Raw genomic sequence first — 144,171 nt, 5'->3', positions numbered from 1 at the left:
CATACCTGAAACTCTGAAAGTGCTAAAGGAAAAAGTAGGGGAAACCCTTCAACATATTGGTATAGGCAACAACCTTCTGAATATAACCCCAGTGGCTCAGGAAATAAAACCACTAATCAACTACTGGCTTTTGTACAGCAAAGCACATTGTGAATAGAGCAATGAGGCAACCTACAGAATGGGAGAAAATCTTTGCCAGCTATGCATCTGATAGAGGATCAATATCTAGGATATACAAAGAACTCAATAAAACTAAGTGATAAGAAATCAAACAACCCAGTTAAAAATGGGCTATGGAACTAAATAGAGAGTTCTCAAAAGAAGAAATACAGATGGCATATAAACATCTAAAAAAATGTTCTACATCCTTAGCCATCAGGGAAATGCAAATTAAAACTACTTTGAGATTCCCTCTCACTCCTGTCAGAATGGATATTATCAAGAAATCAAATGCTGGCGAGGATGCAGAAAAAGAGGAACCCTTCTACACTGTTGTTGGGAATGTAATCTGGCACAGCCATTGTGGAAATCAGTGTGAGGTTCCTTAGACAGCTAAAAACAAATATACCATATGACCCAGCTATAGCATTCCTAGGCAATATCCTAAGGACTCATCACACATCCATGTTTGTTGCTGCTCTGTTCACAATAGCTAGGAAATGGAACCAGCCTAGATGTCCCTCAACTAATGAGTAGATAATGAAAATGTGGTATATTTATGCAATAGAGTTCTATTCAGCAGTAAAGAAAAATGAAATTATGAAATTTGCAGTGAAATGGGTGGAACTGGAAAGGATTATACTTAGTGAGGTAACCCTGGTCCAGAAAGCCAAGTGCCACATGTTCTCTCTCATATGTGGATCCTAGGTACAAATGTTTAGGCTTGTGTGTGAGCTGGAATAAATCTCAGTAGCAGAGGCCAGTAAGCTAGAAAGGGGCTATAAGGGAGGGAGGAGAGGGGAGGACTTAAGGGGATGGTATTGTGTATATGTAAGTAGAAAAACAGATTACTGGGGGTGAAATGGCCTAAGTGAGGTCAGGAGAAGAGGTTGAGTAAAGGTAGGTGGGGGGAGGGTTATACAAAATCTGAGGGTATAAATAAGTTATATGGAAACCTACGTTTTTGGACAATGGTGCATCCAGAAGTCATAGATTGTTACTGGAAAAATTTCAGTGCAGGAATGGGATACCTTCCAGTGAGTTGCAGGCCAGGAAGGCCCCTGATGCCGCCAAAACATTACAGGCCATTTCTGTGGCTCTTGGTTTCTCACAAGGAATAAATGGACCCTTTTGCTGAAGACTCCACATGCTTGGGCTGCAAGGTGACTGAGAAATCCTTCTGGAGCTGAGCTGAAAATCTCTTCTATGTAGACCAGGTGACAGGAAGCTGGAAAAAGCTATGCTGCATGCAGCTCCATGGGAGAGAGAGAAGTCATCAATGGAGATAAACAACAGTGGACACTGTAAGCCTTAAGTTGGGCTAGCCAGGCCATATGAGCCAACAGGTTCAATAGTGGCATGTCTGTTCTGGGGGAAACCAACTGCTCTCTAATTGGATTGGAGACACACTCCATGGGAAGGAATACATGCTGATACTGAAAACCTATGACAGGGGAAGTCATGAGTCTTAGGGGTGTAAGGCCTGCTGGTGACTGGCTAAATACATATATTATAACCATCAAACTTCCTGGTAAGCACTTTTGTTAATGTTCATACCCATATATTAATGCTACTCTCACTTTTGTTTAGAGAAGCTTCATTTTTCTTTACCACTGAGTAGAACTCCATTGTATAAATTTGCCATATCTTCTTTATCCACTCATCAGTTGAGGGACATTTAGACTGGTTCCATTTCCTAGCTACTGTAAATTGAGGGGCAATAAACATGGTTGAGCAATTATCTCTAAGGTAATGAGATGAGTCCTTAGGATATATGCCTAGGAGTGCTATAGCTGGGTCATATTGTAGATCTATTTTTAGCTGTCTCAGGAACCTCCACACTGATTTCCACAATGGCTGGACCAGATTGCATTCCCACCAACAGTGTAGAAGGGTTCCTCTTTTTCCACATCCTTTGTTTTCATGATGGTAGCCAACCTTTCAGGAGTGGGATGGAATCTCAATGTAGTTTTAATCTGCATTTCCTTGATGACTAGGGACGTAGAACATTTTTTTAGATGCTTATATGCCATCTGTATTTCTTCCTTTGAGAACTCTCTATTTAGATCTATAGCCCATTTTTAATTGGCTTGTTTGATTTCTTATTATTTAATTTTTTGAGTTCTTAGTATATCCTAGACATTAATCCTATATCAGATGTATAGCTGGCAAAGATTTTTTCTCTTTCTGTAAGTTGCTCTTTGCTTTATTCACAGGGTTCTTTATTGTACAAAATGTTGGCGAGCTGGGCATGGTGGCGCACACCTTTAATCCCAGCACTGGGAGGCAGAGGTAGGAGGATCACTGTGAGTTCGAGGCCACCCTGAGACTCCATAGTGAATTACAGGTCAGCCTGGGCTAGAGTGAGACCCTACCTCAAAAAACCAAAAAAAAAAAAAAAAAAAAGTTTGTAATTTCATGAGGTCCCAGTGGTTAATCTGTGGTTTTATTGCCTGAGCAATCGGGGTTATATTCAGAAAGTCCTTGCCAAGACCAATATGTTGAAGGGGTTCCCCTACTTTTTCCTCTAGCAGTTTCAGAGTATTAGGTCTGATGCTAAGGTCTTTAATCCTTCTGGACTTAATTCTTGTGCATGGAGAGAGAGAACAATCTATTTTCATCCTTCTACAGATACATATCCAGTTTTCCCAGCACCATTTGCTGAAGATGCTGTCTTTTCTCCAATGAGTATTTTTGGCATTTTTATCGAATATCAGGTGGCTATAGCTACCCTGACTAACATCTGGGTCCCCTATTCTGTTCCATTGATCTACATGTCTCCTTTTTTGCCAGTACCATGCTGTTTTTTTTTTTTTTTGTTTGTTTTGTTTTGTTTTGTTTTTACTATGGCTATGGTGATACCACCAGCCTTATTTTTGTTGCTCAGTATTGTTTTAGATATTTGAGATTTTTTTTGTGCTTCCAAACGAATTTTTGGATTGTTTTTTTTTTTTTTTTTTCTATTTCCATGAAGACTGCCATTGGAATTTTGATGGGTATTGCATTAAGTGTGTAGATGGCTTTTGGTAACATTGCCATTTTCACAATATTGATTCTTCCAATCCAAGAACAAGGGATGTCTTTCCATTTCCTAGTGTCTTCTGCAATTTTCCGCTTGAGTGTTTTAAGGTTTTCAGTGTAGAGATCCTTCACTTCCTTGGTTAGGTTTATTCCAAAGTACTTTATTTATTTTTATGCAATTGTTAATGGGAGTGATTCTCTGATTTCATCCTCTATGTGTCTGTTGTTAGTATATAGGAAGGGTACTGATTTCTGTGCATTTATTTTGTATCATGCTACATGGCTATAAGGGTTTATCAACTCTAACAGTTTGTTGGTAGAGTGTTTGGGGTCCTTTATGTACAGAATCATGTCATCTGCAAATGATAACTTGATCTCTTCCTTCCTTTACAATTTGTTTCCCTTTTGTGTGTCTCTTGCCTTATTGCTATGGCTAAGACTTCCAGTACTATATTAAATAAAAGTGGGGACAGTGAGCTGGGCGTGGTGGAATGCACCTTTAATCCCAGCGCTCAGGAGTTAGAGGTAGGAGGATTGCCATGAATTTGAGGCCACCCTGAGACTCCTTAGTGAATTCTAGGTTAGTCTGGACTAGAGTGAGAACCTACCTCAAAAAACAAAAACAATCGAGGTAGGGTCTCACTCTAGCTCAGGCTGACCTGGAATTCACTATGGAGTCTCAGGGTGGCCTCGAACTCATGGCAATCCTCCTACCTCTGCCTCCCGAGTGCTGGGATTAAAGGCATGAACCACCAAGCCCAGCTGTTAACTATACCTTTGTCACTGGCTTTTGAAATGACTGCTTTTCTTTCACCAATATTTCATTTTATCTCTTTTCATGACAATATACTGCCTAGTATTTAGAAGCAAGTTACTTACCTGTCACATTTAGTGATTTTCTAGGCAGTTTTCTCTTAATAAATTTTTGTCTCTACTTCTGTGAAAACACACTTTAAAATTTTCCATTACTTGTAATCTATTGATATTTGTGGTATATAGTTTAGCTGGGGGAAATGTTCCATGTGCACTTGAAATGAATACATGTTTTGCTATAATTCAGTGCAGTGTTCAAGTAATATCAGTTAGGTGCTGAAGAGATGGCTCAGTAGTTAAGGTGCTTGCCTGCAGAGGCTGAAGACCTTGTATCAATTCCCCAGTACCCACGTAAAGCCAAATGCGCCAAGTGACCCATGCATCTGGAGTTCATTTGCAACAGCTGAAGGTCCTAGCATTTCCATTCTCTCCTTCCCTCCCTCTCTCTCTCTCTCTCTCTCTGTTTCTTTTTCTTTCTCTTATCTCTCTCTGCATGCAAATAAATAAAATATTAAAAGAGAAAAAATAAAAAATAAAAAAAAATAAAAATGGGGACAGTGGACACCTTTGTCTTGTTCCTGATTTTAGTGGAAAAGCTTCCAGTTTTTCCCCATTTAGTAATATGTTGGCTGTAGGCTTGTCATAAATAGCCTCTATTATACTGAGATATGTTCCTTCTATTCCAAGTCTCTGTAGGACTTTTATCATGAAAGGATGTTGGATTTTGTCAAATAGTTTCTCTGCATCTAATGAGATGACCATGTGATTTTGGTCAGTCCATTAATATAATGTATTACATTTATCAATTTGCATACGGTGAACCATCCCTGCATCTATATATTCTGGTATTCTGTTTGCCAATATTCTATTGAGAATTTTGCATCTATGTTCATGAGGGAGATTGGTCTGTAATTTTCTTTTTTTGTTGTTGTTGTTCTATCTTTGCCTGGTTTTGGTATCAGTGTGATGCTGGCTTCATAGAAGGAATTTGGTAGGATTCCTTCTTTTGCTATTTTATGGAAAAGTTTAAGAAGCAAAGGTGTTAGTTCTTCCCTGAAGGTCTGGTAAAATTCACCAGTGAATCCATTTGGGCCTGGACTTTTTTTTTAGTTGGGAGATTTTTGATAACTGCTTGGATCTCCATACTTGTTATAGATCTATTTAAGTGATTAATCTCATCTTGATTTGATTTAGGTAGGTCATATAAATCAAGGAAATCATCCATTTCTTTCAGATATTCATACTTAGTGGAGTATTTTTTTATAGTATGTGCCTATGAGTTTTTAAATTTCTCTGCTATCTGTTGTGATGCTGCCTTTATCATCTCTAATTTTGTTTATTTGTGCCTCTTCTCTCTTTCTTTTGGACAGATTTGCTAAGGGTTTATCAATTTTGTTTATTCTTCAAAGAACCAACTCTTTGTTTCATTGATTCTTTGGATTGTTTTTTTGGTTTCTATTTCATTAATTTCTGTCCTAATCTTTATTATTTCTTCCTGTCTGCTGATTTTTTTATTTCCCTTGTTCTTTTTCTGAGGCTTTAAGGTGAAGCATTAGGTTGTTTACTTGAGACCTTTCTAATTTCTTTTTTTTTATATTTTTTTATTTTTATTTATTTATTTGAGAGCGACAGACACAGAGAGAAAGACAGATAGAGGGAGAGAGAGAGAATGGGCGCACCAGGGCTTCCAGCCTCTGCAAACGAACTCCAGACGCGTGCGCCCCCTTGTGCATCTGGCTAATGTGGGACCTGGGGAACTGAGCCTCGAACCGGGGTCTTTAGGCTTCACAGGCAAGCGCTTAACCGCTATGCCATCTCTCCAGCCAGAGACCTTTCTAATTTCTTAACATAGGCACTTAATGCTATGAATTTCCCTCTTAGGACCGCCTTCATTGTGTCCCAAAGGTTTAGGTATGTTGTGTTCTCGTTATCATTTGACTCTATGATTTTTTTTTGATTTCCTTTTTGATTTCTTCATTGACTCATTCATCATTTAGTAGTGTATTGTTAAGTTTCCATGATTTTGTGTATACTTTATATATTTTCTTGCTATTGATTTGTAGTTTGATTCCATTGTGGTCAAATAGAATGCAAAGAATTATTTCAATTTTCCTGTATTTGTTAAGATTTGCTTTTTGTCCTAACCTATAGTCTATTTTAGAGAATGTTCCATGTGCTTCTGAAAAGAATATGTATTCTGCAGCATTTGGATGAAATGTCCCATATATATGTGTGTGTATATATATATATATATATATATATATATATATATATATATATATCTGCTAGATCCATTTGTTCTATTACCTCATTTAGTCCAGATGCCTCTCTGATTATTTTCTGCCAGGATGACCTGTCAATTGATGAGAGTGGGGTGTTGAAGTCACCCACTACAACTGTGTTTGGTATTATCTGTGACCTTAGTTCCAATAGTGTTTGTTTGATGAAGTTGGGAGCCCCCATGTTAGGTGCATAGATGTTTAGGATTGTAATGTCCTCCTGATGGAGTGTGCCTTTAATCAGTATAAAGTGACATTCCTTATCTTTCCTAACTAATGTTGGATTAAAGTCTACCTTGTCAGATATTAGGATAACAACCCCTGCTTGTTTTCTAAGCCCATTTGCTTGAAACACTGTTTCTCAACCTTTTACCCTAAGATCATGTCCATTCTTTGTAGAAAGATGAGTTTCTTGGAGGCAACACATTGAAGGATCCTACTGTTTAACCCAGTCTTCAAACCTATGTCTTTTGATTGGGGCATTGAGGCCATTGATATTAAGAGGTATTATTGAAAGGTATGTGTTTATTTTTGCCATTTTTTTATAGTTCTTATGGTTTTACCTTTGCTGTCTTGTACTAACTAGTATTTGAGTTGTTTTTTTTTCTCCCAGATTCCTTATATGTGTGCTTTTCTTTCTCTTCAACATGGAAGATTCTTTCAAGTATTGTCTGTAGAGCTGCTTTTGTCTTCAAATATTCCTTTAGCCTGCTTTTGTTGTGGAATGTCCTTATTTCTCCATCTCTTTGAATGGATAGCTTTGCAGGATAAAGTAACCTTGGTTGACAGTTGTTATCTTTTAGGACTTGGAATCCATGACTCCAAGCCCTTCTGGCTTTTAAAATTTGTGTTGAGTAATCTGCTATGATCCTGATGGGCTTGCCTCTGTATGTGACTTTATTTTTCTCCCTAACTGCTTTCAATATATTTTCTTTGGTTTGTATGTTTGGTAGTTTAATTATAATATGGCAAGGAGAGGTTCTTTCTAGGTTTTGTCTGGTTGGTGTTCTAAAGCATTCCTGTATCTGCATTGGCATCTCTATCCCAATTTGGGGGAAGTTTTCTTCTATGATTTTGTTGAAAACACCTACTATGTCTTTGGAGTGAAATTCTTCTTCTTCTACTATACCCTGAATCTTATATTTGATCTTTTCATAGTGTCCCGAATATCTTGAAATTCCCCAGTGTCCACATAAATCAGATGCACAAGGTGGTACATGCATCTTCAGTTCACTTGCAGTGGCTAGAGGCCCTGGAAAACCCATTCTCTCTCTCTCTCTCCCTCTCTCAAATAAATAAATATTAAAAAAAATGGTTTATCTCATCTCGCTTTAATTTTTGTAGGCCATATATATCTAGAAAATCAACCATTTCTTTCAGATTTTGGCACTTGCGCTGGTGGTAGGGAAGGGGAGGCTGTGAATGGTGGTTCCAGTTCTCCCGCTGGTCCACGTGATCCTCTACCTCATGATTTACTCCTCCATTGATTGCTGTGGTTCTCCCTTCATGTTTCTTGAATTTGCTAGGAGCTCCGGTGTGAGTGGAAAATTCCCTCACCTGGATTTTCCTGTGGCTCAAGCTGAGCCTGGCAGCCATGGCCCTGAGGACTTGCTGCCACCATGGACCTGGTGCTGCCACTGCTGGAGCCACTTCTACCTGCCTATGTGGACTCTAGATGCTCTGGATCTTTCCTACTTCTCTGCTACAATTGGTTATTTCTTATACACCTCACTTTTTAGTAGAAGAGTATTTTGCTGTTTTTTGTTTGTTTGTTTGTTTTTGTTTTTGGCTTTTTCTCCCCTTGGCTATTTTGGCATGTTTCCTATGCTGCCATCTAAACCGGAAGTCCAGTTCCATTTTTGTAGTCACATGTGAGATGGCATCTCATGGTTCTCTCTGAGCCTCAATCCCTAACTGAATCTACCAAAAAAAAAAAAAAAGAAAGAAAGAAAGAAAGAACTAACTTTCTCTTATCCTACTTAGAGCCTTCTCTAAAATAGGTGGTATATATATATATATTCAAACATAGAACATGTCTCTACAAGTTAAGGAAAATTGACATATCTCCCTGTATTATATGTGACCACAATGCAATAAAGCTAGAAGTTATCAAGAGAAAATACACAGACTCCTTGAGACAACGCACTATTAAACAATGAATGGGTCATAAGTTTCTAGAACTGAATGATAATGAAAACACAATATACCAAAACTTATGGGACACAATGAAGGCATTATCAAGAGGAAGTTTATATCACTAAATGCCTACTGTGGTGGTTTGATTCAGGTGTCCCCCATAAACTTAGGTGTTCTGAATTCTATGTTCCCCAGCTTATGACAATTGGAAATTGAAGCAGTGTATTGTTGTGGCTGGCTTATGAGTGTTATAGCCAGTTTCCCCTTGCCAGAGTTTGACATACTCTCCTGTTGCTATTGTCCACCTTATGTTGGCCAGGGCTGATGTCCACCCTCTGCTCATGCCATCATTTTCCCCTGCCATCGTGGAGCTTCCCCTTGAGCCTGAAAGCCAAAATAAACCTCTTTTTCCCAGAATCTGCACTTGGTTGGGTGATGCTTACCAGCAATGCAAACTAGACTGCAACACCTACATTACAAAAACAGATATCAAGTTAATAACCATCCATCTGAACATGTAGGAAAAATAAAAACAATTCAAACCAAAAGTACTAACCAGCAGAGAGAAATAATGAAGATCAGAGTAGAAATCAATGAGTTGGAAATAAATAAAACAATTTTAAAATTGATGAAAACCAAAAAAAAAGAAAAGAAAAGAAAAGAAAAAGCCGGGTGTGGTGGTGCACGCCTTTAATCCCAGCACTCGGGAGGCGGAGGTAGGAGGATCGCCGTGAGTTCAAGGCCACCCTGAGACTCCATAGTGAATTCCAGGTCAGCTTGGGCTAGAGTGAGACCCTACCTCAAAAACACCAAAAATAATAATAATAACAATAAAAATAAAATTGATGAAACAGGGCAGGAGAGATGGCTTAGTGGTTAAGGTAGTTGACTGAGAAGCCTAAGAACCCAGGTATGATTCCTCAGAACCCATGTAAATGAGATACATATAGTGGCACATGCATCTGGAGTTCATTTGCAGTGACTAGAGGCCCTGGCATGCCCATTCTCTCTCTCTGCCTCTCTTTAATAAATCAATATCTAAAAATCTATGATTCAAAAATTAGGTTTATTTTTATGTATTTGTGTGTGTGAGAGAGAGATAGAAAGGCAGACAGGGAGAGAGAGAGAATGGGCATGCCAGGGCCTCCACCCACTGCAAACAAACTCCAGACACATGCGCCACCTTGTGCATCTGGCTTACATGGGTCTTGGGTTATCAAACTTTGGTCCTTTTGCCTTTGCAGATAAATACTTTAACCATTAAGCCATCCCTCCAGCCCCAAAATAAAATATTTGTTAAAAATTGATGAAACAGCTGGGCGTGGTGGCACACGCCTTTAATCCCAGCACTCGGGAGGCAGAGGTAGGAGGATCGCCAAGAGTTCGAGGCTACTCTGAGATTACAGAGTAAATTCCAGGTCAGCCTGAGCTACAGTGAGAACCTACCTCAAAAAATTAAATCAAACAAACAAAAAAATATGATGAAACAAAGAGCCGGTTCTTTAAAAAGAATAAACAAGATTGATTAATTCCTGGCCAAATTGATCAAAAGAAAAAAAGGGAAGACTCAAACCAACAAGATTAGAAATGAAAAGAGAGATGTTACAACAAATACCAATGAAATTGGGAGAATCATCAGGACATATTTCAAAAACCTATATTCCAATATTGGAAAATCTAGAAGTATTTAGATGAATTTCTTGACTCATACCACCTACAAAAAGTAAACCCAGAAGAGATAAATTACCTGAATAGATCTGCAACATCAAATGAGATTGAAAATGTACTTAAAAGTCTCCCAACAAATAAAATATTCCAGGCCCACACAGATTCACTGCCAAATTCTATCAAACCTTACTTGAAGAAATAAAATCACTTTTTCTCTAGGGTGAGGGGAAATACACAAAACTAATGACAGCATGAATAAGTTCCATAGAAATTCCTTTCTCCTCAATAGCAAACAAAAAGACAGAACCCAGTAAGAGGGGAATGGGGAGGATCTCCTGAGCAGAAGCACCAAATAGAGGGTGGAGAAAGTTTAATCCTAAAACCATGGACACTGGCTGGTAAATTCCAGTGCCTGAACTGGGTTATATCCCACAGTGAGCTGTTGGTCATGGAGACCCATAAAATCCCTCAAACAATGCAGGCCATTGCCAAAGCACTTGGTTACCCACCAGAGCTATATGGTAAGACCCTATTGCTGAAGACACCACAGGCCACAGACACAGGGCCTATGATGAGATACCAAAACAGCATTCCTACACTTATCTGAGGATTCAGTACTATGCATAGATACCTTTGCTTCTGGTGTCAGAGTCTTTACAACTTATAAATAATCATGTATCATCACTTAATGATGGGACATGTTCTGAGAAATGTATCATCAGGTGAGTTTGCTGTTGTACAAGCATCACAGAATGCACCTAGATCAATTGCTTAACATGACCTCTTAACCAAACATGATGTATATGGCTGCTTCCAGTGTTTAACATGGGGCATATTGTTTTACAGTAAACTTTTTTTTTTTTAAGTTTACATGTTTTATAATATTAAGAGAAGCAAAGAGGAGAGAGTAGAAAGAGCTCTGGCTCAAAAAAAGGCAGAAGTGGTATAAAAACCAGAGAGCCCCTGCCTATGAGAAAGCCCAGAATTTAGGATAAGGAAGGGAGGGCTGGCTCAGTGGTTAGGATGCTTGCCTACAAAGCCAAAGGACCCAGGTTCAATTCTCCAGAACCTATATAAGCCAGATGCACAAGGTAGTGCATGTGTCTGGAGCTTGTTTGCAGTGACTGGAGGCCCTGGTGCACCCATTCATTCTCTTTCTTCTGTCTGCCTCTCTCTCAAATAAATAAATAAAAATAAAAATAAATATTCTTAAAAAGACAAGGAAGGGGAGGGTACAGAAAGTTTCTGCATAAGAGAAGGCGGAAGTGTGGTACAGCCCACCTAGAGACCCAAATTGGGGTCATTTATAGGTACTGAATGGGGGCTGAGCTAACCAACCCTGATGCCAAGTTTTTGAGGCTGAGCTAACCAGTCACAGTGTAGGGTTCAGGTTTAATCCTTCCAGGAATCTTAATTCTAGGAAAGGTGAACTCCTTCCTAGGGAAGGACTCAGGTGGTTCATGAAAGAAAAATAAATCTATGGAACACCCTTAGGCACCAAGAATTAAGGAAAACCCAAATACTTCTCTGACCAGAGTCTAACAAAGTGAAGACTGCAAGGGCAGACTCAAGGACATTCCCTGCTTTTACTTTTGGGGGCCCAGTCACCCTATACTGTTTCAAGTCCCTTTCTAAAGAAGTATCCCTAACTACTGTTAGGGAATTGGGGTGATGACCAATATTACTTCTTTGACTGAATTTGGTCAGTGGGTGTGGCAGTTGGGAAACTTCTCCAGTGGGTCCATCTAAGAGACCCCAAAAGTGCATTACTAGAGTGTGGGAAGACAGCCTTGGAAGAAAATGTTGAGGAGAAAGAATAAAAGCAAGACATTAGAAGGAAGTGGGCATTGAGCAAATTGGAGCTCTTCAGGGTTCCCATTCTTATAGACTCTCAGGTCTTGGAGGGCAATTGTGCGGACCCAGGTAGATGGTTTATGGATTGAAATCCTTACAATTGAGACCCTAAATAAGCCTAGGGTGTATGGATTTAGATCTTTACTGGTGGGCCTCTAAATTCCTAGTGTCTAAAATTTAGGTTCTTACTGATGGGACTATAAATAAGCCTAAGGTCTATAGATGTAGATTTTCACCAATGGGACTCTATGTCATATCATCTAGATTCACCTGGATGATCTGAGTCTGTGTAGGATCTATGACTGATCCCTTTTTGAGCCATGCTTATGGCATATATCAACCATACTTTCATATTTGTCCTCTAACCATGCTTCAGCCTGAAACAGTACTGACAAACTTTAAAAAAAAAAAACAAACAACTCTGGAATAAATAGAATATTAGGCATGATAGCACTCAGGGTGAAGTCCCCATTCAAATCTGTTAGACTCCCTGGATTAAGACAGTCATACTGTACAGCACATGATTATGGGGTTGTTGGGAAAGAGGAACTCTCATCCACTGCTGGTGGGAGTGCAAATTTGTACAGCCACTACAGAAATCAGTGAGATGCCTCAAAAAGAACTACCAATACGGGCGTGGTGGCACACGCCTTTAATCCCAGCACTTGGGAGGCAGAGGTAGGAGGATCGCCTTGAGTTCGAGGCCACCCTGAGACTCCATAGTGAATTCCAGGTCATCCTGGCCTAGAGTGAGACCCTACCTCGAAAACCAAACCAAAACAAACAAACAAAAAAGAACTACCAATAGATCCAGCTATACCTTTTTCGGGCATATACCCTAAAGACGTTGCTATATGCTACAGAGACAAGACAAGTGCTCAACCTTTTTTTTTTTTTTTTTTTTGGTTTTTTGAGGTAGGGTCTCACTCTAGCCCTGGCTGACCTGGAATTCACTATGGAGTCTCAGGGTGGCCTCAAACTCATGGCAATCCTCCTACCTGTGCCTCCCTAGGGCTGGGATTAAAGGCATGAGCCACCACGCCTGGCTTTCAACCATTTCTTTATTGCTGCTCTATTCACAATAGCCAGGAACAGGAAGAATCAGCCCAGATGCCCATCAACAAATGAATGGTTAATAAAATGTGGCACATATATACAATGGAATTCTCTTAGCAGTAAGGAAAAATGAAATAATCAAATTTGCAGGGAAATTGAAGGACTTGGAAAAATGATGCTAAGCAAGGTCACATGGGCTTAGAGAGACAAACACCACCTGTCATCTCTCATATGCAGTTCCTGACCTAGACTGGCATAATATCAACAATATGAAAAGAGCATTAAATTGAAGGTAGGAAAAAGGGGAAATAGCAAGGAAAGGAGGAAGGGCTACTCAGTGACAAGTCAATGGTCTTTTTACCACTGATGGTCATTCTCACTCACATACAAATCTAAACACTTGAAGCTAGGAGCTACATATGAGAGAGAACATGTGGTAGTTGACTTTCCGAGCCTGGGTACCTCACTTAGTATAATATTTTCCAGATCCATCCATTTCTCTGAAAATTAATTTTTTCATTTTACTTTTACTTACAGCTGAATAAAATTGCATTGTGTAAATATACCACATCTTCCTTATCCAATCATCAGTTGAAGAGCATCTAATCTAGTTCCATTTCCTAGCTATTGTGAATAGAGTAGCAATAACGTGGATGAACAAGTATCTCTGCAGCAATAAGTAGAGTCCTTAGGGTATATGGCAATAAGTGGCATTGCTGGGCCATATAGCTGATCTAGTTTTAGCTGTCTCAGAAAACCCCACCCTGATTTACACAATGGCTATAGTAGTGTGCATGCTCACCAACAGTGGAGAAGGGCTCCTCTTTCTCCACATGGTCACCCATAATTCTTGTCATTTGATTTATTTTTAACTACTAAAACTTCCATAAATATAGACAATATACCATGATCACAATCCCCTCTCACTACTCTCCCTTTTCCCCCTTCCAACCCCCTCTGTTCTGAATCCCTTCTTCTTTCCAGCTAGTCTCTCTTCTACTTTTCTTTCTTTCTTTTTTTTTTTTTTTTTTTTTTGGTTTTTCGAGGTAGGGTCTCACTCTAGCTCAGGCTGACCTAGAATTCACTATGTAGTCTCAGGGTGGCCTCGAACTCACGGTGATCCTCCTACCTCTGCCTCCCGAGTGCTGGGATTAAAGGTGTGCGTCACCACGCACGGCTCTTCTACTTTTCTTTTTGAGGTAGGGTCTCACTCTAGCCCAGGCTGATCTGGAATTCACTATGTAGTCTCAGGGCGGCCTCAAACTCATAGCAATCCACCTACCTCTGCCTCCCAAGTGCTAGGATTAAAGTCCTGCACCATCATGCCCAGCTTTTTCCTTCTTTGTTTGATTTTCTTCTACTTTTCTGGTATCATTTTTTTTTTCTCTTATTGTGCAGATCTTGTGTAGGTAGCATTAGCCAATGTGAAGTAAAGAATATGAAGGCCACTTTGTGTAAGGATGACAGCATTGTAAACAGTCCTCCCCTTCCTTTGTGACTTACATTCTTTCCATTACTTCTCCTGCAAAGCACCTTGAGCCCTGCAGGGTGCGATAGAGATGTTTCACTTAGTGCTTGAACACTCCACGTCACTTCTTCTTAGCACTATGGTGAGGTGATTTGTTTTAAAGTTTTTATTAACACCTTCTATAATTATAAAAAATGTCCCATTACCCCTCCCCTGACTTTCCCCTTTGAAACCCCATTCCCCATCATGCCACTATTGAACTAGTTGGCACATTTGGCCGGGTTGCCCACCTAAAGACTTGAAGGGCCCACACCATTGATGATTTATCTCTCCCAAAAGCCTGTATGCAGTGTGGCTCTTTCCAGAATTTTTTTTGGGGGGGTTTTCTGAGGTAGGGTCTCTCTCTAGCCCAGGCTGACCTGAAATTCACTATGTAGTCTCAGAGTGGCCTCGAACTCATGGTAATCCTCCTACCTCTACCTCCCGAGTGCTGGGATTAAAAATGTGCACCACCACCCCGGGCTCTTTCCAGAATTTTGATAGCTAGTCAACTGAAAGTTGACTTCCACCTCAGCTCCAAATTGATTTCTCAGTAATCTGCAGCCTAAGCATATGGAATTTTTAGCAATAGGGACTTACTCTCTAGTATTGGCGGTCAACCAAGAGCCTTGAGAACACCCTATAAGGTTTGGGGGACATCAGGGTCCTCCCTGGCCAATAACTCATTGGAAGGTATCCCACTCCTAGGATACCTGTTTTTCTAATAACAGTTTGTGGTTTCTGGGCACATTATCCACCTCCACAAGCTACTTCTGCCCCAATTCTTTTTAACATATATATTATTGGCTTACAAAGAAGTAGGTTTCCATATGGCTTATTCATAACATCTTAAATTTTGATTAACATCCTTCCCACCTTCCTTTCCTCCATCCCTTCCTCTGATCTCACTTAGACAATGTCATTCCCAGTAATCTGACTCTCTACTTACTTATCTACTATGCCCTCCCCTTATGCCCTCCCTTCTCCTCCCTTTCTCATAGTCCCTTTCTAGTTTCCTGGACTATACTGTTGATTTTTACTCCAACTCACATACAAATCTAAACACTTGTAGCTAGGATCTGCAAATGACAAACATGTGGCATTTGACTTTCTGAACCTGCATTACTTCTCTTATTATAATCCTTTCCAGACCTGTCCATTTCCCTGAAAAATTCATAATTCCAATTTTATTTACAACTGAATAAAACTCCATTGTGTAGATGTACCACATTATCCATTCATCAGTTGAAGGGCATCTAGGCTGGTTGCATTTTCTATTAATTTTGAACAGAGCAGAAATAAACATGGATAAACAAGTCTCTATAGTAATGAATAGAGTCCTTATGGTATATGCCAAGGAGTGATTTAGCTGGGTTAAATGGTAAATATATTTTTAGCTGTCTCAGCAACCTCCACACTGATTTCCACATGGCTGTACCAGTTTACATTCCCACCAACAATGCAGAAGTGTTCCTTTTTTACCACACCCTTGCCAGGATTTATTGTTTTGTTGTTTGTTTGTTTGCTTGTTTTCTGAGGTTGAGTCTCACTCTAGCTCAGGCTGACCTGGAATTCATTCTGTTCAAGGGTGGCCTTGAACTCATAGCAACCCTCCTACCTCTGCCTCCCAAGTGCTGGAATTAAAGGCATGCACAACCACGCCGGCTGTCATATGTTTTCTGGATGATAGGCATTCTGATAGGAATGAGATGGAATCTCAAAGTAGTTTTAATTTGAAATTCCCTGATGTCCAAGGATGTATAGCATGTTTTTAGATGTTTACTGGCCATCTGTAATTCTTATTTTGAGAACGTTCTATTCAGTTTCATAGCTTCCCTTTTTTTTTTTTTTTTTTTTTTTTGAGGCATGGTCTCACTCTAGCCCAGGCTGACGTGGAACCACTCTGCAACCCAAGGCTGTTTTTGAACTCCTGGTGATCCACCTACTTCTGCTTCTGGAGTGCTGGGACTAAAGATGTGAACATTCATGCCTGGTCATATCCCATTTTTTATATTTTATTTTTGTTTATTTATGGGGAGGGGAGAAAATGGGCATGCCAGGGCCTCTAGCCATTGAAAATGAACCCTATACACATGTGCCACCATGTGCATCTGGCTTGCCTGGGTTCTGGGGAGTTGAACCTGGGCCCTTAGGTTTTGCAGGCAAGAACCTTAACTGCTAAGCCATCTCTCCAGCCCACATCCATTTCTTTTTATTTTATTTTATTTTTTAATTTCAGAGATAGACAGGCAGATAGACAAAGAGTGAGAATTGTTGCACCAGGGCCTCTGCCACTAAAATCCACGTCCAGATGCTTGTGCCACCAAGTGGGCACGTGTGACCTTGTGCTTGCCTCACCTTTGTGCATCTGGCTAATGTGGGATCTGGCGAGTCAAACATGGATCCTTAGGCTTCACAGGCAAGTGCCTTAACCACTAAGCCATCTCTCAAGCCCTATCCTTTTTTTTTTGTTGTTGTTGTTGTTTGAGAGGTAGGGTCTCACTCTAGCCCAGGCTGACCTGGAATTCACTATGTAGTCTCAGGCTGGCCTCAAATTCATGGCGATATTCCTACCTCTGCCTCCCAAGTGCTGGGATTAAAGGCATGTGCCACTACACCTGGCCTATCAATTTTTTTTTTTTTTAACGAGAGACAGAGAGATAAAGAGAGAGGGAATTGATGCACTTCAGCTTCCAGTCACTTCAATCAAACTCCAAACAAGTGTGCCACCTTGTGCACATGTGTAACCTTGTGTGCTTGCATCCCCTTGTGCATCTAACTTACATGGAACCTGGAGAGTTGAACATGGGTCCTTAGGCTTTCCAGGCAAGTGCCTTAACCACTAAGCCATCTCTCTAGTCCCCATATCCAATTTTTGATTTGTTTTGTTTTTTTGAGATAGGGTCTCACTCTAGCCCAGACTGCCCTGGAATTCACTATATAGTCTCAGGGAGGCCTCGAACTCATGGTCATCCTCCTACCTCTGCCTCCCAAGTGCTAGGATTAAAGATGTGTATCCATGACACCTGGATACTTATCCAATTTTTTTTTTTTTTTTGGATTTTCAAGGTAGGGTCTCACTCTGGCTCAGGCTGACCTGTTATTCACTATGTATTCTCAGGGTGGCCTCAAACTCTCGGCGATCCCCCTACCTCTGCCTCCCGAGTGCTGGGATTAAAGGCGTGCACCACCGGCTCTATCCAATTTTTTGATTGCATTATTTTCTAATTTCTATGCAAATACTAGGTATTAATCCTCTGTCAGATGTATAGCTGGCAAAGATTTTCTCCCATTCTGTAGACTGCCTTTTTGCTCTATTCATAGTGTTTTCTGCTGTTTTAAGTTTTTCAAGATTTTTATTTATTTATTTATTGGAGACAGAGAGAGAGAAAAAGAAAGTGAGTGAGGATAGGCACACTAGGCCCTCTAACCACTGCAACAAACTCCAGATGCAGGTGCCACCATGTGCATCTGGCTTACATGAGGCCTGGAGAATCAAACTTGGGTCCTTAAGCTTCACAGGAAAGCACCTTAACCACTAAGTCATCTTTCCATCCCTTATTTTTTTTTTTTTAATTTCAAGGCAAAACATGGTGTCACACATCTTTAATCCCAGCATTTAGGAGGCTGAGGTAAAAGGATAGCTGTGAGTTTGAGGCCAGTGTTAGACTACAGAGTGAATTTCAGGTCAGCCTGGGCTACAGCAAGACACTACTTAAAAAAAAACAAAAAGAAAAGTTTTTTTTTTGTTTGTTTTTTTGTTTTGTTTGTTTGTTTGGTTGGTTTTCAAGGTAGGGTCTCACTCTAGCCCAGGCTGACCTGGAATTTACTCTGTAGTCTCAGGGTCGCCTTGAACTCTTGGTGATCCCCCACCTCTGCCTCCTGAGTCCTGGGATTAAAGGCATGCACCACCATGCCCAGTAAGAAAACTTTTTTTGTTTAATTTCATGAGGTTCCAATAGTTGATTAATTGTCCTACTCCATGAGTGACTCTGGTTCTATTCAGAAAGCCTTTGCATATGCCTACATGTTGATGTGTTTCCCCTACTTTTTCCTCTAGCAGTTTCAGTTTCAGGTCTGATATTAAAGTCTTTCAGCGGGACCCAAGCAGGAGCAGAGTTCGGCAGCAACATCAGCGGCTCCAGTACTGGTAACAGCGGCCCCAGCAGCAGCAGACCCAGGAGTGGCAGCAGCGGCAGACTTGGCAGCAGCAGCTTCAGGGCGAGCAGTGGCAGTGGACACAGCAGCAGCAGCTTCAGCAGCAGTGGTGGCTTCAGCAGTGGCAGCTACAGCAGCAGCAGAGGCAGCAGCAGTGGCTCAGTTTGCCCCGCAGGAAAAGCAAGTGCCCAGCTCCAGAAATCAGAACAGCAGCCCGACGACCCAGGCAGCAACTTGACTGAGACCAAAATCACCCAAGGTAACTGGGATTGCACCAGGGAAGGGTCTCACTTGGTCACAAGCTGACTTGGATCCCTCAACAGACCAGAAATCTTAACCTCTTTGTTGATAGAGGATCTGGTCGTTATAATAAGTACTCTTGCATACATACTCGGGGCTGTTTTTGATTGAATGTGTACAGTGTTTAGTTAAATTTTAGAATCTACCTGTATTTTATTCCACTCAGCCTGCTTGAATACTCCTATAGCAGGGAAACTCAACCCCTAAGAACATCCTTGTAGATACTCTGAGAGTCTTAAGAGCCACACCTAACACCTTAAGGTCCTACCCTGAAAATATATTACATCAAATCTATTGATACAGCTAAGAATACACAGCTAGCTAGAAAATCCAAGCATTAACTTAATCCAAGATGCAAAAATATATACATTATAACACAAGAAACACTAAAAATCAAGACGATATAAATCCACCTAAAAGTATTAATGCATCAGAAATGTCCTCCAGTGAGAAAGAGTTAGAGGAAATGCCTGAGAAAGAGTTCAAAAGAATAATTATAAATATGTTCAAAGAGGTCAAAGAACACATGAAAACAATCAAAGAAGAAATCAAAGAGGAAATCAAAGGAATCAAAGAAGAGGCAGGACACCAATTTAATGAAATAAAGAAGGCAATACAAGACATAAATAGGGAAATAGAAATAATAAAGAAAAACCAGTCAGAATTACTAGCAATGAAGAACACAGTTAATGAAATAAAAAACTCTGTAGAAAATCTCACCAGTAGGATGGATGAGGGAGAGGACAGAATATCTAAGCTAGAAGACCAGGTGGCAGACCTAATGCAGTCCAACAAAGAGAAAGACAAACTTATAGAAAAGTATGAGTGATATTAAAGTCTTTGATCCATTTGGACTAGATTCTTGTGCATGGAAGAGAGAAAGGTCTATTTTCTTTTCTTTTTCAAATTTTTATTAACAATTTCCATGATTATAAAAAAATATCTCATGGTAATACCCTCCCTTCCCCTTTGAAACTCCATTCTCCACCATATCCCCTCCCCACCTCAATCAGTCTCTCTTTGATTTTGATGTCATGATCTTTTCCTCCTCTTATGATGGTCTTGTGGAGGTAGTGTCAGGCACTGTGAGGTCATGGATATCGAGGCCATTTTGTGTCTGGGGGGAGCACGTTGCAAGGAGTCCTATCCTTCCTTTGGCTCTTACATTCTTTCCACCACCTCTTCTGCAATGGACCCTGAGCCTTGGAAGGTGTGATCGAGATATTACAGTACTGAGCACTCCAGTCACTTCTTTCCAGTACCATGATACATTTTGAGTCATCCCAAGGTCACTTCCATCTGAAAAAGGAAGATTCTCTACCAAAAGTGAGAGTAGCATTAATATAAAGGTATGAACATTAAGAGAAGTGCTTACTGGGCAGTTTGATAAGCATAGTATATACATTTGTTGGAGACGAGGAGATGAGCCCTGAACAGACCTTTGCCCTGAGATAACCTCTGTCCTGAGCAACTTCTGCCCTGAGCAACTTCTGACCTTTCCTCATCCCCCCACCCTGCCACACCTAACTGATTCCATCCCCCCACTCCACCACACCTAACTAATTAACACCCTGCCTGGCAACTGCAGAGATGTGAGAACTGTACTGTGAATTTTGGAATAACCGCAAACTGTCCTAGGCCAAAAGCCAAGAAGATTCTGTAACTTTCCACCACCTGCCTCCTCCAGCCCCCCCCCCCCCCAAAACCCTAACCCTAACCCTAACCCTAACCCTTAAAAAGGCCGCTGTGGCTCAATAAAATTGGACTCTTGACAAGTGTACATTTGCTTGAGTCTCTTCCTCTCTCTCGCCCATCTTATTTCAGGTTAGGGTCCTCCTCGCCCCCATGAATAACTAGGTCCCGCGGGACGGGACATACATTTTTCTAGACATCAGCAAATGTTATACCCCTAAGGCTCATGACTACCCCTGTTTTAAGTTTTCAGTATCAGGGATGTATTCCATCCATGGAGCAGGTCTCCAGTCCAATTAGAGGGCAGTTGGTTTCCACCATGTCAGATGTGCCACTATTGCACCCATTGGCTCATTTGGCCTGGCTGGCCAAATATAAGGCTTGCAGTGTCCACTGTTGAGTATCTTCACTGGTGATTTATCTTTCTCCCATTAAACTGCATGCATAATGGCTTCTTCTAGCTTTCTGTTAGCTGGTCTACATGGAGGAGGTTATCAGCTTAGTTCCAGCAGGATTTCTCAATGGCCTTGCAGCCCAAGTATGTGGAGTCTTCAGCAATAGGGTCTTACCATGGATTCCTGGTGGGAAACCAAGGGCCTTGGCAATGGTCTGTAATGTATTGGGGGCATCAGGGACCTCCCTGGTCAACAACTCACTGGAAGGCATCCCATCCCTGGCACTGAAAATTTTCTAGCAACAATCTATGGCTCCTGAGTGTTCCATTGTCCAAAGAAATAGGATTCCATATGATTTATTTATATCCTCTTAGATTTTGATTAGCCCTTGAGAAAGGTCTATTTTCATTCTTGTATACATAGATTTCCAGTTTTCTAAGCACCATTTGTAAAATGGCTGCCTTTTCACCAGTTATTGTTTTTGGCATTCTTTTTTTTTTTTTTTTTTTTGTAAAAAGTCAGGTGTTAGTAGCTGCATGGGTTTTCATCTGGGTCCTCCATTCTGTTCCATTGATTTACATGTCTGTTTAGTGCTAGAACCATGCTGTTTTTGTAACTATGGCTCTATAATATATCTTAAAGTCAGGTATGGTGATATCACCAGCCTTACTTTTGGTGCTCAAAATTTCTTTGGCTGAGGTTTTTTTTGTATTTCCAAATGAATTTTAGGACTTTTTTTTTTTTCTATTTTGATGAATGTCATTGCATTTTGATGGGAATTGCATTAAATGTATAGATTACTTTTTGGTAAGATTAACATTTTCAGAATATTGGTACTTCTAATCTAAGAACATGGGATGTCTTTCCATTTTCTAGTTGTCTTCTGCATTTTTTTCCCCTGAGGTAGGGGGTCTCTCTAGCCCAGCCTGACTTGGAATTCACTATGTAGTCTCAGGCTGGTTTCAAACTCATTGTGATCCTCCGACCTCTGCTTCCTGAGTGCTGGGATTAAAGGCATACCCCACCATGCTCTACTTTCTTCTGTAATTTCTGTCTTTAGTGTTTTAAAGTTATCATTGTAGACAGACTTCACTTCTTTGGTTAGATTTATTCCAAGGTACTTTATTTATTTAAAGCAATTGTAAATGTGAGTGTTTTCCAGATTTCATCTTTAGCACATTTGTTATTGGTATATAGGAAGGCTACTGATTTCTGTGTATTAATTTTCGTATCCTGCAACTTTGCTGAAAGATTTTATCAGGTCTAATAGTATGTGGTAGCATCCTTAGAGTTCCTTATATGTAGTATCAAACAATCTACAATTAATGATAATTTGAGTTCTTTCTTTCCTATTTGTATCCCTTTTTGTGATAGGCAAGATATCTGGTAGTATATTAAATAAAAGTAGAGAAAGTGAACACACTTGTCTTGTTCCTGATTTTAGTGGAAGTGCTCTGAGAGTTCCCCAATTTGTATAATGTTGGCTATAGTTTTGATATAAATAGCCTTTATTATATTGAGATGTGTTCCTTCTATTTCTAGTTTCTTTAAGACTTTCATCATGAAGGGATGCTGGATTTTGTCAAAGGCCTTTTGTCCATCTATTGAGATGATTATAAGATTTTTTTCAGTCCATTTATATGGTATATTACATTTATCAATTTTTGTATGTTGAACCATCCCTTTCTCTCTGAGATAAAACCTACCTGGTTGGCGTATATGATCTCTTTTTAAAATATTATTTATTTATTTATTTATTTATTTTAGAGTGGGAGAGAGAAAGAGGCAGAGAGAGAATGGGCATGCCATGATCTCCAACCACTGTAAAGAAACTCCAGATGCATGTGCCACCTTGTGTAACTGGCTTACATGGGTCCTGGGGAATTGAACCAAGGTCCTTAGGCTTCACAGACAAGTCCCTTAACCACTAAACCATCTCTCCTGTCCTATGATCTTCTTTTATGTATTCTTGTATTCTTTTTGCTAGTATTTTGTTGAGAATTTTTGCATCTATGTTCATGAGGGAGATTGATCTGTAGTTTTATCTTTATCTTTTATCTTTTAGAATCAAGGTAATATTGATTTTGTAAAAGGGATTTGGTATTGTTCCTTCCTTTTCTGTCTTGTGGAATCATTTGAGAAACATTGGTGTTAGTTCTTCAGTGAAGGTCTGATAAAATTTACCAGTGAATTTTTTCTGGGCCTGGACTTATTTTAGTTAGAAGATTTTTTTATTTTTATTTATGTTTATTTATTTATTTGAAAGTTACAGAGAAAGAGGCAGAAAGAGAGTGAGAGAGAATGGGCACGCCAGGGCCTCCAGCCCCTGCAAACGAACTCCAGATGCATGTGCCCCCTTGTGCATCTGTCTAATGTGGGTCCTGGTGAATCAAGCCTCGAACTTGGGTCCTTAGGCTTCACAGGCAAGCGCTTAACCACTAAGCAATCTCTCCAGCCCAGATTTTTTTTTATTTTATTTTATTTTTTTCTATTTGAGAGAGACAAACACAGAGAGAAAGGCAGAGAGAGAGAGAATGGGCGCGCCAGGGCCTCCAGCCACTGCAAACAAACTCCAGACGCATGCGCCCCCTTGTGCATCTGGCTAACGTGGGTCCTGGGGAACTGAGCCTTGAACCGGGGTCCTTAAGCTTCACAGGCAAGCGCTTAACCGCTAAGCCATCTCTCCAGCCCAGATTTTTTTTTTAATTTTTATTAACATTTTCCATGATTACAAAATATATCCCATGGTAATTCCCTCCCTCCCCACCCCCACACTTTCCCATTTGAAATTCCATTCTCCATCATATTACCTCCCCATTACAATCATTGTAATTACATATATACAATATCAACCGATTAAGTATCCTCCTCCCTTCCTTTCTCTTCCCTTTATGTCTCCTTTTCAACTTACTGGCCCAGATTTTTTTTTTTTATAAAATTTTTTATTTATTTATTTGAGAGCGACAGACACAGAGAGAAAGACAGATAGAGGGAGAGAGAGAGAATGGGCACACCAGGGCTTCCAGCCTCTGCAAACGAACTCCAGACACGTGCGCCCCCTTGTGCATCTGGCTAACGTGGGACCTGGGGAACCGAGCCTCGAACCGGGGTCCTTAGGCTTCACAGGCAAGCGCTTAACCGCTAAGCCATCTCTCCAGCCCCCAGATTTTTTTTTATCACTGCTTTGATCTCATTGCTTATTATAGGTCTACTTAAATGATTTATCTTATCTTGCTTTAATTTTGGTAAGATATAAATTCATCCATTTTTTAGATTTTCCATTTAGTGAAGTATATATTGTTAAATCATGTCCTTATGATTTTCTTAATGTCATTGATATCTGATTTAATGGTGCCCTTTTCATCTCTAATTTTATTTATTTTGTTCTCCTCTGATTTTACTTTGTTAAGTTTCACTAAGGGTCTACCAATCTTATTTATCCTTTGAAAGAACAAATTATTTGTTTCATTGACTTTTTTGTATATTTTTTGGATTCTAGTTTATTAATATCTTACCTGATCTTTATTGTTTCTACTGATGTTTTTGTTTGGTGTGTTCTTTTTTTTCCTATAGCCTTGAGGAATAGCATTAAGTTGTTTACTTGTGATCTCGCTAACTTCTTTTGTAAATTAAATTAATTAATTAATGTGTGAGAGAGAGAAAAAGGCAGATAAAGACAGAGAGAGAGAGAGAGAGAGAGAGAGAGAGAGAGAGGGAGAGAGAGAGAGAGAGAGGGAGAGAATGGGCACACCAGGGTCTCTAGGCATTACAAACAAATTCCATACACACCTGCCTGGTGCACCTGGCTGTATGTGGGTACTGGGGAATAAAACTTGGGTTCTTAGGTTTTTCAGGCAACTGCCTTAACTGTCGAGCCATCTCTTCAGCCCTCTAATTTCTTTTTTTAATTTGATGTCATCATCTTTTCCTACTATTATGATGGTCTTGTGTAGGTAGTGTCAGGCCCTGTGAGGTCATGGATATTCAAGCCATTTTGTGTCTGGAAGAATGCATTGTAAGGAGTCCTAACCTTTTAGCTTTTACACAGACTGCGTTTTTTTATGCAAGAGTGAGTGACAGAGAGAGAGGGAGGGAGAGGGAGAGAGACTTGGAACACCAGGGCCTCTAGTCACTGCAATCAAACTCCAGATGTGTGCTCCCCCTTGTGTGCATGTGTGACCTTGTGCACTTGCGTCACTGTGTGTCTGGCTTACATGGGACCTGGAGAGTCAAACATGGGTCCTTAGGCTTCACAAGCAAGCACCTTAACCGCTAAGCCAGCTCTCCAGCTCTAACTTATTTCCTTTTAAAAATATTTTAATTGTTATTTCTTTGACAAAGAAAGAGGGAGGGAGGGAGATAGAGAGAGGGGGGGGGGAGAGAGAATGGGAGTGCCAGGGCCTCTAGCCACTGTTGACGAACTCCAGATGCATGCACCCACTGTGCATCTGGATAACATGGGTCCTGGGAAATCGAACCTGGGTCCTTTGGTTTGCAGGCAAATGCCTTAACCACTAAGCCATCCCTCCAGACCCCTAATTTCTTAATATAGGCACTTAAAGCTATAAAAGGGAACTGTTAGGACTGCCTTCATTGTATCCCATAGGTTTTGATATGTTGTGTTTTCATTACATTTGATCCTACAAATTTTCTTTTTGATTTCTTCAATGACCCCTTTATCATTCAGTAATGTATTGTTCAATTTCCATAAATTTGTGTATGTTCTATAGTCTTTCTTGCTGTTGATCTGTAATTTAATCCCATTGTAATCAGAATACGAGAAACTATTTCGATTTTCCTGTATTTGTTAAGATTTGCTTTGTGTCTTAATATATGGTCCATTTTAAAGAATGCTCCATGTGCTCCTAAAAAGAATGTGTATTCTGCAGATTTGGATGGCAAGTTCTGTAGATGTCTGTTAGGTCCATTTGTTCTATGATATCATTCAATCCAGATGCTTCTCTGTTTATTTATTTTTTGTCAGGATGACCTTTAAATTGCTGAGAAAGGGATATTTAAGTCACCCACTATAATTGTGCTTGGTGTTATCTGCAACTTTACATCTAGTAATGTTTGTTTAATGAAATTGGGTGCACCCATGTTTTGTGTATATATGTTTAGATTTGTAATATCCTCATGTTGAATTGTTCTCTTTTTTTATTTTTTAATTTTTATTAACATTTTCCATGATTATAAAATATATCCCATGGTAATTCCCTCCCTCCCCGCCCCCACACTTTCCCATTTGAAATTCCATTCTCCATCATATTACCTCCCCATTACAATCATTGTAGTTACATATATACAATATCAACCTATTAAGTATCCTCCTCCCTTCCTTTCTCTTCCCTTTATGTCTCCGTTTTGACTTACTGGCCTCTGCTACTAAGGAATTGTTCTCTTAATCAATACAAAGTTATCTTCTTTTTAAATATTTTATTTATTTATTCATTTGACAGAGAAAGAGGGAGAGGAAGAGAGAGAATGGGCATACCAGGGCCTCCAGCCACTGTAAGCAAACTCCAGATGCATGCACCCCCTTGTGCATCTGACTAACGTGAGTCCTGGGGAATCAAACCTGGGTTCTTTAGCTTTGTAGGTAAACACCTTAACAGCTTGAAGCCATCCCTAAGGCCCCAAAGTTATCTTCTTAATTGCTTCTAATTAATGTTGGTTTGAAGTCTATCCTGTCAGATATTAGAATAGAAACACCTGCTCATTTCCTAGGCTCATTTGCCTGAAATGCTATTTTCCATCCTTTAACCCTAAGGTACTGTCTCTGTTTTTTGTGGAGAGTTGAATTTCTTGGAGGCAACAAAAAGAAGGATCCTGCCTTTTAATCCAGTATGCAAGTCTGTGTCTTTTGGTTGGGCATGGAGAATGTTGATGTTAAGAGTTATTATTGAAAGGTGTATGTTTATTCCTGCCATTCTTCTTGATTTTGTAGCACTTGTTATTTTTTGTTACTCTGTTGCATTAACTATTATTTTAGACGTGGTTAATTCTTGCCTATGATCTTACGTATGTGCTGTTATTTCTGTTCAGTCCAAAGGATCCCTTCAAGTATTAGTGGTCATGTATTCTGTTAGCCTGTTTTTTTCATAAAAAGTTCTTCTTTCTCCTTCAATTATGATAGCTTTCTAGATATAGTAATGTCATTTGGCAAATGTTATCTTTCAGAACTTGAAATGCATTATTCCAAACTGTTCTGGCTTTCTGGGTTTGTATTGTGTAATCTGCTGTTATCCTGATGGGCTTGCCTTTATAGGTGACAAGGTGCTTCTCTCTTGCTTTTTTAAAAAATTTTTTTGTTTATTTATTTATTTATTTATTTGAGAGTGAGAGACAGAGAGAGAAAGAGGCAGATGGAAAGAGAGAGAGAGAATGGGTGTGCCAGGGCCTCCAGCCACTGCGAATGAACTCCAGATGCTTGTGCCCCCTTGTGCATCTGGCTAATGTGGGTCCTGGGGAATTGAGCCTCGAACTGGGGTCCTTAGGCTTCACAGGCAAGCGCTTTAACCACTAAGCCATCTCTTCAGCCCTCTTTTACTTATTTTTTTAAAAAATATTTTATTTATTTATTTGAGAGAGAGAAAGAGGTAGATAGATTAAAAAAAGAAAGAATGGGCATGCCAGGGCCTCTAGCCATTGAAAACAAACTCTAGATGTGTGTGCTTCTCTGTGCATCTGGTTTACTTTGCAGGCAAGTGCCTTAACCACAAAGCTAGTCTCTTCTTTCAATATGTTTTCTTTGGTCTGTGTGTTTCATAGTTTAATTATAATATAGTGAGGAGAGGTTCTTTTCTGGCATTGTCTATTTGGTGTTCTAAATGCTTCCTGTATGTGTATTGGCATCTCCCTATTTGGGGGAAATTTTCTTTTATGATTTTGTTGAAAATATTTACTATGCCTTTAGATTGAAATTCTTCTCCTTCTATACCCTGAATTCTTAAGTTTGATATCTTCATAGTGTCCCAAATGTCTTGAAATTCCCACTCATACCTTCATGCTAGTTTGTCTTTCTTTTTGTTGGAGCATTCTAGATTTGCTACTTTTTCTTCTAGCTCAGATACTTTGTCCTCTCCTTGATCCGTCCTATTGGTGAGACTTTCTACAGAGGTTTTTTTTTTGTTTGTTTGTTTGTTTTGTTTTTTTTTTTTACTTACTATGTTTGAATTGTTTGGTATGTCTTCAATTTTTTTATTTCCTCACTCATATATTGTATCAACCTTCTTAGTTTATTAAGTTGATTTCCTGTGTTCTCCTTTAGGAGTTTGTTTACTTCTCTGATTCCTTTGAACTTACTTATCATAATACTTTTGAATTCTCTGGCATTTCATCTAATTCAGCCTCACTAAATGTAATTTCTATTGGATTCATAAATTTTGGAGGAATTATGTCATATATATATATATATATATATATATATATATATATATATATGTACTTGTTTTGTTTTATTTTTTTGAGGTAGGGTCTCACTCTAGCCCAGGATGACCAGGAATTCACTCTGTATTCTCAAGGTGGCCTCAAACTCACTGCAATCCTCTTAGATCTGCCTCCTGAGTGCTGGGATTAAAGGCATGCACCACCACGCCCAGTGATTTTTGTATATTGATTTATTTCAATGCTTGTGTTTTCTAGCTATCTGCTATATTTTAAAATGTGTAAATCAGTTATATCTGCAGGGTAAGAATTCAAGATGCCAGATTTGTCCTCTATATCACTCCCAGAGTAACAGCAAGGGTGACCCAAGCTATTGGAAAAGACTCCTCTGTAAATGTCCTAGTATCAAATTAACAACAATGTTCTTTTTGATTTCAATAATTGCTGGTGGGTAAAGGAAAAGGCTCCTAGAAATATGCTATGGTTTTGATTAGGGAGTAGTATAGGGTGAATTAGTGTGATGTCTCATATTAACTTTGGAAAAGATGAAGGTTGCACAATTCTCTGGCAGAGGAAAGCTGGATACTGTGGGTTTGCACAGATTTTAGAGGTTGTTGGGGCAAAGGAATGTTGTACTTATGGAAAATGAGGAGGGGATAAGAAGGAGAGAATGTGGAAAAGGGGTTGGAAAGAGAGGGAAAGTGTTGATGGGAATAGTAGAACAATTGTAATAGTAGGCTGGGTGGAGAAAAATACAGAACAAATTAAAATTCAACTGAGCAAAATAGAAATACAAACAAAACAAGCATGGAATATTTCTATCATGAATGGGGATTAAAACAAATTGTCAAGCTAACAACACCAAAGGCCTTAAACTAGCCAGGCTGGTAGACCATGCCCTTAATTCTCTCAATTGGGAGACTGAGATTCTTGGTTTGCAATGGGTTCCAGGTTTGTCTGAGCCAAAGTGAGACTCTGACTCCAAGAAAGATAGAAGTAAAAAAGGCACAGTAAATTAAGAAATATCAAAAGTGATAAAAAATTAATCCTAAAACACAACTTACTTAAAAATGGCAAAATAGACTCAATGTATATTAGATATAACACATCAGTGTTTTTGTTGTTGTTTTGAGGTAGTGTCTCAGGATAACCTGGAATTCACTGTGTAGTCTCAGGCTGGCTTTGAACTCACAAGGATCCTCCTACCCCAACCTCCTGAGTGCTGGGATTAAAGGTGTGCACCACCACACCCCAGCTTGTTGCTTTTTATGCCTATGATTATCTATCTGATTGACCCGGTATGAGTTGTTGAAGGCCCTACTTCTTCCATTGAATTCCTTTTGTACTTTTGCCAAAAAGCAGTTGGACAATTTTATGTAGGTCCATTTATAGTTTCCCAAATTCTGCTGCATTGTTGTATACTTCAGCCTTGTGAAATCCACTTATTAGGCATGGTGCTCATTTTTTTTTTAGATTTCTTGAAATTTTCATTTTTAAAAATATTTATATTTATTTGTGAGGAGAGAGAATATGAATGGGCATACCAAGGCCTCTTGCCCCTGCAAACAAACTTCAGATGCATGTGCCACTTTGTGCATCTGGCTTTACATGGCACTGGGGAATTGACCTGGTGCTGGCAGGCTTTGCAAGCAAGCACCTTTAACATCTCAGCCATCTCTCTAACCAGATTCCTTGAGATTTTCTTTCTTTCTTTCTTTCTTTTTTTCTTTTTCTTTTTCTTTCTTTTTTTTTTTTTGATTTTTCGAGGTAGGGTCTCACTCTAGCCCAGGCTGACCTGGAATTCACTATGGAGTCTCAGGGTGGCCTCGAACTCATGGCGATCCTCTTACCTCTGCCTCCCGAGTGCTGGGATTAAAGGTATGCGCCACCTTGCCTGGCTTTTTTTTTTTTTTCCCCCCGAGTTAGGGTTTCACTCTAGCTTAGACTGACCTGGAATTCACTATGTAGTCTCAGGGTGGCCTAGAACTCATGGCCATCCTCCTACCTCTGCCTCCCAAGTGCTGGGAATAAAGGCGTGCGCCACCACTACCGGCTGTTCTTTTTTTTATTTTAAATATATTTTATTTATTTATTTATTTGAGCGAGAAAGAGAGGGTTCTGGAGAATCAAACCAGGATCCTTTGCCTGTAAAGCCACCTTAACTGCTAAGCTATCTCTCCAGCCTTCCTTGAAATTTTCTGTGAAGGTAATTATGTCATCTCCAAATCAAGTTTATTTCCTTCTTCCCAAACAGAGAACAACTATATCCTCAATTCTACCCTGTTTTGAGGCAGGGTCTCTCCTTCTTCACCACTGCATTCACCAGGCTAGCTGGGTTATAAACTTCTGGGGATTCTCCTATTTTCACCTTCCATCTCACTGTTAGTTGTGCTGGGATTGCAGATGCTCACTACAGAGTTCTGGATTTCTGAACTCATGCTTGTAGAACAAATGCTTTATCCACTGAGCTATCTCTCCAGCCCTTTTCTGAATTTTTGAGCTGTTTTTTCTTACTATTTGCTAAGGATTTGTTTGTACCTATTCATGAGGCATATTGGTATATAGTTTGATGTATTTGATCTGAATTTGGGGCAATTTATGTTTTTTAAAGAAAAATTTTGTTTATTTTTATTTAACTGAGAGAGAAAGGGGGAGAGAGAGAGAGAGAGAGAGAGAGAGAGAGAGAGAGAGAGAGAGAGAGAATGGGTGCACCAGCCCCCACACCTCGGCCACTGCAAACGAACTCCAGATGCATGTGCCACCTTGTACATCTGGATTATGTGGGTGCAGGGCAACTGAGCCTCAAACCGGAGTCCTTAGGGTTCACAGACAAGTACTTAACCGCTAAGCCATCTCTCCAACCCAATTCATGTTTTTTTTTTAAATATAAAAATAGTGAATGTAATGTCAGGATATTTTCAAGAGATATGGGAAATATTATGACTGGCAATAAAAGGCAAAATCTCATTTAAAAAAAAACAACAAAATAACAGGGCTGGAGAGATGGCTTAGCGGTTAAGGCACCTAAGGACCCTGGTTCGGTTCTCCTGTCCCACATAAGACAGATGCACATGGTGGCACATGTGTCTGGAGTTCGTTTGCAGTGTCTAGAGGCCCTGACGGGCCCATTCTCTCTCTCTCTCTCCTTCTCTCTGTCTCTAATAAATAAATAAAAAATAAAATCTTAAACCAAAATAACAAAAAGCCAAATTTCAGACTGCAGATGGAAATGAGGACGTGTCTTTCATGCTCAAGAAGCACTTCATAGATGTCTATGTAGGGAAAAGCATTAGTGTACCTGAACTTATACCATAGCTCTCCAGGTTTTTAAGTCACAGGTTTCATAAATTTACTCAAATAAGAGATGGGCAGGAGGTGGGGGATACAGAAAGGCCATTTACCTTATTATCATCTTATTACTGGCAATTACATACATATATAACTATCTCTCCAAGTATGCTCATGATCCAGAAATTTTCATTTTTCTTTTCTTTCCTTTTTTTTTGTTTTTTTGAGGTAGGGTCTCACTCTAGCTCAGGATGACCTGGAGATCACTATGTAGTCTCAGGGTCTCAGGGTGGTCTTAAACTCATGGTGGTCCTCCTGCCTCTGCCTCCTGAGTGCTGGGATTAAAGGTGTGTGCCACTATGCTTGGTTCTCAATTTTCTTTTCTGAGAAACAATGGCCATTTTCTTTTCAAGTCTTCCTTCTTTTCTCAGTAAGTCAGAAATATAATTTCTTCACCCATCATGACATAATTGAAATAGAAATTCTTCTGTACCAATAATCATTTATTTCCACAAATCCTTCTAGTTATAACGTTTACAGTACTGAATGAACTGTGAAGCTAGACTTATTGTTCTGCAATGATGGGTATAGACTCCAGGACCTTGCATATGCTAGACAAAAAGTCTACTGTTGGGCTATACCCCCAACCTCATGAGACTTTTTTAATTCTCTTTTTACAAAATATTTTTATTTATTTATTTAAGAGACAAAAAAAGGAAGATTGAGAGAATGGGTGCACCAGGGCCTCTAGCTGCTACCAACAAACTGTAGACACTTGTGTCACCTTGTGCATCTGGCTTTACGTGGGTACTGGGAAATTGAACCTGGATCCTTTGGCTTTGCAGGCAAGCTCCTTAACTGCCAAGCCATCTCTCCAGCCCTGATTAGACTTTTTTTTTTTTTTAGGGGGAGGTTCAAGGTAGGGTTTCGTTCTAGCCTAGGCTGACCTGGAATTCACTATGTCATTTCAGGGTGGCCTTGAACTCATGGCAATCCTCCTACCTCTGCCTCCCGAATGCTGGGATTAAAGGCGTGTTCTACCATGCCCGGCTTTCATGAGACATTTTTTAAAAATACAATAAAAATGGGGAGACAAAAGGAATCCAGATGCCAAATCCCATTTGCTATTTAAAGTTTCTTTTCTCTCAAGGTTGGACCACTCTTTCTCACAGAGGTGTGAACACGGTTGAGAATCAGCAATGAATAATCAGACTCCTTAGCACTAGAAACTTTTAAGAGGGCCACAGCCACAGTTCAGTGTTTAATATGCTCACAGTCAACACCAATAATGATTCCCCCAATATGGTTCCATTATCTGGAGGGACCAACCAGTCTCCTGGTAGCAGACCAATGAAATTGGACCACATGCATATGGAAGGGGCAGGAATTTGTTCTCAATTGAATGGGCATTTACATTTTTAATGGTTTTATTTTCAAACTCAAGTTCTGGTAGTGTAGCAGTCAACTTCAGGTTCACTGAGATGAATTTCCAGACCAGGCACAGTTATGGAGGAAGGGGTTTATTGAAGCTTACAGATCCAGGGGAAGTTCCATAATGGTAGAAGTTGACCCCCTCTTAAAGGACCAGGCAGAGAGAGAGAAAGCCAAAAGCCACATAGCACAGCACACTTCAGGGAATCCAGGTGGAACTAGGCACTTTGCATATCTTTAGACTGGAATTTCAAACTAACCACCACACCTTAAGATCTGCCCAGTGACACTTCTTCCAGACAGGTGGCTGGAGATCCAAACTACAAACAAAACACTGAATATATTGGGAGCCATCTATTCAAACTACCACAGGTAGTGATCTTACTTGCTGGATCCACTACGCATATTTGCAATACTCAAGTAACACAACTTGAAATTAAGGCAATTATCATAATATTTTGAAGTAGTGATTATGCTGTTTCCCCAAGGCCAGCATTAACAGGTTCAGGAATTAAGAGCTATCTGGGAATAAACAGGTGTTTGCTTGCAAAGCCTGCCAGCTGGGGACTTCAATTCCCCAGCACCCGTGTGTAGCAGACAGCTTCAGGTCACTGAGATCAACTTCCAGACCAGGCACAGTTATGGAGGAAGGGGTTTATTGAAGCCTACAGATCCAGAGGAAGTTCCACGATTGTAGAAGTTGGCCCCCTCTTAAAGGGCCAGGCAAAAAGAGAGAAAAAGCCAAAATCCCTAAAGCCAAAAGTCACACGCACAGCACACTTCAGGAACTCCAGCTAGGCACACTTTGCATCTCTTTAGATTGAATCTTAAACCCACCAGCACACCTTAAGATCCGCCCTGTGACAGTGCCCCTATTCATCTATTCAAATCACCTCACCGTGTGAAGCCGGATACACAAAGTAGTGCATGCATTGGGAGTTTGCAGTGGCAAGAGGCCCATTTTCTCTCTCTCTCTCCCTTCCTCCCTCCCTCCATCACAATTAAGGTATATATTTTTTAACAAAGGAATTAAGTGCTACAAATCGGAGTAGCTTTGCTTTACTCTCAAAGTGCTTTGCTCCATATCTAGAATTGTCAACTTTTCTGGCTGGAAGGCTTTGGTTCCAAATGAGAGGATTGCTTTTCCAGGGATGCAACATTGGTTTTAGCACATTGAATGCTGAGACTGCACCTGGTCGTTTGGCATTCTTTATGCCACTGAACTGTGAAACCATGGGTACCAAACTAGCTCGGATAATTCATGTGACTATCATGTGGAAATTTTATCAATGGTCATTATAAAATGCTGGAGTCAGAGAGACTGTGTCTTTGAGTCCATAGGATCTTCTGGGGGCATTTTCCAATAGTAATATGGCCAGGTAGGGCCACTAAGGATATAGACTTATCAGGAAGAAAAGTTTAGTTCATTCACTAGTCAAAGAATTCTGATCAGTTGAACTCCTGGCTGCTGGAGAGCAATGGCAGAGTAGTGAGGAAGGAAGTTAGATATGCTAATTATAGTCTCATGACCAGTCACCGAAATGAGGATTGTAGTCATTTTGTTTTTCTCTCTCTTTTTCCCCCTCTCTCCCACTCTGTCCCTCCAACTTTCCCCCATACATGTCAAATAAAAATAAAGATTAGTTTTATAATTTTTAAGTTGGGGGATATGGAATGGTGTTTTAACTAGGAGTGGAATAACTATCCTCTAGAGATGGCTACAATGCCTAATGCAATTTTTTTTCTTTTTTTTTGATTTTTTAAAAATTTTTATTAACATTTTCCATGATTATAAAATATATCCCATGGTAATTCCCTCCCTCCTAATGCAATTTTTGATATTTTGTTTTAGGGACATTATTCGTTTGTAGGAAGGATAATAGTTTTGTTCTGTATGGATAAGTTGCTTATTTCTTTTTAAAAATATTTGTTTCTTTGCATGTGGGTGCTTATGGATGCCAGCGTCTCTTGCCACTGCAAAGTAATGCTTTACTGGCTTTACATGGGTGGCTGGGGAGATGAGCTGGGCCAACAGGCTTTGCAAGCAAGTGCCTTTAACTGCTGAGCTGTGTCCCCAGCCCCAGTTGTTTCTATAATAAGGTTATTTTGTGTACAAGAGGCATGTGTGACTATTAAGTATCAGGAGTGGTAGTCTATGTATCTCAGCTTACATTTTCCCTCTGTGTTTGGAGAGATGAGAAAGCTAAATAAAAACATGTAAGATTCCCTTCTTGATGTGAATGAGGTTTGGCTAATTAGATAGGCTGGTTTGAGATTTTGAAAGCAGCTCCCTGATCTACAATGGTCTTTCTTCCTGGTGTGATGCCTTTTGCATGGAAATGAAACTTAGAAGAAACAAATAATTTACAAAGTGACTTTTCACCACACTATCATCTATCCAGAATTTCTTGGGACAAACAACGGTGGCTGATATGGATGACTTTCTTGGTGTGTGACTGCACAAGGGACATTATCATTCTGCTCCACAGACAATAATAAGGCTCACTGTGTGTGTATTGATGCTATGACACGCTTAAGACAATAACTGGCATATGGCACTGAGGCGGATCACATTAAATATTAAATGTTTATTTTTGTTACCATTATTTAAAGTACTCAGCATACTACCTGGCACAATAAACCTTATATTCATCTTTTCAAACCTCAGAGTAGAAAAGGTTGGAGTTAGGGGCTGGGGAGAAGGCTCAGCAGGTGTTTGTTTGCAAGCCAGCCACTGGAATTTGATTTCCTGGCATCTAGGTAAAGCCTGATGCAAAGTGGTTTGTATGCATGTCTGTAATCCCTATAAACCTATGGCAATGGGGGGGCTGAACTAGGAGAATTCAAAAGTTTGCATGCTGCAGCTGCAAAACCAGGAGCGACCGGCTCAAAATGAAGGTGTAAAGAGAAGTTGTTCTCTATAACCTCCACACGTGCAGCCATATTATACACATACACTTAAGTAAAAAATTAAAAAAAGGCTGCAGATAGCACTACTTTTAGATTTGGATCATTTGCACTCATTAAGACATTTAAACAGTTCTGCCAACATAGTTTATCACTGAACGCAATGATCTTTGGAGGAGGAGCATAAAAACACAGAACTCTGCAAACAATTCAGTGGAACAGGGAAGTCAAGAGGAGTCCTTCCTCTCTGAACTATATATATGGCAAATGTGGATCATAGGTTTTGGCTCTAGAGCCCGAGGCCTGGGCGCGACAGGTTTTCTGTGGTCCTGTTATTAGGTCAAGACTCATTCCCAGTGCGTTCCTTAGTGACTTGGGCTTGACCAGGGTGAAAGTTGGCAAGGAGTCCTGCCTGGGGTCCGCAAAGGTGCAGCCTCTGATGGCAAGGCAATTGCTCGAAGGTGCTGTCTAGGGCCAAGGCAGAGGCGCTGTCCCTTCCCCGAGGTCCGCTGCAGCTAGAAGTGGGGGCGTCGCAGCGGCTGCTCGGGGCGGCGCTATTATGCGGGCGGGCGGGCTCTGGGCCCGCCCCGCGGCATCCCTGGCCCCACTTCCTCCTGCCGCAGGCGTCCAGCCCAGCTGGAGGAAGCCGAGGCGGCGGCCACGATGAGCGCGGGCGACGCAGTGTGCACGGGCTGGCTCGTCAAGTCGCCCCCCGAGAGGAAACTGCAGCGCTATGTGAGTAGGGGCTCCGACACACCCCTGGCCTTCGTGTCCTCAGACTGCCCGCGGGTGGCCGCGCGCGGTCCGGGGCTCTGGAGCGCCCACCACAGCTGCTCCTGGCGCTTGGGCTGCAAGCGAGGCCGATCGACGGGAAAACGAAATCACACGTCGAGCTAGGGTCGCTGCTGTACCCTGCAGCAGGCCAGGGCCCGGTGGCTCTTGCCCACTGGGTTAAATGGCTCCGGACCGCCGATGACCATGGCAGAGGGAGGTGGGTTGGGGCTGAACACTTCGCTGCCAGTCTGCGCACTGAAGCAGCCAGGGAGACAACTCGAAAGAGTGCCCTGTTTCTGACGGGAGTGGACCTGAGTTTCTTTGCCCGGCGAGGGGGACAGGGCAGGGGACAGGGAAGCGGACCGCAAGAGGAAACCTGCCTGCATGGGCCACGCAGGGAAGCTGTTGCATTCCGCTTGGACTGTAAGGAGTGCTGTCCTTGTAGCTATCATAGGACACTCCCGTTTGTAGCCTTCGATGCAGTGTAACTTCTCATCGTGTCCCTTCTCAGCATTTTCTTTATGCTGACAGCATGCTTTTCTAGTACAGCAGGAACCACTGACATTTACTATTACGAAATAAGGGACACTTCAAAGAGCGCATCTTCCTATGCATCTTATGACCATCTTTAAATATGCTATGGACTACCCAAAAGTTCATTATCTCTAGGGTTTTCCGTGCTTAGAGACCTGATTTCTGCTAAGCAGACTTCGGCTGTTAGGAAGAATAACTTCAGTCCCCAGGGAGTTGTGTATAAATAGATATTAGGTTTTTTTTTCTTTTGTTTTTAAGGCTTGCAAGTAGTTTGATGGGTCCATGTCTGTTATAATTCCTAATTTCTTTGCTAAGCATGCTGGTGGAAACAAACCCACCGAAGTGTGTACTTTGCTTAAGCACCCTAAATAGGGCTAAGCATGCTGGTGGAAACAAACCCACCCTAGTGTGTACTTGGCTTAAGCACCCCAAATAGGGCTAAGCATGCCGGTGGAAACAAACCCACCCAAGTGTGTACTTAGCTTAAGCACCCCAAATAGGGCTTAGCCTGGTACTGAATACTGCTAGAATTTGTGACAAGAGCTTTCCCTGAACATCAAGTTGTTCAGTGTGTCTTCATTTCTAGGCTAGATAGTATCTCATTCTTAGGGTCTTTGAAAAGGTTTTTGTTATTTGTACTGCTAACCAAAATTTTCGAACAATCTTGTCCTACTTAGCATGTTCATATCACAGATACCGAAACTGCTAGTATTTTTTTTTTGAGTCCATAACACCTCAAATCTCTCAGCCTTTGCACCATCAAGCTGTTTTCCTAACTGTACAGCTTCTTAGAAAACATGGAGACCTTCAAAGGAGGCAGAAGGAGATGACCTGCTCCTATGCCTGCACGGGCAGGTAAGGCTTCTTCAGAGGGCTACTTGTGCACTGCTGCTCCTGGGTGGCTTTCTTTACTGCCCTTTGGAGTGAGAGACACTAATGGATAACTTCAGACTGATACGTACTTTCCAGAAGATGACATTTTTCTGTCTTAGTTTGTATACTGTCCTCAGCATACAAGCTTAGAAAAGTTTATTAGTACTTCATGATTTTGGGAAGACCTGGGTATTGAGACATTTTGACATACGTGGTTCGTTAGTTTTCAGTGAAAAGGAGCTGTAGCAATCGTGGTTAGGGTTAGGGTTAAGGTTAAGGAAAAAAGATTTCTCATCATAGGACTGCAGGAATCTCTATGGCCACGAGATGGCGATGATGAGTCGCTTCTGCAGGGTCAAGCTGGGCCGTTATTCATAGTCCCTTCAATTCAGTTCCTGTCAGTAGTTTCTTCTTCCTTCCATTAGCTGGTTGCCAACTCTAAACTAGACTCTGTGTTTGGAGCTGGGAAGACAAGGGAAAGACTTGATTTCAGTCCTTAAGAAGTTGATAGCCTAACATGTTTAACACAGTAATAACAAAGCTAGTTAGCCCAATCAGGATATTAACTCAGTTCTTGTTGGCATCTATCAATGTTTGTAGTAACAAATGGAAGCTCAGTCAGTTTTTCAGGCAAATCTTTAAGTACATTGTATTTCATCCACTGCATTCCATGAGCTAAGGCCATCAGAAAGGTATTTTAAAAAATTATTTATTTATTTGTAAGCAGAGAGAGAAAGAGAGCACACCAGGACCTTTTCACCACTGCAACCAAACTTTAGGTGCATTCTCCACTCTGTGAATCTGGCTTTATGTTAATACTGGGGAATTGAACTTGGGTTCTCAGGCCTTACAAGCAAGCTCCTTTACTGCTGAGCCATCTCCACAACCCTAGAAAGCTTTTTTTTTTTTTTTTTTTTTAGTTTTTCAAGGTAGGGTCTCACTCTGGTCCAGGCTGACCTGGAATTAACTATCTGGTCTCAAGGTGGCCTCGAACTCATTGCGGTCCTCTGTCTCCCAAGTGCTGGGATTAAAAGTGTGTGCCACCATGCCTGGCTTGTAATTTTTTTTTATCACTGCACTTTTTTTTAAAAAGGAAAGTCAACTTTTTTCTTTTGTATTTTTTATTTCATGAGCAATATGAAAACTTATTCTAGGGCTGGGGAGATGGCTCAACAGTTAAATGTGCTTGCTTGCAAAGTCTGCCAGCCTGCATTCTGTTCCCCAGTACCCACATAAATCAAGACACACAAAATGGTGCAAATACCTGGAGTTCATTTGTAGTAGCAAGAGGCCCTTGGTCTCCCATGTACTTTCTCTGTTCCCCCATCTCACAAATAAAGTAATATAAACTTAAAAAGAACTTACTCTTAGCCAGGCATGGTGGCACATGACTTTAATCCCAGCACTTGGGAAGCAGGGGTAGGAGGCTCGCCGTGAGTTTGAGGCCACCCTGAGACTACATAGTGAATTCCATTTCAGCCTGGGCTAGAGTGAGACACTACCTCAGAAAAATAAAAAGAAAGAAAAGGAAAACAAAAAGTACTCTTTTTAGACTATTGCTTATTTATTTATTTATGAAAGAGAGGATTGGAGAGATGGTCTAGCAGTTAAAGCACTCGCCTGCAAAGCCAAAGGACCCAGGTTAGATTCCCCAGTAGTCACATAAAACCAGATGCTCATGGCGGTGCATGCATCTGGGGTTTGTCTGCAGTGGCTAGAGGCCTTGGTGCGCTCATACACACACTCTCTCTCTATTAAATAAACAAAATATTTAAAAAGAGAAAGAGGATGAATTGGCTCACCAGGGCCTCTTGCCACTCCCGAGTGCTGGGATGAAAGACGTGTGCCACCACACCCGGCATATATATATATAATTCAAACAATATTAGAATAAAGAAGGTTTACCTTGCCTTGTGGTTTCAGAAGTTTCAGTCTGATGGTGTGAAGAATGTGGCAGCGTTGCTTAGTTCACATCATGGCAGAAGATGCAGGTAGCAATACACTATGTGGGATCTGGAGATTCAAACTGGAAGTTTAAGGCCTCCTCCGACCCACATGCTTGACAGGAAGCTCACGCAACCACTGATCATTCAAGCCCAAAGCCCGCATTTTGAAGGCCTGTGAAGCCAGAGACATGTGGGCAGCACCAAGTTTTGTTGCCAGCTTGAACAGTAGGCAGGCTTCCTTGGACCTTGGTGGTAGTGGCCTCTGAGTGTCAGGGCCACTGAACTCTTTTTCTAGGCATTCTGTGAAAGCAGTGTACCTTAGAGGTGCTTACTTATCAAGGGAGCGTCTTTTTTATTTTTTATTTTTTATTTTTATTTATTTATTTGAGAGCAACATACAGAGAGAGAAAGAGGCAAAGAGAGAGCAGAGTGGGTGCGCCAGGGCTTCTAGCCACTGCAAACGAACTCCAGACGCATGCGCCCCCTTGTGCATCTGACTAATGTGGGTCCTGGGGAATCAGCCTCGAACTGGGGTCCTTAGGCTTCACAGGCAAGCGCTAAGCCATCTCTCCAGCCCAAGGGAGCATCTTTTAAATTAGTTGACACTTTTATACCTTTGAGCCTAAGATGAGTAAATTCTCACTAATTCCTGAATTGCACCTAAGGCACTCTTGCTATTGTCTCAGTAAAAAGTGTTTGGCTTGTCTTTAATGGTTTGAATCCCTTTAACAACTTATGGTCTCTTTGTCCACAATTTTAAATATGCTCCTATTCTGGCCAAACAGCATGTTTTCCACATTCTTCTGCTTTGCTTCCAAACTCACTAGAAACCTGACTAAAAGTAGTTGGTATTAATCATTCTGAGCCATGTAAATGCTATACTATCTTGAAACTTCCTCCACCAAGTTAATTAGTCTATTGCTTTTGGAAGGCAGCTATGCTTACAACTGTACTACCAACACAGATAGTCTATTGCTTTTGAATTCAGCCTTACTTAGACTTTCAGGTCACAGGTGAAATATGGACAAATCTTTTGCCATAATGTCATATGAATGGTCTCTAGCTCAATTTCACATAGAATGCCTATTCCTATCTAAATCCTCATGAGTGCAATTTTTATTTTTTTTTAAATTTTATGTATTTATTTGCATATTTGAGGAGGGAAAGTCTAGCTCTTTGTAGGGTAGCCGGGGGAATTGAACCTTAGCCAGCAAGCTTTGCAAGCAAGTGCCTTTAACCACTGAGTCATCTCTCCAGCCAATGATGGCAGTGTATTTTTAGTTTTTTTATGAGATAGAGTGAGAGAGAGAGAGAGAGAGAGAGAGAGAGAATGAGAATGAATATGGGTGCACTAGGGTCTCTAGTCACTGCAAATGAACTCCAGACACATGTACCACCATGTGCATTTAGTTTATGTGGGTACTGGAGAATTGAACCTGAGTTCTTAGACTTTGAAGACAAGCACCTTAACCATTAAGCCATCTCTTTAGCCCCTGACTGTATTTTCTTTTAAATATTTTATTTGAAAGAGAAAGAGGCAAATATATCTAGAGAGAATAGGTGCACTAGGCCTTTAGCCACTGAAAATGAAGTCCAGACACATGGAATTCACTATGCAGTCTCAGGATAGCCTCGAACTCATGCAATCCTCCTATTTTACCTCTGCCTCTAGAGTGCTGGGATTAAAGGCATGTGCCACCTGCCCGGATCTACCTATCCACTTTTAAAAATTATCAGGATATGTGGCTGGAGAGATGGCTTAGCTGTTAAGATGCATGCCTGTAGAGCCTAACAACCTGGGTTTGATTCCTCAGTACCCATAAAAAGCCAAATGCACAAAGTGGCACATGCATCTGGATTTGTTTGCAGTGGTTAGAAGTCCTAGCATGCCCATTTTCTCTCCCTCTCTCTCTCTCTCTGTTCTATCTCTCCCTGCTTGCAAATAAATAAATAAAAATATTTGAAAACTTGGGGCTGGACATGGTGGCTCATGCCTTTAATCTTGTCTTTGTCAATTTTGTTTATTTTTTCAAATAACTGGTTCTTTGTTTTATTGATTCCTTGAATAAAGGTTCCATTAATATTTCTTTTAACCTACTAATTTGGAGTTTGGCTTGTTGTTATTTGACTTCATAAACATCATTTTTACAAATATTTTTATTTATTCATTTATTTCTTTGAAAGAGAGAGAAGGGGGCAAAAAAAAGAGAAAATGGGTACTCCAGGACCTCCAGCCACTGCAAATGAACTTTAGACACATGCACCACTTTGTGCATATGCTTAAGTGGGTCCCAGGGAATTGAATCTGAGTCCTTTGGCTTTGCAGACAAGTGCCTTAACTGATAAGCCATATCTCCAGCCTTGTTATTTGATTTTTAATTTTTTTACAGTTTATTTTTATTTATTTATTTGAGAAAGAGATAAAGAGGCAGAGGGAGGGAGAGAGAATGGGTGCGCCAGCGCCTTCAGCTACTGCAAACGAACTCCAGGCGCATGTTCCCCCTTGTGCATCTGGCTTATGTGGGTCTTGGGGGATGGAACTGGAGTCCTTTGGCTTTGCAGGCAAATGCCTTAACCGCTGAGCCATCTCTTCAGCCTTTGTTATTTGGTTTTTAATGTTGGCACTTGTAGCTGGACACTTCTGGCTTAGAACTGTTTTTGCAACATCCTAACAGTTTTAGTAAGTTGTATTTCATTTGAATTGGATTCTAGGGATTTAAAAATCCCACTGATCTGGCTGGAGAGATGGTTTAGCAGTTAAGCGCTTGCCTGTGAAGCCTAAGGACCCCGGTTCGAGGCTCGGTTCTCCAGGTCCCACGTTAGCCAGATGCACAAGGGGGCGCACGCATCTGGAGTTCGTTTGCAGAGGCTGGAAGCCCTGGCGCGCCCATCTCTCCCTCTATTTGTCTTTCTCTCTGTGTCTGTCGCTCTCAAATAAATAAATAAATAATTTAAAAAAAATCCCACTGATCATTCAAAAGGGTATTCATTTTTTACCTGGGCATGGTGGTACAACCTGTAATTCCACCACTCTGGAGGCTGAGGCAGAAAGATTGCTGCAGTTTCAAAGGCAGCTTCAGGTAAATAGTGCATACTAGGCAAGCTAGGAAAACAGAAAGCCAGTATCTTTTAAAAGCTAATAAATAAAAATAAATAAATAAATATATTAAAACACCACAAAGTATATTGCTCAATCTCCATGTTTGTTTGTTTTTTTTATGAGAGAGAGGGAGAGGGAAGGAAGGAAGGAGGGAGAAAAAGAAAAAAAAGAGAAGGAGAGAATGAATGGGCATGTCAGGGCCTCTAGCCATTGCAAATGAACTTCAGACACATATGCCATCATGTACATCTGGCTTATGTGGGTTCTGAGGAATCAAACCTGGATCCTCCTGTTTTGCAGCAAGCAACTTAGTAAGCCATCTCTTCAGCGCTCCATGTGTTTTTCATCATCATCATCATTATTATTTTATTTTGAGAGAGAGAGAAAAAAAAAAGGCAGAGGGAGAGAGAGAGAATGCACACACAGGGCCTTCAGCTGCTGCAAATGAATTCCGGACGCGTGCGCCCCCTTGTGTGCATGTGCGACATTGCATGTTTGCATCACTGTTCCTTCTGGCTTAAGGGACTTGGAGAGTCGAACATGAGTGATTAGGCTTGGCCAGATTCGATTCTCCAGGTCCCACGTTAGCCAGGCGCACATCGTGGCACATGCATCTGGAGTTCGTTTACAGTGACTAGAGGCCCTGGGGCGCCCATTCTCTCTCTCTCCCTTTGTATCTAATAAATAAATAAAATACAAGCAGAAAGGGAGAGAGAGAGAGAGAGAGAGAGAGAATGGGTGTGCCCAGGTCAGAGCTGCTGCATCTGAACTGTGCATCTGGCTTTACATGGGTACTGGAGAATTGAATGCTGGTCATTAGGCTTTGCATGCAAGTGCCTTAAGCTCTGAGCCATCTCTCCAGCCCTGCATGTGGTTTTATAGTTTCTCCTGTTACTGATTTTTAGTTTTTTCATTATGATTTATGATTTATGGCATACAAGAAATTATTCCGTTTTTAATTTTTTCTTTTTTATTAACTAGAAATTATTCCTTTAAAAATAATGTTTTATTTATTTATTTGAGAGAGATAGAGAAAGAAGCAGATACAGAAAGAGAGAATGGGCACACCAGGACCTGCATCCACTGCAAATGAACTCCACACGCATGTGCCACCTTGTGCATCTGGCTTCACGTGGGAACTGGGAAATCAAACCTGGGTCCTATGGCTTTGCAGGCAAGCACCTTAACTGCTAAGCAATCTTTCCAACCCAAGAAATTATTGTGTGTGTGTGTGTGTGTGTGTGTGTGTGTGTGTGTGTGTATAGTATGTGTATGTGTTTATGGTGTATACATGTAAGTGCTGATACTGCGCCCCTTAGGCTCACCCATGATAGTTAGAGGGGAACACAAGATATCTCTTCTATCCCTCACCCACCTGTGTTTTTTATTATTGGTTTTTCGAGGTAGGCTCTCCCTCTAGCTCAGGCTGACCTGGAATTCACTATGTAGCCTAAGGGTGGCCTCGAACTCACAGCGATCCTCCTACCTCTGCCTCCTGAGTGCTGGGATTAAAGATGTGTGCCACCATGCCTGGATTTTTATTGATTTTTTTTAATTAAAAGCTATTATTTATCTGGGAGAGAGAGATAGAGACAGTATGGATGTGGCAGGGCCTCTTGCTGCTCCAGACACATGTGCCATTGTGTGCATTTGGCTTTCCATGGGTATTGGGGAATTGATTCCAGGCTGGCACTCTTTTCAGACAAGTGCCTTTAACAACTCTATCATTTACCAAGGTGTATTGATTTTTTTTTGCATGTGTGTGGTATGTGGTGTGTGTGTGTGTGTGTGTGTGTGTGTGTGTGTTGCATGATGTGAGTTCTGTATACATGTGTGTTTGTGGTTCTCTGTGCATTTGTTTTCAGTGGTGGTGGAGAACATTCATGGTCACCCACCTGTTTATTCTTGCAATGAATTCTCTTATTGATTCTTGAGGTTGCTGTTCATGAGCCTCAGAGATTTTCCAGTCTCTGCTCCCCACAGCACTAGGATTACAAATGTACATAGCCATACCCAGTTGTTTACATGGGTTCTTGAGATTTGAACTTGGGAAGTCTCAGACATTCTTGCCTGCCTGGTATAGGAAGTGTACTTAACCACTGAGCAATCTCCTAGGCTTCTTTATTGATTTTTTTTTTGTCTGAATGCTTTATTGATGGGAATAGGTATTGAAGTTACTCTCCATAGCAGTTACCTTTTCATTGATGAGGCAAAACACCTGACCAGATGCAGCTTATGGGAAGCAGTGATTTATTTTGGATTACATTTTTTTAATAAATATATTTTTATATTTATTTGTTTGTTGGGGGGGGTACGACAAAGCCTCTATCCACGGCAAATGAAGTCCAGACACAATGAGCCACCTTATGCATCTTTACATGGATACTGGGGAATTGAACCTGGGTCCTTAGGCTTCAAAGGCAAGCACCTTAACCATTAAGCAATATTTCCAGCTCCTTCGGCATATTTTTGAGGGGAAGCTTTATCATGATGGGGAATGCATAGCAGAGCAGGCAGTTAGGGTATCATATCTTTTTTTTTTTTTTTTTTTTGAGGTAGGGTCTCACTCTAGCCCAGGCTGACCTGGAATTCACTATACAATCTCAGGCTGGCCTGGTACTGACAGCAAATCTATCTCTGCCTCCCAACTGATTAAAGGTGTCCATCACCATGACTGGCTAGGGTGTCATATCTTGTCACACAACTTGGAGAGAATCATCCGAGTGAGCTAGCTCTGAACAGCTATTAGGCTGGACTAATATACCTCAAAATCTATCCACAGTGACACACCACCTCCAGCAAGGCTGCACTTTTCAAAAGCACCACCAGGTGGGAAGTAAATAGGGGGTCTAACCACAAACAACTGAGGCTATGGGGGGCATTTTACATTTAAGCCACTAGATTTCACCCTTGCCCCCTATAGACTCATGACCATCTATGATGAAATATAATTCACTCCAACTTTAAATTTCCCCATAATCTTTACCAGTCATAACACTGTTCAGAAGTTCAAAATCTCATTGTAGAAGTTCAAAGTCTCATCTGAGATTCAAGACAGTCTCTTAATTGTAATCCCTATAAAATCAAAACATGTTACATACTTTCAACACATAATGACACAGAGTAAACTTTCCCATTGCAAAAAAGGCATAACACGGAGAGACTGGAATGTTGCAAGATGGAAATCCAACAGAGTAAATATCAAATCTTAAAGCTCTATGCCCAGCATTTAAGACATGAAGTCATTTGGGCTGTAATAGTCTTAGGCAACTTTCTGCCCTTCCAGCTATGCTGCTTGCTTTCCTGATAAAATCTACCTGTCCAGAGTACGAGGCTTTCCTTGGTGGGCATCTCATAGTCCTGGCATCTAATAAAATCCTATGGTCTCCATTGCATCCTACTGTTCATCTTCACAGCTCAGTGCCATGGCAGCACTTGGCTTCCATGCACAGACTATAACCATGCTTTCACATTACCTTAACACAGTTGTACTCAATAATCCTGCATTTGTCATGTTTCCAAAATCAGTACCCAGGTGGGCATCACCATCAAATTTGTAAATCTAGGGAGGAGATGAAATTTTACCTGAGGAGAAGCTAATTTCTTTAGCATTCTTCCCTCAGGACCCCTCCTTTCAAAAGAATTTGCATTCTTACTGGCTTGAGCCTTCAATGGGTTAGATTTTGCCCTCAAAGCATCTTTTCCATTGCTCAAATGCAGAATAGCTGGTCCATCATCAATAGTGGTAATCTCTTTATTGCTATTTAAATGGCCCCAAACCAGACTTTTGCTTAGGACTTCAAACTTGCCTACATTTCCTCTGCCAGACTTTATATTTTTCAAATCATTCTGTTCAATACTTTCTTTCATCAAATACACAAGTCTAATTACTTTTAGATCAGTCTTTGTTTAAATTTTCCTGCAAACTAGTTTCAAAAGACTACAAACCTCATGGTCAGGTTCATCACAGGAAGAACCCTACTTCTTGGTACTAATTTTCTATTGCAATTACCTTCTCATTTTTTTGGACAAAATGCCTGATCAGACACAGCTTATAGAGGAGAGAGTTTATTTCAGCTTAACAGTTTTGAGGAGAAACCTCATCATGACAAGGAAAGCATGTCAAAGTCGGAAGGTGGGACATCACATCTTGTCACACAGCTGTGAGGGGAATTGACTAAGTGAGCTAACTCTGAACAACTAATGGGTTAGACTAATGAATCTCAAGACCTACCTAAGTGACACACCTCCTCCAACTAAACTTCACTTCTCAAAGGCTCTACTAGCTGAGAACTTGGTAGGAGGATTAATCACAAACTCTTGAGGCTATGGGAGACATTTTACATTCAAGCTACCATACCCTTCTATTATTTTATTTATTTGCAAGCAGAAAGAGACAGACAAAAGAGAGAGAGACAGAGAGGCCAGGGCCTCTAGCTACTGCAAACAAACTCCAAATGCATGTGCCCCTTTGTGTATCTGCCTTTAAGTGGGTACTGTGGAATCGAACCTGGGTCATTAGGCTTTGCAGGCAAGTGCCTTAACTGCTGAGGCATCTCTTCATCCCCAGCCTTGGGTTTGTGTAGCAGACACCCTCCTGCCCTGAAGTGTGCCATGCTGAGCCTCAGCAGTGGATTTTCCTGGCTTCTTACCTTCCCCATTGCCCCTGTTAGTCTAAAGGGCCCTTCTTTCAGCTGGTAATAAATCTTTCAAAAAATTTGGTCTCAGAATCGCTGTACTTGAATCTTCCTGTTTCACTCTAGTGCAGGCTGACCTGGATCTTACTCTGTAGTCCCAGGGTGGAATTGAACTCACAACGATCCTCTGCCTTCAGAGTGCTGGGATTAAAGGTGTGTACCACTTTCACTTCTTGGACTTTTGGCTAAGATCAAGTGTAAAGGTGTGTACCACTGTGCCCAGATCCTTCCTGTGATTTATGTTTACACTGATGTCCTTTATGTCTTTAGACTAATTTTTTTTTTTTTTTTGGTTTTTTGAGGAAGAGTCTCACTCTAGCCCAGGCTGTGCTGAAATTCACTATGGAGTCTCAGGGTGGCCTCAAACTCAAAGTGATCCTCCTACCTCTGCCTCCTGAGTTCTGGGATTAAGGGCGTGTGCCACCACTACTAGCTAGACTAATGTTATCTTGAAGTTTGGTTTTTCAGATATAAGTATATCTGCTCCAGCTTGCTTTTAGATTCAAGTTGCCTGACATATCTTTTTCTGTTTTTTGATTTCTGTACATCATCTGTTTATATTTGAATCCTCTTGAAGTCATCAGTAATTTTTATAATTAGTCTTTTAAATTACTTGTCTGGCATTTCAACCATTTATTTTTCTGGATTTGGTTATTGAAGAGTTATGAACTTCTTAAAGAGTCATGTAACCTTCCTTTTTTTGTTTATTTTTATTTATTTGAGAAAGAGGCAGATAGATAGAGAGAATGGGTGCACCAGGGCCTCCAGCCACTGCAAACGAACTCCAGATGTATGCACCCCCTTGTGCATTTGGTTTACATGGGTCCTAGGTAAGCAAGTCTCGAACCGGAGTCTTTAGGCTTCATAGGCAAGCACTTAACCACTAAGCCATCTCTCCAGCCCCCCCCCCCTTTGTGGTAACCTTCCTTTTTCATGTCATGTTTTCATGTTGGGATCTTCTTTTGCAAGTAGCCTTATTTTGAGAATTAAACATACCACCAATCACCATAGAAAAGAACGAAACACTCAGCAGATTCTGGATTTCTGCTTTGGTATGTTTTAAGTATCCTCAGTGTCTGTCTCCATCACCCTGGCACATGTTGTTTGGCTTGCTAACATACCCACCACAGCTCAGGGAATTTTGTGGAAGAGGGGGCAGAAAGAATATAAGAGCCATAGGGTGGGAGGGAATATCCAGAGGCATCACCCCCCACCACAATGACTGACCGCTGCTCTCACAGCTCATAACCCACGACTCCATGGGGAATACCAGCGATCCCACTAGGGAGGGCTCTCAGTGGAGTGGAGACAGGGAGGAGGGAAATGATGGTACCAACACATGATGTTTCCATACAAAGTTTCTACTTAATAAAAACAGACAAAAGAAATAAATACCATATGAAAAAGAAAAGAAAGAAGCAAAAATTATGTAAAACTATATGAAATTAAAAGGTAATAAAGGTAAAAGTAATGACAAAAGAATGAACTTAAGAAATAGGGTAGAAAAAAGGAAAAGAAGAAGAAGCAAGGTCAAAGAAAAGGGAGAAAAGAATGTGAGGGAGAGGAAAAGGCCAATATATAAGAAATCCAATTATAAAATCAAAATACCTAAATTGTATTGAGAGGGCTGGAGAGATTGCTCAGTGGTTAAAAGCACTTGCATGGAAAGCCTGATGTCTTAGGTTCGATTCCCCAGTATCCATGTAAAGTCAGATGAACAAAGTGGCACTTGTGTCTGGAGTTCCTTTGCAGTGGCAGAAGGTGCTAGCATGCTCATGCTCTCTCGCTCTCTCTTTCCCTCCTTCCCCCCTCTCTCTTTCTCTCAAACAAATAAATGAACTATTGAAAAAATAAAAATGTGAGGAGAGAACTAAAGATAAAAACAGTGATTTTTTAAAATTTAATTTAATTTTATTATTTATCTTTTCACAATTTTTATTAACATTTTCCATGATTATAAAAAATATCCCATGGTAATACCCTCCCTCCCGCCCCACACTTTCCCCTTTGAAATTCCATTCTCCATCATATTTCCTCCCCATTACAATCATTGTACTTACATATATACAATACCAACCTATTAAGTACCTTCCTTCCTTCCTTTCTCTTCCCTTTATATCTCCTTTTTAACTTACTGGCCTCTGCTCCTAAGTATTTTCCTTCTCATGTAGAAGCTCAATCATCTGTAGCTAGGATCCACATATGAGGGAGAACATGTGGCGCTTGGCTTTCTGGGCCTGGGTTACCTCTATAGTGATTTGTTTTTAAGTAACATTAAAACAATAAAAGGAGGATTGCTATGAGTTCAAGGCCACCCTGAAACTACATAGTGAATTCCAGGTCAGCCTGGGCTAGAGCAAAATCCTACCTCAAAAAATGAAAATAAAGCCCTAATAAAAACAAGAAGAAAAAAGAAAGAATAGGAGAAGCTTATTTCTAGTACTTCTACTACTGGAATCTGCCAGGTGGTAAGCAATGTAGTGTGTCTTAACTAGATTCTCTTGTAGAGATTCTCTGTTTCCATCATACTGCTTGATGCTGTGGGTTGGGCCAGTTAAGAGTTAGTAGTTTCTAGGCTGTATTTGCTTTAGAAGTTTTCCTTCTTATTTTTAAAAATTAAACAGAAATTTGTGGGGGAGGGCTGAAGATATGGCTTACTAGTTAAGATGCTTGCCAGCAACTCAAAAGGACCCAGGTTCAATTCTTCAGGTCCAATGTAAGCCAGATACACATGGTGGCACATATGTCTAGAATTTGTTTGCAGTGACTAGAGGTCCTGGCATGCCCATTCTCTCTCTCCCCACCCATCTCTAGTAAATAAATAAATAAATAATAAAAAATTAAAAAATGGTTTTTCTAGGTAGGTTCCCACTGTAGCCTATGCTGACCCAGAATTCACTATGTAGTCTCAGGGTGGCCTCGAACTGACAGAGCTCCTCCTACCTCTGCCTCCCAAGTGCTGAGATTAAAGGTGTATGCCACTACACTTGGCTGGTTTCCCTTCTTTGCATACATGGAGCCAATGCTGGACCCAACAATTTTCATCCTGTGGGCTGTGCATATTTTCACTCAGTTCAGAGACACATCCATTTTGTGTGCCTAGAGTCAACAAAAGTCCAACTCAAAGGATGTCCCTAAGTACATTGTCGTTGGCACAGCAAGCTGTGATGAGTTCTGCAGAAAGGGATAACAAATAGAACTGAGTCCTCTGCTTGCTGGGTTCAATGCTTTTAGACCACACCCAGTAGTGAACCACTCTTTCTTTTTTTTTTTTTTTTAATGTTTTTTTTTATTTATTTGAGAGTGACAGACACAGAGAGAAAGACAGATAGAGGGAGAGAGAGAATGGGCGCGCCAGGGATTCCAGCCTCTGCAGACGAACTCCAGATGCGTGCGCCCCCTTGTGCATCTGGCTAACGTGGGACCTGGAGAACCGAGCCTCGAACCAGGGTCCTTAGGCTTCACAGGCAAGCGCTTAACTGCTAAGCCATCTCTCCAGCCCTGAACCACTCTTTCAGAGGGAAAGAAGCCGAGAAAATGAAGTGATCTGGTGTGCTTAACCTCACAGCTCATAGTCCTGCCTTTAGCAAATGGCACACAATAGGAGGCTGAGAACAGGCTCTGAGTTCTTTCTCTGCAACAATCTGAGGCGGTGGGGCTCATTCCTCACCATAGCAGATAGGGCCACTGACTATTATATCCACCACAGCCTGAGATACTTAGGGGAATTGTATCCCAGGAGGAAGAAATAGTGAGTGTATGAAGTTCCTGAGTAAGGAAGAATACATTTGTCGTGTGTGTGTGTGTGTGTGTGTGTGTGTGTGTGTGTGTGTGTGTGTATTTATATTTGCTTTTTTGGAGGCAGGGTCTCATTCTAGCACAGGCTGACCTGGAATTCACTATGTAGTCTCAGTGGCCTCAAACTCAAAGCCATCTTCCTACCTCTGCCTCTCGAGTGCTGGGATTAAAGGCATTTGCCACCATGCCCGGCTTCATTTGTCATATTTAAGGGTTTTTCAGATTTGGCTTTGTGTTCTTTAAGCACTTGATAATTTCTAATCATCTGAAAAAATATAAGGCAATCATTTAAATTGGGATTTCAAGCAATAAAATAAAACATTTTTTAGCAGTACTTTCTTATGTCAACTATTTGGAACAAAAATTAAATTTGGAAATGTTTGGAGACATTTTTGTCATAAAAACATGTTGAGGATGCTCTTGGCATCTAGTGAGTAGAGACTAGGCAGGCTACCAAACATACTATACCACGAACCTACATTTAGCTAGTTTCTTTGGGAATGGGTCCTACAGCAGCTGGGGATCTCTATACTTAGGATCACTTCCTAGGGGAACTCCCACAAATCCCATCTATCTTGGTAAAGGACTTGACCCTCTTTGGGTCACATGACTTTGGTGTTTTGTTACATCCACTCTGATGAGCTTATGATTCATTCTGTATTTTGCCTAGCAGGGAAGTTCTTTGTGACATTTTACATTGTAGATATTTCCAGCTTTTGCTACTATAAACAATATTGTGGTGAACATCTTTGCACATCAGTCTCAGTGGTCATGTGCAACGTTAGAAGTTGTATTGTTGAGACAAAGTACATGTGAACATAAAATGCCAGTGAATATCAAATTGTTGTCTTAAGTGATTGCCGGTTTTCACTTTCAGAATGAGTCCAATGAAAGTGCTTATCCCCTTAAATATAATATATTTTTATTGTTAAAAAGTTGATAGGTAACAAATGATATGTCTTTGTTAAATTTTTGTATGCATTAAGTTGACAAAATTTTGATGAGCTCAGTATTATGCAGGTCTTGGGCAGGCAATGGCAGTTGCTGTGAGCAATAGCCACTTCAGAAGACAGCATCCCAAGGCACCCCCCCCCCATTCCTCTGGCTCTTAACACTTTTTTTTTTTTTTTTGGTTTTTCGAGGTAGGGTCTCACTCTAGTCCAGGCTGACCTGGAATTCACTCTGTCGTCTCAGGGTGGCTTTGAACTCACAGTGATCCTCCTACCTCTGCCTCCCGAGTACTGGGATTAAAGGCATGTGCCACCATGCCCGGCATCTCTTGACATTCTTTCTGCCTCCTTTTCCACATTGTTTTCTGAGCTTTGGAAGGGATGATACAGATGTATTATTTAGGACTGAGCACTGAACAGTCACTTTTCTTTCCTCTCTCTCTCTCTCTCTCTCTCTCTCTCTCTCTCTCTGTCTCTCTCTCTCCCTCTCTCTCTCTTTTTGTTGTTAGAGAGAAAGAGGGAGAGAGAGAAGGGGCATGCCAGGGCCTCTATCCACTGCAAATGAACTCCAGACACATGCACCACCTTGTGCATCTGGCTTATGTGGATCCTGGGGAATTGAACCTTGGTTCTTAGGCTTCATAAGACAGCGCCTTAACTGCCAAGCCATCTCTGTAGCCCCACCAACAGTTACTTTTCTTAGTACTTTTGACAAGTTTGACTCTCTTCAGTAGGTCTCACCTGTAGAGTGGGCCTCAGATCCAGTCAGAGCAATCTAATTCTTAAATCCTGCCTTATGTCTGGGGAAATTTTCTTGAATATTTTTTTCAGCTATTACATTTGTTTTAGGCGATTCTCCTCTGCCCACTTCCCATCCTGCTTAGGTGCACTGCAATTACAGATGCTGGTGCTATAGTGATTGGCTTTACCTGAATTCTAGGGATCCGAGCTTAGGTGCTCATGATTTTGCAGCAATTACTTTATACACTAAATCATCTCCTCAGTCTTCTATGTAGTCTATTTTTTCTTTTTTCTTTCCTTTGTTTTTACTTTTTATTGACAACTTCCATACATATAGACAATGTATCATGATCATATTCCCTTCCCACCACTTTCCTTCCCCCCCTTCTCTATCCCCCATCCACTGAATCCTCTCCTTTACAGATAGTCCTTGTTCTATTGCAATGCCATCATTTCCCTCTCCTATGATGCAGGTCTTGTGTAGGTTGTGTCAGTCAATGTGAGATCATGAGGGCAAAGCACTCCTCCCCTTGTTTTTTGTTCTTGTATTCTTTCTGGCATCTCTTCTGCAATGGTCCCTGAGTCTTGGAGGGTGTGATACAGATGTCTCACTTAGTGCTGAACACAGTACTGTCATTTCTTCTCAGCACTTTGATGAGTCTTGAGTCTCCTCAGTGGTCACCATTATCTGAAAAGAAGCTTCTTTGACCAAAAATTATAGTAGCATTAATATATGTTCTTCTATGTAGTCTTAATATAGTTTTTTAATTCAGAGAGAAGTGAAACATTCCTTTAGGCATTTCTTTATTTATTTGTATTTTAAATTCTCAGGGCAGAGAGTTGGCTCAGTACAGATACAATGGATAAAAAAGATATAATGGCACAAAATTGATCTTTCCCAAATGGCTATATGGTTGTAACATGTTATTTTAAAAGTTCATCTTTTATGGCCACTACTGACACTTCAACTTACATACAAATCTAAAACTTTGAAATTAGGATCTGCATATGAGAGAGAACATGTAGCATTTGTCTTTCAGAGTCTGGGTTACTTCACTTAGTATAACATTTTCCTGGAAACTAGAAAGGGTTCATGAAGGGCTGAGGGGGGCAAACTTAGTGGAGAGAATAGTAGATATATAAATAGAGGGGTAGGGGCTGGAGAGATGGCTTAGTGGTTTAGACACTTGCCTACAAAACCAAAGGACCCAGATTCATTCCCTCAGGACCTACATAAACCAGATGCACAAGGGATGCAAGCATCTGGAGTTTGTTTACAGTGTCTGGAGGCCCTGGCATGCCCATTCTCTCTCTCTCTCTGCCTATTTCTCTGTTTACCTCAAATAAATAAATAAAAATAAAATATTTTTTTAAAAGAGGGGTAGAATACTGGGTTTGGAAAGGTTTAAGTTGGGTCAGGGGAGGAGGATGGAGAAGAAGAGGGGGTGGGGGAGAGTTAACCAAAACCAAAGACATTATGAAAAAGCCATGTGAAAAACCAATTTGTTAGCTAGTTGAAAATATGATTCCTGAGACTACATAGTGAATTCCAGGCCAGCCTGGGCTAGAGCAAGACCCTAACTTGAAAAACCAAAAAAAAAAAAAAACCCTTAAAAATATAATTAAAGGGATGGAAAGATGGCTTAGCAGTTCAAGGCACTTGCTTGTAAAGCCTGGTGGTCTGGGTTCAAATCCCTAGTACCCATATAAAGCCAGGCACACAAAGTGGTGCATGCATATGGAGTCTGTTTGTAGTGGCAGGAGGCCCTGGCTTACCCATTCTCTCTCTTTCAAATAAATACATAAATAAATATTAAAAATAAAATAGCAAGGCATGGTGGTGCATGCCTTTAACTCTAGCACTCAGGAGGCTGGGGTAGGAGGATTGCCATGAATTTGAGGCGACCCGGAGACTACATAGTGAATTCCAGGTCACCCTGAGCTAGAGTGAGACCCTACCTCAAAAAAACAAAAACAAATAAATAAAGTAATAATTAAAAGAAGAGTTTGGGCAGAAGTACCCTGTGGGGGGTGAATAATGCTGTACCCAGAAGCCATAGGTTGTTACAGGAAAACCCCAGTGCTAGAAGTGGGATACCTCCTAGTGAGTTGTTGGTCATGGAGGCACCTGAGGCTTTCAAAACAATACAGGCTATTGCCAAGGATCTTGGCTGTTCCTGGAAATTAGAAGGTAAGACCCTATTGCTTAAGACACCACATGCTTTAGTCTTAGGACACTGAGAAATCAAGCTGGGACTGAGCAGGAAGCCTCCTTCCTCCCTGTTTGCTAGGCAGGCTACTGGGAGAGAAAAGTCATCAATAGTCTTAACCAGCAGTGGACTCTGTGAGCTACACAATCTACCGTGTAGGAAAGAAATGTCCACTGGTACAATAGTGACATATCTGTTATGGTGATAAATAACTGCTCTCTGATTGGATTTGAGGCCCACTCCATAGGAGAGAATTCATGCTTGGTACTACAAACCCAGTAAGAAGCCTAGTTGGGATGCTACTACTGTTGTTTGGCTAAATGGATATGTTGTGCCTATCAAATTATACTCCAAATATGCCCATAGATTAATGTTGCTGTCATCTTTGGTCTGAGAAACTTCTTTTTGCAGATGGCAGAGACTGCTGTAGAGAGTCAAAACTTGTCATGTCTTGTGTTCCCATTGAACAAACCTCCCAGAAACAAGGGGAAAAAAAGAAAAGTTCATCTTGATATTTTTTTTTTTCATATTGGATTCTATATATTTCTTATTCAGTTCATGCCTAGCATTTTTCAGTTTTGTTATTTGTAGTTGGGGCTTTTTCTCCACTATGTCTACTAGCTAACTGTTTTTTGAATATATAAGACTGTTTGTGTTCTTGACTGGGTTTCTTAGAAAACAGAATGTTAGCCAGAGTTTATTTGCCAATGTATTATTGGGATCATAATCTCAGTGCAGTAAGAGTGATAGACATCAAAGTAAAAGAAAGACTAATTGAGAGTGGGAGGGGATATGATGGAGGGTGGTGTTTTGAGGGGGAAAGTGTGGCTGGCTGGGGAGGGAATTATCATGGCTTATTGTCTATAATTATGAAAGCTGTCAAGTCAATACAAAATAAAAAAAAATTTTTGTTACTGCTTGCTATAGCTTCATGAGAAGACACAGCCAGCTGTTGAGTCATATAAATGTGTCTTTGGAAAGGTTCTATAAGACCATTGCATCTAAAAATGCAATTTTTTTGTTTTTTTTGAGGTAGGGTCTCACTCTAGCCCAGGATGACCTGGAATTCACTATGGAGTCTCAGGGTGGCCTTGAACTCTCAGTGATCCTCCTACTTCTGCCTCCCAAGTTTGAGATTAAAGATGTGTGCCACTACGCCCAGCTCTAAAAATGCCTTTTTGTAGCAAGCAAGGAAGAACAGTTTATCTGTCACTTCCTTTAGGGCTTGTGTCTCTTATTGACTGTCTAGGCAGTCACTGGGAAAGCCAGATCCCATATTCTATATCTTATGTGATCCAAGAAATGGTGAAAGGAGCAAAACTTTTGAGAGCTCATTTGGGATAGGCCAGAACATAGAAGCTGTTGTGGCATAGCTTCTGTCACATCTGCCAAAGCAAAAGCCAGAGTGAAGCCTTTACACCATGAAGGCCAAACTAGCCAGAGACTGTTACTTATGCTATCAGTGATCTACTATGAAAGAGATCAGCTTTGGGGCCAAGAAAAGATTTTTTTTCATGGCAATGAAGCATTTTATTAATTAAAATTTTCAGTGTCTTAGTGTCCCTAGAGATGATCATGTGATTTTTTTCATTGATTTTAGTAAAGCAATGAATTCTATTAATATGAAAGCATGTTTATATTTCTGGAATAAATCCAGATTGGTCAGGGTATTTACATTCATAAGTGAGATTTGTCTTTGGTTTTATTTTTTGTAAATCTTTAGCAGCTTTTGACATAAATGTTATACTTGGCTCATATAACACTACAAATTTTGCCATATTCTTGAATAGTTTGAGTAGAGCTAAAACTTAAAATTTTATTAGAATTATTCTCTAAAAGTGTGCTGGGTTTTTTTGGGGGGGTATTTAGATCTTTGCCAATTTTCCCTGATTCTCCTATAGAAATTGTTTATTTTTGTCTCCCTAAGTCACTTGGTGAACTATACTTTTCTGCAAATGTGTTCATATCATCTTGGTTTTCAGCTGTAAGCATAACTTCACAAAAATGATTTTTAATATTTCTGTTTTGTTTAATTTTTTCCCAAAGGGACTGCTTCCTTACCATTGTGATTTTGTGTTTTTTCTCCTTTCCTCCATGGATCAGGTTTGCTGGTATTTTTCTGTTTTATTCAGTTTTTTTAATTTCTTTTTTTTTCCTTTGTTTTATTCAGTTTTATTTTTGCAGTGATACCTTTTTGTTTCTCTTTTTAAAATCTTTGAAATCTTTAACTTCTCCTCTTATGTTTACTAATTCCTTCCCTCTAACTTGATATATTTCAGAAATTAGGAGACCTGTACCGTCCACATTCCATATATATAGGTAATTTGCAAGCAAGCTGACTTTGACTGGCTTAAGCCAAAATGTTGCTTATCAAATTGATATTGGGTAGCTCACAGAAATGTGGAGGGCTGAAGAACCAATGTTGAGGTTAAACGCCAGGAAAAAACACCCCAAACCACATGTCAGAACTAGTGTTGGTGAGAAATCAACGGCCACTACAGCCTATTGTGTGAACAGAGGTGGGCCTATTTGAGTGAGGGTTCTTGTCTCTAAATCTGTGGATTCAACTGTAAATTTCTCCAGCTCCAGCATATCCTAGATAAAGTAGCCAGGAAGATCTTTACCACGGAAAGTGAAATAAACCTTCAATATTGAGAAATCTGACTCCTTTGTGATGTAGGAATTCCAGGGGTTAGGAAATTAGAATCCTTAAAATCATTTCTCCATCCCGTTTCTCAGGGCTCCAGGCTTTCTTAAGCAGGCTGTCAGTCTCACATATAAGATATGATGGAATAATTTGACCACTTGTAGCATTAAACTTTAAGGCTTGGTTTTGTAATATCTTAGACTGTGCCTGTAAGATATGCGATAGAAAGTCCACTTTTTATTGTCTAAGGTATTTTTATTACATTTATTTGTGAGAGGGTGGAGAGTGTCTGTATGGGTACACCAGAGCCTCTTACCACTGCAAATGAACTCCAACGCATGTGCCACTTTGTGTATCTGGCTTTATGTGGGTAGTAGGGGATTGAGCCCTAGGCTGGCAGGCTTTACAAGCAAGTACCTTTGACTGCCAAGCTATCTTCCCAGCCCCCAAAGCCTACTTTTTTCTTTCTTTCTTTTTTGTTTTGATTTTTGTTCTTTTTTTTGTAAAAGTCCACTTAAAAAAATATTTTTATTCATTTATTTGCAAGTAGAGAGCGAGATAGAAGAGAGACAAACAGAGATAATGGACATGCCAGGACCTCCAGCCACTGCAATAGACGCCAGATGCATGTATTACCTTGTGCTTCTGGCTTTTACATGGATATTATGGAATTGAACTCGGGTCATTAAGTTTTATAGGCAAGTGCCTTAACCACTGTGCCACTCTCTCCAGCCCCAAAAATCCATTTTTGGGGGGTTTTTGAGGGAGGGGCTTGCTCTAGCCCAGGCTGATCTGAAATTCACTACATAGTCTCAGGGTGGGCTGGCTGCCTCTCAAGTGCTAGGATTAAAGGCGTGTGCCACCACACCTGGCAAAAGTTCATATTTTTGGCATGTGCCTTAACCACTGAGCAATCTCTTGAGCCCAACAGTTCATTTTTTTAAAATCATGCTTTGGGCTAATAATTTAGGCCTGCGAGCTTATTATCCCTTTTCGTTGGAAACAGATGACTGCCCAGAGTCCAAGAATGCTGCACAGTTTCATTATTATCTTGTGGTGATGACACTAAAATCATATCCCCACCTAAAGGCACCTCATCTTTAGTGGGTACATTATTTCCAATAAGTATGTGATTATTTAGACAGTGAAAAATAAACAGTTATGGAGTCTGCAGAATAAAGCTTCAGGTCAAATTATCAGGAATGGCTCTGAATGTGAACCATGTCTGTGAGGGAAACTGGGGGAAAAGAAGTCTTTCATTTCTTGGTTCTATAACTACAGTTTGTAATTTCTTTAGCAAAAACAAGGTAGAGAAGTCTCTGAATTCAGAAAAAAGGTGCTGATTTTGGGTGTCCAAAACAAATGACAATGTTACTATATAGATAGCCACTTGTGGTCTGAAGTCAGGTTAATTGAGAAGAAATTGGAAAGAATCATTTTTTTTTCTACTCCTTTTTCCTGGACAAGATGCCTTAGTCCAAGGTATTAAATGAATGCAGCTAAAATATGACAGTAATGTCACAGAAATAATCAATGAAATTATTGATTTGTTAACTATAAGGTATGAAAGAGAGAATACATTTTTTTAATTTTTATTTATTTGAGAGAGAGAGAACGGGCATGCCAGGGACTCCAGCCACTGCAAATGAACTCCAAATACATGTGCCACCTTGTGCATATGGCTTACATGGATCCTGGGAAATCGAGCCTGGGTCCTTTGGCTTTTCAGACAAGCACCTTAACTGCTAATCAATCTCTCCAGCCCAGAATAAAGGGTTTTTTTTTTTTAACTTTTTTTTTGGCTTATTTTTATTTGAGAGTGACAGACAGAGAAAGAGTCAGAGAGAGATAGAATGGGCGCTCCAGGGCTTCCAGCCACTGCAGATGATTTCCAGATGCGTGTGTCCCCTTGTGCATCTGGCTAACGTGGGTCCTGGGGAATCGAGCCTCGAACCAGGGTCCTTAGGCTTCACAGGCAAGCGCTTAACCGCCAAGCCATCTCTCCAGCCCTAAAGTTTTTTTTTTTTTAAACAGAATAAAGTTTTTGAATATAACAAGAGTAAAAATATTGAGATGTAGGAATAGCCCATGATGAATTTCAGCAACTCCAATGCTGGCCACATTTTGACCAGCCATTTGTTACTTGGACACTTCCAGTGACAGGAAAGGGGGGATGTAACATGCTTCCCAAATAGTTATGTGGTAGTTATGATTGTGAGAAACTGGTCCTCATGTTACCTCTTTAGAATATACAGAGCACATCTAATTCTTTTTCAGTTTAAAAGCCCTACAACCATCCACTCTAAATATTTCCAGTATATTCAGCCATTGCTTAGGATAGAAAGGGGTTCTGAGTTCCCTCACTGCCCCATCTGTATCCTCTGAATTGGTATCAGAGTACACTCCCTCATGCTCCAACAGTCCATGGCCAGGCAAAGCAGGACAATCACTCCTCATCTAGATTCTGCTTCTGAGAAGGCAGCTGGAGATCCCATTAGCTTTGTTCTGGCAGCCACACCAAACTGTTGACTCACACTGAGCTTCCTGTCAAGTCAACTTAGTTTTCCTCTGTGATTTTGCTAAGCTATCTATTCTCCAGTCTGTTCTTGTGCAATTGGTGTTTTGTCCAAGCCAGGGAGCAGTGCCTTATATTATTACTGTTATGTATCTTTTTTTTTTCTTTTCTTTTCTCCCTTGTTTTTTTGACACATGGTTCCACTCCAGTCCAGATTGACCCAGAACTCACTCTGTAGCCTAAGCTGGCCTCAAACTGACAGTGATTCTCCTACCTCATCCTCCCCAGTGTTGGGTCTAAAGGTGTGTGCCACCATGTCTGACTCTAACTTTTTTCAATTACTTCTTCTCTCCTTTCTGTCAAGGTTATTTTGGACACTAATTATGTCACATAGACGCTGTGTGTGAGAGAGAGTATGTGTCAGAAAAAAAAATTCTAGTTTGTGAGGAGCAAGTAAGTGAGGGTAGTATATTCAGATCAGACTATATCAAGTTTGAGGTAATTGCAGAGCACACAGCAAGTGTTTGGACACATTTGTCTGAAGCTTGGGAGAAGACCCTGGGCCCCACATGGAGTTTAGGTGGTCTATGGGGTACATGTAGTTGAAATCATAGAGGTGGGTGAGTTAATCCAAGCAAGGTATAATAAGTAAGGAGGAACAGGACGTAGGACAGAATTTTGGGAGATTTCCATGATTCAAGAGTACTGCATCATGAAGCTCAGAGAGGTGAGAAGGGAGCACCGTTGGAGACTGGTTTTATGGAGGAACTGCTAGTCACCCCCCCCCCCCCACTTTCCAAGACTTGTGACTAGTAGGGAACTGACAAGTAGCACAAGACCTGTTTCATCACTGAAAAGAAGCTGAATTGGTGAAAGTGGCTTGGGTCTGAAGGCCAAAGTAGGGTTTCCTATTCTTGCTGGTAAAACTGGTCACTAGTATTAGCAATTTAGGAAATGAGGACAGTGACCAGTGTGGCAGTGATAGAGAAGAGAGAGAAGGTAGTAATTGAAAGTCAAAGAGGGCAAAAGGAAAGATGAGGAAGGCTTTTATATCCCTAGTATGTTAAAAGCCAGTAACCTTGGCCAACCAGACCCAGGCCTGATAGAGAAATACCAAGTGATGAGCAAAGGTCAAAATAAACAATTTCCAAAGATAGTCGTATCTTCAGGGCTAAGTCATATGTTTGAGATGAATTCTGCTCATAGGTTTTTGTGACTTGGAGGATTGGAACCTTCACGGGAAAGCTTCCTGGAAAGCCGCTGCAGTTCTTTCTCAGAATCTAAGTACACGTTTCTTCAGGCCCAGGAGCACTAGCGGAGGAAGAAGACAGCAGCCTGGTTCCTTTGCAGGACAAATACAAAGGTGGAGGGTTAGAGCCAGCAGAACTATGGGAATCTACTCTGTAAACAGTTGTGTATATTTTTTTTTGAGAAAAATTGCTTTCATTTGGGAATTTACCAGCTTTTCTGCCTATTTCACTCAGATTGTGAATGGGATAAGAAAACTGGAACTCAAAGGGCCACTACGAATGAGAGCTTTGAGATTCTGTTTATTCATGCTATAGTTTACTCAACCTTTTGAAGGACTTTTAGTTTCTGATTTTTAACCCATTGTACACATTACATAATTTTTGACATTCTGACAGGCACAAGATCAGCAGTTTCTGAATATATGGTTTTGGTTCAGTTCTATTTCTTTTTTTATTAAATGCTTGCCTTTTTTTCTATTAGGTCATTTATGTTTACCATAATGTTTTTGGAAGCTCTTTACGTGTTTAAGTTATTATAAAGCTCTCTGCACATTGATTATCTCAGCTTCGAAGAGGGGGCTCTCACCATGTCCATACTTCTTTTACTTTTTAAAAGTATGTTCCTTTATAGTTTTGTGATTCATGTAATCATTACACATAAAAGTTTAAAAGAATTTTTTTTGTTGTTTTTTTGAGGTAGGGCCTCACTCTGGCCCAGACTGACCAGGAATTAACTATGTAGTCTCAGGGTGGCCTTGAACTTATGACAATCCTCCTACCTCTGCCTCCCGAGTGCTGGGATTAAAGGCATGCGCCACCACGCCTGGCAAAATATTTTTTAGTCTTGGAGCTGGGAAGGCCTCCAAGCGTGTGGTGTTCCCACCTCCCCTTCAGTCAGGCTGGGTGGGCCCGATACATGCTATGAAGCTCTGGCTGGGTGACTCCAGATCTGCTGTCTGTGTAGCTAAGGGCGGGTGCTGGAGTGGAAATAGGGATCAAAGTTGGTTTCCTTCCCCTGTGGAGCACCCTTTCTGTTTACTTGTCTGTCTCCCTCCCTGAGCTGTCAGCTTGTGAGCACGGAACAGTGGTGGACTTGCTCAGTGCCATTGTCTCCCCAGGGCACATCAAAGCTGGGGTTGTACCCAGCGCCTTGAAAACACTGTCTTCCTGCTAGGTAGAGACTCATAAGAATGTCTCACCGACCTGAAAAATATATGGAAAAAAAAAAAAAACTCTTTCTATCCTCCCTCATGGGCCTTTGACCCTCCTCTGTTACCCTGTCTATGAAGATGCATTGTGGTTATTCGTTTGACTAGTCACACCTGTGGCCTCAGTACAATGACAAAGCCGTTCATCAAAGATTTTCTATCAGAACAGCTCAGGTTATTGCATCTTCTGTACAGGTAAGAATTTTATGCCAATATACAGCTCTTGCTATTGCTTAATTAAAAGCAGCAGTGACAACGTGGTAGGAAGGCTGCTTTCTTGCTATTCAGATGTCTCCTTTTTTGTAGTTATTTCAGTTCATCACCATCAGGTCATAGCTTCCTATTTCACAACAAGTGAGTCTGTTATGTTGTGGCTTTCTGTGCTGATAAAAATTCAGTGGTTTGGGGTCTTTTAGCCATGAGAAGAGTGTAATTAGAAGTTAAATTAGTGTTTAAATATTAATTTAACACTGAACAATTTTTCACACCAAATGAGAATTCCTTTTGACAGAAAGTTACTCTCCTCAAAGTCTTAGCTCTTAAAATATTATCCTGATCTACATTATAAAATAAACATAAATAAAATGACCATTGTTGTTAGATAATTACTATGCAGATTCCTGACTCAGAAACTTTTATTTATTTATTTATTTATTTTATTGACAACTTCCATAATTGTAAGCAATATCCCATGGTAATTTCCTCCCTCCCCCCACTTTCCCCTTTGAAACTCCACTCTCCATCATATCCCCTCCCCCTTTCAATCAGTCTCTCTTTTATTTTGATGTCATCATCTTTTCCTCCTATTATGATGGTCTTGTGCAGGTAGTGTCAGGCACTGTGAGGTCATGGATATTCAGGCCATTTTGTGTCTGGAGGAGCACGTTGTAAGGAATCCTACCCTTCCTTTGGCTCTTAAATTCTTTCCGCCACCTCTTCTGCAATGGACCCTGAGCCTTGGAAGGTGTGATAGAGATATTTCAGTACTGAGTACTCCTCTGTCACTTCTTAGTACCATGGTGCCTTCTGACTCAGAAACTTTTTATGTCTGAGCTCTTTTGTACTATAAAAAAAATACTTTATTTATTTATTTATTTGAGAGTGACAGACACAGAGAGAAAGACAGAGGGAGAGAGAGAGAATGGGCGCGCCAGGGCTTCCAGCCTGTGCAAACGAACTCCAGACGCGTGCACCCCCTTGTGCATCTGGCTAATGTGGGACCTGAGGAACTGAGCCTCAAACTGGGGTCCTTAGGCTTCACAGGCAAGCGGTTAACCACTAAGCCATCTCTCCAGCCCAAGACTTTTTTTTTTTGTTTTTTTTCAAGGTAGGGTCTCCCTCTAGGCCAGGTTGGCCTGGAATTCACTATGCAGTCTCAGGTTGGCCTCAAACTCATGGTGATCCTCCTAGTCTCTCTCCCGAGTGCTGGGATTAAAGGCATGCGTCACCACACCCAACAAAAACCAGATAATTCTTAAAGCTATTTGGAAAGAGAAGCATACAAACTTCTCTGATTTGTTGTATGATTCCATTGTGACCCTAATACTGAGTTGGAAGAGGATATTACAGTATGGAAAAACACTGTAAGTTGATTGATCTCAATTAACATAGATATGAGAAGTGAATTCAGATGTTTTGTATTTAAATATAAAGAAGATAAAATGGTATATTTTTTAGAAGAGATGCTAGTAGGAGAAAAACTATAAAGGAAGAGTCTGAGATTCTTTTGCTACATAAAAATAAAATGCAGGTGGTCATGGTGGTACATGCCTTTAACCCCAGCACTGGGGAGGCCAAGGTAGGAGGATCACTGTGAGGCCAGCCTGAGACTACATAGTGAATTCCAGAATAGCCTGGGCTGCAGCGAGACCCTACCTTGAAAAACCAAAAGAAGGAATAGTTTGCTCATTAACTCATTCAGTCTTTCAACATATATTTGGTGGGCATATATTTAGAGCTGTTTTCATTTGTAATACTATATGCATATGTGTCTATGTAACAATTGAATATATAAACTGATTTCTCTTCAAGTCACATAAACTTAAAAGGCACATGATAAGGTATGAAAGCTTTTTTTATTGTATGTGACTGGCAAAGAATATGTCTCTATGAATAATCCTTATCAATAGTTTGAAAAATGGGCACCATATGTGAACTGCAGTTTACAGAAGGCCTAAAAAGGGATGTGACATCTTATTCCCTTGGAAATGGCACAATTTTGACAAAATTAAAAGATTTGAGCTGGGCATGGTGGCACTCGGGAGGCAGAGGTAGGAGGATTGCCACAAGTTCAAGGCCACCCTGAGACTACATAGTGAATTCCAGGTCAGCCTGAGCTAGAGCGAGACCCCTAAAAAAGATTTATGAAGGATTCCAGTGAAAAATGATTAAGTTGGAGTTTAGGATTTAAGGGGAAAGCTATTGTTTAAGTCAGGGAGAAAACTGGCGCACACAAGAATTATGTCATAGGTAAGTTGCTTAAACTCTACCCACTAGTTTCTGCATATGTCCATCATGCCGCATATGAGAGTCTGCAAGGGTGTCAAATGATGTAATTAACTCATCTAAAGTACTTAGAAAAATTCTGGAACATATTTGTTTGTTATTATTATAAGTGCATAGGTTAGGGAGTCTGTTACTTCAGGTCTTATAGTTACTCTGGTTGTGGTGTCCTTTCATAGGTATGAGGATAAGTTTTTTTTTCATTTTTATTTTAAAATTTACATAACGTACTACTGGCCATATTAACCATTTGTCACTGTACAATTCAGTGGCAATATAAACCTTCATGATGCTATGTGCCCATTATTGCTATTTACATCTAACACTTTAGTGATAGGGTATTTTTAGAAAGCATACTCTCATGATTTCATGCCTTTGCAAGTGCCTCTGCTTAAAGAAACCTTCCCTCTACCAAGTGATAGAAGCTCTGGTGAGGCTGGCTTGTTTATCACTGCCCCGTTATTATCCTGTCCAGACTTGATTACCTCCCTTGTGCTTTCATTGCACTTTGGACTCAATATATCACAGCATTTACCTGGGTTTTAAACAAATGTATTCCTGAGTTGATTTTAGCTCATTGTCTTTTTTTTTTGTCCCCCGGTGCTGAGGGCCGAACCCAGGGCCTTGCGCTTGCTAGGCAAGTGCTCATCCACTGAGCTAAATCCCCAACCCTATTTTAGCTCATTGTTCTAACCCATTATTTTTCATCCTAATACCTACTATATTGGTGATACAGGATTGTAATAGCTGCATATTTGTTTAGCTGCTCTTCATGACCCCTAAGAGTCTGTAGCATAAGGAATAATGAGAAACTCAGTAGCACTTTGGTTGACAATACACAAGAAAGGTCACGCTCATGTCATATAGCGTGGCTGTGCTAGAATACAGCCTTCTTGGCTCTCTTTCTGTGCTGAACATATCTTCTCAGGATTCTCCCTCCCAAAGCCCACTAGCACTACAGAGATATAGGATTTTTTTTTATTTTTTTGCCTCTGTTGACAAACCATGAAAGTAGATCCTGTGGGCCAGATCATCTCTAGCACAATCACAGGAAGTTATTCCATGCCTGGAACAAGTCCCAATTCTATCTGGCAGGGAGGAGAAGGTTACAGACCATCAGGCTGAAGGGTCACCAGCAATCTCAGGGCTAATGGCACTGAGCCAGAGCAGAGAAGAGCAATATAACCTGCTCCTGGAAATTCCCAGCCCCCCGCCCTTGGGTCCTGTGGCCTTTGTGGTCCCCCTTGGCAAGGAAATGAGTAAACCTCAGCAGAAAATAGATTAACCAGAATTGTGTTTTTTCGATGATTTTCACCTTTCGCAACTCATAAATATACTGTAAGCTTCCTGAGTACATTAAAGGTGCAACCACTGGAAGGAGAATGGAGTTCAGCTTAGAAGAGCAGGTCTTGGGAAGTTACTGAAAATCTCCAAGTTGTTGCCAAATGCTTTCTTTCATTTCATGTTCTGGGACCACATCCAAAATTCTTGGAGGCCTTACAAATGGCAGTTAGTAATTGAGTAGTTAGATTTCCTAAACACTAACCAACATTTACAAAGCATATGTCATTAGCAACACAAGAACAAGAGAAGGGGAGCAGGGAAAAGTTGTTCAGAGTCAGGAACAAGGATGAGAAAGGATGTGAAAAGGAAATGAAAAGTCAATTTAGCAAATGAACAAGTCTCATTCCTCTTTCGTTTCCTTTGTGTTTTCTAGACTCTGAAGAAAAATGTTTGTATTTGAAGGATCAGAAATATTTGGAATATAGAGCTAAACCTGGGAAAACAGCTGGATAGTTCAATATAATAGGACTGTCTGCTTGAAAATGCTTTAACATATGACTTTAAGAGCATCTTGCTCTATCACTGTTTTCCTCTAAATACATCCCAGTAAATTGCAACATAGGGCAGGAATGGTTAACAGCTTTAAAACCTGCCTGGTAAAGTTTTAAGCTGTCTTGAAAGCTGACCAACCAACTTGAAGGTATGTACCTTCTTCTTGCTACATCTCTGTTTCCTTTCATTTTTAATTTCAGTTCAGTTGAACACTAAACACCATACATTTGGGTTTAGATTCACTGTTTCTCAATGAGAAAACCACTTCATTTGTCTAAGTACCAGTTTCTTGTCTTGGAAAATTAGAGTAGTCTTGACCAATTCATAAAATATGACTTTAAGTTCACAACCTATAAAAAAGTCATTATTGAACGGTTGTTTGTCTTTGTTTCATGGAAATGGCTCTGTGTCCTTGATAGCATGTTATGTGATAATATTATCTGTCAAATGCAAACCAGAAGCTTGTGATTCCCCCTGAAACACTTCTTATCCCTCATGACCCACAATGTAGCTGGTGGCCAAGTCCTATTGATTATGTTCCCTGCTCGTCTTCCATCATCTGGCCACTGCCACCTCTCTAATTTCATCCTCTATTACTTCAAACCTCCTGGTAGTTGTGGACTCATTTGTATGGTACAGTTGGAAGTGATATTTTGCCAGCACTTGGTTCAGTGGGCCACTGCTAGCAGTTGCACGTTCCAAGACTTGGTCTGCAGTACATATTCGATAAGTAGCTGTTCACTAGAGCACTGAGTTCATTCCCATTTAAAGTAATTGTTGTTACTTTGGCATTAAAATCAATTATTCTTTTGTTGTTGTTGTTGTTTTGTTTTTCGATGTAGGGTCTCCCTCTGGTCCAGGTTGACCTGGAACTCACTATGTAGTCTCAGGGTGGCCTCAAACTCATGGCGATCCTCCTACCTCTGCCTCCTAAGTGCTGGGATTAAAGGCATGCACCACCATGGCCGACTTAAAATCAATTATTCTTATATGAGGCATTTTAAAAACTTGTGCCATCTTTTAGGCTTATGTATCCTGAATATTGTTTTGTGTTGGGTATCTTTTTATAGATTTATCTAATTAATTAATTAATTTTTGTTGTTTTTTTTTTTTTTTTTTGAGGTAGAGTCTCACTCTAGCTCAGACTGACGTGGAACTCACTCTGTAGTCCCAGGCTGGCCTCGAACTCACAGTGATTCTCCTACCTCTTCCTTCCGAGTGCTGGGATTAAAGGAGTGTGTCACCACACCTGGCCAAATTTATTTATTTATTTTTTAAATTTTATTTTATGGTTTTCCTAGGTAGGGTCTCACTCTAGCCCAGACTGACCTGGAATTCACTATGTCGTCTCAGGCTGGCCTTGAACTCACAGCAATCCTTCTATGTCAGCCTCCTGAGTGCTGGGATTAATCGCGGACACCATCATGCCTCGCCAGATTTATTATTTTAAAAATCATTAAATTCATAGGAAGTTATAAAGAAATATCCAGGAGGCCATTGCGACCTTTCTCCAGTTCACTTTGTCAGCATCTGGAAGTTTCAGTCAGCAAAATAACATTGATAGTATCTAAGAGATACTATAGATGACATCCGTTGCATGTGCACATGAACATGCATGTGTGTATGTGGGTAATGCATCGCATATATCAATTCATGTAGCTTCCATTAAAACCCACATATAGAACTGTGTCACCATAGTGATCATTCATATTGCCCTTCTATAGCTTCACTCATTTCAATCAATTTGGTGAGTAATAATGCATTGATTATGTGTGGTATATATGCCAAAGCTGTTAAAAATACCAGAGGGACTTTAGGGACTAAGGCAAGTGACATTCATGCCATCACAAAGCATATAAGCTGCATTAGCATAGGTTAAATTTCTAGGGAGAGTTGGAGGTCAGTTGATAGTCATTGCCTGTGGTTTGGTTTCTGAAGTTTTAATATTCTGCCTATTGCTCCAGATGTTCCCAAACTAGTTACGCTTCCAACTTTGCACTTTTCTTCATATGCGATAGTGAGAAATCATACATTAGGCCAAATCAATACAGCATTTGAAGCTTTTTACATCTGGACCAGGTAGATTCTCAGCAATATTTTTAGTGTGTATGTGTACATGTATGTGTGTGTGTGTGTGTGTGTGTGTGTGTGTGTGTGTGTGTGTGTGTAGGTGTGTGCATGCCATGATGTGCATGTGGTGGTCAGAGAACAAACTTGGGGAGTCAGTCCATTCTTTCCACTTTACTTGAGACAGGTTCTCTCTTGTTGTTTGCCACTGGGAAGGCCAGTCTAGCTGGCCTGGGAGCTTCTAGATTCTCCTAGCTCTGCTTCCTATTGCTGTAGGTACTTTAAGATGACAGATGCATGTGCCACTTTATATGGGTGCTGCAAAATCAAATTCAGGTCAGCAGGCTTACGAAACAAGTGCCTTTAACTGGTGAACCATCTCCCTAGGTCCTCAGAGAGGTTTTCCTCTCATTTTTCTCATTTTCTTATGATCTGGAGGCCTCTCTTGCAGGCTGACCAATGAGGCACTTAAAAAGCATCTCAAGCCGGGCGTGGTGGCGCACACCCACTATAAGTAATCAGAGCAGTAAGAATCTGAGCACCAAAATCCTAGCATTCTAGACACTCTTGGGAAGAATAGTGTTAGGTATATTTATGGGTCAGGAGAGAATGAGGCCCACATACTTAAAAAAAAAACATTATTTATTTATTTATTTATTAGAGAGAGAAAGAGAGAGAGAGAGGCAGACAGAAAGAGAGTGAATATAGGCATGCCAAGGTTTCTTTTCACTGCAAACGAACTCCAGATGGACGTGCGTCTGACTTTACCCAGGCAGTCAGGTTTTTCCGAACAAGTGCCTTTAACCACTGAGCAATCTCTCTAGCCCCTACATACTTTTTTTAAAAAAAGATTTCTTTCCTTTTTAAAAAATAATGTTTTGTTTATTTGAGAGCAGAAAGAGTATGGGTGCATCAGGGTCTCTTTTTTTTTTTTGTTTCTTGTTTTTTGTTTTTTGAGGTAGTGTCTCATTCTAGCCCAGGCTCACCTGGAATTCACTATGTAGTCTCAGGTGGCCTCGAACTCACGGCGATCCTCCTATCTCTGCCTCCCAAGTGCTGGGATTAAAGGTGTGCGCCACCACGCCCGGCTAGGGTCTCTTGATACTGCAAATGAAGTCCAGATGCATGTGCCATTTACATGGGTACCAGGGAATTGAATCTGGACCAGCAGGCTTTGCAAGCATGTGCCTTTAACCATGGAGCAATCTCCCCAGCCCTCTACATAGTTTTTTATGCCCATTAAGCAAAAGAAACACAAAAACTGTCATTGCTGAAATGACAATACTGAAGGAACAAAATCTAGAGCTTGAATTGCAGATGGCTGTGGGTTTTACCCTCACAGTCGGAGTTGGAAAGCTTGATCGTGGAGGCAGGTTGCTGACCCATCCTGTGCACATGTGAAGGAAATGATTTCATAGCTTAGGGATTTCACCACTGCAGAGGGGCAGGGGGCCAATTCCGTTGAAACAAAGGGACAGTAATCACTCTTGCCAGAAAAGCAGTTTAAATCAGAGGTGTCTCTTTACAGCCCCAGATACTTTCAGGATGTTTCCCAGTTCACTTCAGTGTCTTCTGACAATGGACACAATCCAGACAGGCCAGATTCATTTTATTGGAGTGAATTCTAGAGCCCAAGAAGAGAAACTTGCTATAATCAGCCAGGTTTATTTTACTGTACAAGTACGAATAAGTGTAGGAATAAAGTGGTTCAATTTCAGCCTGATACCCATCCTACTGATTAACAAATGCTATCCTAGGTATGCTCTAGAACATCTCACACCCAGTTTAATTTCAAGTAGCATGTGGCAATATATGGATAGGGTATTTGCTGGATTTGAGTTAAAAGTCTAGTACTAGGTCTTGCCTGACAGCCTGTTCTAATCCTACCTGCCCCAGAGAAAACAGTGATTAAAACAGAAAAACTACTAAGTATCAAGAAGTGGTGTCTAGGATAGTATTGTAATGTGGCATTAATCACAAACCTTTGGGAACAAGAAGACCGGATTTATGATTTTCAAGGGTCATTAACTTCTCTATTGAGAAGAGGTTTGTGGGGGAAGTTGAGAGTGAGAAGATGAGAGTTTGTTACAATTACCCGTATGAGAGACAATAGTGACTTGAACTAGGGTGGTTGTGAGGCAGGACTGGTTCATGGAAAGGACTGGATCAAATAGCAAAATGTTCTAAAACTAGAGGCAACAACATTTGTGAATGTGGAGAGTAGACACAAAGATCCCTCCAAAGAAAAGAGAAGATGAATGGATGGTGGTACTTTCATAGAGGTGTGAGTCTGTGAAGCATGAAATAAAAAGCTTCATTTGGACCATATTAAGTTAGAGATAGCTAGGAGTGGTGACACACACCTTTAATCCCAGCACTTAGGAGCCTGAGATAGGAGGATGATTGTGAGTTCAAGACCAACCTGAGACTACAGAGTGAGTTCTAGATTACATGGGCTAGAGTGAGACCCTACTTCAAGAAAACAAACAAATAAAACCAAATAAGTTTGAGATATATAAGTGGAGATACCAGATAAATGGCTGGTTATTTGGGTCAGAAGATCATTGGAAAAATAGAGGTCATGAAAGTAATTTAATACATTATCATCAAATAAATGATAGTTAACGGAAACAAGGCTGAATAAAGCCAATAAGGGAGGGTTTGTAAGTGGCCATTCTTGACTAGTTACCTTTATATATCATAGTCTGCAGAGGTGCTTGTTAAAAAGTTATATTCTTTAGCTGAGCATGCTGGCTCATGCCTAAATCCAGCATTTGGAAGGCTAAGGTAAGATCACTATGAGTTTGAGGCCTGCCTGGGCTGAGAGTGAGATCCAGGTCAGCCTAGACTGAATGAGATTCTGCCTCAAAAAACAAAAATTAATAAAAGTATATTTCTAGGCCCCCATACCAGGCCTGGTGAATTAGGATATCCTAAGGTAAGGTCCAAGAATGTGCACTTTTAACAGCTACTTTGGTGATTTTGTTCATTTCCCCATCTTTTCTCTCTGTGCTTCTGGTCACCTGATGACATCTTTAGTATCTAAGATGTTGGTATGCTTGTCTAGTGAAATTTTCATTTCAAATATATTTTTTTACCTCTATAAGTTTCATTTCTTTTTGTTTACATATTCTATTTCTCTCATAATGTACATGTTTTTCTTTAAATGACAAACAATAATAGCTATTTTAAAGTGGCCTGTTTATTCTGGAAATCTCTCATTTTTAGGTCTCTGTCTAATGACTGTTTTCTTCTGGTGATGGGTTACATTTTTTTCTTCTTTTCATTTCATTTGGATGTTGGACATTGTGAATATTGTGTTATTGAGTGACTAGGTTTTGTTGTTTTCCCTTAAAGATAATTGAATTTTGTTTGGCAGGAAGTTTTAGTTTGATCATTGCAAGACTTCTTTTTTTTTTTTAATTTTTTATTCATTTACTTGAGAGCGAAAGACACAGAGAGAAAGACAGATAGAGGGAGAGAGAGAATGGGCGCGCCAGGGCCTCCAGCCACTGTAAACGAACTCCAGACGCGTGCGCCCCCTTGTGCATCTGGCTAACGTGGGACCTGGGGAACCGAGCCTCGAACCAGGGTCCTTAGGCTTCACAGGCAAGCGCTTAACCGCTGAGCCATCTCTCCAGCCCGCAAGACTTCTTTCAAGCTTTCCTAGGGCAAGTGAAGAGTCGAGTCACTCTAGAGCTGGTCTAGCCTTACTTCTACTTCTGAGATGTAGACTTTCTAGAGTCTACTGAATGTTTCAGGCCTCCAGTTTGGCAGTTCAGAACTCAAAATAATCCCCTATCATATGTGAACTGTGGTATTTATTCATTTTGTGAGTCTCCAGGAGTTGTTTTTGGGGGTTACCTTATAGGATTTCATTCTGCCAACATACATTACAGTATTTAGCCAAAATCTTCATGAGGGAATATAAATATCTGGTGCTCTGTATATAGCTCTATATTCTTTAGTTCTGTTTCCTGCCAGTTCTAGCCACCCCAACCACCCAGAAGTCTAATGTCTTTTTATCAACTCTGCAAGATTGCTCTTGTACAGAAGGTGCCTATAGGCTAAAAGACCAATTGATCATAGACTTTACCTCTTTTTTTCCCTCCCCACAGATATCCTTACAATACTCTGATTGATATTTAACATATGAAAGCAACTGCATCATTTTTATTTGGGCTATTTTTTCTTTTCTTTTCTTTTTTTTCTAGATAGGCTCTTGCTCTAGCCCAGACTATCCTAGAATTCATTAAGTAGTCTCAGGCTGGCCTTGAACTCACAGTGATTCTCCTACCTGTGCATCTTGAGTTCTAGGATTAAAGGCGTGCACCACCATGCCCAGCTCTAGTTTTATGGGTAGGACGTAAGTTCAATGCTTGGTACATCAATAAGATTGGAAGTGGAAACTCTTCAAAGTAATTCACATATATCCTAAAGGTTGGGAAATGTATGGGTTTACTAGATCTCTGTAACAAAGCATCACAGACTGCATTTCTCAAACAACAGAATTGCATTCCTTCCCAGTTCTGGAGGCTACAAGTCTGAAATGAAGCTATCAGCAGTTGGATCTTCTCAAGGCCTCCCTTTTGCTTGTGAATACTTATCCTTGTGTCTTTTCACATGTAGCTTTGTGCCTTAATCTTTCCTTTTTATAAGGGCATCAATAGTATATGATTAGGACTAACCCTACTAATAACCTTTAACTTAGTAATTAATCTTTAAAAATTTTTTTACAATCAATCAATATTTTGAGGTACTATGGTGGTTTCAATATAAAAATGCCCCCAATAGCCTCACGTGTTTGTGATTAAGCCTTGTACTTAACGCTTAGCTGGTGGAATCTTAGTAGAGATGTGTCACTGGGGGTGGATCTTGAGGAGTGTTATAGCCCAGCTCTGCTTGCCTCACTCAGCTCACTATCTCTACTTCCTCCCTGCTGCTATGGACATGTGATGTCTAGCTGTGTGTTTCTGCCATGTTTTATCCGCTATGACGAAACTTCCCCCTTGAAACTATAAGCTGGAAATAAACCCTTTCCTTCCATATGCTACTTCTAATCAGGTGTTTTGTCCTAGCAAAGAGAACGTAACTGCTATAGTTATAGGGTAGGAGTTCAACATGCAAATTTGGGTAGGAAATAATAATTCAACCTGTAACAGGGAAACACCTTCCCTGAATGGTGTGTTCTTCTCTACCTACCCTTGCACAGGACATGCCTCAGCCTTATAGGTACTTCCATCTTTGTTTGCTCCGCTCTGTCCTCCATTAAGAGACAAAGTAGGAGGTGGATTGTTTTAAGAGCAGAGTAGTGCATAGTGTTTACTCTCAGAAGAATAAGATCCAGTGATTTCTCTAATAATTCCATGACAACTAGCATCCCATAGTGTGGACATTTTTTTTTTTTTTTTGGAGGAGTTAGCTTAGTCTCCCTCAGATTCTAGAAATGAGTACCAATGCTTTTCTACAAACCTTACAGGATATGACAGATTTTTGTTGCTGGAGATGAGAGTAGTGGGTTGCTAATGACTCAGCTCAGTGGCTGGGGCGAGAAAGGCTGATGGGAAATTATCTTTTGCTGGTCAAAACTGGAAAAGCTCTTAGAGCTCATTATTATGCAGGGCAGGGGATGTGGGCTCCACACGCGAAAAGCAGTTTCTCCAGGGCAAGTGGTGTCATATGCTATGGGGGCCAACAACAACAACAATCGTCATATTGTCATTTTATATTGTTGCCATCTGCTTCTCTACAGGGTACTACAATTATGCCATACTAGGGCCAGGTTTATTATCTCCATTTATAGAGGTAAGGGCTAAAGTTTGCAGAGTTGCTTGCTCAAGGTCAACAGAAAGCCAAAAAGAGATTCAAAATCCAACTGTAGGTATCCTGAATTTTAATGCAGTATCCCCATTTGTTCTGTTTCTCTGAATTAATTCTGTACATATCTGCTTGCACAGAAATTCTGCTTTAGAGATCCACTTGATGCAGGCTTATCTTTACTTCTGAGCTGTATATCTCTTTTCCAGCTAGTTGCTTAAAACCCATGTAGCAGACAGAAAATGAGAGGAGAAAGTAAAGTTCAGCACTTATAAAATGACAACATGATTATTGGCCCTTGTGGCACTACTTGCTCTGGGGAAACTTTCTTCTCTTCTGGATCTCACAGTCTTTGTTTCTTTATAAGTAGTAACTAGCCTGCTTTGTCTAGAAATCTCCTTAACTTACAAAATGTTCTTCAGGTACATATGTCAAATGCCAACTGTCCTTCCTTCTTAAGGTTAGATTGTATTTGATTGTGTATATGTACTACATTCGCTTTATCCATTCCTCCACTGATGACCAAATAATATCAAAATGAGCATAGTAGTGAGCATAGTATCTTTATAAGGCATTGCTTTCATTTGGGGGGGTATATACTCAGAAGAGGGATTGTTGGGTCACTAGTAGTTCTAGTTTTAATTTCATAGTAACAATACTAATTTTACATCCTCATCATTGGTGTACAAAGGCTTCCTTTTTCCTATACCTATTCATTGTTCTCTCTTCTGTTTTTTGACAGTAGACATCCTAACTAGGAGAGGTGATATCTCATTGTTGTTTCAATTTGCATTTCCCTGATGATTAGTGGTATTGCGCATTTTTTCATATATCTGTTAACCATTTCATATTTATAGATGTTTCTGTTTTTTTAAAATTATTTATTTATTTATTTGAGAGCGACAGACACAGAGAGAAAGACAGAGAGAGAGAGAGAGAGAGAATGGGCGTGCCAGGGCTTCCAGCCTCTGCAAACGAACTCCAGACACGTGCGCCCCCTTGTGCATCTGGCTAACGTGGGACCTGGGGAACCGAGCCTCGAACCGGGGTCCTTAGGCTTCACAGGCAAGTGCTTAACCGCTAAGCCATCATCTCTCCAGCCCATTTATAGATGTTTCTCTTTAGATCCTTCCCCATTAAAAAAATTTTTTTTTTGATGTAGGGTCTCACTTTAGCCCAGGATGATGTGTAATTCACTCTGTAGTTCCAGGATGGCCTCGAACTCACAGCAATCTCCCTACCTGTGCCTCCCAAATTCTGGGATTAAAGATGTGCACCACCATGCCTAGCCTTTCCCCAATTTTTTTTGTTTATTTATTTATTTTTTTTGGTTTTCAAGGTAGGGTCTCACTCTAGCTCAGGCTGACCTGGAATTCACTATGTAGTCTCAGGGTGGCCTCGAACTCATGGTGATCCTCCTACTTCTGCCTCCCAAGTGCTGGAATTAAAGGCATGTGCCACCACGCCCAGCCCTTTCCCCAGTTCTTAAATGGAGTTGTTTTCCTGTTATTCTGTTGTGTTATTTATAAATTTTAGATATTTACATTTAATCAGATATGTAGTTTGCAATTTTTTTTCCAATCCATAAGTTGCCATTTTATTTTATTGTTTCCTTTGCTGTGCAAAAGCTTTTTTCTTATTTCTCCATTGAATAACCTGGGTCCTTGACCTACTTAGCAAAAAGCCCCAAAGCCACTTGATTTTGGCTTTTGCATAACCATAGCTCTTTGGTAGATAGTTTCAGACATCATAAGGGAGACCATGGTGACACCAAGATTGCAGTACATCTTTTACATTGCTATGTGACTCTTTGCTTTCCTTTCTTCCCTTGTACCTGCCATCCAGTCTTGCTGATCTGCTTATACAAAGCTTCGTGCTGTTTTCTAGCTCAATGTCTTTGTGCATGCTTCTTCCTTTGAACTTCTTCAGTCTCAACTCAGTCACCACTTCTTCCTGGAGCCTCCCCAGATCATGATCTGACAGAAGTCTGTCTCTGGTGTGTACCCTTAACATCTTGGTTTTCTCTTATCATAGCACTTGTCTCACTGACTACAATTATCTAATTATTCATCTACCTACTTCCTTGCCACCCACAAGACTGTGAGTGGCAGTGCCCATGGCTTGCTCAACTTGGTTTCTCCAGTATCTATCTGCACAGTGTATTAATACACTATAAACTGGTACTTGAATGAATGAATTGCAGGCTTGTCTGTGTCATTCTCCCTTTGCATTAGAACAGTTGATGTGAAACTTGTCTCTGTGCTTAGTTTGGCTTCCTCCTTGGAACTAGTTTTTGAGAAGTAAAACAAGGTTCCTCTTCATATTTCCCATCAATGTGGCCTTTGGAAATTTTGGGGCACTTCAAGCTCTCTATGGGAGCTTTCCTTGGTGGACACACATAGTATTATCCCATCCCTTGTTTTCCATTGTTGGAACCCAAAACCCACGTTTCCCATCTCCTGTGTGCCAACCCTTAGAGAAAACTTCGAGTGTCTCTCGTTATTAATGGTATACTTCCATTTTTTGTCATATGTTTCCAAGAAGAGTGTTAGGCAGTTTTCTCTCCTTGCTACATTATTCCCATAAACATACAAACATGCTATTATTTATTTCTCCTATCTTAAAAACAAAAAACTTAACCACACTGTCTTGTCTCTCTTTTGAGGGCCCAACCTCTTCTCCGAGCTTCACATGAGTGTAAAGGCAAAACAAAGACAGAGTTTATCTGCTCCAACACAACTTAGCAACTGCCCTCTTGCTTGCTGCCCCATCACTGCCTTGAAAACAATTTTTTTTAACCTTGGAGTTTATATAATGTTTTCATGCAATGCACACTTGGTTTTTTTATATAGCAATTGTGACAAATAGAAAGAATTTAAGAATGCTGCACTTGTGATCCATACAAAACACCAACGTTTTGGGTTGGACATAATTAGAGAAATAGCTCACTTTTTGAAATACTGGGATAGCCAATACATAGAGGCATGCCTTTATGTGAGTGCAGTAATGCAATTTAGAAAAGGGGGGGGAATCACACTGGAATTATTTAATTTCTTTAAAACCACTGAGCAAGAAAAGTAACATTGAGCTTCCATACTGATTTTATATAACTTCTATACAGTTCCTTGACTTAAATCCAAGAGCAAAGTTAAGACTCTCCTCTATTTTTGCTAAACAACTTCAGGGTAAACTTAGATGACACCCCCCTGGATCTTACTTGGGAGTGGCCTTTTTAATATTTTATTTAAAAGAGGGCAGGCTTGGCACTTTTATACTGACATCACCAATGTTAATATTTCTTGGGATCTCAGGAAGATTCATATTCCTTACAGCCCATACAGCAGGGGCTGGAGCTCCTGCTAAGCCAGCCTCAGATTTCTCCAGCTTATTCTGTGCATCAATCTGTGTAACGATATCATCCATGTTGGTCTCCAAGACCATTCCCCCATCACCATTTCTGCAAGATTATTGTGAACCTTGTCTACATAGAATATTAAATCCAGTTCACAGACATTTTCAAAACATTTGTCTAATGTTTCCACAAACACTTGAACTAGATCTAAAATGCCAAGTTCACTTTCTGAGGAATCCACACAGAAGATAAAATACAGTGTTGCATAATCTCTATAAATGTTTGTTGTCAGATCCTCCAATTAATAATCCTCCTTCTAGGAAATTACAAACATTTTCATCTCTTAGATACCAAATGTTAAGTCTCCCTGATGATTTGCTGCTGTGCAACTTCACTGTAAGGCTGGTGGAACTTAGACAGCCATGGTTGTTGAAGATGAGGATCGCCTTGGCCACCATGGCTGGGCCTGGCTGATGGGGTGGGTGCTATGTGGGTGGGGGTGGAGGAGGGAGCAGGAACCTCTCCTCTGGGTTGTCACCTGTGATCCTTCCCCACCTGCCCCACAAAACCTCACCAGCCCAGAAAAAAAGCTTTATTTTTTTCCCTGAGGTAGGGTCTCACTCTAGCTCAGGCAAGATCCTCCTACCTCTGCTTCCCGAGTGCTGGGATTAAAGAGGCATGTGCCACTAATCCCAGCTCAAAAAGCATTTTAAAAAGATTTTATCTTTATTTATTTATTAGAGACAGAGAGAGGGAGAGAGAGAATGGGCACCCAAGGGCCTCTAGCCACTGCAAACAAACTCCAGATGCATGTGCCACCATGTGCATCTGGCTTAAGTGGGACCTAGAAAATTGAACCTGGGTCCTTAGGCTTCACAGGCATGCACCTTTACCACTAAGCCATCTCTCCAGCCCTGAAAAAAGGCTTTAAAAAATAGTTTATTTATTTATTTGCAGAAAGAGAGAGAGAAAGAGAGAGAGAGAGAGAGATTATGAGAATGGGCCAAACAGGGCCTCTAGCCTCTGCAAATGAACTTCAGATGCATATGCCATTTGGTGCATCTAGCTTTATGTGGGTACTGGGGAATTGAACCCAGGTCATTAGGCTTTGCAGCAAGAGCCTTAACTGGTGATCCATTTCTTCAGCCCTTGAAAGGGCTTTTGATTCTGAGGCATACATAGGGTCTTTTGTGACAACTGGTCTTTGCTTTAGCTTTTCAGCACATATTTGAATTTTTTTTTCTGCCTTAGGTCTCATCGTAACTGAGTAGAGAGGGGGCTGAGCACACTCCAAATTGTGGCTTCTCCTTTTTCCTTGGTTTCTTCATCAGAGGTGGGCTTATAAGCAGGGGATACAAAACACTTCCTGTTCAATTGGTCCCCATGCCTCCTAGCAGAAGCACACTTCCGGCTGCCACACATGCCACTGCATGGGAGAGAAAACCACAGAACTATAAATCTCCCCGCTTGAAATTGTTGTCGCTCTGTTGCTCTTCTCTGTGTTCAATTCCCAGTTGGAGCTAATACAGAAAGTAAGGACATGGTGTTCATGCGGGCTGGTCTAGAGGCATGAGACGAACAAGGTGGGGGGGCACAATCTAAGAAAACAGGGAACTCAGAGATTCCCACTTCGTTATCTAGACTGTACTTAGGAATTGCAGTACTGGACTTCCCATGCAGTGTAACAGACTTGAAGATGATACACTTGTCCATTAATACAAAATGTCTGATTCATTAGAAAGCTTGGCATGGTGGCACATCCCTGTCATCCCAGCACTTGGGAGGTGGAGGCAGAGGAATCAAGAATTCAAGGTCACCTTAGCTACATAGCAAATTCAAGGTCAACTTGTACTCCAAGGGGCCCTATCTAAGATTTTCTTGTTTCCTGCTGCCCTTGTCTCTGCAACAAGAATCCTGAGAGGCAAGAGCAGTAATTCCATGTAACTCCATGTTGAATTAATTGCCTCTACAGGCCTGGCGCAAGCGCTGGTTTGTCCTCCGGCGGGGTCGCATGAGTGGTAACCCTGATGTCTTGGAGTACTACCGGAACAAGCACTCCAGCAAGCCCATTCGCGTGATAGACCTCAGTGAATGTGCTGTATGGAAGCATGCAGGTCCTGGCTTCGTCCGGAAGGAATTTCAGAACAATTTCGTGTTTATTGTGAAGACTGCTTCCCGGACATTCTACTTGGTGGCCAAGACCGAGGAAGAAATGCAGGTGTGGGTGCACAGTATCAGTCAGGTCTGCAACCTCAGTCACCTGGAGGATGGTGCAGGTAAGAGCAGATTTGGTGTTCAGCCTGCTTCCTTGAGGATATTTTGTTTGGTGGTTTTTGTGGTACTGGGGATTCAACCCGGGGCCTCATGCATTTTGGGCAAGCACTCCACCATTGAGGTACATCCTCAGCCCTTGCGAAGGTATTTTTGACACGCTATTTCATATCAGTGCTATTGCCACTGAATTCAGTACAATACTGTTGTTCTCTTGGTTCTTGGATTTTATTTTATTTACTTATTCACTTATTTGAGAGAAGGAAAGAGACAGAAAAGCAGATAGAGAAAGAGAGAATGGGCGCATCAGGGCTTCCAGCCACCACAAACTAACTCCAGACTCATGTGCTCCCTTGTGCATCTGGCTTACGTGGGTCCTAGGGAATTGAACCGGGGTACCTTGGCTTTGCAGGCAAACTCCTTAACTGCTAAGCCATTTCACCAGCCCTTAATTTTATTTGTATTTATTTATTTAAGAGGGTGAGAGAGAGAGGGGATGGGGGAGAGAATGGGCACGCCAGAGCCTCTAGACACTGCAAATGAACTCCAGACGTATATGCCACCTTGTGCATCTGGCTTATGTGGTCCTGGGAATTGAACCCAGGTCCTTTGGCTTTGCAGCCAAACGCCTTAACCCCTAAGCCATCTTTCCAGCCCCCTTTATAGATTTTATTCTTGAGCCCTTAGCACTGTTCTATCATTTTATAATATTGCAATATTATTTGAATTAGGTTTCATTTAGCCTCTTAGTTTAGTAGACAAAAATCTTACCCCTAATCCTGGTCTACAGTTATTTCAAATCAATAGTTCCTTTGTTTTTTACTATCTACCACTGAAATAGCCACCAGGTGGTGATAGGGAGACAGAGTTGCATCTCTAGGGCTAACATGAGTGTGTGCTTTCTTTTCATAAGCTAGCAATTCCTTTCATTCCTTCAGTTTTTAGGAGAACATAAAGACAAAGTCCTCTTCAACTGAGAACTATGTAAAAAGGCTTCCTCATGGCTTTCTGCATCCAGTAGTCCCCTTAATTTTCAGGGAATCCATTAAAAAATAGATGCCTGAAGCCTCAAATAGTACCAAACCTTATATAATAGTCTATCATTTTCTTTATGTATATACACACAAATTTAATGTCTTTTCACCTTAGGTAAGTGCTTATCAGACACTATTACCATAGCTGCAGTTTTTTTTTCCCAATTTAAGACAAGACAGCAAAACTAGCACATTTTTTTTTTTACTTTTCCATTTTCATGCATAGGAAGTTTATTCCTGCTGGGTGTGGTGGCGCACGCCTTTAATGCCAGCACTCGGGAGGCAGAGGTAGGAGGATCACTGAGTTTGAGGCCACCCTGAGGCTACAGAGTGAATTCCGAAATGAAAGTTTATTCTGGCTGTCAACCTTGTAACTTCTGTATGGAGGTTTTTCTTATAAGCAAAGCACATTATGGCTTTTTTGCATATACAAGTTACTAGGAGAGCTACTTATACACTAGAAGTCCATTGTTAAGAAAAATTAATGTTACTTGAAAACACGTCACTGTGATACCATGGCAGTTGATTGAATTAGGAAGAGGGTCACTTAGTGACTGACGAGCAGGTGTGTAGACAGTGTACGTACATCAGAAAGGGGGAGGATTTATATCCCAGGCAGCACAGAGTGAACGACACAAGAATTTATCATACTATTCAGAATGTCCCACAATTTCAAACTTATGAGTTATTTATGTAATTTTCCATTTCATATTTTCAGACCAAACCTGTTTGTCAGTAACTGAACCTATGGGGATAAAAGCTGCAATAAGGGAGAACAATTGTATGTTTCTATCCATGAAAATGTAAAGAAAAAAGAAATATGTGCTGGTTTTGCTGCTCGTCCTAAGCTGAAAGAGCTGCAGTTACGGCAAGAGGGTCTGATAAGCACTTATTTCAGATGAAATGACATTACATCTGTGTGTATATACTTTGAGAAAATAATAATGTATAATGTATAATGTTTGGTATTATTTGAGGCTTCAATTTTATGTTCTATCTTCAACAAGCATAGAGTAGTCAATACATTGTACGTTCCCTAGCTAGGACCTCTGCTGAAATGCTTTTGCACATGAGCTTGTCTTATCCCTGGTTCTATGATATATCTAGTATCATCTATACTTCATAGAGGAAGAGAGAAAAAGTAGGTAAAATTTGCCCAGGATCATCATGTGTGTTTAGTAGAGCCTGGGCATGACCCCAGGCAGTTCAGGGTTACCCTGACTCAGGTACTGTCAACTCGGCTCAAAGGAGAAATAAAGACAGTCTTTTCATTTGTCTTTTCTGATCTGTAGTTTTCATTAGTTTCTGATCCAAATTCATCTTAGGGTCATGTTCTCATGTGGTGATGAGAATGTTAGTCTCCTTGAGAAACATGGGCCTACCTTATCTCTCAACACACTATTTCTTTTTTTAAATATTTGTTTATTTGTTTGGGAGAGAGAAAGAGGGAGAGAGAGAGAGAGAATGGGCGCGCCAGGGCCTCCAGCCACTGCAAACGAACTCCAGACACATGCGTCCCCTTGTGCATCTGGCTTACGTGGGTCTTGGGGAATCAAAACAGGATCCTTTGGCTTTGCAGGCAAACGCCTTAACCGCTAAGCCACCTCTCCAGCCCCACACTATTTCTTTTATTTTCTCTACTTATAACAATTATTAGTACCACTCTATGTGTTGTTTGTCTGACCCTTTGCTCCCAGTGTAAACTCCAGGAAAGGCAAGGTCATTGTTCCAGCTGCATCATCATATAGGGAAAAAAAATTAAAAACTTAAAGGATGGTAGATTTATTTTGACTTGACTCATGGTTTCAAAGGCTTCAGTTACATGCTTGCTTAGCTCCTTTGGTTTTAGCTCTATGGCTGTGGGCCTGTGGTGAGGCAAAACATCACAGCTACAAGTGTGTGACAAAGTTGCTCACCTCATGATAGGCAGGAAACAGGGAGAGATAATATGTATGTTGATGGGCTTCTGTCCTCTCCTCCTTTGGTTCCATCCAGGTCCCTAGTCCTGGTGCCATGCACATTCAGGGTAGATCTACCCCCTTAGCTAATCATCTCTGGAAATGCCAACGTTCTCAGAACTGTGCTTTACAAATCTTAGGTACCTCTAAATCCAGTCAAGTTGACAATCAAGGTTAATTGCCAGAAGTCCACATTTTGGTAATTAAAAAAAAATATTTATTCATTTATTTGAGAGAGAGAAAGAGAGAGAGAGAGAGAGAGAGAGAGAGAGAGAGAGAGGGAGAATGGGTGCATCAGGGCCTCCATCCACTGCAAATGAACTCCAGATGCATGTGCCACCACCTTGTGCATCTGGCTTATGTGGGGCTTGGGGAATCAAATCTGGGTCCTTTGGCTTTGCAGGCAAACACTAAGCCATCCCTCCAGCCCCATATTTTGCTAATTTGACACTGTATCACATCTCCTTAAATCATTCTTAAAGATAAAGAAAATAACAAGGTAATAATTCTATCTAACATGTTATAGCTATCCTTTGTACACCTTAAAACACACTAATTCCTTCCCCAAAGTGTCTACACATATCTACATACCTGTCCCATTTGGCTTCTTTTTTTTGTGGTTTTTCGAGGTAGGGTCTCACTCTGGCTCAGGCTGACCTGGAATTAACTATGTAGTCTCAGGGTGGCCTCGAACTCATGGCAATCCTCCTACCTCTGCCTCCCAAGTGCTGGCATTAAAGGTGTGCACCACCACGCCTGGCTTGGCTTCTTTTTAATGATGTTAATCTCTTCATAAACCCTGGATTTTTTTAAGCCCCAGCTTTATATGACCTTTGCTGACCAAACTGCAATTTATTTTAAGCATTTCCACTCTGCTTTTTGCTGTCAGTTTCATTGTAAACCTGGTTAAAAGTAAGCAGCGATCCTTTCACAACAGAGTGAATGCTTGAAATCTCCTGTAATAGATTAGTTGGTCTATTAGTTCACCACCTTTAAGATCAGCCTTCCACGAAGTCTTAGGGCATGACAAAGTTCAGACAATTTTTTTTGTCATAATGATGAATGGCCTCTAGTACAATTCTGAAAAGGTCTTTATGTCTTTATTCTCATGTGATACTTTATGAGCACAACCTTCTTGAGCCACACTCTTATAGTATTCTGATTTCTGAGCTCCCCCCAAAGTAACCCATTAAGCTTGATTTACACTATTCTAGGGCTCCTCTTGCCTACATCTTAGAACTTTCCCAAATTCTTCTCATAGACCACTTCTAAAGGCTTCATTCTTTTTTTTTTTTTTTGTTTAATTTATTTGTTTGAGAGAGAAAAAGAGGCAGAGAGAGAGGGAGAAAAAGAGAGAGAGAGAATGGGCACACCAGGGCTTCTAGCCACTGCAAACAAACTCCAGATGCATGTACCACCTTATGCATCTGGCTTACATGGGTACAGGGGAATCAAACTTGGGTCCTTAAGCTTCGCATGCAGGTGCCTTAACTGCTAAGCCATCTTTCCAGCCCAAGGGTTCACTCTTAGTACCACTCCTAGTACCAATTTTCTATGATAGATTTTTGTTTCTGGGAAAAATACCTGAGAGAATCAATTTGAAAGCAGGAAAGCTGGTGGTTAAGCCTTCAACACATGAATCTTTTGGGAGACAGACCATAAAATATATGCATAAGTACATGTGCATTTATATGCATATAGACTTGTGATGCAAAATGCACACTCACACATATACAGACATATATGTGCATATTTATTGAGTGACTAAACAATGATGCAGGGCTGCTGTTGAGGGCTGTTAAGAAGCTGTGTGTAGACTATTGAACTGTAGATTTTCAGGCCAAGAATGCTTATTTTTTTCTTACTCTTAATTGATTCAACACTTAAATCTTGGAACACTGACCTTCTTTCCCAGACATTGTTTATAGCCTGGGGAAATGGTTGCCTCCACCAGTACAAACACCAGCTGTGATTTCCATCTTCTATTTGGTTTCTTGGATGCTGTTTGAGAAATTTTGAGTGAGTGTTATAGCCATTCTTAAAACACTAACCCGGGAAATGATTTCTCCAGCAGATTCCATGGAGAGCTTCTCTCACATGGCCTCCTCCCTCCAGCCATCTCCTGCCAGTTCACTTCATACCGCCCATGCTGCCAGCTCCATCTTGCCAAAAGATGACCCAAACACTAATACAATAGCCACTGAGGAAACCAGAAGTGAGTCAGAGTTTCTCTTCCTTCCTGATTATCTGGTTCTGTCCAACTGTGAGAGTGGAAGACTGCACCATGGCAGGTATGCTTACACCTGGGACTCTGCGCTGCGCTTCCTAGCACGTTTTCCTCAGTTTGCAGAGGCACTGCCTCCTGCAGAGTCTGCCTCTGAGATGTGTTCAATGTGCCTCGTCAAATCAATCTGTTTAGCAGGAGGGTTTTCTAGCTGGGTGTGTCTACTTGTTTTTCTTCCTACCATTGCCAAGGCAGGGATGATAATTATCAATACCACTATTACAGATGAAGCAGGAGCCAGGAGTAGTGGTATACACCTTTAAATCCCAGCACTCGGGAGGCAGAGGTAGGAGGATCACTGTGAATTCAAGGCCAGCGTGAGACTACATAATGAATTCCAGGTCAGCCTGGGCTAGAGTGAGACCTTACCTTGAAAAACCAAAATAAATAGATAAATAAATAAATACTTAAAAGATGAAGCAGGGGCTGGAGAGATGTCCTCAGTGGTTAAAGGTGCTTGTTTGCAAGGACTGCCAGCCTGAGTTTGATTCCACAACACCCATATAAAGCCAGATACACTCAACAAAAGAACCTGGCGTGCCCATACACACATATGCAAATAAATAAACTTTATAAATGTAGTTTTAAAAAAAGATGAAGCAGTGTACTAAACAAAATGAGTCATATATTTCAGCATTGTGGCTTTCATTTTTAACCTTACATTTTCATATGTACCTTGTGCTTATAGGGATTACAAAATTTAAAAAAAAACAACTTTTTTTTTCTTTGCCAAGTGGTTGGTGTGACTGAGGGTTATAGATTGAATATAGGTCTCCAAGTAGAAGAAAACATAGTACCGGAGGCATGGGAATGAGGCCATCATGGATTTTGTTGTGTGTGTATGGCTACATACACATCAATCAACTTCACATGCTTTTCTTCTCTTAGTCTTCCCACCAGATGTGATAGCTGGTCAAACTCAGACCGCTCATTGGAACAGACCTCATTTGATGATGTTTTTCTGGATGGCCTGCAGCCACTTACCTCCAATAATTTGGTCCACCCCTCACGCCATGGGAATGGTCCTCAAGAGGCACCTTTCACCAGGCCCCAGGCTGCTCTGATCTGGAATAGAGAAATCAACAGCCCATCCAGAGACCACATATCTTCTTCACCATTGCTGGAAACTTGCTTAAATCCAGCAATTCATGTAGACAAAAACCAAGGTTCCTTGTCCTGTGGGGCAAAAGAACTAGATTTTATGTCCAACATTCCACCTCCCCGTCCTCCTAAGCCAAGCCATCTGTCTGAACGGCGCCAAGAAGACCAATTCCTATGGACCCGGTACAGCAATAGCAAGAAGCCAGAATGCACTCTGGTGCCAAGAAGAATCTCTCTCTCTGGTTTGGACCACATGGGGTCATGGAAAGGTGAGTGTTAAGAAGATTCAGATATATAGAAAGAAACCTGGGTAAGGATTGCCCTGTCTGGCTCTTCTTCAAACCTTGTGTCTGCATGACAGCATTACTTGTTCAAACCAGCCCAGGTTCATAATTGGCCTGGGCCTATGATGACAAACTCTCCTGAAGGTTCTCTTGCTCCTGGGTGGCCTGACCCTTCCTTTGAGCCTCGCCACCAGGGCAGATTCTTCGGTTGCTTTAGATGTTTCAGAAAGCTGGAGCACAGGCTCTTTGCTTGCCCAGATAATAGTCACCTCACCTGAGACCAGTCTGCTAATGTTTGTTTAGAGTTTCTTGAGGACACATTTGGTACTTCTTGGTGATGTTCTTTGCTTCAGCTTGACCCTATTCTCTTCTCTGCCTCTCACATGCAAAATGGTTCATGAGACTGTACACCATAGCTTTTTGTTATTCTCATCAATCCCACTCGCCTCACGCATCAGCCCACCCGAGGTGTTCTTTCCAAATCCTAACTGGATGTGCACGTACGTGCAGTTCTGACTCAGCTGCGCCAGTTTAGAACACTGATATCCCTCCAGCACAAGACTGCCTTGCAGTTTCGAGTCCAGTTCCATCTTCTGCCTCTCCCCTCCCAGGTTTCTGTGGCCTTCAGAAGCAAGTACACACAAATAACCTCAGTCTGGCTTTTCAGCAACAATTTTGGTTTCTCTGGACATTCTTATGTCAGCCTGTAGGTCTCAGATAGACACAAAGACTCATATTTATTCTCTCTGTCCCCACAAATATAATCTTCCACATACCATTATTACCTACTAAGGCCAAGGATCAGGATTATATATTTAAAGTGTAATGGAGGCAACTTTATTTTCATATCTCTCATTCTGGCTGAGGAAATAAGTTAATCTGTAAAGATCCAAAGCCCTCATGATCTGACCATCACACCTCTTGCTTCCTTCAGCCAACTCCAGTAAAATGGGCATACACTGATAGCACAGAAGTTCTTAATGTGCTAACATGGGAATGGTGACAAAAAGGAGAAATAAAAGCAATTAAACAAAATTTAGAAACATAAATGAATAAAGTCAGTAAAATAATAAAGCATGACAATAAAAGAAAAGTCTCAAATTGAAGAACAAAATAATTACAATTTGAAGACAAGCATAAAACAGGTTGTGTTGTTTTACATAAAAGAAGACAAAAGTTAAAGCTGACAAAAACACTTTTTTTTTTTTTTTTTTGCATTTTCAAGGTAGGGTTTCATTCTGGCCCAGGCTGACCTGGAACTCACTATGGAGTCTCAGGGTGGCCTTGAACTCATAGCAATCTTCCTACCTCTGCCTCCTGAGTGCTGGGATTAAAGGCATGCGCCACCACGCCCGGCTTTTTTTTTTTTTTAATCATGAAACAGTAGTGGGGAATAGAAAGAAGCAAAATGGGTCTGACAAAGCAGAGAGAACATTTAGTTTTATATTCTCCGTTTTCTGTGATGATCCACCTGGATTTAGGGTTGGTATGTGGCAACAGAGTGGGGTAAGGTTCATTTTATCCCACCTGGATCCTCATCTAGTAACAGGGCTCTGACATTGGAAAGGGTGTCCTATCCCAGTGGCTCTCCAGCACCCTCTTTGTCATCCATCATGTGCCTGGGTATGTGAGGGTCTGTCTTAATCTGGGCTCTGCTTTCTATCCCATGGGGTCTAGCTTTTATCAGTACCACACTTTCTTAGTTACTATATCTTTATGTCTTGATATTTGGTGGAAAAATTCTCTCAGTCTTCATATGCATATTCACCCTGTAATGATCATCACAATTAGATTACTTAACATACTCATTGCAACCTATGTTATATATCAAATCCATTGAACGCGTTCATGTTATAGTTAAAAGTTTACACCCTTTGAGTAGCATCTCCTCATTTCCTTGTACTGCCAAGTCCCTGGCAACCTCATGGCTACCCTTTATTTTTGTTTGATCTTAGATTCAACACATGAGATCAAGTAGCATTTTGCTTTTCTTTGCCTTCACATGATGTCCTTCAAGTTCATGCATGTTGTCAACAATAAGACTTCCTTCTTTTTATGGCTTAATAACATTCCATTGTATACATGCCAACACACGCGCGCGCGCGCGCGCGCGCACACACACACACACAATCTCACATTTTTTCCATTCATCTGTTGATGGACGCCTTTGCCAGTTCTGTATCAACTAATGTGAATAGTACTTCAGTAAACACGGGAGTGCAGATGTCTCGATATTTTGATTTCATTTCCTTTGGATATATAACCCTAGTACTGAGATCGGTGGATCACATGGTGCTTCGTTTTTTAATTTTTGAGGAAACTTCATGCTATTTTCCGTAGTTGCTGCATTAATTTATATTATAACAATGTATAACTGCTCACCTTTTTCACATCCTTGCACTAGTTATTCTTGTCATTTTGATGATAGTCATTTTTCCTTGGTTGAAGTAATTTCTTTCTTTCTTTTCTTTTTTTTTTTTTGTTTGTTTTTTGAGTTAGGGTTTCAGTGTAGCTCAGGCTGACCTGGAATTCACTATGTAGTCTCAGGGTGGCCTCGAACTTGTGGCGATCCTCCTACCTCTGCCTCCCAAGTGCTGGAATTAAAGGTGTGCACCACCATGCCTGGCTCTCATTTTTGTTTTTATTTGAATTTCCATAATAGTTTTTTGTTGTTGAGTGCTGCAGTTAGATTCGCATTGCTGGTAGAAATCACCCAACCAAGAGGAGTTGCGGAAAAAAGAGGTTTATTTTGGCTTACAGGTTCGAGGGGAAGCTCCATGATGGCAAGGGGAAAATGATGGCATGAGCAGAGGGTGGACATCACCCCTGCCCAACATAAGGTGGACCATAGCAACAGGCGAGTGTGCCAAACACTGGCATGGGGAAACTGGCTATAAAACCCATAAGCCCACCCCCAACAATAACACTGCCTCCTGAAGGTGTTAATTACGAAATCTCCATTAGCTGGGAACCTAGCATTCAGAACACCTAAGTGTACGGGGGACACCTGAATTAAACCACCACATTCCACCTCTGACCCCCATAAACTGATATCCATACATGATGTAAAATACGATGCCTTCAGTCCAACTTTAAAAGTCCCCATAGTTTTTATCAATCCCAATGATGTTCAAACATCCCCATAGTTCAAGATCTTTTAACTGAGCCATAATACCAAAAAATAACCTCAAAAAACCCGTAATGACAAAAAATAAACATTCACACTGCAAAAGATGGCATTGGGCATAGTAAAGAAATATTCAACCAATACAAGATTTAAAACAACCAGGGCAAACATCAAATTCTGTAGCTTCAAGTACAGCAACTCTAGCCAGTGACAAATCTCCAAGTCTGATAGTTCTAACCAGCAATAAGTCTCTGGCATTCCAATTCCGCCCCTCCAGCTAGGCTACTCACAGTCCTGGGAAACTTCCCTGGGGCCAGCAGCTTTCCTTAGCAGCCATTTCGTGGTCCTAGCATCTCCACTGGGTCTCCACTGCAATCCATGGTTCATCCTCATGGCCCCATGGGATCTAGCATCTAGCAAATCTGCTTCATACTGCCCATGGCCGTTTCCAGAACACAAGACCATGTTGCAATAAAGCAACATAAGGTGGACCATAGGGTTAGTATAATATTTTTACATGTGTCATTTTTTAAAAAAATATATTTCTTTAATTTTTATTTTTTTATTTGAGAGAGAAGGGAGAGAAAGAGGTAGATAGAGAGAAAGAGAGAGTATGGGCACACCAGGGCCACAAACAAACTCCAAATTCATGCTCCACCTTTTGCATCTGCTTTACGTGAGTCCTGGGGAATCAAACCTGGGTTCTATGGCTTTGTAAGGCAAGCATTTTAACTGCTAAACCATTTCTCCAGCCCACATGTGTCATTTTTAAAAATTTTTAAATTTAATTTTATTTATTTATTTATTTGAGAGCGACAGAGAGAGAAAAAGGCAGATAGAGATAGAGAGAGCGAGAATGGGCGCGCCAGGGCCTCCAGCCACTGCAAACGAACTCCAGATGTGTGTGCCCCCTTGTGCATCTGGCTAACGTGGTTCCTGGGGAATTGAGCCTCGAACTGGGGTCCTTAGACTTCACAGGCAAGCGCTTAACCGCTAAGCCATCTTTCCAGCCCATCATTTTTTTTATGTCACTGTTTGGGCCAAACAATTCAGAACATCATTGAATAGTAGTGAGGATGTAATTGGCTGTACATTTTTATGGTTATCATTCATAGATTAAAGATTTTCTTTTATATTTCTATTTTCTTCCATGTTATTTTGTGAAATTATGAATGGGCATTGTATTTATTTATTTTAATAGTTTAAAATAATCATATGTGTTAAGGAGTACAATGTGAAGTTTTCATACTTCACATATTTATAATTTTGAGGTTAAAACATTTTATGATTATATTGTTTTTATCCTGTTAATGTGGAGAAATTTATGTGATATTTTTGACTGTTAAACCAATCTAGTATTCTTGGAGTAAAAGCATTTTATAGATATGGTATATTTCTTCATTTATTTAGTTACTTGAATTATTTCACCAGAGTTTTACTTTCATCTCATATAGATCTTGTACACACTTTGTTAGATTTATATCTAAATAAATCTATTTTATTTTGGAGGGTGTCAGTGTAAATGGTATTTTTTTTTTTTTTTTTTTTGCTTTTGGTTTTCCAAGGTGGGGGGGGGGTCTCACTCTAGCTCAGGCTGATTAGAATTCACTATGTAGTCTCAGGGTGACCTTGAATTCTTGGTGATCTTCTTACCTTTGCCTCCCAAGTGCTGGGATTCAATGAAGGTGTGTACCACCACACCTGGCTGGTATTGTTTTTAACTTCAAATTCCACTTTTTAATGCTGGAACATAGGAAACTAATAGATTTTTGCATATTAACATACTTTATATTATAGGAAAATTTTTGTTTATTTTCTACATAATAATGTCATCTATTCTTGTCTTACTGCATTAGTTAGCACTTCCAGTACAATGTTAAAAAGCAGTGCTGAGGGCTGGAGAGATGGCTTAGTGGTTAAGCGCTTGCCTGTGAAGCCTAAGGACCCCGGTTCGAGGCTCGGTTCCCCAGGTCCCACGTTAGCCAGATGCACAAGGGGGCGCACGCGTCTGGAGTTCGTTTGCAGAGGCTGGAAGCCCTGGCGCACCCATTCTCTCTCTCTCTCTCTCTCTCTATCTGTCTTTCTCTCTGTGTCTGTCGCTCTCAAATAAATAAATAAAAATTAAAAAAAAAAAAAAAGCAGTGCTGAGAAGGAATATCCTTGAATTTTTCTTTATTTTAAGGGGAAAGCTTTGAGTTTCTCCCCTTTGAGTTTGGTGTTATCTGTAGGTTTCTTTGTAGATTTTCTTGATCAAGTTGAAGATATTCCACCCTACTCCTGGTTTACTGAGATTTTCTTTATTTTTAATTGTTTTTAACTTATTTATCATTTGAGAGAGAGAGAGAGAGAGAAAGAAACAAAGAAAGAAAGAAAAGGCAGGTAAAGAGAGTGAGAGAATGGGCACGCTAGGGCCTCTAGCCACTGCAAATGAACTCCAGATGCTTGCACCACCTTGTGTATCTGGCTTTAGGTGGGTACTGGGAAATCAAACCTGAGTCCTTTGGCTTTGCAGGCAAGTACCTTAACCACTAAGCAATCTCTCCTGCCCCAATTTTGTTTCTTTATTTTTTTTTATTATGAATAGATGTTAGATTTTTGTCAAATGACTTTTCTGCATCTATTGATATGATCATGTGATTTATCTTCTTCAACCTTTTCGATGTGGTGGACTATGGTAATTGATTTTCAATGCTGAACAAGGCTTGCATAACTGGGACGAATCACACTTGATCATGGTATATGATTACTTTTATGCATCATTGATTTCAATTTATTTGCATTTTTTGGAAAAAATCTACATTTTTTATTATGAACATACTTTGTATGCATACATCATGTGTTGGTACCATTTTTTCTGTTCTCCCTGCCCCTATTCCACTCAGTGGGGTTGCTGGTATTCCCCATGGGGTTATGGGTTATGTGTTGTGGGAGCAGTAGTCCTGTTACATCATTGGATTTGGATTAGAAGAGTTCTGGTCTTATTGAATGAGGTAAAATTATTCAGAATGTCTTATGGATTTATGTCTTATTTTCACACCTTCTGACAAATTTCTAATTCTAGATTAATGCAGATATTCTGTCTTTCCATGTCTGTACTTGAGTAGCTGCCTATTGCTATAGAAAAATATCATAGCTACCTATTCATGGTAACCGATCTCAAATGGGCCTTCAATGCTGTCCCATAATACTTTTGTTCCTCTGTTCAGTTTGTCTATTGCTGACTGCAAGAAGTCTTTCAAACCTCTCCTCTCCTCAGATGCCCAGGTCTAACTTCCATCATTTCTAGGTTCAGAAAAATTTATTAAGTTCAGCAAGCATTTCCAACTCCCCATTCACAGAGAGAACCAAAACCAACAGGTAAACATTTCTTTAAAATTAGGTCTAATTTTCCTTCTGTTTGAGAATGGGCTCTGACTGCCATATATACTTAATACCAAGCCTTTTATATGAAAATTATGTTCCTGCATTTATGGAGCTAAGCACAGGCCCTGGGGAGTAAAGGGACTTCTCACCATTCCAACTTGTTTCTTGCAGGTGATATAGAAAGCCAATCATTAAGACACCGAGACAAACGACTTAGTTTAAATCTGGTAAGTTTGGCATTGAAGTTCTTTTAGGCTTCAGTTTGGCTAACAAAAGACTTGACTATATGTGTTCCTTTCAAGTATTTTTAGATTCAGCACTAAGAATGTATGAGCACTCTTTTAGTATCCTTTTTTCTGTTTTTTAAAATATATTTAATTTATTTATTTATTTGAGAGAGAGAGAGAGAAAGAGGCAGAGAAAGAGAATAAGAATGGGCATTCCAGGGCCTCCAGCCACTGCAAATGAACTCCAGATGCATGTGCCCCCTTGTGCATTGGGCTTACCTGGGTCCGGGAGAATTGAACCAGGATCCTTTGGCTTTGCAGGTAGATGCCTTAATGGCTAAGCCATCTATCTAGCCTTTTTTTTTTTTTTTTCTGGCTTTTCGAGGTAGGGTCTCATTCCAGCCCAGGCTGACCTGGAATTCACTATGTAGTCTCATGGTGGCCTTGACCTCACGGCAGTCCTCCTACCTCTGCCTCCTGAGTGCTGGGATTAAAGGCGTGCACTAACATGCCTGGCTCTTCTAGTATCCTTTTAAGACTTTAATTTATTTGAAACTATTGAAGTTGGTGTTCCATAAAGACCCTGTAGGATCTTTATGGACTAGAAATTGTCCTTCCTGGCCAACAACTCATTGGAAGGTATCCCATCCCTGGCACTGAAAATTTTCTAGTAACAGTCTATGGCTTCTCCATTGTCCAAAAAATTAGGTTTCTATATGATTTATTTATATCCTCTTAGATTTTGATTAGCCCTCTCTCCACCTCTCCTTTACTCAATCTCTTCTCCTCACTTAGGCCTTTTTACCCCCCATTACTCTGTTCTTCTACTTAACATATATAGAATACCATCCTATTAAGTCCCCCCTCCTTCCCTTTCTTTTTAAAAATATTTTTGTTTATTTATTTGCAAGCAAAGGGGGATAGAGAGAAGAGAGGGAGACAGCAGGGAGAGAATGGGCACACCAGGGTTTCTAGCCACTGCAAACGAACTCCAAATTCATGCACCATTTGTGCATCTGGCCTTACTTGGGCACTGGGGGATTGAACCAGGGTCAATAGGTGAACTGCTGAGCCCTCTCTCCATCCCCCCTTTTTCTTCTCCCATCACTAAGAAGAAAGTTCTGGAACTCAGCTGGATATGTCTCCCCACACACACTTTTTGATATAGGGTCACGTTCTAGTCCAACCTGATCTAGAATTCATTATGTAGTCCAAGGCTGGCCTTAAACTCACTGCCATCCTCCAACCTCTGCCTCCTGAGTACTGGGATTAAGGGCATGTGCCACCATTCCAGGTTCCCCCCATCTTTTTGTTCCTTTCCCCCCTTTTAATCTGTTCAGAACTTCAGACCATATGCTGATATCACTCAACAGTCAGGGTGTCTTTCCACCTCAGTTAAACTGTTCTAGAAATGCCCTTGAAGGTGTACCCAAAGATGCGTCTCCTAAGGGATTCCAAACCTAGTTGATAATCAAGCTTAAATTATATCAAATTTACAATAAATAACTTGCATCATAAGTCTTCAATTTTCCAGTATCCGATCTAGGAGAGTTACTACATACGTTTACTTGGGTCTAGAGACAGAACTTTGGCTACAGGCTTTTCTAACTTTTCCGAGTAAGTTTAGAGTTATTTTGGGGCAATTTGGAACTGAAGCCATTTGCACAGCCACGCTTCCCACATACATACATACATACATACATACATACATACATACATACATACATTTCCATGACTGCTATGTCATTCCCAACCTGTACTTGTTCTCTTGCAGCCATGCAGGTTTTCCCCAATGTACCCCACAACTTCAACCAGTGCCGAAGACAGCTATGTGCCCATGAGCCCCACAGCTACTGCCTCTGGTCTTGGACCCCACAGTAGCCAGGATGACTACATACCAATGAGCTCAGGAAGTATCTCGAGTGTGCTGCCTGAGTTACCTGCAGACCTGGAGCCTCCACCAGTGAATAGAGATCTCAAGCCTCAGAGGAAATGTAAGGCATTTGGCCAGGGCTGCTGTATTGGGAAGGGGACAAGGTCTTCATAACTCTCCCTAGAAAGGTACACAAGAAAAAAACATTCCAGTGGTTACAAATTCTTAGGCAGAAGAATATGGAATAGAATGTGGAAAGCTAGGGTGCCTTGCTGACCTAGATTGTCATGACAAAGAGAGGTAGGAAACCTATAGGTACTGTGGCCCTGCAAATGCAGGCCTACAAAGCCAAGTTCATTTTAGCTTATCTTCCATAACAAAGCCCCAGGAATAAATGATGATGATTGGAATGTGACCCACCAGACACCTTCTCACTTAATTAACAAATATAATCACAATGCCAGGCTTCTGGAAGGTAGCCAGCTATGGCTTTTGACACCAATTCCTTAATGTTCTACAAACTCAAGTACATTTTTTCAGTTACTGCTCTGTGTATGCCCATCATCAGCAAAAATGATGGTGAGGGAAGACTTCAGCAATGGGAATTCCAAGGCAACTTTTAGCTTCTGTGTTCTTACTTCCAGGCAGCCTTTCAGGTCTGCTAAGCCTCATGGACACATGGAGCTAGAAAAATAGGTAAAGAGAAATGGCAGGTTAAAGTGAATTCCTAACTTCGTTCTTACCCACCCTCAACTTCCCGGTAGTCTGTGTGATTACAAGAAAGCATGAGGTGCAGTAGCTGGCATCTCTGGCGCTCTATATATACTCTGTTCTACTACCACGTCCAATGGCCAAGCCCAAAGCTGCTAACCCCGCTTCTATTCAGGTCTTGACCATTCTAGTCACACTCTCCTGAGTTTGAACTGACCACAGTTGCAGAGCATTGGTAATGTGTGGAGCGCTGTGCTAGGCACTGGATGGAATGCAAAGAACAGGATTGAGGAGAGTCCTACAGTTTGAGGGGGAAGAAGATATATAAAAACCACCTGGAAGAAATAAGAACTATAAAGTCAATTCTAAATAGAACAGTCTGTCTTATGAATACAGAGGAAATAACTATTCATTTTTGTTGGAAACAACTTCAAAAAGGTCTGAAACTTTAAGGTAGGTATTATTGTTTGGTTCAATTAATTTTCTACAATAGTACCTGAAAACAGACTTTCTATAATGATGGAAACATTACCATTGAACACGTCAAATGTGACTGCTATTACCGAGGAACTGAATTTTATTTTTACTTAATTTCACTACATTTTTATGTATTTATTTATGTGGTTATTGGTCATTTAAAAATATTGTTTTTTGTTCAGAACCTGGCAGAGAGAAGGTATTCAATAGCCTCAGGGATAAAGAATTTGTAGGTAGGAGCAAGGTCAGATATATGGGACAGGATTGTGAGCTGTGAGGTGTACCCTTAGGTCGGTGTAGAGGAAAACAGCTGGTAGTTATTGTACTGCCAGGAGAGACTGGCATGACTGATGGCATTAGGAATTTGGTAGTCTCTACCCACGTAGTTTAGTGGAAGAAGTAGATATCAAAGTAGTCAGATAGACCATGAGGCAAATGGCAAATGCTTCTGTAGGTGCAGAGGCTGCTCCAATGCCATCCTGAAGCAGTCTAGGAAAATATTTTAGGCAGAAGGGCCATCAGGAAACAAAAACTTGGCAATTCTCTCTGCCTTTTAGACACTTGGAGTATCTAAAAAGCATTGGTCTTCTTCAAGGGTCAGAGACTTGTCTGTTTGGTTCATACTGTGTTTCCAACATATGAACCATACTTGACAGACTGAGTTCTCAATACGTGTGTGTTGACTAAATATATATGGCTTTGTTTTTGTTAACTCCCTTTGTTTTTGTTATCTCCTGTAGGCAACAAGGGCATTTGCTTGACAGTTGTCCTTGTCCCTAGGGAGGCAGGGAAGAGAATGGTCAAATTCATACTCACCACCAGTAATTCTTGTTAGCACATCTGAATTTGTTATGCTAAAAAATAAAAAGTGATGGTTTTTATGGGCAATTAGATTCTGGCCTTGAACTCCTGAGAATTAACCATAATGTATACTGTGCACTGTCTTGTAGTACGACCACCTCCTCTTGACCTGAGAAACCTCTCCACCATCCGAGAACACACATCTCTAACCAGGACTCACACTGTGCCTTGGTAAGCCTCTGATTGAAGCCTGTGGCTTGAGTTAGGTTTCTTCTGGTTGAAGCCCACTTTATCTTACTTAAGCCAAAGGAGGAACTAGGCTTATTATTGTAAGTCAGAGATAGTTTATACAGCACAAAGGGAAGTCATATGGCTGGAATGAAAAAGCAGAGCACTGTTTGAAACTTAAGGCATCTTTGCTCTCCTTCTGTTACATCTGCTCTTTGCAGAATTATTTTTTTATGATCCTGCTTGTACCATAGCTTCTAAGCTTGTTTACATGTTTCATTGCTCACAAAGGTGGACTCTTTTTTCAATTCCAACTCACATTTCCAGGGGAGACAGGATCGTGAGATTTTGTTAGATTTGAATCATCTATGACCCAGAAGACAGAGCCAGTACTATTAGCTAAGAGTATAAAATCCCAGCTTTATGTCAATGGGATATGAGAAGAGAGCTCTCAGAGAAGGTGGGATAGTTTGTGGCTAGGTAGAAAAACACTAAAGTGTATTTTCCCTTTCATCTTACCTTCTACGTTCAAGTCGCATTTTTAGAGTCTGAGGCTAGCTGAAGTTTCCTGGCTCACTCTAAGTGTCACAGGAAACAATAATGTAAAGTTGAATTCTACAGTGAGTTGTGTCTCCAGGCAAAATTGCAGGTACTTAGCCTGTGTTTTTGTCTCAGGAATAGGATGGAAACTAATCCATAGCTTTATTCCTGCCCTATCAGAAGAATTGACCACACTTTCTTACTTTTCCTGGATATTTAGGAACAAAAAGAGCCCCAAAGAAGTGTGTTTCTTTATTGTTTGTTTGAGTAGGTAGGTAGATGGCTTTTGGTCTGGAGTATTATTTTTTTTTGTTGTTGTTTTTCCTAAATACAATGTGTTGGCACGTTTCTAGAAAGCTCATGATCTATATCACATGGAGGGCTTGGGAAAAGCAATTGGGAGCCATTTGCTCCAGAGTACAGGGAGCACTCTGTTGTGAAGTATCTTCCTCGGGAATTGTTTGGGCCAAAAGGAAGCTGTGTCTGGAAGAGGAGGGCTCAACCCCCACAGGGCCATGTCAGTTCCTGGCTACATTTCAGAGCAGCTGCAAGATATTGCTTTGACCTCATCTATATTTTTTGTTCTTAGCAACCGAACCAGCTTTCTCTCTCCAGAAAGAAATGGTATTAATTCTGCAAGATTTTTTGCCAATCCTGCTTCCAGAGAAGAGGAAGAAAGCTATATCCAAATGGTAATCCTATATTTTTCAAGTTATTTTTCTTCTCCCAGTCTATAGTCTTGTGAGTTCATTAAAAAGAAAACACATCCTTCAGAAATATCTTTGCAGTTGAAAACATACTTGATTATAAAACCAGGTCACAGCCTTTCTAGTTTGGGAGCTCATCAATTTGAAGCTGGTTTTCTTGTCTGCAATAATCAGCTCATACTGTTTTCAGGCTATAGTAGTTCAGGAAAACCCAGAGCTGAGGCCTGTGTTATGGAAAAATGGAAATACCAGTCAGTTAGTTTTTCCAAAGCATAGTTCCTTTTTTGACCAATAGGTTTGCAATTCCCTGGATGTCCAGACTGTAAGGCTAGCACACACTTACTTCTGAACCTTCTGGAGATTTACGTTATAAGGTCTTTCTGTAGACCTGGGTGGGTACAGATCTGACTTCTATGCCCTTTGATTAGCCATTCACATTCTCCCTCCTTCCCTGTTTACCTTCTGTTTTCTCTTCATCACGGAAGTTGTTATGATCATGGGTTTTTCAGGGCATCTAAACTCCTCACTCAAAGGCTCAGGGAATCTTGAAGAAGAGGAAACAGAAAGTGCAAAAGTAGGAGGATGGTGAGGAGAGCTGCAAAACTCTGACACCTAGATGTGACATACTTGTTACACTCATGAACTCACAGCAGCTACAGTTTCCAGCACAGAATTAAGCCTGTAAATATTCTACCATTCATGGGAAAAGGATACATGAGACCCAAAACCTCTCAGATTACCCAATGGCATCTAATGGTTGCTGGGAAAAGAGGAGTCAAGTTCATCAGTGGTGTAGCTACTGATAAGATGCACATTCCACAGTAAATAATCTTATATCCAGGATCATTTAATTGAATGGGTTTAAAAAGGGCATGAAAGTGAATGTGAGGGTTAATGGGAGGATGAGTGTTAGTAGAAGGAGGAGAAGAGAGGGTAATGGGGGGAATAAGATCAAAATACATTATGTACATGTATGAAAATGTTAAAAATAAATAAAAAATTTAAAAGATCCATGGGTTTTTGAAACTGCTTTTTGCCTCTCTGGCAATTAGTTGTGAGCCCTTTAGCCAGGACTGTGCCTATTATGCAACTTAGAAATGTAGGGAGAGTTAGAGAGAACTTTGATATGGAGAGATCTTAGGATACTGAAGTTGTTTTAATGATGTTCAAGGCACTGACCACATATTCCTGAGAAGACAATGAAGATAAAATACAATTAAAAATTTAAGGGGCTGGAGAGATGGCTTAGCGGTTAAGGCACTTGCCTGCAAAGCCTAAAGACCCAGGTTCGATTCTCCAGTACCCATATAAGCCAGATGCACATGGTGACACATGCATCTGAAGTTCATTTGCAGGGGCTACAGGCCCTGGCGCACCAATTCTGTCTCTCCCTCTCTCTAGCTGTCTCTCTCTCTCTCTCTTTCAAATAAATAAATTAAATTAAATATAAAACATTTAAAGACTAACCTCCAGGAAAGAAATAACTGGATGCTCCATTGTGCCTTTTTATTTGATAAAAGCTGTTCTGTAAGTAAGTACACTTAACCATATGCAGGTGGAAAATGACTCATATACAAATCTACTGTGGTCTTCCCAATATTTCTTACACTTAGTAATGACCCTTGGGAAACTTCTAGAAGAAAACATTTCTATAAAGGATTCTGAGCAGCTGCACTTGTCTCCAGAGAACAGAAAAGGGAAGTGAACCTAAAACATAATGGAAGCAAGTATAGAGTCATTCAAAATACAAGCAGCTTACTTCTGATCTATGAGATTTTTAAGAAAGACCAGTCATCTTCCACAGTGACTACACAATTTTATATTCCTGCCAGCAATGCACATTTTTTATATCTTTTCAAATACTTGTTCCTTCCCTCACTTTCATAATAGTCATTCTAATCAATATAGAGTGGTATGTCATTGTATTACTCATTTTCATTTTCCTAATGAATAGTGAGGTTAACCATCTTTCCATGGACTCATTTGTCTTTTTTTTTTATTAAAGTTTTTTATTTATTTATTTGAGAGTGACAGAGAGAGAGAGAGAGAGAGAGAGGAGAGAATGGGCATGCCAGGGCCTCCAGCCACTGCAAACGAACTCCAGATGTGTGCGCCCCCTGGTGCATCTGGCTAACGTGGGTCCTGGGGAATCGAGCCTTGAATCGGGGTCCTTAGGCTTCACTGGCAAGTGCTTAACCACCAAGCCATCTCTCCAGCCCTCATTTGTCATTTTTTATCTTCTTTGTAGGAATGTCTGTTCAACTATTTTCCCTACGTTTTTCTCTTTAAGTTTATTTGTTATTTGTTTGCAAGCAGAGACAATGTGTGTTAATGGGCACTCCAGGGCCCCTAGCATGTGCCACTTTATCGATCTGGTTTTATGTGGGTACTGAGGAATCAAGCCTAAGCCATTAGGCTTTGTAAACAAGCACCTTCGACCATGAAACCATCTCTAAACCCCAACCCCTATTTTTAAAATTTTATTGTTAAGTTTTTTTTTGTTACTGAGTTATAGAAGTTTCTTCTGTATAATGAATTATAACCCCTTAACAGATGTATAATTTGCCAATATTTTAATCATTCTATAGGTTGTCTTTTTCACTGTCTTGGTAGTGTCCCTTGATGCATATTTTCAATATTTTGGTCATGTCATTTTTCTTTCAAAATATTTATTTATTTATTTATTTGCAAGGAGAAAGAGAAACATAGAGACAGAGAATGAGTGTACCAGGGTCTCTCACTGCTGAAACCAAACTAGGTGCATGCACCACTTTGTGCATCTAGGTTCATATGTATATGGGGAAATCAAATCTAGGCTGTCAGGTTTTGCAAGCAAATGCTTTAACCACTTAGCAGTCTCCTCAGCCCCAAGTTTATCTTTGTATCCATGAAACTATTGCCAAAACCAGTGTCACAAATATTTTATTTGTTTTTTAAATTTATTTTTATTTATTTATTTGAGAGCAACAGAGAGAGAAAGAGGCAGATATAGAGAGAGAATGGGCGCGCCAGGGCCTCCAGCCACTGCAAACAAACTCCAGATGCGTGTGTCCCCCTGTGCATCTGGCTAGCGTGGGTCCTGGGGAATCAAGCCTCGAACCGGGGTCCTTAGGCTTCACAGGCAAGCACTTAACTGCTAAGCCATCTCTCCAGCCCAAATATTTTCTTTTAAGAATGTTATAGTTTCAGCTCTTATGATCAGGTCTTCATCCCTTTGCACTGGGTTTTCCAAGCACCATTTGTTGAAAGGAATATTTTTTTCACACTGAATGGATGTGACATCCTTACATAAATCAGTTGACCACGTTCTCAAAGGTTTGTTTTTGAACTTTATTATATTCCAAAGATTCATGTCTATCCTTATTCTAGAACCATACTCTTTCTGACTTCAAAAGTAACTACATAAAAGTATTTGAGGGCTGGAGAGATGGCTTAGCGGTTAAGCGCTTGCCTGTGAAGCCTAAGGACCCCGGTTCGAGGCTCGGTTCCCCAGGACCCACGTTAGCCAGATGCACAAGGGGGCGCATGCATCTGGAGTTTGTTTGCAGTGGCTGGAAGCCCTGGCGCGCCCGTTCTCAATCTCTCTCTCTCTGTCTCTTTCTCTCTCTCCCTGTCACTCTCAAATAAATAAATAAAAAATGAACAAAAAAATTTAAAAAAAAGTATTTGAAAGTGTGAGATATCCAACCTTTTTGTTTGATGATTGCTTGGTGGCTCATGGTCTTTAATGAGCATATATGTCTTTATACTTATTTATATTTACTTTTCTTTCTTTCAGCTACATCTTACAACTTTTATTATACAAATATTTGTCTCATTAGTTGAATTTACTCTTAAGTATTTTATTCTTTTATAAATTTTTTTGTTTATTTTTATTTATTTATTTGAGTGTGACAGACAGAGATAAAAAGGCAGGGGGCGGGGAGAGAACGAGCACCAGGGCCTCCAGCCACTGCAAACAAACTCCAGACACATGTGTCCCCTTGTGCATCTGGGTCATGTGGGTCCTGGGGAATCGAGCCTCAAACCACCAGAGTCCTTAGGCTTCACAGGCAAGTGCTTAACTGTTAAGCCATCTCTCTAGGCCAAGTATTTTATTCTTTTTAATGCTATTACAAATTTGATTGTTTTCTTAATTTCCTTTTTCAGTGGGAGGAAAGGGCTTATTTTGGCTTACAGTCTTAAGGGGAAGCTTCATCATGGCAGGGAAAAGATGGTAGAGCAGATGCAGGGCATCACACCTTGCCCCAGCAAATGGAAGATAAAACAAGACTGAAGTGAACTATCTAGTACTGGCAAACTGGACTAGCACTAACCTGGGCCAGGGTGATTCAGATAGCCACTGAGGATACTCAAATTGCGCCAAAGCAGGTATCTAGAAGCTACTGAAAAGCCAATACTAAAGTAGAATTAAAGCATAGCCACCAAGGCTCAGGGAAGTTTGTGGAAAAGGAGGCTGAAAGAACATAAAAGCCACAGGGTGGAAAAAAAATATCCAGAGACATAGCCCTCTCCACAATGAGAGACCGCTGCTCTCACAACGCATAGCCTACAACTACATGGTGATTACCAGCAATCCCACTAGGGAGGGCCCTCAGTGGAGTAGGGCCAGGGAGGAGGGAAATGGTGGCAATAACATATGATGTGTCCATACAAAGTTTTCATTTAATAATAAAAAAGATTCCTGGTTGGAAGAGAGGTCTGCATATATGTTGCTAACCTGTCCTGTGAACCAACTCTTTAACATTGCAGACTAGTTTTCAGTGGTACCAGAATTGAGTTATCAAAGGTGTTTTTTTATTTTTATTTATTTGACAGAGGGAGGGAAAGAGAGAGAGAGAGAGAGAGAGAGAGAGAGAGAGAGAGGAAGGGAGAACATGGGTGGGCCAGGAGAGAGAGAGAGAGAGAGAGAGAGAGAGAGAGAGAGAGGGAGGAAGGGAGAACATGGGTGGGCCAGGGCCTCCAGCTGCTGCAAATGAACTCCAGATGCATGTGCCATTTTGTGCATCTGGCTAATGTGGGTCCTGGGGAATCGAACCTGGGTCCTTTGGCTTTGCAGGCAAACGCCTTAACCACTAAGCCTTCCCTCCAGCCCCAAAGGCAGTTTCTTAATTTCCTTTTTAGATTGTTCATTGTTCAAAATTCAACATTTTAGGTGTTGATATCATATCATATCCTAAGGCTTTGCTGAATTTATCTTTCATTTATTATTAGTTTCTTTGTAGTAAAAATTTAGAGTTTTTTATAAATAAGATCTCACTGACAGAGACCAGTGTTGTAACTGGTGCCTAGTGGGAATTCTGATGCATGTTCTACAATGCGTAGTATAACCCCCATGACAAGAGCTATCCAGCCCCATATGTCAAGATGCTGCTGTTGAAAAACCAGGCTTTAGGAAAAATACTCAGAACTGGGCTTGCTGGTCATCAGTTGTATGTTTAACTGATTCATCAAGTGCGTATTTAATTTTCTAACATGCTCTATAAAGTATCTGTATAGTTGTACTTTATAAGACTTTATAAAGCATACTTTATAAGATACTGGAATAGTGATTATAGCATTTTATTCTTCAAATGACCAACATAAGACTTCCAGTTGTGGTATCCTTGCCACCATGCTTGGCATCACCAGATTTTATTTTCAATTTAGACATTCTAATATATTTTTGTTGTTGTTGTTGTGTTTTTTGTTTTGTTTTGTTTTACAAGGTAGGATCTCATTCTAGCTCAGGCTGAGCTGGAATTCACTGTAGTCTCAGGGTGGCCTCGAACTCATGGTGATCCTCCTACCTCTGCCTCCCAAGTGCTGGGATTAAAGGTGTGCACCACCACACCAAGCTGTTTAGACATTCTAATAGATATGTAGCAGTATCTCATTGTAGTTTTAATATGTATTTTTATGTTATTTGAAACCAATCTTCATGTATTATTTATGTAAAAGAATGGATTTCATTCTGACAGTTTGATACATGTATGTAATTTACTTTGATCACATTCACCCATTTCACCATATCCTGTTCCCTTCCCACCTCCTGCTGGTCCCCCCAATCTCTCCAACAGTCTTCCTTCTACTTTCATGACATTTTTTTTGCTCCTTCCTCCCCCCCTCTTTCTGATACAAGGTCTGATATAGCCTAGGCTAGTCAAGAACACACTGTAACCAAGAATGACCTTCATCTCTTCATCCTTTTGCCTCCCTATCCCAAGTACTAGGATCATAGGTGCATGCTACCAAACCCACATCAAGGTGTTTTTTTTTTTAATTTAATGAAGATACTTCCCATGGGGGGGGGGGTTAGTGGGTTTTTTTTTAATGACCTGGCTTATTTTTTCCCTCTTTTTTTTTTAACTTTTATTGACAACTTCCATAAGAAATACAATCAATCTCCTCCCATCATTCCCCTTATCCCCTCCCAAATCCCCCCTACACTGAATCTCTTCTTTCTAACTAGCCACTCTTCTATGTTGATGTCATCATTTCTTCCCTCTTATTATGCAGCTCTTGTGTAGGTAGTGTCAGCCCCTGTGAGGCCATGAACATCAAGGCCACTTTGTATCTGGATGACCGCACTGTAAGCAGTCCTTCCCTTCCTTTGGCTTTTACATTCTTTCCACCATCTGTTTTGCAACGGCCACTGAGCATTGGAGGGTGTGATAGGGATGTCCACTTCGTGCTGATCTCCACTGCCACTTCTCAGCACTATGGCAAGTTTTGTATCATCCCAGTAGTCACCACCATCTGAGAAAAAGAAGCTTCTCTAACCAAAAGTGAGAATAGCGCTAGTACCTGGGCATAAATATAAGCCTTTAGAGGGAAGTTTGGTGGGCATAATATATCCATTTAGCTAGACAACACCAGATGTTTCCCACCTAGGGCTTATAATGTCCCCAGTCATAGACTTTTGATCAGGTTTTCAGTACCAAGCATGAATTGCCTTCCATGGAGCAGGCCTGAAGCCCGATCAGAGAGCAGTTGGTTACCTCCAAAACAGACATGCCACCATGTACCATTTGTTACATTTGTTGTTACATTTGCCCTGACTGGCCAGCCATAAAGCCTGCAGGCTCCACTGCTTGTTAAGACCATTGGTGACTTTTCTTCCCCAACAGGTTGCATAACTCTTTCCTGCATTTTGACAGCTAGTCAACACAGAGGGGCTTCCTGTTCAGCTCTAGCTTGATTTCTCAGTGACCTGCAGCTCAAACATGTGGCATCTTCAGCAGTAGGGTCTTATCATCAAGTTCTTGTAGGAAATCAAGAGTTTTGGAAATAAACTGTAATATTTTGGGGGCATGAGGGACCTCCCTGGCCAACAACTAGCTGGAAGGTATCCCACCCTTGGCACTTAAATTGTTCTAATAATAATCTGTGGCTAATGGGCACAACATTATCCATCTTCACAGGATACCTCTGTACAAACTCTCTGTATTGTTAAAGCATATATATTATTTGCTAGCAAAGAAGTAGGTTTGACTTTCTGAACATGGGTTACCTCACTTAGTATAATCTTTTCCAGACCCATCCATTTCCATGAAAATTTCATAATTTCATTATTTATAGTGGAATAAGACTTCATTGTGTAAATAAGCTCCATCTGCCTTATCCATTCATTAGTTAAAGGGCATCTAAGCTAGTTCCATTTCCTGGCTATTGTGAATAGAGCAGCAATAAATATGGATGAGCAAGTATCTCTATAGTAATGAGTAGTCCTTAGGGTATATGCCAAGGAGTGGTATATGATACTGGATTTTGTAAAAGGACTTTTCTGCATCTACAAGAATGATTATATTGTTTTTGTTCTTGGTTCTGTCCATGTGTCATTTGTTGATTTGCATATGTGGAACCATCATTGAATTTCTTGAATGAAACCAATTTGATCATGGTGAAGATTTCTTTTTCTTTGCATTGTCTATCTATGACAATGCTTTGCTCTGTAATCATGGATGTCCTCAAATTTAGAACATCCTGTGTCAACCTCTTCAGTGCTAGTATGTGATATTTTAAATACATTATTGAACTTGGTTAGCAAATATTTTCCTTCATAGAAGCATATGAAATACATATCCATATTCCGTCTTGAATGTATACTCATTGACTGTCCATAGGCAGTTATTTCAGCACTCCTTAGACTTCCCTAAATGTTAAGTGACCCAAGCAACATCTTTTTTGACATTATCGTGGACTGAATGTAAATTATCTCATTTAAACTACATTAAGAAAGAAAAAAAAAACAAGCACATGTGTCAAGGAAAACTTTTGTGCTGTTCTGGAGGATTTATAATTTTATTTTGCTTTATTTTATTTTTATTTTTAAAAAAATTATTAATAACTTTAATATATGAACAGACTGAAAGTCAGTTTATTTTCACTGGGTTATCATCCTTATTTTTTTATTTATTCATGGTACGGTTTCACTCTAGCTTAGGCTGACCTGGAATTCACTATGGAGTCTCAGGGTGGCTTGGACTCATGGCCACCCTCCTACCTCTGCTGGGATTAAAGGCATGTGCCACCATGCCTGGCTTGGGTTATCTTCTTTTGTCTCCTCTCTCCTGCCCCATTCCACTGAGGGCCCTTCTCAGTGGGGGTATTGGTAATCATTGTGGGGTCATGAATGCACTAGTCCATTCCTATGGGGATGGCAATGCCTCAGAGTATACCTTCCCACTCTGTGGTTCTTACAATATTTCTGCCCCCTTTCCAGTATATTCTCTGAGCCTTGTAGGAATTATTAGGAGTCTCCTTTGGTGTTGAGCTCTTGGCAGGCTCTTATTTTGTATTTGATGTGTTTTGAGTCTCCTCAGTATGTACTGCCATCTCTCTGGATGATTTTCTGGCTAGCAATGAAATCAGCACTCATATTTAGTCTGCCACTTTCTCTAATGATTCCTAAATCCTAGAGGGTGTGATAGAGATGACTCATCCAGTGATAGGCACTTAGCTTTCTGTTCTTGTCATTTTTTTTTAAATTTATTCATTTATTTGAGAGTGACAGACAGAGAGAGAAAGAGGCAGATAGAGAGAGAGAATGGATGGGCCAGGGCTTCCAGCCACTGCAAACAAACTCCAGACACGTGCGTCCCCTTGTGCATCTGGCTAACATGGGTCCTAGGGAATTAAGCCTCGAACTAGGATCCTTAGGCTTCACAGGCAAGCGCTTAACCACTAAGCCATCTCTCCAGCCCTCTTCTTGTCATTTTGATGGGTCTTGGGTGTCCCCAGTATTTGCTGCCATCTGGGAAAAAAAAAAAAAACAGGTTCTCTAACCAAGAATGAAAGCAACAGTGATCAAAAGGGATAAACATTCATTGAGAAAGCTTGTTGATGTGCATAACTTCTCCGTTTAGCCCAAGAACAATGGAAACACCTCTCCAGGATGTATGACCTTTTAAGTCATAGATTCCTGAATTGTACAGGCATGCATTAGCCTCCTACTGAGCTGGCCTCATTTCCAGAGAGCAATTGATTACCCCCATAACTTATGTGCTACTATTGCATCAGTGGGTACCTGTTGCCTGGCTTGTTGATTTTGTAGCTTGCAGGATCCTCTCCTTATTCACACTGCTGATGACTTTTAACCCCAGTAGCTGGCATAGCACTTTCCAGTACTGTGACAACTAGTCATCAAGGAGCTGGCTTCCATCTCAATTCCAGCTAAATTTCTCAATGTTGTGTGACGATAGCAGGTAGTGTCTTCAGTTATAGGGTCTTATCATAGTTCTGGTGAGTAATCAAAAGCTTTGGCTATGCCTACATTGTTTTGGTGGCTTTATGGGCCTCTCTGATTAACAGCTCACTGTGAGGGGTGAACCAGTTCTGGCACCGGGATATACCAGCAGCAGCCTATGGTTTTAGGGTAAAGCTTTCTCCACTCCAGTAGCACACTTCTGCCCCAATGGTACCCCCTTTCTCTGTTTCTCTGATTCTCTCTCTCTTTTTGTTTTTGTTTCTCAAGGTTGGGTCTCATTTTAGCCCAGTCTGACCTGGAACTCACTATGTAGTCTCAGGCTGGCCTCGAACTCATGTTGATCCTCCTACCTCTGCCTCCCGAATGCTGGGATTTAGGGCGTGCACCACCACACCCAGCTGTCTCTCTTTCTCTCTCTTTTTAAGAGAGTTATATCTCTTAATTAGTAATGAAAAAGTAGGTTTCTATAGGACTAATTCATGCCATCTTTACTTTCATGTATCTCTCCCCTCCCTCCCTTTTCCTTGTCACGCCCATATCTTTCCCTGCCCTGTATTCTGTCCCTCCACTTAACCTGTCTACTATCCCCTCCTCAAATCCATCTCCACTTCTCCTCTCTTGGAGCTTCATTATAGCTTCATGATCAGTATTACTGATGCTTACTACAACTTATAAACAAATCAAAATATTCCATGTTAGGATTTGCATATGAGGGAGATTATGTGATATTTGTTTTTCAGAGCCTAGGTTACTTCACTTAGTATAATTTTCCCAAGTCTATCCAGTTTTCTGAAAATTTCATATTTCCTTACTGCTGAATAGAACTTCATTGTGTATATGTACTACATGTTCATTATCCATTCATCACTTGATGAGCAACTGAACTGATTTCCATTTCATAGCTATTGTGAATAGAGTAAAAACAAACATGGCTGAACAAGTATCTCTATAGTAAAGAATAGAGTCTTCAGGGCATATGCCCTGGAGTGGTATAGCTGGGACAAATAGTAGATCTACTTTTAGATTTTTGAGAAATTTCCATACTGATTTCCATAGTTGCTGTGTAAGTTTGAACTTCCACCAACAGTGAATGGGTGTTCCTCTTTCGCCACACTCTCACCAGAATTCTATGTCATTTGGTTTTAATAGTAGCCATTCTGACTGAAGTGAGCTGGAATCACAAAGTAGTTTGTTTGTTTGTTTGTTTATTTGAGAGAGGGGGCAGGTAGAGAGAGTAGGAAAGAGAATGGGCACACCAGGGCCTTTAGCCACTGCAAATGAACTTCAGACACATGCCCCACCTTGTATCTGGCTTATGTGGGTATTTGGGGATTAAACCTAGGTCCTTAAGCTTTGTAGGTAAGTGCCTTAATCACTAAGCCATCTTTTCAGCCCAAAAGCAGTTTTTATTTGTATTTCCCTGATGGCTAAAAATGTTGAATACTTTTTTGTTGTTGTTGTTTTGTTTTGTTTTTCAAGGCAGGGTTTCACTGTAGCCCAGGCTGACCTGGAATTCACCATGGAGTCTCAGGGTGGCCTTGAACTCATGGTGATCCTCCTACCTCTGCCTCCTGAGTGCTGGGATTAAAGGTTTATGCCACCCGGCTTGAATACTTTTAAAGATGTTTATTGACCATTTGAATTCTTTCTTTTTTTTCCCTTGGTTTTCCAAGGTAGGGTCTCACTGTAGCCCAGGCTGACCTGGAGTTCACTATGTAATCTCAGGGTGGCCTTGAACTATTGGCAATCTTCCTACGTCTGCCTCCTGAGTGCTGGGATTGAAGGTGTGTGTCACCACGCCCGGCTGTAATTTCTTCCTTTGAGAACTCTGTTTAGTTCTCTCCTCCCCTCCACCTTTTTTTTTTTGGTTTTTCGAGGTAGGGTCTCATTCTGGCTCAGGCTGACCTGGAATTCACTATGTAGTCTCAGGGTGGCCTCAAACTCACGGCAATCCTCCTATCTCTGCCTCCCGAGTGCTGGGATTAAAGGCGTGCGCCACCACGCCCGGCATCTCTCCCCATTTTTTGAGTGCACTGGTTGATTATTTTTATTGCTTAGTTTTTTGAGTTCTTTGTATATTCTAGATATTGTAGTCAGCTTCACGTTGCTGGGATGAACTTCTAAACACACACACAATTTATGGGAGGAGTGGGATTTATTTCAGACTTACAGATCCAGGGGAAGTTACATAATGGTGGAAGGGACTGGCCCCCTTTCGCAGATCCAAGCAGAGAGCAACCACCACCAGCCAACACACACCAAAAGCAACACAAATGGGCAGCAAACAGCAGAGAATGGGCAGCAGACAGCAGGGACCCAGGCAGAGTTCAGACCTCTGGCTAGAAATCAGATCCATCCCCAGTGAGGGCTGGAGGCCAGGATCTGCCCCCAGTGATGCCACCTCCAGTCAGGCAGCTGAGTCTATTTGGGGACATATATTCAAACTACCACAGATGTATAGCTGGCAAAGATTTTCTCCCATTCTGTTGGATGTCTCTTAATTAGCAGTACAGTAGCTTTTTTAATTCCATGAGATTCCAGTGGTTGAGTGTTGGTCTTATTTCTTGGGCTACTGGGTATACTGTGGAGTGTAACCACTGCTGATGACCTACTGCTCTCTACTCTGGGCACAGGTGGGCAGGTTAGTGGGGCCAGAGCCAAGAGGGCTTAATCTCTATGTCCCATGGTTATGGGACATCAGTCTACATGCATGACTGATTTGGACATAGGGGAGCACTTACTTTGGTCCTGAGTGGCCTGTTCTGCCTTTGTCAGTCAGGGTGGGAACATATGAGTGTCTCTCTTAAGCAACTTTTGAAGATCAAATATCCTTAGCTAGGCGTGGTGGCACATGCCTTTAATCCCAGCACTTGGGAGGCAAGGGTAGGAGGATCGCTGTGGGTTTGAGGCCACCCTGAGACTATCTATTGAATTCCAGGTCAGCCTGAGCTAGAGTGAGACCCTACCTCGAAAAACAAAAATAAAATAACATAAAATCAAATCCTTCTTAAGGACATCCTTCACTCTCATATGGCATTCAGTTATTAGCAGTCACCTTCAATCATTCCTTTCCCACCTACAAAGTTTGTGATACTCATTCAGTGTCCACCAAGGTTTGCACCTGAAAACCATTGTAATGATCTGTGTCACAACAGTCACATTACTTTTACATTTGGCCCACTCTATACTAAGGTAAGGCAGGCAGAGAGACAGTTTACACAGTGGTGTCTTCCTACTTACATAGGAAAATTATCTGCTTAGATTTAAGATTTTTGGCATGATGTTAATGGTTAATAAACTAAATCTCTCATTTTCCTGGAAGAGAACATATTGCAAAACCACCTCAGACTTGATTGTTCTGGCTAAGGCTATATTGAATGAATTGAGAGAGTGGATTATCTAACCTCATTCCTGAGTTTAGAAAAAAAAAATGTCTTTATTTCTTCCCCATTTATAATAATGTTTGCTGTAGGTTTGTTTGCTGAAATAAGCCAGATTCAGAAAGACAAATATCACATGTTTTTTTTCATATGTGGAATCTAGGAGGAAACAAAATAAGCAGGGTATGAAACTAAACTAGGAAATTCTAGGGATATGAACGAGGGTTGGGCAACTGCCCTCCATGTTCAGAATCTGGGGTTCCCAGACCCTTCCCAGTTGCTTCAGTGCCTTACCAGGTCCAGGGTGGTTGTGTTGCCCTGCCCCGTTTCCTAGCATGGGAGACTATACAGAGCCACCAGTTTATCTTACTTATTGTACAAAGTAAGGGGTTTTATTACGATACTTGCATGCATTTATATAAGGTACTTTGACCAAACCATCTCCTCTATTACTCTTTCTTATTGGTTCTACCTATACCCACCTTTTTATTTATTTGTGTGGGGAGGTGTGTGTGAGAGAGAATGAGAGAGGTGGGGGGGGGGCATCCAGCTACTGCAAACAAACTCCAGATGCATACACCACTTTATGCATACACCACTTTATGCATCTGGCTTACGTGGGTCCTGGGGAATTGATCCTGGGCCCTTTGGCTTTGCTGGAAAGCACTTACCCACTAAGTCATCTCTCCAGCCCCCTGTCTCCACTTTATATATATATATATATATATATATATATATATATATATATATATATATATATATTTTATTTTTTTTTAAATTTTTTATTTATTTATTTGAGAGCGACAGACACAGAGAGAAAGACAGATAGAGGGAGAGAGAGAGGATGGGCGCGCCAGGGCTTCCAGCCTCTGCAAACGAACTCCAGACTCGTGCGCCCCCTTGTGCATCTGGCTAACGTGGGACCTGGGGAACCGAGCCTTGAACCGGGGTCCTTAGGCTTCACAGGCAAGCGCTTAACCACTAAGCCATCTCTCCAGCCCCACTTTTTGACACTATACTAAAACAAGCTGAACAAATGTGCCTCATGGATATGAGAACAGTGTTGAGCCCTTTCCCTGTTCTCTCCTTTCCAAGTCTGATTGACAACCAGGCTTTTACAGTTAACTCCAGAGGTTGGAAGATGCTTCTCTGGGCTAGTTAAGCAGCCTAAGAGGTGAGACATAAGAAGACTCAAGAAACCAGCCATCAGGATGTCCTGCAGTAAGCTCTAGGGCTGAGCACTATCATCCATGTTAGCAAAGCTTTGCATTAGCTTTTTTAAAAATGTATTTTGGGCTGGAGAGATGGCTTAGCGGTTAAGCGCTTGCCTGTGAAGCCTAAGGACCCCGGTTCGAGGCTCGGTTCCCCAGGTCCCACGTTAGCCAGATGCACAAGGGGGCGCACGTGTCTGGAGTTCGTTTGCAGAGGCTGGAAGCCCTGGCGCGCCCATTCTCTCTCTCTCCCTCTATCTGTCTTTCTCTCTGTGTCTGTCGCTCTCAAATAAATAAATAAAAAAATTTTAAAAAAATGTATTTTGAGAGAGAGAAAGAGAGAGAGGGGCATGCCAGAGCCTTCAGCTGCTGCGACAGAACTCCAGATGTTTGCGCCCCCTTGTGGAGCATGTGCAACATTACATGTTTGCATCACTGCATCTGACTACATGGGACCTCAAGATTCAAACATGAGCTCTTAGGCTTCGCAAGCAAGTGCCTTAACTGCTAAGCCATCTCTCTAGCCCTATTAACTTTTTGACCTTAAAAAATTTAAATATGAGTGGCAATTATTGATTTTCTCTGACATTTCAAGAAAGCTCTAGCATGAAAAGTAGAGATCAAAACAAATAGTAGGAAATAAAAACTATGTTAGAAAAATACCTTTTAAAAACTGTATTATTACCAGTATTTTCAAAGATAATATATTCAAACAATAAGCAAGGATCAAAAGAGTATAAACATATTAAAGGAGAAAATAATACTATCTCACCAGATATTTAAGAATAAAGCTGACAAAAATCATCAAAAGTGTTATAGAGAACAATATTTAAATTGTGCTCAGAGACTTTTAAGGGGACTTAAATGGAAAAGTAAGCCATTCCCTGAATAGAAAGATACAAACATTAAAGGCAGTTGTTATCTTACCAAATGTTTTTTAATTTTAATCTTACCAAGTGGTTTTTAATTGTTAAAATATTTTTAAATTTATTTATCTGTAAGCAGACAAGGCTATATTACTGAAGAAAAGATTGTTTACCACATGGAGTAAAAACAACAACAAATGAACAAGTTGAAGCCAGGTGCAGTGGTACAGGCCTATAGTTCCAACACTTGGAAGAATAAGGCAGGTAGCTGAAGAGTTTGAGGCAAGTCTGGGCTATATAGAACTAAAATGAAGACATTCTCCAATGAAACAAAAAAGAAAAATAGGAAATTCACAGAAAAGAAAATAATGAAGGGCTCTTGAACATATGAGAAAGTACCCAAGCTAGTTAATAATCAGGAGAATGAAAAAACCAAATCACAATAAGATAGCAATTCATCCATCTCATGTCAGAAAAAAGGACTGCAAATACCAGTAATGGCCTGTGTGGGAAGCAGCTAGGGGCATTTGCATTACCTTCCATTAGTCTAATTAACCTCGAGAGTTAGTCCTTAAAGTATCATGGGCCTGTCATATCCATAAATTGAATTCTTATGTAATGGAATTTTGGCAAGCCACGGTTTCATAGTGAGGGCTGCACTTGCTGAATTGTGTTTGTAGTCAGCTTTCACTCAAATGTGCAGGGAGGTCTGCTCAGGTCTCATCGTACCACCCTTATGATCTGATGGCAGCTGCTTAGATGAAGCCAAAGCTTGGCCACTTTCCTCGGAGAAGCCTGGATATATATCACTAACCTAAGGCTTGTGATGTTTCCCAGGAGGAGTACAGAGCAGTCAATTCCCTGAGCAGTGGTGCTCTTACCTGGACAAAGAAATTCAGCCTGGATTATTTAGCCCTGGACTTCAATTCAGCATCACCAGCCCCTGTACAGCAGGTAGGAAGGACTTTATGTCTAACCTTCCCAAGTGATTCCATCTCTGCCTAGACTTTTCTAATTACCAAACCATATGTGTTCTCTTAAAGAAGTCTTAGAAATATAGACGTGTAATGAAAAATATTCACAATTAATCCTAATTCTGCCACCAGAAGGAAGGAAATAAATTCCCCCCTAGAGTATTTTATTTAGACCCTAAAAGTTACAAGAAAATCCTAAGATTTCAATTTCAGTGGGGCAGACAAGCTCTCTAAACATAGGAAAGGCCCTATGGGAACAAGTAACAGCCTAGACGGTATAGACATTAGGGAATCTGAAAGAAGCTATAAGTGGAAGTATAAATCTTCAATAAAGGCCCTTGAGTACAGTTTCAGGTTCTTTGGGTAGTATTCCAATCTGTGGAGATCAAAAATAATAGCACCTATATCAAGGACTATTGTGAAGATTGAATGACTACCTGTCAGTGATCCCTGCCATTAAATGATGTCACTCACTTCTCAGTGTAAGTCATGGAAAGAATGAATGGAAAGTGAGCAAGGGATGGTCATGATCCACACTGTATAACAATGTAATATTTGGTGAAAAATCAACTAATTGACCAGAATGCACAATATGATTCTGTTTGTTTCTTTACGTGCCCATACCTTGGACACAGGTAGTCAAGAAAAGCTGGTGAGGAAGGTGGGAGCAACAAATACGAAAGACATGCTACTCAGTTTGAGTATGCTTGGTACTCAAAACAGACAATTTCAGCCAGTTAATTGTTACAAAGGCCAAAGCCTTTGGCTATGGTCATCTTCTCCCCAGGGCTCTTGGCAGAGGAAAAGGAGAGATTACAGTTATCCCACATTGCTTCTTTTCTCTTTAGGACTGGCATGTGTCATTTTTACTTGCATTCTTTTGGTGTAAGCATGTCAGATGACGAAAGTGATGTTAACAAATGGCATAGTATACATTTTATGCAGTGAATAAAGGGAAACAACTATTGAACAATATAATCTGCCAAAGAAGGATAAACATTTTCCTGATTTTTAAAATTAAGATTTAATGTATGCGCTTTTGTTTTCCCCCTTTAGAAACTTCTACTTTCAGAAGAGCAAAGAGTAGATTATGTCCAAGTGGATGAGCAGAAGACACAAGCTCTCCAGAGTACCAAGCAGGAATGGACGGATGAGAGACAATCCAAAGTGTGAGAGGTGTGGGCTTGGGCCAAGTATGAAGCAGGAAAGCTTGAGAATAGGTTTGCAGTTTTTCCATTAAAAACACACCAGTGATTAATACAGGTCAAAACTTAGAGTGAATGTGTAGTTTGGGGAGTCTTGGCAAAACCTTCAGGAGAGAGGACCTGTTTATGTATTGAGTAAAGAGAAGAAGGGACCAGTTTCCTTCCAGAGGGGCCTCTGAGAAGGAATCCAGCCCCCAACCCCAGAGCCTGTGGCAGAAGTTAATTTCTCCAGCCTTCAGGGATGCTTGTTATATTCCCTAGTTATAGAAGAGATTGAGGGTGACACAGCCACAGACAGGCTAGGAACAGCAATAACAAAAAACCTTTGTATAACGTTTTTTCCAACTATTCTGTTAATTTCTCAAATTTCCAGGCGTGGTGGTGCATGCCTTTAATCCCAGGACTCAGGAGGCAGAGGTAGGAGGATCACTGTGGGTTCGAGGCCAGCCTTGGACTACAGAGTGAGTTCCAGGACAACCTGGGCTAGAGTGAGACCCTACCCTGCAAAGACAACAACGACAACAAAAATTTCTCAAATGAAGTATTTGGAGCAAAAAATTAGAACTGGTATCAATACCAACAGGATGACATAATTTGCCTTCAATACCTGAAATTCCATCCTGTCCCATGTACTTTGATCAGAATCATAAATTATCATAGCAGAAGGGTCTTAGGGACCATCTTGTCACAACCCTTGAAGACACAGTTGAGGAGATCAAGACCAGATGTGGTAGCAGACACATTAGTATTCCTCGAAAGATTTCATCAGGTCAATAACTTCTGTTCCCAAAGAGATACACTTCAAGTGATCGGCAGAGCAGATCTAGACATTGTGTCTTCCATGATATTACAGTTGGCCTTTTCCCAGAATACTTTTGTGGACACTATTTATCTCTACTCCAAAAAGACCTCAGAAGCAAGGCATGGCAGAGCCTGTTGCTCCTACTTTGAAGAAAAGAAAATTGAGAACGAGAAGAGACACCCTGTGTTCATGGTCCCTCACAGAGTTGATATACAGTGTCAAAGTTGTCCAGGCTACCAATTGCAAGCATATTCCACTATTATACTACCTCTGAGGGTTTTGACAAAATCCATCAATTGGGTCAATCTTGGACATCTGTAGGAGACAACTACAGATATGAGATGAGCCATCACCCCCTGTTCCTTTCATAGGGATCTGAGCAGGTGCTTTTGATACTTGAAAGATATGCATTTCCAGTGAGGGCTCTGCACAATGTTTAACTGGAACTCTAACATCATTAGTTATGATCAGAAATACCTCCTGGTGGCCAGTTTGAAATCCATTCTGGACCACATTGTCTCCTATGCAATCAATGTTTTTTCTCTGTTTATGAGCTGGATAATGCTGTCAGAGAATTTTTTTAGCACCTCAGGAAAGACATAAGTTGTGGCTGTTTCTCTTATGATGGATTCAAACATTTAAGGGATAGAAATGACCAGAAAAAAAAATCTAACAATTAGTTTTACTTCTAGGCTTCCTGGCCTGTTTTATCCTTCTGCTTAAGAAATGACTAGGTCCTGAGAGTGAAAATTCTCCTGCTTCATAATGGACACATTGTAACGTCTTATGCATTTGGGGGTCCAGAAGACCCAAAATGAAGGTACCAGTTGAGAATGAAGTTTATATAATTCCCTTTCTTCCCTTTCAAATCACCTATAGCTAGAAGATATAACTAAACAGCTGAGAAAGAAACAGATCCTGCTCTACCATTCCAACCTGCACTTTGTCTTATCTATGAGGAGGAACCAAACAGGCATACAGCTCCATGACAATCAGTATAGCCAGGACAACTATGGGTTTTCCATAGGTTTCAGCATTTCACATTGTCCAAAAGGCAAATAAATGCCCGAATCTTATTTTTATTACACCATATAAGAAGCCACTTTGATTTTCAAAAGAGCAGGTTCTGGTTGCATCATTTTCTTCATGTAGAAAACTACTTTAAACTGAGTTCAAGGTCCTGAGTACACTTGGACAGAGCATGTACCTCCTGGCCAGTTCCATGTCATAGCCCACAGTCCAGAGCCTCAAGAAGTTGCATTCTTCCCCACACAGCTGACAAAGTGTTACAGTATCTCAGGCAAGAACCCTGAGATGCAGACTTCTAGTTCCCATAGATGAGAGCTTTTCCATGTGTGGGACACTTGTGTTTGGAACCTTGATTACCTGGCAAAGGTTGGTGCAGGAAATTTACAATCCCAAGAGTCAAGAACCACACAAGATTGAAGATAGAGAGACGATAGCGAAGTTATCAGTGGTAAATTCCACTCAACTGATGAAAAGGAGAAATCTCTTTTCTACATTCCCACCAATGTATTTGCAGAATGAAGCTCATGAATAGCATGACCTGTGGTGTGAATAATTTTAAATAGGAGTGCTCTAAGTAGGCACTCTTCATGTTGAAGGTATGGAAGGCTATAGGGCTCAAAATTATTATCTTGCAAGATGACATCATTCTCAATTTCAAAGGCACAGACAATTATGTTCTTATTTGATAAATTTGCTAAAGGATGACTATGGCTACATAAGGGCACAATGATTCAGTGAAACAAAGTACAAGTTATTTTTGAACTGACAACAACATATGTTCCTGAGAAAGGTATTATTAAACAAAAATGGTACCGGCCAATTATTATTTTCTGGTGGAGACAATCAGTGTATATGTTAGAAAAGGCTCTGCTTCTAACCAAGGGCCTCATGTTTGCTACACAAGTGCACGTGGCATATCTGTACACTGTGCAATGAACACCTTTCCTGAAAGGTTCGGGAACCAACGTAACAGGACAATGTTGTAATTAATCCCACATTGTTTTCTATAGCTCCTTTCTGTTTCATTCCCAGTACAGGATCAGAGTAGAAGGGCCTCAAGCCTGAAAGTTGGGGAAGCCACAAACCTAGGCAAAGGTGAGGAGTTGCGCTTTCCTTGGGGTGTAAGGAGACCTGAGGCCCAGCTCACAGCCTAAGCCACTCAGCTGGAGCTGCTTCTCTGTGGAGCAAGGATCAGGTGAATCATCTTGATCTGGGAGTCTTGAGTCCAAGCTGAAGGCTCCACCCAGGCCTGCCTTCCCCCTCTCAATGATCTCCTTAGTCTCTGCTCTTACCATCTCTGTACCTACAATCAAACTGAGTTTTCAAATTTATTTTGCTTTTATTGTTTCATTTCTAGCATTAATAAAAGTATTATAAGGAAAATATATGACTTACATTCTCTATTTTTTGTCTGATGACATCTGATATACATAAGGAACATGTTTGGAAAGCTGAGTATTTGAAAGTAGGCCTCATTATCATTTTCACATATAATAAATTTAACTGGATGCATGTACAATGAATTCCTCATGTTATTTTGGTGCAAGCAGTTGAGCAGATGGCTGTTATAACCAAATCACATCCTGGTATTTTTTTTTCTTTGACAAAACCCAGCTTCAGTAATTGGCAATCAACTGTCCTACCTGACACTGTGTAATGACAGACACAACCTTTGTCATTACTTACATGAAAAAGTAAGAGCCCTAGGCTTGCCTCTACCAACCAGGGGGTCTTTGTTTTGCCACCTTACCATTGCAGTGGCTCCCAGCAGCCCTGGGTGCTAGGTCAGTAGTCTCTCTAGGCCACAAAGCAAAGCACAAACAATCAAAGCAGGACAGGGGTTAGACTTGGGTTTGGAGGAAACAGGCTATAAATAGAAGACAGGTCCAGAGACCCTAGTGCTGAGGAAAAGGACAAGAAACCACATTAAATTCCTCTCCACTGGTGCAATATGAGGCTGCCTGCAGGTGCACTTTCATGATTTACATGTTCCAGACCACAGAATAGCAGGTTATCCCACATGGCTGACCTGAGGAACAGGGGCCTCAAAACATAAACCAAGGGGCCTTTGAACCCTGTCCCTTAATCTTCTGTCCTCTTTCTCACCTCAAGTTTCTATCTTTGTGTTTAACCTTTATTTCCTTTGATGCATTTATTTCTTTTTAAAAATTAATTAATTATTTTTATTAACAACTTCCATGATTGCAAACAATATCCCATGGTAATGCCCTCCCTCCTTCCACTTTCCTCTTTGAAACTCCATTCTCCATCTTATCCCCTCCCCCTCTCAATCAGTCTCTTTTATTTTGATGTCATCATCTTTTCCTGTTATTATGATGGTCTTGTGTAGGTAGTGTCAGGCACTGTGAGGTCATGGATATCCAGCCCATTTTGTGTCTGGAGGAGCACGTTGTAAGGAGTCCTACCCTTCCTTTGGCTCTTACATTATTTCCACCACCTCTTCTGCAATGGACCCTGAGCCTTGGAAGGTGTGAGAGAGATGTTGCAGTGCCGAGTATTCCTTTGTCTCTTCTTCCCAGCACCATGATGCCTTCTGAGTCATCCCAAGGTCACTGCCATCTGAAAAGAGAAGGTTCACTACCAAAAGTGAGAGTAGCATTAATATATGGGTATGACCATTAAGAGAAGTGCTTACTGGTCAGTTTGATGAGCATAGTATATACATTTAGCCAGACAACAGCAGATGTTACACCCCTAAGGCTCATGACTACCCCTGTTTTAAGTTTTCAGTATTGTGGATGTATTCCCTCCCGTGGAGCGGGCCTCCAGTCCAATTAGAGGACAGTTGGTTTCCACCATGACGGATGTGCCACTATTGCACCCATTGGCTCATTTGGCCTGGCTGGCTAAATATAAGGCTTGCAGTATCCACTGTTGAGTATCTTCACTGGTGATTTCTCTCTCCCATTGAACTGCATGCAAAATGGCTTCTTCCTGCTTTCTGTCTGGTCTACATGGAGGAGGTTATCTCAGTTCCAGCAGGATTTCTCAATGTCCTTGCAGCCCAAGTATGTGGAGTTTTCAGCAATAAGGTCTTACCATTTATTCCTGGTGGGAAACCAAGGGCCTCGGCAATGGCCTATAATGTTTTAGGGGCATCATGGACCTCCCTGGCCAACAACTCACTGGAAGGTATCCCATCCCTGGCACTGAAAATTTTGTAGTAACAATCTGTGGCTCCTGAGTGTTCCATTGTCCAAAAAAGTAGGTTTCCATATGACTTATTTGTATCCTTTAGATTTTGATTAGCCCTCCCTCCACCTTTCCTTTACTCAATCACTTCCCCTGACCTCACTTGGGCCTTTTCACTCCCATTAATCTATTCTTCTACTTACATATATACAATACCATCCTATTAAATAGCCCCCCCACTTCCTTTCTCTACCCTTTATATCTCTTTTCTAGCTTACTGGCCTTTGCTACTGAATTTTCTTCCTACTCACAGAATTCCAATCATCTGTAGCTAGGATCCACATATGAGAGAGAACATGTGACATTTGGCTTTCTGGGCCTGGGTTACTTCACTTCGTTTAATCCTTTCCAAATTCATCCATTTTCCTGAAAATTTCATAACTTCAGTTTTCTTTACCACTGAGTAGTACTCCATTGTATAAATGTGTCATATCTTCACTATCCACTCATCAGTTGAGGGACATCTAGGCTGGTTCCATTTCCCAACTATTGTGAATAGAGCGGCAATAAACTTGGTTGAGCAAGTATCTCTAAGGTAGTGAGACGAATCTTTAGGATATATGCCTAGGAGTGCTATAGCTGAATCATATGGTGGATCTATTTTTAGCTGTCTCAGTAACCTCCACACTGATTTCCACAATGGCTGGAGCAGATTGCATTCCCACCAATAGTGTAGAAGGGTTTGTCTTTTTCTGCATCCTCGCCAGTATTCATGGTCATTTGTTTTCATGATGGTAGCCAATCTGACAGGAGTGAGATGGAATCTCAAAGTAGTTTTAATCTGCATTTCCCTGATGACTAGGGATATAGGACATATTTTAGATGCTTATATGCCATCTGTATTTCTTTTGGGAACTCTATTTAGTTCCATAGCCCACTTTTAATTGGGTTGTTTGATTTCTTATTTAATTTTTTGAGTTCTTTGTCTGTTTTTATAGGTTTACTTTTAATTTTATGAAATTGAAAATGTGGTACTGGGGCAAAGTGGATCCTATGGGATAGAATGCAGAACCCAGATTGAGAAAGGCACTTCCTGAATGACAGAGTGGGTGCTGGAGAGTCACTGGGATAAGACAGCTGTTCCAGTGTGGGGAGCCCTGCTATTGGATGGAGATCCAGGTGGACATAATGAAACTTACCCACTCTGCTGCCACACACCAACACCAATTCCAGGTGAATCGGCAGGGAAAAGGCAGGATATAAAACTACACATTCCCTCTGTTTTGTCAGACCTATTTTGCTTCTTTCTCGTCCCCACTCTTGTCTCATGTTTTTTTAAATTGTTTCTTTCATCAGCTTTAACTTTTGTTTGCTTTCATGTGAAACAACACAAACAGTATTGTGTTGAAATTTCTATTTTAATGTTTGTCTTTATATTTCAAAGAATTTCAATTATTTTGTTCTAAATGTGGAGATTTTTGAATCACTTCCATGCTCTGGTGACAGAAGTCAGAATAGTGTGCAGTTATATTTGGGACAATATTATTGATTGGAAGAGACGTAAAAGAACTTTGTGGAAATATTCTGATTGTTAATCTGGATAGCAATTACATAGGTGTATACACATACAAAATTTATCATTCTATAAATTTGGTATTTGTAAGTTCATTGCATGTAAATTATATCTCAACAAACCAGTTACCATGAGGGGAAAAAGACTCCAGGGGCATTAGGAAGTTAACACAAGAAATATGAGTAAGGCTGCAGAGATTGCTTAGTGGTTAAAGGTGCTTGCCTGCAAAGCCAAAGGTCTCAAGTTCGATTCCCCTGTACCCACATAAAGCCAGATGAAGAACATGGCAGATGCATTTGGAGTTCATTTGCAGTGGCTAGAGGCCCTGGCCTGCCCATTCTCTCTGCCTCTCTTCTATCTCTCACTGTTTGTAAATAAATAAATAAATAAATTAAAATATATGAATATAAAAATTATTAGAATAGGACGAAGAAAATGGCTTAGCATTTAAGAGCATATACTGCTTTAAGCATGAGGGTCTCTCTGGCCAGAGATCACCAAGTTTAATTATCCAGAACCCACATAAAAAGTTGTGTATGGTTATACATGTCCATTATCTTAGTTGGTGGGGGAAAGGGTTGGAGACTGGAGAATCGCTGGGGTTCACTGAGGAATAGCCACTCAAGATTGGGGGAGAGACTCTGTCTCAAGGAAATAGATCTACTTTTGGCTGAAATGGGACATAGAAGTGTTTAGAGTGTCCAAGATTAGATTACCTCAGGGCCAATGAGAATGGATTGATTGTAGATGACAGGAGATAAAATTAAGATGGCAGTTAGGCACACAATATCCCTGGGATTTTCCTCTAGACTCCCCACTATTTGTGATGTCTATCAAAAATATATGTACTTACAGAAGTCATGTAAGTTTTAGGGTCCCTGGATCCAGGTTTAGATAACCTCTGTTAATGACCTTTAGAGAAGTTCCAGAGCCAGAGATATGATTCAGGTCCCATTCCTCTCAAAAGTAACTAGTCTTGAAGTTCCAGTTCTTGGTTTTATAAACTGATGATTATGATATAAGGCCCCAGACCTAGTTTCCTCTAAAGTTGGTAATATCTGACTAGCTATCCAATAATCTTCTCTTGAGAGTCGAGACCCTAAAATTAAAATTATTTAGGGGTTGTTTTTAGTTTATCTGGCTACTTTTGGCTGAAATGGGACATAGAAATGTTTAGAGTGTCCAAGATAATATAGAGTTAGATTACCTCAGGGCCATTGAGAATGGATTGATTGTGGATGACAGGAGATAAAATGAAGATGGCAGGCACACAATGTCTGAAGACTAATATAATCACTACTAAGATTATAATAGCTATAAATCATTTCCACCATGAAAATCCAGAGATCCAATTTCAAAGATATTTGCCAAAGGGAATTGTGGTATCTGGCATGGTTTGTATTTGATTTTTGTAGACCTGTAAAGTAGATGAGGCATGAGTGTAATTAATTATCAGTCATATATTGCACCATTTAACCTTGATCATAGCACAAGTGCTGCTCTCAGTGGCCATGAGGATATCTAAAATCATTCAGTGTCATATCTTTTTTATCATCTGTACTTCAAAATCTAGAAGAGAAATTCCAATGAAGAGGGGGTTAGAAAAAATGTAAGAGCTGGAGGATGTGGAGAAGTGCTGTGGAACATTGTCTTCTGGATATGGCATGGCCATGTCACTCATGAACACACCAGCTGTAGTTTCCTGCACAAGATTGGGCCTGTCCTGTCACTGTTGCATCATGGGTACGGGAGGGAATCATGAGGTGCCAACCTATCCTTACCGAGCTGGGGTGGGGGATCATTTTCTTCAATGGTATAGCCACTGCTGAGTTGCCAGTGCTCCAACAAATAATGTCCCACCTATGGCCATGCAAGAAACCCCAAATAAACTCAGTGGGTCACCCAAAAAGATATGACAATGAAGTCGAAGTGGTTGGGAAGAGGAAGGAGATTGGGGGGAGTTGAGGAAATAAGATAGGGTTATAGAGGGTGACAGAGAACTAACTATACATGTATGAAAATAACATAATCAAACCCACAATTATGTGTAATTTATTTATTTTTTTTGGGGGGTTTTCGAGGTAGGGTCTCACTGGCCCAGGCTGACCTTGATTTAACTTTGCAGTCTCAGGGTGGCCTCGAACTCACGGTGATCCTCCTACCTCTGCCTCCTGAGTGCTGGGATTAAAGGCATGCGCCACCATGCCTGGCTTTTATGTATAATTTATATATGCTAATTCATTTCAAAACTAGGAGATGGGGGCAGCATGGTGGAGTATTCTTGTAATCCTAGTTCTTGGGAGGTTGAGGCAGGAGGATCTCAAGTACAAGGCCAACCTGGTCTATGTGTGTGTGTGTGTGTGTGTGTGTGTGTATGTGTATGTAGCCTGAATTAACTCATCTTTTAGCTAGCAGTGCCCCACCAAATCCCAAAATCAACATAGCAAATGAATGCTTCTCTCATAACTAATGTCACTGTCATGGGAAAATTTATTCAGGTGAACATATCAGAGATACCTGCTTTCCCACACAACTCTTTCTTCAATTACCGTTGACGTTATACAAGACCAAGAAATTAACATTGTTTACAGTAATCTGAAAACAAACAAAAGGTTATTAGCTTAAAAAATCAGGTGATTTCTCTGGGCTGTGTCATTAAAAGCCTTCTTAGTGTGCTGAGGTTTCAGGATGTCAAATAATGTCTAGTCTTATACAAAAATGGAAGCTATGTGGTCATATCAATGGAAAATTCTTTGGATCCAGTTATAACACAGGCAGCTCATTCAGAGTCATGTATAGTTTTGTCACTCTTGAATCCATTGATAGCCTAACATAGATCTTTCCGTCCTTCCTAGTGTTAACCAAGGCCAAAGGTTAGTGTCATGGAGCCACTGGGTACCATTAGGGGCTGCTTGATATACTTTTGGCTTCATGACCTACTCAACAGCAAACCATTCTGATGAATTAAGGACAATAATAGGATATATTGAATATCACTGGGATATCTTGAATAAGTTTGGCTTTGTTGCTCCGAGATGGGGGCCATCTGACTTAAATAGCCTTTTACTGGAGTCATCCACATATACTTATCCCAGTTTTGAAAATATCCATTCTGATATCTAGGATGGTTTTCTTTAATTGTTGGGAGAGGAATATAATTAGCTTCTCCTCCAAAAATTTCTTCCCCAAAAATGTTCTTTTTGATTCTGAGTTGAATTAATAGGCAGCTTGGAAATTATCCCATCCAGCAACCAGGTGATGGAAGAACTAACTTTGACTGGATTAACATACTGTTGTAATTGGTTCTAATCATCCCCTTAAAGAGGAGATGTCCACCATGGAAGTCCAGACACACTGGAAATATGTTGGAGTTTTCAGACCCAACAATTATCGTATTTACTATCTGGGGCACAGTCTTGGGCCCAGATATGGAATGAGTTTTCATTGGGTATAACAGAAAGGCAGAAACAAAAGACTGGCTAGAACCATGGACAAAGGCATGGCTTTTTAATAAGGGAAGAGCAAGCAATAAAACTTCTATCTGCTCATTTGAACAGATATTTCTGGACACTTATGTATTGACTTTCCTAAGGATCCATGGAGGTGTTTCTCTGGAAGTTCTCTTGTCTAGTGTTTTAACTCATCATGAGTAATGAATTGAGCTGTCTCTGTAACTTTAATGGTTGTGGGAGAAGATAAAAGCATAGGACAGGAGGGACTAGTTGTTGACCCTGAAGGACCTCCCTATAGGTTTTAATTAGCACTTGTTATCCCAGTTGAAAAAGAGGTTTATCTTATTTCTCTGGTATATTAGGCAGTCTCTGAAACCAGTACTTTTTTTTTTTTTTTTTTTTTTTTTTTAATTTTTATTAACATTTTCCATGATTATAAAATATATCCCATGGTAATTCCCTCCCTCCCCACCCCCACACTTTCCCGTTTGAAATTCCATTCTCAATCATATTACCTCCCCATTACAATCATTGTAATTACATATATACAATATCAACCTATTAAGTATCCTCCTCCCTTCCTTTCTCCACCCTTTATGTCTCCTTTTCAACTTACTGGCCTCTGCTACTAAGTATTTTCATTCTCACACAGAAGCCCAGTCATCTGTAGCTAGGATCCCCATATGAGGGAGAACATGTGGCGCTTGGCTTTCTGGGCCTGGGTTACCTGACTTAGTATAATACTTTCCAGGTCCATCCATTTTTCTGCAAATTTCATAACTTCATTTTTCTTTACCGCTGAGTAGAACTCCATTGTATAAATGTACCACATCTTCATTATCCACTCATCTGTTGAGGGACATCTAGGCTGTGAAACCAGTACTTTTATAGCTTATGAAATTTATTGAGTCTATAAACAAATTGACTTCCAGACCAGGTTTCATTTAGGAACAGATATGAATAAAGAAAGGAGGAATGTTCAAAAAGTACCTGAGAAGAGCTTAGGGCAAGAGCTGAATGAGGATCTATATAAAATTTAAGGAGGGATGGTGGTAATACTGCCCTCCAGGTAAGATGAGTCTCACGACCAAGCCTTTTAATGAATGAGGGTCTGATTCATTTTCTGCCTTCCCAAAGGATTGAGGGCTCAAAGAGGAATGAAGATAGTTTCTAATTTCCATGTATTTAGCTATAGACTGAGTGATCTAGGAAATAAAGGAACAAACTTTATTTTCTTTGAAGAGATCTTGAAAGGTCAAGTCAAGGAAGGCTTTAGATACTTCAGTGACCCTTTCAGATTGAGTTGAGAAGGCCTCTACTCATCTTGTGAAAGTAACAACAAAGATCAATAAATATTTGAATACCTGATAAGAAGGCAATTATGTAAAGTCCATTTGCCAGTTTTCACCAGGGTACTTACTGTCCATGTCATTGGGCTGAAACCACTAAGGGAGGAGGAGGAGGTTTTGATCCCTGAGGATTCTTTAAATTTTTTTTATTTATTTGCAAGGAGACAGAGAGAATGAATATGGACATGTCAGGGCCTCTAGCCTCTGCAAACTCAGATGCATGTGCCACTTTGTGTATTCAGCTTTATGTGGGTACTGGGGAATCAATCCTGGGTCATTAGGCTTTGTAGGCAAACACCTTAAATGCTGAGCCAGCTCTCCAGCTCCCTCAAAGATTTTTAAAAAATATTTTATTTGTTTATTTAGGAAGACAGAGAGAAGAGAGACAGACAGAGAGAATGAGCATGCCAGGGCCTCCAGCCACTGTACATGAGCTCCAGATGCATGTGCCTCTTTGTACATCTGGCTTTATGTTGTTACTGAACCTGGGTCATTAGCCTTAATTGCTGAGCCGTCTCTCTATTCCTCCCCTCCCCCGCAAAGGATTCTTTATTTAAAATATTTTTAAATTTTCATTTATGTATTTATTTGAGAGAGAGAGAGAGAGAGAGAGAGAGAGAGAGAGAGAGAGAGAGAGAGAGAGACTGAGCACACTAGGGCCTCCAGCCACTGCAAACTAAGTCCAGATGCATGTGTATCTGGCCTACGTGGGCACTAGGGAATTGAACTTGGGTCTTTAGGCTTACCAGGCAAGCTCCTTAACTGCTAAACCTTTTCTCCAGCTCCCCTCCATCCAGGATTCTTTTTCTTTTCTTTTTCTTCTTTTTTGGTTTTTGCTTTTTGGGTTTTCAAGGTAAGGTCTCACTCTAGCCCAGGCTGACCACCTGGAATTCACTATGTAGTCTCAGGGTGGCCTCAAAGTCATGGTGATCCTCCTTCCTCCAAGTGCTGGGATTAAGGCGTGAGCCATGTAGCCCAGCTTTCTTTTCTTTCTTTTCTTTTTTTTAAAAATATTTATTTATTTGAGAGAGAGGCAGATAGAGAGAATGGGCACTCCAGGGCCTTCAGTCACTGCATACGAACTCCAGGCACGTGTGCCCCCTTGTGCATCTGGCTTACGTGGGTCCTGGGGAATCAAATCGGGGTCCTTAGGCTTTGCAGGCTAGTGCCTTAATAACTGCTAAACCATTTCACCAGCCCCACCCTCAGGATTCTTTATTTTTTTATTTTTTTTTAATTTTTATTTAATTGAGAGTGACACAGAGAGAAAGAGGCAGAGAGAGAGAGATTGAGAATGGGCGCGCCAGGGCTTCCAGCCACTGCAAACGAACTCCAGACACGTGTGCCCCCTTGTGCATCTGGCTAACGTGGGTCCTGGGGAACCGAGCCTCGAACCGGTGTCCTTAGGCTTCACAGGCAAGCACTTAACCGCTAAGCCATCTCTCCAGCCCGCGTTGTGACTTCTTAATGAGTTCCTGCCTTATGGCCCTTGAGTGGACTGGACTACTGCTCTTTGGGCTGGCAAATGTCCTGCCACTAGTAAAGCTAGTATCTGAAACCCATACTTCATGGGACTCCGTTTAGCAATAAGGTAACGTCACACTCCAGGTGGCAATATGACATATTGTACCAATAAAGCATATTTAGAATCAGCGTATATAGTAGCCTGTTTGCCTTACATTCAAGTGTACCAGATAAGGCTATTCAGACAATTGTGCCTAGGTTCCAGGAGGCAGAAATTGTATTTCTGTGGTATCTAAAAGAGAAACAATCATACAATCAGCTCATTATTCCCTATTTTTGTGTAGGAGCTGTCATCAGTGAACCATATTACACGTGGGTTAGCAAGAGGCTTACCCCTTAGGTCTTGTCTACTAGAGTTAACTAGATTGATAATGTCTACTCAATCATGAGTGAGATCTCCAACCCTCTGAGCTAGATAAACTCTACTTTGGGGTGGAAAGTAGAATAATTACTTAAGAGTGGAAACACTAATGTAAAAACATCTGATAGTTATTAAGTAGTAAAGGTTAATAATGTAAAAGATAAACAACATCTTTGAGCCAATGGAATTCTTTGGATTCTAACAGGGAGGTTATTTGGTGTGATATATAAACAAGCAGAAGAGCCTAGAGTAAATTTACAGATGTCTTCTATTAAGAGAGCAGAAGCATTAATTATCCTAATGTATCCTACCCTGCCTACTCTTGGGCCAACAAGTCAAACTGTGTGTGTACATGTGTGTGCAGGTTTATGTGTAGGAGTGTGTCTACATGTGTGTGTATATGGAAGCCAAAAAACAACTTTGGGTGTCGTTCCTCAGGTACCTTTACCTCTTTGTTAAACCGAGTCTCTCACTCCAGGCAAAGGGGAGACTCGGTTTAACAAAGACTGGATGGCTAGTGAGTCCCAGGGACCATCCTGTTATTCCTCTCCAGCAGTAGGATCACATGCATGCCACCACACCCAGCTTTTTAAAAAGTAGGTTCTGGGAAATGGACACAGATCTTCATGCACACAAGCACTTTTCCTACTGAGCTACCTTCATATTCTCAAACTGTTTTGATAAGTATCCCATGGGTCAATGGATTTGACCCATATCCTTGGTGAAGACCTCCAGAGCCACATCCTGACATTTGATAACATATAAATTAAAAGGCCTGTTATGTTGTAGTAACCCTAAAGCTGGACCTTTTTTTCTTGTTCACAAGCAATGGGAACTTGCTAGTTATTTCTTGTTAGGATTCATATGGAGGCTTAGCCAGGAGGCCAAATATAAGTTTCAAAAGTTGAAAATAATTCCTTAGTTTCTGAAAGCCCTAAGATGTTTTCTAGTGCTGGAAGTGTCTGGATAGCTTGGGTACAATCAGCCAAAATATCTCTGAATCTTAGATATAATGACTTTTGGAATAATAAATTGGTCTTGGGCTTAAATACTCTGTGAACCCTATCCACTAGAAAATTTGTACCAGGTAGTTTGGGGCCTCCTTTGAGAGGAGATAAGAAGGAGAGCAGATAAGGGGGTTATCCACATATTTTAAAATCCATTATCTAAGGTTTAAGTCATTTAAGTCCTAGCTTGGGTCTGCCCAAGAATATGGGGCTGCTTCTAAGCCCCTAGAGAACAGTCCAGGTGAGTTGTTTATTTCAACCTCATGTATCAGTCCATTCAAAGGCAAAAGCCAATTGAGAATCAGATGCTATGGAAAGATTAAAGAAGGCATATTTAATATCTATGACTATAAATCATTGGGTATTAAAAAGGAATTTATGTTAACAGAGTATAGGAGTTAGAGACAAGTGGGTACATATGAAAGATTCATTTCAAGCATAAAGGTCTGTACCATTCAATAACCTCTGTTAGTTTTTAAAACAGCCAGCACTGGGGTATTATAGGGTGATTAATAGAGCTAAAAGTCCATAACAGAGGAATTTACTGATTAGGAACTTAATGGGTAGTTGTGTAAGGACTGAATCACTGTTTTTTTCTTCCCTTCAGAAAAGGTGATGGTGGACATTATGGAATTTTGTAGAAGTTTAAAAATAAGTTGGGCTTTTATTTTTGTCAATAGGTCTCTGTCCAATAAAAGGAGAGGACATTAAGGTGTTAATATGAAAGTATGGGTAAAACATAAATATTATCCCATAGACAACATAAGGACAGAGTGTAACATTTCCTTCAAGAACAAAGACAATAAAATGTCAGCATCTTCACACACGGTCCTTGGTGTTATAATCCCATCTTGGGAAATCTACCAGGCATGCTTCAGGTCCTATGTGATATTTTAGAATCTAACACATGCAATGCATTTGCATATTGTCTAGCTCTTTGGGTCACTCTAGTTCTCTTAGGATCAGTTAAGATCAGTCTCATAATAATACATCCTTCCATGAAAAAGCTCATGATTTTGGGAAAGATATTGAAAATCATCCATATTTTCAGGACCGTCTGCGAAATTGTTAAGATCCTATTTGTTTTGTTTAAGGTCTTACACAGTGAAAGGCTATTGGACTTTAATTAATTCAAATTTCCCAACAAGTTCTTGAGGAGGATGCCTCAAACAGATAAGAGTTAACAGCGTTGTGAAAGGATGCTAGTTATGGGAACACTGGGCTTTTGTGTCCACTAGGTGGCAATGCTACCAAAGCTTTTAGTTCTGATTTATCAGGCGATTATCTTAAGGAGGAAGCATTTCTTAAGTGAGAGGGTTCTATCTTATTTGTAAAGGTCATTATTCTTAGATCTAAGTTACATTGTAGACATAAATCTGGGTCTTATATAAAAGCAAAGAAAACTTCTTTTAAGGTACCTCGGACCACTTGCCCAATCATCTAGAAAAAGGATTCATTTGAAAAACAATATTATAATACTCCCATTTTCTGGGCATACCTTGTCCCCTGTTTGTATTCAGAGTACATGTCTTACATAAAAAATGTATCATTTTCTTTTTAAGGGTTGAGGATAAAATTTGTCTCCATTATGAGGGATTCATCCAAAAAGTGAATCAATGGGAATTGAAAGGGAGTTAACTATCTAGAAGAGAAAGAACACAAGCAGTTCATAGAGGAGGCACCCCTGCTATCTAAACCTTCTAAAAGTACTAGCAAATGATAAAGAATCCATCTTTGGCTACAGAGCATATGAATTAGGTGTGACATGCATTCCTAATTATGACGTGGACTTGGCTGCTGGAAGCCAAGTTCTAGAAGTATAGCTTAGGAGCCAGATCTTGTTTGATTTCAGACTTGTCTTGGCTGACAGGAGTCAAGGTCAACATTATAGCCTGGAGAGCAGGTATAGTTCATCTTACCAACTTCTGAAATTACCTTGGCTGGTAGGGGCCAGGTTCCACATATAAAACACCAGAAATGCTGTGACCAGCAGAAGCCAATTTCCATTTTTTTGTTTGTTTCTGATACATACTAAAGGTATATTTGCCTCTCCAAGATATAGAATGAATTTCTTTCCTGCAGGTAACTGGAGAGATCAGGAGGAAACCCCCAAAGAAAGATCCACACACATATCCTTGCCACAACAATCAGAGGCTAATGTATGTATGCAAGGAAGTGTCTAAGCTCCCATTCAGCACCTAGTTAGTACATTGTGAAAAAGAAGTGCCTCAAACACAGAGGGAACCATAATTTGGGATCTGTCTGAAATTACCATATCAATACAATATAGGAAATGCAGTGACCTTATCACGTGGCAGTAGGGACACTGAAAAAAAACACTGCACCCCCTTTGGAAAAGGCACCTGAGATGTCTTTGGATGTAGCAAGGAGATACAAGTTCACTGGAACAAGAGCAAATGACATCAGGTATAAAATCTCAAAAGTTAAAAGGGAAGAGAAGTCCCACAGCTAGCCACAGAGGAAATCATTTTGGGTTTCCTCTGATCTCTCCAAATTATTTGCAGGGAAGAAAGACATTTATGCTATATCTTGGAGAGGCAAGTTGTAAATATAAAATAGCAGAAAATCCCATGGAAATGGAGTATTGACCTTACCACAATGAGGATAAAGAATATTTAGTTAGGGTTGGAGAGATAGTTTAGTGGTTAAGGTGCTTTACTGTTAAGCCTAAGGACCCAGGTTCGATTCCCCAGTGCCCATGTAAGCCAGATGCACAAGGTGGTACATGCATTTGGAGTTCGTTTGCAGTGGCTGGAGGCTCTGTTGCACCCATTCTCTATCCCCCTCCCCATTTGCATCTTTATATCTCTCTTGAATAAATACATAAGGTATTTAAAAACACAATTCAGAGAAATTCAGAGGCTGCAGAGAGCTCAACACTAAAGAAGACGTACAACACACCCTTCCAGGCTCAGGAACATTGTGAGAGAAAGGGCAGAAAGATTGTAAGAGCCATAGAGCAGGAAGATGTATTCTGAGGCATTGTCCACCCCCATAGAGACTGCCTTGTGCATTCATGACCACACAGTGAATAGCAATATTACCACTGAGGAGGACCCTAAGTGGAATGGAGTGAGGAAAGAGGATATAAGAGTATTAACCAAATGGGAATATGACTGTGTTGGTTTGATTCAGGTGTCCCCAATAATCTGAGGTGTTCTGAATGCTAGGTTCCCAGCTGATGGTGATTTGGGAATTAACATCTCTAGGAGGCAGTGTATTGTTGAGGGCAGGCTTATGGGTGTTATAGCCAGCTCCCCCTTATTAGTGTTTGGCACACTCTCCTGTTCCTGTAGTCTACCTGATGTTGGCCAGGGGGTGATGTCCGCCCCCTGCTCATGCTGTCGGTTTCCCTGCCATCATAAAGCCTCCCCCTTGAGCTTGTAAGCCAAAATAAACCTCTTTTTTTTCCCACAAGCTGCTCTTGGTTGGGTGATTTCTACCAGCAATGAGAACCTGACTGCCACAAGGACCAATATGCAATAAGTTCATAATGTAAAGTTCATAATAACAAAAATAATTTTAAAAAACCAGGTGGAAAACCAAAGGATATCACCATGATCTGGCTTTGGATTCCTCTCAGCTTTCTAGTTCTTGTGATGTCTAGCAAAAGAATTCAGGTGAGACATAAAAATATAGGGTAGACGCCGGGCGTGGTGGTGCAAGCCTTTAATCCCAGCACTCGGGAGGCAGAGGTAGGAGGATCGCCATGAGTTCAAGGCCACCTGAGACTACATAGTGAATTCCAGGTCAGCCTGGACTAGTGTGAGACCTTACCTCAAAAAACCAAAAAAAAAAAAAAAAAAAGCGTATAATACAGAGTTTGTTACAAAGTCGAGCACACTGTCAAAGGGTGAAAGTGGGCAGTGGCCAAAGGTACAATTTTCCAACTCTCTTTTGTAAGAAGGCTTGATACTATTTCTAAAATGTCTACAATAAGCAGCTTTCCCTGGGGTACTTTTCCCTGTCCAGGTGATTGCTAGGCCCATTGGTGGCAGATGACAATAGTGTGTCTTTGTTCTTTAACAGAAAACCTTTTGCCAAAGTAGCATTCTGATAAGGTTTAAGGCTCTGGAGCCAGATTTAGACAGTTATCCATTAATAACCATCCACTTAGTTCAGGATAACGTGTTTCTTCCCAGGGCTAGAGACATGACTTAGGTCACATTCTTCTGACCAGTAGTTAGAGTACTACAGTGACAGATCTTAGTCTTACAAGCTGTTGATTATGAGGGAGAAGACCAGCTCTAATTTCCTCGAATCTTGATAATATCTAGCTAGCTACTTAACACAAGAATGTTACCTGTGTTACTCAATCAGCATAGAAAGCAATCCCAAAGAAGAGGACACAATACAGGATAAACACTATGAAATGTTACCTTTGTTAAATTACAGAAACTAAGCCAAAAGAAATTAAAACAAGATTTTGTTTTCACCTTTGGATGAAAAGTCCCACAGAAATGAATAGAATCTACTAAAACCATAATGAGAGAGTGACAAGAGCAATTATAATGGATAGCACTATAAAAGAGAATCTTCTCGTCTATGTATCAATAAGCCATGTCTATTACATATGGATCAAGAAAGAAGCAAGCTGAATGTAGGGACACACACTTGCGATCTCATCTTGGGGTAGGCTGAAGCATGAGGGTCTTGAGGTCTTGGGTTTGAGGTCACCCCAGGATGCAAAGAAATTATCTCCAAAATTGAAAAAATAATGAAGAAAGGAGAGATTTAATGGCAGAGCCCAGTAGAGAGCCAGTGTTTAGGAGATGCGACTCTGGGGAGTAGGTGTGCATGCCCATTTCAGTGTAGAGCACCAGAGAGGAGAGCGACAGAGGGACAAATCCCTAGACACACCCAGTGGGTCCCACCCCAGAGTCCTTGTGAGCAAGGAAAGGACATGAGGCCATGGAAAGCAACTTGTTCCTCACAAGGGTGAAGCAGGGTGGGAAATCACTGCTGTTTGTGCCCACCTACCAGGATGGAGAGGCAGCAGGAAGGGTGCTCAGAAGGCCTGGGCCTCAGGAGTGAGGAAAACCTTCTCCTACTCTCAGCTGCTCTGTTCTCACACAGCTCACCCTCAAAAACATCAGATGCTTTCCAAATACATGTTAGTCTAACACAGTTCATGGATCCATGTAGGGTACAAGAAAAAGGCAGAACATGGCATCCAACCAAAAAGTTGATGTGACACGCTGATAGAAAGCTTGGCGAGCCTGAGCAGGGCTCTGTGTTCAGTCCCAGCACCAATACAAAACAAAAACTCTACCACGGGTACAGAGAAGCAGGAAAACACGACCCAGGTAGAGGGGGATAAAGCTTCACAGAAGTCATTCCGAGGGGCCACAAAGCAGCACAATTGTCTTTCCTGAGAAATGCTGTCATGTCCAAGAAAATCCAATGACATGGACAAATGGGCCACAGGCTGTGCACAGCCATGTTACATACAGGAAAAAGGCCACAAGGCATTTTAGGGGCAGATAGCATCTTCCCCTAAATGCTCTAACCAGTTATCCCTCACTGTGCTCCACAAAGTGGAGACGTCACAAAACTCTACTGTTCCTAGGTTGTTTGTTTAAATTTGTTGTGATTTTTGTTTGTTGATGTGTGTGCATGTTGTTTTGTTTTGCCCTCCCCCCTCCCCCGAGATAGGGTCTCACTCTAACCCAGGCTGACCTAGAATCACTATGTAATCTCAGGGTGCCTTGAACTCACGACGATCCTCCTACGTCTGCCTCCCAAGTGCTGACATTAAAGGTGTACACCACCACGCCTGGCTATGCTGTTTTTTTTTTTTTTTTTTTTTTTTTTTTTTTTTTTTTTTTTTTAATTGTGGCAGGAAAAGAGCAACACTAAGAATGTAGTTGGACTGATTTTCCAGGACAGCAATTAACTAGGGTGAGTTGATAGCCATCACAAAATGAAAATTAAATATTGAATTCATTAATCCTACTGCTTACCTGGAATCTAAGTGACAAGAATAACAGTTCAGTCAAAAATTATACATGGGCTGGAGGGATGGCTTAGCGGTTAAGGCATTTGCCTGCAAAGCCAAAGGACCCAGGTTCAATTCCCCAGATCCCATATTAGCCAGATGCACAAGGGGATGCACATGTCTGGAGTTCGTCTGCAATGGCTGGAGCCCTGGCATCCCCATTCTCTCTCTCTCTCTCTCTCTCCCCCTTCCTCTTTCTCTGTCAAATAAATAAAAATAAAACATTAAAAAAATATACATAAAAGGACAGGAGAGATGGCTTATTGTATAAAAGCACTTATGCAAGCATGACAAGCTGAACTCAGATTGCTAGAACACACATTAAAATCAGACACAGTACCAAATGTTTGTAATCCCAAAAGTCCTACAGGGAGATGGGAGGCAGATATAGGATTATCCTAGTTACTTGCAGACCAGTTAGCCTGGTATACACAGTGGTAAACAACAAAGAGACCCTGTTCAAACAATGTGGGGGGTGAGTCCCCACTCCTGAGGTTGTCTTCTGACCTCTACACATGTATCATGACAAATGCACATCATCATTCACACACTATGAGTATAATACAAAGATTAAAAAGTTATACAAGAATTGCATCCACATCATTACTTATTAAAAGGAGATTTGAGTGTAGTGGCCCATGCCTGTAACTCCAGCACTCCATAGGCTGAGGTGTGAGGATCTGACAGGAAGTAAAGGCCAAACTGTGCATCCTAGCAAACATGAAAATAGCTGTTTTCCCTACCAGGAAATGACAGCCTGTTTTCATATCACAGCAGAAGTCTAAGTGAGATATAAAACTAGGTTTCTATGGCTGGAGAGATGGCGTTTGCCTGCGAAGCCAAAGAACACAGGTTCGATTCCCCAGGACCCACGTTAGCCAGATGCACAAGGGGCACATGCATCTGGAGGTCGTTTGCAGTGGCTACAGGCCCTGTCATTCTCTCTCTCTCTCTCTCTCTCTCTCTCTCTCTCTGTCTTTCTTCTCTCTCTCTCTTTCTCTGCTTGCAAATAAAGAAATAAAAATAAAAAACTATGGTTCTGCCATGCAATAGTAGTCAAAATCTTCTTCTTTTAATTTTTATTTATTTGCACTTGTGTGTTTGAGAGGGATGCCGGGACCTCCTGCTGCTGCAAAAGAATACCACACATTTTGCCACTTTTTTTTTTTTCTTATGGCTTATGAGGGTGGCTTTGGTCTGGCAGGTTTTGCAAGCAAGGGCCTTTAAACATTGAGACATCTCATCAGCCCAAGAATCTTCATGTGGAGAACAGAATTAAAAAGTGTTACAAAAAATGCCTAAAAACAAAAAAGTGACTTAAGCCAAAGAGAGAACGTTTGAATGTGTGGAACTGAAGGGTCCAAGAGTAGCTCTCAGTTTCACAGACAGCTGAATCCAGGATCTGAGCTGTGGTTTCCTGACCCAGTTCCTCCTCCATCTACTGGCTCAACCCCCTGCACCATCTTATGACATTGGCCATTGAAATACAGGACTTTTATTGACCTGGTCCTAGCCTCATGAGTTCCCTGGAATGAGGTGTGAAGTCAATACCACAACAATCCAGCCTCTGAGGGAAAACATCAGGAGACAAAGAATGGATGCAGGGAGACCAAAACCGGTTGATGTCTGCTAGAGTGAAAGAGACATTGCATCAATGTTTTTTTAAATCCATGTCAACTGTTAAAAATAACAGACTAGCAAAGAGGTCCTTTCAACTTCATAAAAACAACTGCCATTTTCCAAATAAAACTGTGTCAAAACAAAGATACATTTGCTATAAAAGGTTAAACCACAAAACACATCCAAGACTGAATTTTTATTTTTTATTTTTTTAAAATTTATTTATTTGAGAGCAACAGACAGAGAGAGAAAGAGGCAGATAGAGAGAGAAAGAGGGAGAATGGGCACACCAGCTACTGCAAATGAACTCCAGACACGTGTGCCCCCTTGTGCATCTGGCTAACGTGGGTCCTGGGGAATCGAGCCTCGAACCGGAGTCCTTAGACTTCACAAGCAAGCGCTTAACCGCTAAGCCATCTCTCCAGCCCCCCAAGACTGAAATTTCAATGGTGGAAGTTTGATGAGTATTACTGATAGTGAATGTGGCTCATTCCAGCTAGTTTGCTCACAGTATGTGCAAAACATTTTGTGCCATAGTTCATATATGATTTGATTTACTGTCTTTCTTTTATAAGGGGTAAGTGTGTGTGTGTGTGTGTGTGTGAGAGAGAGAGAGAGAGAGAGAGAGAGAGAGAGAGAGAGAGAGAGAGAGAGAGAGAGAGAATTGTGTATGGGGCTGGTACACATCTCATGGCTCATGTGTGGAGGTCAGAGGACAATTTTGGATGCCAGTCTTCACTTTCTATCTTGTTTACCACAGTGTTTTCCAGGCTAGCTGGCCTGATAACTTCCTGGAGATTGTCCTGTCTCTGTTTCCCATCCAGCCATGGGTATGGTAGGATTACAGAGACTCACACTAAGGCATTGAGCTTTGTGTGGGTTCAGGGCATCCAAGCTCAGGCACTCACATTTGTGTGGCAAGTACTTGATCTGCTGAGTTATCTCCTCAGCCCATGTCTTTCAATATTACTACCCAACTCTCTGTCTTGCTGTTTTTTTCTCACTGCTGTATACTATTCCATGGGGATACTAATTTGGTGACTTGCTGCAACTTTGCCTAGGTGGGGTACAACATCATCCAGTTTTTCACATGATGATATATTTGGCATCATTGGGGTACACTGATATGGTAGAATGAGGCTGAAATGCCGTGTACTAAAGGAGGCTGAGGAAGGAGGATAGCCTAAGCTTGGAAAATGGAGGCCAGTCTGGCCCATGCAGTGACACTGGGGCCAGGTCTCCAACAACCACATCATCAAGAAAACAAATCTTCCTGCTGTATTAGCATGCTGCCTCATTTACATATGAACTGTCCAGCAAAGACTCCAAGAGGTATCTCAAAGGGCATGCACATCCTGAACTTAGTAGAAAAAGTCAAATAGGGGCTAGAGAGATGGCTTAGCAGTCAAGACGCTTGCCTGAGAAGCCTAAGGACCCATGTTTAACTCCCCCATACCCACATCAGCCAGACGCACAAGGTGGATACATGTGCAAAGCCGCACACACGAACAAGGTGGCACATGCATCTGGATTTCAATTACAGTGGCTGGAGACCCTGGTGTGCCAATTCTCTCTCTCTCTAACTCTTGCTGTCTCCCTTTCCTAAAAAAATGCCAGTCTGTTCAGCTTGCCTAAAAAAAAAAAAGAAAAAAAGAAAAGAAAAGAAAAGAAAAGAAAGGTCCAATAAAGGTACACATAGCTTTCACCAGCCCTCCAGGGACAGTTTATAAGCCAGATCATCTGGCTAACTGTGGCCTTACCAAAAGTTGGAGCATGTCAAGTGATTTCATCAATCTTGAATTTTCTTAAGAACTGCTGAGCAAATCTTAAGAACTAGTGACCAAGGCATCAAACAGTTGCCCATAGCACACTAGCACACTGCTCAAGACTATGATCAAGAAATAGAAAACTACCCAGCCCTCCTGGAAAAGTTCAAAGTATTTGCTATCCAATCTGAGTTTTCCAAGCAGGAAAAAAAAAAAAAAACAGGAAAAATGAGACCTATTGGGGGATTCATAGGAGTTAGGTAGTTTGTTCTGCTAGGTAGATAGAGAAGAGGAGACCCTAGGCAAACAGCTATTTTCTTTTACCTGTGTTCCCTGAAGATGGCTGCTTACTTCCTGCGTGGGTGAATTTTCTCACAGGAGGTCTCCTTTGGAAGCTTCTTTTGATGGCCTCATTTGGTGGGGTTGCTGAGACACACATAGTCAAAGATGCTCTTTGGGCAAGTCAAGCACCTTTGTCTTTTTAAAATATTTTTTGTTTATTTTTATTTATTTATTTGAGAGCAACAGACAGAGAAAGAAAGAGGCAGAGAGAGAATGGGCGCGCCAGGGCCTCCAGCCACTGCAAACGAACTCTAGACACGTGCGCCCCCTTGTGCATCTGGCTAACGTGGGTCTTGGGGAATCGAGCCTTGAACCAGGGTCCTTAGGCTTCACAGGCAAGCACTTAACCGCTAAGCCATCTCTCCAGCCCACCTTTGTCTTTTTTGTTATTTTTTTGAGGTAGGGTTTTGCTCTAGCTCAGGCTGACCTGGAATTCACTATGTAGTCTTACGCTGGCCCCAAACTCACAGCAATCCACCTATGTCTGCCTCCTGAGTGCTGGAATTAAAGGCATGTGACACCACTTCCCACAAGATTCCTCCTGTTTTTTTTTTTTTTCAAGGTATGTATGGTCTTACTCTAGCCCAAGCTCACCTGGAATTCACTATGTAGTCTAAGGGCCTTGAACTCAGCATGATCCTCTTACCTCTGCCCCCCTAGTGCTGGGATTCAAGGCGTGTGCCACCAAGGTCAACTTCACCCTTGTCTTTGTTCAAACTGACAAACCCTGAGAATGTCTCCCTCACTCAATAAAATTCAGGGGGCAGCCGATAGATTATAGTTTCCAGATCCCCTCTCATGAGGAGTCAATGTTTCTTCTCCTCCTCCTCCTTTTTTTTTTTTTTTTGAGGTTGTGTCTTGCTCTAGCCCAGGCTGACCTGGAATTCACTATGTAGTCTCAGAGTGGTCTCCAACTCACAGAAATCCTCCTGCCTCTGCCCCCCAAGTGCTAGGATAAAAGACATGTGCCACCACACCTACCAAGAGTCCATGTTTCTTTATCTCTTACTTTCACTTTGGATAAGTGCTTGCTTTACTTAAATCTTGTACTTTTTCCTGCCTTTTAATTATTTAATTGGCCAAGAAATAAACCTGAACCCTAAATGGTAACACTATCATGCAAGGATAAGTCAAGTAGTGAAAGGTGTACTAAGTGTATTACTGAAGCTGCATTTATTTGCAGGAAAATCGATGTTTTATATAAAAAATGTTGTGATTCATGAAATAGCTGCTAGAAGTGTAAAGAACTTGGTATGTTGGACAGAAACAACATAGAGGGAGACACTATCAGTAATAATATTCAAAATTCCTATTCCAATACTTACAGTCATCTGATGTCTTCATAAAGACAGTTTTGATCTTTAGATGGGAAAAATACCCACTGGTAATAAGGGATATATGCTCAGCATGAGGCTTTTGCAGGAAGGACACACATACTGTACATCAAAAGCTTCATAAATGAATAGAAATGTAAATGTTTAATTCATGAGTCCTATTTTTATAATCCAGATGGAGAAAATAGCCAGTGAGGCAAATATTTCTATAAAATTGCATGTAAACATTACTTATTACAGGGACAAGGAATGGTAGCATGTAATGTTCATCAACTACAAGATAATTTTTTGCATATCTATTCCAATACATATTTGTGAAGAATTTTTGAAAATATGCTCTTGTGCTAGATGAAATGATTTATAGTTTGAATTATAATAATATTGGACCTAAGAAAACATACATTACCTGTTCTTGTTAAATACTTTATATTAGGATGAAGCTCAGAAAATACTACATAGTGTCCACTGTAGTTAATGCTGAAGGAAAGGACAGAATTCATTTCCACTGTATTCTACTTCCTGACTTGCATTTTGGTATGTTACCTGAACATTTAAATTCTAGAACCATTCTTCACACACAAGGAAAATGCCATGAAAATGTGGAAGTAAGAATCTGAAAAGATACTCAGATGCAGAGGACTGGCCTAATTTTATTTAATGGGTTAATAAACATTTAAGAATACCATGTCCAGGAACAGGGCAACAGTAGGGCAGAGTGCCCACGGGCCAATGCAGGCTATGGCAAAGTGGCAGCTGCTGCATGCACTAAGCCCTGGGGAAGGATGCACAAAAGTAGTCAGGCTTAGCCTCCTTTGCCTGATTAAGATCTATGAGCCACAAAAGGCTACATGATCTGCACCAACTTGACAACCTGGTCCAGATAGGCAGGGATGCAAATTTTGAGTTGGCCAGGCTGCTTAGCAGTCAGTTGGATAAATTGAGAGATGAAGAGAGAAAGGTGATAACTCAATATTTACTTCACTTGCCCCTCTAGGTTGGTGACAGGCCCAGTGCATCAGTGGTGTCTTCTTCTACACTACACTCTCTTGACTGTAAGGACCTTCTTCGACGGGGAAATCTGAGCCACAGAACCCTACCACTCACCCAGGACCTGTTTTGTGCTCGCATAGCAGTCCATTGTCAGACACTGTGAGATATCTTTGAATTGCACCTTATAAGGGCTTGTTGCAATTACCTTCTCATTGCTGCCACAAAGCACCTAATCAAAAGCAGATGAAGGGAGGAAAGTGGTTTATTTTGACTTACAGTCTTCATGGGAAACTCTAAGGTGGCAGGGGAAAGATGGTAGAGCAGAAGCTGGACATCACCTCTTTGCCAAAGCAGGTGGCAAACAACATTAGGAGAGTGAGTGAGCCTGATTCCAGCAAGAGGGAACTGGCTATAAAACCTATAAGCTAGCTCCCAGCAACACACTTCCTCCAGCAAGGCTACACATCCCAAATTGCCATCACCTGGGGACCAAGCATTCAAAACACATGATTTTATGGGGTACATATAATTCAAATCACCACAGGGCTAGTATTGAGATTCCAGATACTGGAAGGCTGTCTGTGTTTCCATGTGCGATGGAAAAGGCACGGAGAAGGTGCTGATGGAGGTTTGGTCAAGGCACCATCTAGCACTCACTTTTTTTTTAGACTCC

General features: G+C 40.8%; 1 protein-coding gene and 1 pseudogene across 3 annotated transcripts; one reads left to right on the top strand and one right to left on the bottom strand.

Annotated features, from left to right (window-relative positions):
- The first annotated feature begins 36,713 nt into the window (after nucleotides 1-36,713).
- On the top strand, nucleotides 36,714-120,395 carry Gab3 (GRB2 associated binding protein 3). 3 transcript variants are annotated; one of them, XM_004672667.3, is made up of 11 exons: nucleotides 36,714-36,785; nucleotides 80,840-81,143; nucleotides 86,205-86,421; nucleotides 87,303-87,784; nucleotides 94,461-94,516; nucleotides 96,291-96,510; nucleotides 98,528-98,609; nucleotides 99,736-99,838; nucleotides 115,836-115,952; nucleotides 117,029-117,148; nucleotides 117,551-120,395. In XM_004672667.3, exons 1-10 carry the CDS (start codon nucleotides 36,714-36,716, stop codon nucleotides 117,143-117,145), a joined length of 1,770 nt encoding a protein of 589 aa, XP_004672724.1. In that variant the 3' UTR covers nucleotides 117,146-117,148; nucleotides 117,551-120,395. The 3 variants fall into 3 exon arrangements, with proteins under 3 accessions (XP_004672724.1, XP_044997025.1, XP_004672723.1); XM_045141090.1 differs by having other exon boundaries at nucleotides 86,202-86,421; nucleotides 117,029-117,141; XM_004672666.3 differs by having other exon boundaries at nucleotides 86,202-86,421.
- Nucleotides 78,756-79,325, bottom strand: LOC105945059 (annotated as a pseudogene).
- Nucleotides 120,396-144,171: the final 23,776 nt, after the last annotated feature.

This window comes from Jaculus jaculus, chromosome X (genome assembly GCF_020740685.1).
Source record: "Jaculus jaculus isolate mJacJac1 chromosome X, mJacJac1.mat.Y.cur, whole genome shotgun sequence".
In the NCBI taxonomy this organism is placed as follows: domain Eukaryota; kingdom Metazoa; phylum Chordata; class Mammalia; order Rodentia; family Dipodidae; genus Jaculus; species Jaculus jaculus.
The sequence above is the reverse complement of the archived record's forward strand: the minus strand, read 5'-3'. Positions and strand labels throughout refer to the sequence as shown.

What these genes read in the sequence shown, in the direction of transcription:
- Gab3 (XM_045141090.1), top strand. Translation starts at nt 36,714, where the DNA reads ATGAGCGCGGGCGACGCAGTGTGCACGGGCTGGCTCGTCAAGTCGCCC. An exon ending in TCACCTGGAGGATGGTGCAG is followed by an intron (nt 81,144 to 86,201) that starts GTAAGAGCAGAT and finishes TGATTTCTCCAG; the next exon opens with CAGATTCCATGGAGAGCTTC. An exon ending in CCACATGGGGTCATGGAAAG is followed by an intron (nt 87,785 to 94,460) that starts GTGAGTGTTAAG and finishes TGTTTCTTGCAG; the next exon opens with GTGATATAGAAAGCCAATCA.